Source organism: Mobula birostris, chromosome 15 (assembly GCF_030028105.1).
Source record: "Mobula birostris isolate sMobBir1 chromosome 15, sMobBir1.hap1, whole genome shotgun sequence".
NCBI lineage: Eukaryota > Metazoa > Chordata > Chondrichthyes > Myliobatiformes > Myliobatidae > Mobula > Mobula birostris.
The window spans coordinates 57,604,158-57,748,336 of record NC_092384.1 but is presented as its reverse complement, the minus strand read 5'-3'; the positions used below and the strand labels follow the sequence as shown (position 1 = coordinate 57,748,336).

Sequence of the window (144,179 nt, the reverse complement as noted above, 5' to 3'; positions counted from 1 at the left end):
ATTCCTTGGAATACAGAAGGTTGAAGGGAGAGTTGATAGAGATATACAAAATTATCAGGGGTATTCCCTTGCCTTGCCTTGCCTTGCGTCAACTCCTGGTGGAGCCGTCGGGACACCATCATGACAAGCTTCGCACCAGTCTGTTCTATCTGCAAGTAGGCATTTTTCCATTGAAGATGGGTAGGACTACAACTAGAGGTTATGGGTTAAGGGTGAAAGGTAATAAATTTAAGGGAAATATGAGGGGAAACATCCTCACTCACAGGGTTGTGAGAGTGTGGAATGAGCTGCCAGAGCATGTAATGCACATCAGCACAACTTCAACGTTTAAGAGAAGTTTGGGATAGTTACATTGATAGTAGGGGTATGGAGGGCTATGGTCAGTATGCAGATTAATGCTATAGGCACCTTAAATGGTTAGGCACAGACTAGACAGGCGGTTCTATGACTGCTCTGCTCTCTGTGTAACTGTGTTTTTAAGCACAGCTACAATGCCATCTTCAAATCTGCCAATGCCACTACTGTTGTTCGACAAATCACAGTTGGCGATGAGTCAGTTTAGCAGAGTGAGATAAAACACCTGGTTGAGTGGTGCCATAATAAATACATCTCGCTCAATGTCAGCAAAATAAAGAGCTGATTGATAATTCAGGAAGAGGAAGGAGGGCAAAAATCATTAAGTCTACAGTGGGTGAATCCAAGGTAGAGAGACTCAACAGCTTTAAATTTCTATCGGATGATCTGTCCTGGGCCCAAGACATACTCTAAATAGAATCAAAAGGAAAGCGTACTAATGCCTTCACTTTCTGAAGAGGTTAAGAAGGTTCAGCTTGTCACCAAAAACTTAAACAAATTTCTACAGATTATTGTTGAAATTGTCCAGACTGGTTGTATCATTGTAACTCAGTATCCTCCAGCAGTTCTCTTCTGCCTTAACAAGGAGCATCTTAAACTAATCAGATGGTTTCAGAATTTGTTTACTTTCATCATTTTAGCCTCCTTCAATTCAGACTGAGTTGATGAGTCTTTCTTGTTATACCATTTCATGTTATTTATACCTAAATTGTGAAATATGTCTCCTTTAAGAAAAGGTTATGTTTTGTAACTCCAAAATATAAAACTAATCAAAAGAAAACCATGGGAAAACTGGGATAAATGTGCATTCTACTGCATTCTATACATTTGCGAGACGTAATGGCATAATGACGTATGCCATTAACGTAATTTTGCTCATAACCTATAATGGATTATGTCTGCTTAATCAAACAATATATTTACAATATTACTCGAATATTACTGAAATGTTAAATACACAATACTCCTCCTTGCTTAGCTATATAGAACACTTCTCAACATACACAGAACACTTCTTAACATACACTATATACAGTATATAGTCATTGTATAGTATATATACAACTACTAAATAGACATCCACAGCATACTAAATTTTAAATGATCCCATTCAGGCCAAAAGATTTAATTGCTGTGGAGGATTTGTTACTCTTGTAGGGTGTCTTTCCTAACAACAGGTGTCACTCTGTTTGTCAGGTGAGACTTGTGTCTGTAAAATAATCTTGGGTTCTGGAACCTCCTTGGTGGTTGTAGGAGTTGACTCTGAAATGGCAGGAAGTGGTCCTGACAGCTCTGACCACCTTTCTTCTTTGTTCTCCTAGATGCTCTGGACGAGATGGCATCCCAAACAGTTCTGATCTATCCCAGGCCAACGCTTTCATTTCGGCATGTACCTTCTCCAACACTTTAGCTCTCAGCTTGGATGGTACAACAACTCTCAATCCCCACATAAGGCAACCCTCATCAATGGCAAGTACATCTCGGTGCTGGTAAAAATGGGCTAGTTGAATTCCTGTTGCTCATTCCAGCCATGTTGGATGGTCATGTAGACCTGAAACCAGAAAATATCAATGTCAGCATTGCTATTGTTAATTGTCCTCCTGAGTTCAATCCTGTAATTGTGTCCTCCAAGGAATAGAACCCATTTCTGTATATGTACTGTTACTGTTAGTGGGACACCCTACTGTGGATTGAAAATGGACATGAGTGTTTAATGATCAGTAATGAGGGTAAACTCTCTCCCATACATGTACTTGTTGAAACATTTTACACCCCAATCCGGACTCAAGGACTCTCTGTAAATCTGTGCATATTTTTTCTCTGCAGCAATAAGGGAATGAGATGCAAAGGCTATTGGGCATTCACTTCCATCACTCACAACATGTAACATGACTGCAGCTATAGTGTAAGGTGAGGCATGACAGGCAAGCTTCACTGGACGATGTGGATCATAATTTCTGAGTACAGTGTTTGACGTCAACAGTTCATCTACCTTTTTGGAAAGCTACCTCACATTGCTTTGTCCATTGTCACTTCTTCCTGATCCATAGTAATGAGTTGAAAGGGTGGAGCTCAGCAGCCAGATTTGGCAGGAACCTATTATAGTATTTGACAAGTCCTGAAAAGGACCACAACAGAGATGTGTACTTTGGCCTTGGAGCAGCCACCACTACCTGAATTTTCTTTGCATACTTGTGTAATTCTTGTGCACCAATGGTGTGACCACAGTAAGTGATGCTTGCTTTAAAGAATTCACACTTGTTACATCGTGTTCTGAGCCCATAATCTTCTAATTGTTTTAACACTGTCTTGAGGACTTGGAAATTTTCCTTATCATCCTTACCAGTAAGAATGATGTCATCCTGGTAACACTAAGTGCCTGGACAGCCTTGCAGCACTTGGTCCATAGCTTTCTGCCAGAGTGTGGGTGCAGATTCTACTCCAAAATAAGCCTATTACAGTGAAAAAGCCATTTGTGAGTATTTATGGTGAGAAACAGTTTGGACTCTTCTTCTATCTTCATCTGTAGATAGGCCTCAGCTAAGTCCACTTTAGTGAAGTGATCTATTTTCAGTACTGGGTTGATGGTGACCTTGAAATCACCCCAGATCCTGACAGGCACATTCTTCTTGGCTGCTGGAACTATTACCATTGCCCATGGGCTCCACTCAACCGTGGAAAGAATTCCTTCAGCCTCCATGCAACCTAGCTCACTGACTACTTTATCACGGATAGTATAAGGAACTGGATGGGCTTTGCAAAACTTGGGTGTGGCATTTTCATTTAACACTATTTTACTCTTTGCCCTTGATATGTTTGAGGTTTTCAGTGCCATCCTTGAACACTGTTGTGGCATCATCCAATATCTTTCTTAATTCACTTTCAATTGACTGTATTACAAGGGGTGTGGCATACAAATGGTGGATGGATCTCCAATCAAGAAGAGCTGCCTCAGCCAATCACAACCCCACAATGTTGGTGCTCCTGTTTTTACCACATACAAGCCCAATATGGCTTGTTGATTGTTGTACTGTATTTCACTATCACAAATGTCATTCCCACGGGAGTTTATCTTTTCTCCAGTATAACTTCTTAGTTGGATCTCTACAGGCTTCAGTTCAGTATCTTTGAAATGCTGTTTAAACTCATTTTGTGGAATGTCAAAAACAGCCAAGCCAGTGTCCAATTCCATTTTAATTAATTTGCCATTCACTTCTGGTGTATGCCGTATTGCTTATTTATTGTTAGTTTTCATATTGTAAATCTCAAGGTTTTTCATCAACAGCATGCAAATTAGTGCTCTTTTTGAAAATGCATCTTGATTCATTATCTTTGTCTCCTCCCTGTGTGGTCCATTCATTTTTGCCTATCCAACATGCTCCTCGTATGTATTCTACTTTGTTCCATGTTCTGCAAGTTTCACCCTTAGATCTGCATTGGTCTGATGTACATGAGCCCCTGCGACAATTTGTTAAGCCAGGCCAGCTTCCGTTTAGACATTGCAAATTTGTTCATGCTCACTTTCATTCCTGACTGCAACTCAATTGCATCTCTGTATGCTGTTTCCATTGATACAATGATTTCAATTGCTTTCTTAAATTTGAGTTGTGCTTCAATTTGGAGCCATTTTTGAAAGCTTGCTTGTAAAATTCCAAAAACTAAATGATCTCACAGTGCATCATTAATCCTATTACTGAACTGGCAGTACTCAGATAATCCCTTCAATTAGTCCACGTATGCTGACATGAATTCTGCTGCCTTTTGATTCTGCTTATGAAACCTAAAGTATTCTGCAAATAATAATGGTCTCAGTTCTAAATGTTCCTGCATTACTTTCATAATATCTAAAAAGCTAACTTTTGCTGGTTTGGTTGGAGCAGTCAAACTTTTAAGTAATTTGTGTGCTTTCAACCTATTACACTCAGCAAACTATCATTCATTTCTCATTGTCTATTACATGTTCTTCAAAATATTGTTCAATTTGCTCAGTATGCAAAACAGCTATCTGTTGTGCAATCAAACATGTCTATCCTTCTGATATAGCCAGTCATTTCTGCTTCTTTTTATTTATTACTATTATCATCACCAAGTACTCACTATTTATAACGAACTTCGTCAATTTTTTGCCTTTTTTAATTCGACCATCTTTCACTACCCCTTGAGAAGAAATATGTGTGATGCACATTTTAACTCGAATGCCTCGCTGTACTTCAACAGGTACTGTAGGTGGTCATCTTGGTTTCATTTTAAAATTTCCTCATCACCACTGTTATGTTTTGTAACACCAAAACATAAAACTACTTAAAAGAAAAAACACGAAAAGATCAGGATAAACATGTCCTCTACATCATTCTGGACTTTGGCAATATGCACTCTTATGAAATAATAATATGCCATTCACATACTTATACATAGAACATGTAATGAATTATGTAAATAGCAAAGAATGCTTAATTAAACATTAGATCTACAATAATAAATACAGAACAGAAAATTAATGTGAATTCCTAGGGACGGATTTGCCCAGTTCTGTGATTTCCACACAATTATGAAAATATAGAACCCCATCATGTAACAATAAGAATGTATCAGAAGTCTCTCCTTGCATTTATTCTATATATTGGAATCATTTTTACAGTGCTTTGGTACTCAATGTTTCTCCCCTAAGGAAGGAGCTCCAAAAATTATTTAAAGCCCGACTTATTTTGTCATTATGTCACATTCCTATTTTGCTACTAAAAACAGTCACTTCATTTTGAGTTAGGTAGCTCCACTGCCATATTAGCCGCAATGATTTAGCCCATTTCATCTTGAGTCATGCCTATCATTGAGTGCTCACAGCACCCAGCCTGTTTCAGACTAAATGGAAATCCATGACATAAACAAGAATCCAATTGCCATTTTTTGGAAGACAAGTGGAATTCAGACTCTTTAGCTGGAGGGATAATGTATGAAAACGGAGAGTTCTTGCCAAATGTACAGGTCTTTGTGAAACAACATCTCGAGTATGGTCCCTGAAGGGTATATTTGTTTTGGAGTCAGTACAGAGAAGCTTATCAAATTGATTTCTCAGAAAAACTGTTGTTCTTATAAGGTTAAATAGTTTTGCTTATACTCTGAGGCTAGGAAGAAGAAAAAAGACATTATTGGAATACATAGGAATCTGAAGAGTAAATGCTGTTTGGATGATTTTTCCTAATAAATGTTTCTAGAACTGTGGTTGGGAAGAGGCATAGTTCAGTAATACAGTAATAGGTAAGACATAAAAGACCAGGACTGGGAAAAATTTCTGCTCCGAGAAGATTGAGCACCTTTAAAATTCTCTACCCCAGAGAGTTGTGGATGCTGTTACGTACCCCGTAACGGGTTAAAGAACCAGCAGAAATGGAACACACCTGGAGTCTGGTTTGGCTGTTAACTAATTCAATTTTATTAGTAACTACGTAATAAAGTAACATAAAACCAGATAAATCAAACAGGTTAGCAGAGTTTATGCATATATAGATGTGTGAATATAAAACCCAAACTTCTTCAAACTTAGGTGGTAATTGATATGGTCTTAGGATGGTATGTAAAAAAAAAAGTACAGTTCAGATGAACAGGTTGGTTAATGCAAGATGTTTGTAATCCAAAGGCGAATGATGTGAGAAGGCAATTACGTCGATATTGCACAGATTCCACGACAGCAATACAAAATAACAATAGTAATAGGTTTTATCTCCGCCACACACGAAATATCACCGACAGTGATCTTCAATGAATATCCTTTCAACACAAGTGGCACCACACCCGAATTCAGCTATGGGACATCTCAAAGTGGTGGCCACAGGATACTCCAACAGAATTCACGTATGGATTATCACCAACAGTAGCCTATCACTAAGGGGACCCTCTTCAAGGGAACCACCACCCAGGCAAGAGTCGACACGCTGGTAGATTCCACAAGGTTACCCCAAGCACACAACGTGATAGCCACTTATCCAGTTCCATGACATATGAAGTAACTCTAACAGTGATTTGTAACATGGGTGCCTTTCTTCAGTGAACTACCACACCCAAAGGGTAAATACATATGTGGTATTCACAAAGGTTTTCCCCTCACCAGAGAACCAACTCCTGTGGATTAACTAAGTGATAATCACACTTTTGAAGTCGAATGGAAACAAACTCACCCTCATGGACTATTTAGAGAGTGAGTCCAAACAGTGATCTTTTTGTCACTAGGTTTCTTCTGTTTCAAACCTATCTCTCCTCTTTTCCTGCAAACTTGTTCTAGTTGCAGAAAACTTGTGAGAGTCATTTATCAATACTCAGGATCGAACTCAACTCACCCCTTTTGGGATACTGAAAGTTTAAAGCAGCGACCGATTCACTGGTGTCTTCCATTGACCGAATCCATTTTGACTCAAACTGTGTGTGTTTGTGTGTCCTTGTATATTCAAAACAAGCTGTAGAGAAACCATAACATCGATTGCCCATCAAATAACTCCATCGCTCTCGCTCTCTCCCTGGAGCAAGCTCAAACAGTGTCCGAAAGTCAGTCTCATTCTCCTGGCATTTTAAAGTGAGAGTCCACAGAGAATATGAACCCTAGGGGTACATAACAATGCTGAGTCAGTATGTATATTCAAAGTTAAGACAGGTAGATTTTTGGATGACAGGAGAATCAAATGTAATTGAGAGTAGGCAGATAAGAAGAGTGGAGGTTAATGATCAGATTGAACATGTTCCTGTTGAATAGCGGAAGGGACTTTTAAAATATTTCTGTTCTTTTTTTTGTTTATTTTCTTATATTTAGATTGGAACAGGTTGGAGATATTGTTGGCTCACAATGCATTTAGGATGTACAGTAGAAGAATAATCTAGTACTGTTAAACAGTGGAAAGATGGATGGCATTTGAATCCATAAAGTAATCGATTGATAACAGCAAAAATCATTGCTTGTCTTAGAAGAAATTTTGTGTTGAATTCAGTGCTGAGGAAACCAACAACTGGTATGGAAGAAGTTCAGCTTGTCTGCAATTCAGTAAATTGCAAAGCAAACTGCAGTATTGAACAGCTGACCTTTGAGTGAGAGGAAAAATGTTATGTTTAAAAAATATACTTGTCATCGCTTAAGGCTGACAGTTATCTTACAATTGTACTTAGAAAGTCTGAGTAAGATATTGTACCTCCCTCTATTACAAGTCCCTTAGTTCCCATCAAAGTGGAGAAATGCCATGAGTCTAACACTTGTTACAGCATCTCTCAATTCCAAACACCAAGACACAATATAATTGTTTATGACAAAGCTATTCTTCAAACTTAATGTATATCTGTATCATGCACTGTGTATTTTATTCATATTAAAAACAAATAAGTACATTTAATATGCAATCTACACAGTTTTAATTATGTATATCTTTTCATTATAAGTACTAATTGAAGTTCTGTTCCAATAAATTTTACTTTCACATTCCCTGGCAAGAAGGCATGTCAATTTCTTGACTTGAAGGTTGTCATGATGTGATTGGAATGTAATGGGCATCAAATCTCATTCATTGTAACTCCATTTAATAACAATCAAAGCAAATGAAACTGGAGTCATTTTTTAAAAAGTCTCAAATAACCTGTTCATGAGATTGCTGCTTATACAACAACTTTAATAGTTCATTTATGGTTGATTAAGCATAAAATTATGGAAGGCTCTGCATTATTAAAAATGTGATCTGATTACTTAAATCTGATTCTGAACTATGAAAAGAAACGTTGACTTTGTGACAACGTGTTTCATAAGTAAAAATTTGTTGTGCTTAAAAGAGCTGAATCACTGTCACAATAATACCATCATATGTGATTACTGCACATGAACAATGTGGGTTATCCACCATATCTGTGTACTTAAAAAGCAGCTGTATTTGATTTGTAAATTAGAGTCATGGGAATAGTTTGACAAGAAACATAGAAACAAACCTAATTGTCATTTTAGGTTGGAACAAATCAATTGGATTATGCCAATCACAATATGAATGGAATATGACATATAAATCCAGGATGTAATAATTTGCTGAAAACATTATCAACTATTTCCACTATCAAGAGAGGTCTTCCATGGCATTTAGCAGTGTTATATTGGAACAGCTTGCCTTTCATTGAGTTCTGTGTGTAGTGAAACAAACTGCAAATATTGAAGAAGTAACCTTTAAGTTAGTACAGTGCTTTGCAAAAGTCTTAGACACACACACACACACACACACACACATACAGTATATATTTATAAATTCACTTTCTGCTCCACATTGACAAATATAATACTGTGCAAAAGTATTAGGCACTGTAGTGTATAGGGTGCTCTATTTGGCAATGTGAAGCGGAGAGTGAGTTTGTAAATCTCACAGGAGCAAAGGATGTTGGGAATGGCAAGGGTGGAGTGCCACGGGAGGGGTTGGGACAGGTGGCACAGAAGAAATGCCAGCGGCAGGAGAATGCACAGATGCAGACACACACAGTCCTGAGACACCAGTCAAGGCCATTTGATTCCAAACAATTGGTTTATTAAACATTACAGAATGTCTCTCTGGTGCTTCCTGCTCCCTCTTCCCTCTTTCCCAACCATGATTCTCTTCTCCCAACCCCCTTCCCACTCTCAGTTCACAATAGCGACCCATATCAGAATCACAGGTCATGAAATATTTTATTTTTGCAGCAGCAGTACAGTGTAATAAATAAAATTGCTACAGTACTGTGCAAACGTCAGTGGCACCCAAGATATATATATATATATATATATATATATATATATATATGTGCCTCAGACTTTTGCACAGTACTTCATGAAGCATCTTATGTCCTAAAAAGTTACCCATCATTTAACGATTATCTTGACAACGTTTGATGGTTGTAGAGTCAAACAGCATGAACAGGCTCTTTGGCATACCAAGTCCATGCAGACCATCAATAACTCATTTATTCTATCCTACATTAATCCCAAATTGATTCTACCCACATCAACTCTCCTAATTTTCTCCCGTTTGTCTACCTACTTTAGGACAATTTACAATCGCTAATTAACTTACCAACCTGCATGTCTTTGAGATGTGAGAGGAAATCAACGCAGTCACAGGGAGAACAGGCAGATTCCATGCAGGCAACATCAGGGTTCATGTCCCTGATGCAATAAGGCAGTGACTCTACTTTGTTGTGCCTGTGCACCATACAGTGTTCACAGAATCCAGAGGAATACTGAGTCCCTGTTGTATCCTATGCGAAAGCTAAATGTGGTGAGGAATTGTGGTATTGCACAATTCTGTAAAAGTTTGAATGGGATACCAAGGAGTTAACAGGTTCAAAGGTTTACTTACTATCAAAGCATACAATTCTGAATTTTTTATTCTCCCAATCGCCACAAAACCAAGTGTGAGGGGATCCAGGAGTGTCCCTATTAAAAATTTGAAGAGGGACAGAGAGAGAGTTATTTACCACCGATATGTTGCTTTTGAAAAGAGAGAGAGAGAGAGAGAGAGAGACGAAGATTAACGGTTGGACTGTCACTTTAAGGCATTGGAAGTAACTTTGGATTTTTACTGAGTTTGGAGTTGGAGACAGCACCGAGCAGCTCAAAAGTTGCTATGGTGACCGAAGGCGGTGTTATTTAATGGACACTCAATGTTATGATTTTCAGCAGATTGTTGATATTTCTTCAATGACTTGTTGCCTGCTTGTGCATTTCCTTTACAGACAAAGGAAGGAGCGACTCTTTGAATGACAGGTGATGCTCAGCCTGGTGAGATAAATAGGTCAGATGATACAGACCTCAGACACATGATCTGGACACTGAGTGAACATTGTGGTGCCCACAGAGAAAGTGGGTTTTGGAGGATCGATCAGGCCGATCGATCCAAATTGCTATTCCAGTTTGAGGAGAAGGGGTTGACTGGTGGAGAGTTGTCTCTGTGTCCACCATCGCCTGGGTGATAACTCCACCACAGAAGACCGGTCCCCCTGGTTAAATTCACAGTCGGTGACTTGTAAAGGATTTCGGAGGACGACGAGAAGCTCGACAGCATCAGCTCATCAGCTCACCTGAGGACTCATCTCTATCTCTATCTCTCTCTCTCTCCCCCCCCATCACTACTCCACTAAATACCACGAACTGAACTGAACTTTACTCAACATCGTAAGACTGTATCTTTTTACCCCTAGACTTAAAGAAGCTTGGTTTTTCATACATATATATTCCACACTTACTTTTATATATAATCATTGCTAACCTGTTTAATTTATCTACACTTATATTACTGTATTGTGTAGTTACTAATAAATATTAGTAGTTTATAGCAATACTGGACTCCAAAGTGGTTTCTATTTCTGCTGGTTTCTTTATCCCTGTCATGGGGTACGTGACACAAGAAAGAAAAGAACAGCAGCACCACCATCAACACCCAAATCCCTCTTCCCCACACAAAAAAAAAACAAACAAAAATGGAGCAGGCACTTTGACCCCTAAATCTCCCTCCCCTGCACACAAAAACCAAGAAAGGTTAGGCAAAAACACAGAATACAAAAAACCGTAAGACTAAAAAACAGTCCAGTCCATGTCCACATCCAAAATGTAGAAAACCAGGACAACGGTCTCCCTCTCTTTAGCAGAGTGAACTCACCAGCGATAAAAAGGCAGTCTCCCCCTCCGTAGCAGCATAGTCTCATCAGAGCTAAAAAGACAGTCTCCCCCCCTACAGCAGCAGAGTGATCCCCCAGTAATAAAAAGGCAGACAGCCTGCGTTTTAGCCCCCTGCACTGTTGTAATCAGTGAACAATGGAAACTTCAATTGGTGATATGGAGTTGAAGATCGACTTGCAGCCTTCTTGCTATGAGGTTCTCACATGCTGCCTTTGCCTCCCAGAATCCCCTTGGAGACTGCAGGGTGCTGAAACACCCAAACGACCTCCAAACTGCAAATCATAGTCTCCAACACTTCCAGATTCACATTCAAGAGATAAAACAAATGTAAAAGGCATAAAAGAAGTGAAATATATGGTTTCATGATCTATCCAGAAGATGTCGACTGAAGGAGTATTGTACGCAGGCACCATCTTGCCTAGAAGCACCAATACAGTATCACTTTTTCTTTTCCAATATTTTTATTAATTTCTTACATAAAAGAATACAGAGTACAGTAGAATATATAATATATATCAATTATAATATAATGAAATCACAGATGAGGTGTAATTATCCCATATCCATATAAAATGACATTTAAACATAATATTGAAAAGAGATAATTATATTATTACAAAAAAAAAATCTGAACCCACTACCAGAAAAAACAGCTGTTAGGTTAAAAAAAAGGAAAAGATTCTTAACATATAATAGAACATATTGTTTGCCAACATCTGTGCTTAATAGCAAATCAAAGATTATGAAAATAATTCAAACAAGGTCCCCATTATGTTAAAAAATCTTTCTAGGTTCAGAAATTGAACAGCGAATCTTCTCTAAATTTTAGCAAGACGTGACATCATGTAACCAATGAGTAGGAGTAGGCGGAGTGGCATCCTTCCACTTCAGCAACAATGCCCTCCTGGCTATAAGAGAAAGAAAGGCCAAAATATGCAGATCTTGTTTCTCCAAAATAATATAATTTCCTCCAACAATACCAAATAAGGCCGTCAAAGGATTAGGTTTAAAATTTACTTTAAAAAGCACTAAGAAAGTTTGAAATACTTCCTTCCAATATTTTTCAAGACTCGGACAAGTCCAAAGAATACGGATTAATGAAGCTTCTCCGATAATACATCTATCACAAAAGGAAGATATATCCGAATAAAGACGAGACAGCTTATCTTTAAACATATGGGCCCTATGAACCACTTTAAATTGTAGAAGGGAATGACGGGCACATAACGAAGAAGTATTAACCAGTTTAAAAATTTCATTCCAAGTGTCCTCGGAAATTGAAATCTGTAAATCTTGTTCCCGAAGATTTTTAATGTTATCTAAAGGAATATTTCTCATTCCCAACAACATAGCATAAATATTAGAAGTAGATTCATTTTGGAAGGGTTTCAAATTAAAAATTATATCAAGTAAATTTTTATCTGGACTTTTAGGAAATGTATGAACTTGAGAACGCAAAAAGTCTCTAATTTGTAAATATCGACAAAAGGGGGTTCTCGGTCGGCTATACTTAACTGACAGTTGTTCAAATGAAGACAGAGTACCTTCAACAAACAAATCATAAAAATATTTAATACCCAATCTATTCCACTCTTTAAAAAGTCCATCAGACATAGACGGTTTTAAAAAATAGTTAGAAAAAATGGGACTGAAAAGTGAAAAACTCAATAAACCAAAATATTTTCTAAATTGTACCCAAATCCTCAAAGTGTGTTTAACTACAAAATTATCAGTTAAATTACTTAAAGATAAAGGAATTGAGGATCCAAGAAGAGAAATAATAGAGAATTTATCAACAGAATTAGCTTCCAAAGAAACCCAGATCGGACAGTCCTCTTGATTTATATAATGTAACCAAAACTTAAGATGTCGAATATTGACTGCCCAGTAATTAAACCTGAAATTGGATAAGGCTAAACCTCCTTTCTTTTCAGCTTTTTGAAGATAAACTTTATTTAACCGAGAAATGTTATTCTTCTGTATATAAGAAGATAAAATAGAATCCAAAGAATCAAAAAAGGATTTAAGAATAAAAACAGGTATGGCCTGAAATAAATATAAAAAGTTAGGCAAAATATTCATTTTAATAGAATTAATTCGGCAATGAATGATAGAGAGAGGGGTGACCAATTTGAAAGTGCCTTCTTAACATAATTCAAAAGGGCAAAAAAAATTTCCTTAATAAGGAATTTATAATTCCTCATAATTGTTATGCCCAAATAAGTAAATAGATTCCTTACAATTTTAAAAGGAAGATTAGTATTAACTAATACCAAATTACTCAAAGGAAAAAGTTCACTCTTATGGAAGTTAAGTTTAAATCCAGAGAACTGACTAAAGCAAGAAAGTAAAGAAGGTAGAGAAGATAAAGAAGACTCCACATTAGAAATGTAGAGCAAAAGCTCATCAGCATAAAGCAAAACCTTATGGGTAATACCCGTCCTTAAAATACCAGTGATATCATTAGATTCCCGGAAAGCGGTAGCTAAAGGTTCTAAGACCAAATCAAAACGCAAAGGACTCAAGGGACAACCTTGTCTAGTTCCGTGATAAAGTTTAAATGGTTCAGAGTAGTGAGAGTTAGTAAGAACCTGAGCAGAAGGAGATAAATAAAGTAATTTAATCCATTGAATAAAGTCAGGCCCAAAGTTAAATTTTTCTAAAGTTTTAAATAAATAATTCCATTTAACCTGATCAAAGGCTTTTTCAGCACCTAAGGATATCACACATTCCGAAATCTCTTAAGAATGGGAATAAATAACATTCAATAAATGACAAATATTAAAATGGGAGTATCGATTTTTGATAAATCCAGTCTGATCATCAAAGATGGCAAAATATTTTCAATCCTATGAGCCAAAAGTTTAGATAAAATTTTAGTATCAACTTTAGGTAAGGAAATAGGTCTATAAGAAGAACATTAAATTGGGTCCTTATTCTTTTTAAGAATAGGCAAAATAGAGGCTTCATAAAAAGATTGTGGCAACTTAACTAATTTAAAAGAGTCGGAAAGGACAGAATAAAAACAAGGTATAAGCAAAGAGGAAAAAGCCTTATAAAACTCTCCAGAAAATCCAACAGGACCTGGCGCCTTCCCCGAGTGCAAGGAATGAACAACCTCGGCAATTTCCTCATAGGAAATAGGTTGATACAACAATTTTTGAATATCATCAGAAAGTGTAGGAATGTTTAATCGATCTAAAAAATTATTCACTAGAGTATTATCTTTAGGAGGATCAGAACTATAAAGTTTAGAGTAGAATTCTCTAAAAGCACCATTTATTTCTAAATGATCAGATGTTTTATCACAATTAGCCTCAGAAATTACTTAAATTTGATGTTTAACTATAAAGGTCTTTAATTGGTTAGCTAATAGTTTACCCATTTTATCTCCCTGAACATAAAACTGACTTTTATCTTTTAAAAGATGCATTTCAATTGGATAAGTTAAAAGCAGATCGTATTTAGTTTTAATTTCAACACGTCTTTTACGTAAAACAGGATCTGGAGCCAAAGCATATTTTTGGTCTAATTGTTAGCTAATTCAATTCTCTTCTTATAAGCTTTTTTCCTAACACTAGTGGTAAAAGAAATAAATTGACCTCTAATATAAGCCTTAAAAGCATCCCATAAAATAAGACTAGAAGTCTCTTCTAGCATATTCTCTTCAAAAAAATAGAATAATGTGACTCTCCAAAAATTTTTAAAAATCTTTATCTGATAACAGAGTTGAATTAAGACACCAGAATCTATTTATTTGGGAGATACCTGGAAGATTTGAAGATAAAAACACAGGAGCATGATCTGAAACAGCAATTTCTTTATATTCACAGGATCAAACTAATGGAATCAATTGGCTATCAACAAAAAAAAATCAATCCTGGAATAAATATGATGAACATGAGAAAAAAATGTGTACTCTTTATCTGTTAGAAGTAGAAAACACCAAACATCAACAAGATCATATTTCATTAGAGGCAGATCTATTACAAGTAAATTGTTTAGAAGAAGAATGATCTAAAATAGGATCTAAACAACAGTTGAAGTCTCCTCCTAAAATCAAAGAATATAAACTTAAATTTGGTAAAAACGAAAAAAAAAGTTCAAAAAAGCCTGGATCATCTATATTCAGGGCATACAAATTAGCAAAAACTATTAATTTATTATCTAATTTCCCTGAGACTATAACAAAGCGCCCATTGGTATCAGACATTACATTATGTTGAATGAAAGAAACCGAATTGTCTATAAAAATCTACAGTCCTCTTGCCTTAGCCTGAAAGGAGGAATGGAAAGATAAACCCTTCCAATGTCTGAAAAAAGGTAAATTATCACATTTACGAACATGTGTTTCTTGTAAAAAAAAAATTGAGACATTCAATTTCTTAATATAATTAAATATCTTATTACATTTCACAGGATGGTTTAATCCTTTCACATTAAAACTAAGTAAATTAGAAATCTGATCCATTTTAAATATTGCTTAAAGGAGATGTTTGAATAAAAACTGCCGGAATATATATTAAATCCAAACAATGAGCTTTAAGAAAAAGTAACCAAGCAACAAATGAATCTAAGAGAACCAAACAGCTGATTGAAAAGAAGAAAACCTCCCCCCACCCCCCTGCTCAAAGAGAGAAAATAGACCAAAGGGCAGTCGACAACTAAACCTATCATCCCACCCAAAACAATCTACTGGCTGAGCTCCAAAAAAAATTTCAAGGCAAAACTGCTTCCAACAAGACATAGCAAAAAACAGAGCAAAATTTAATATATTAAACAAAACCTCGTGAAGAATTAGAGTATAAAAATATTAGAAAGGAATATGAAAGTTCAAAACATATTAACTTAGAAAACATTAACACAAAGAAAACTTACTAATATTAAATCCTTAATTTTCTAAACAAGGAGATAAAAATACAAAAAAAATTATATGCGAATGTATACCAAGGGTGGAAAAAGCAATTGTCATAAAAGAAAGTAATGAGCAGTTAAACTGCTGACTTTAAAAAAGGATCCATCAGGCAGACACAACATAAATTTGTGTAAAGAGTTATTGAACAGTTAAACTTCTGAAATCGATTCGGCACTCAAGAAATCCTGCACTTCTTCGGTCAAACGAAACAATCTGTGACAGACATTTTTCAAAATGATTCTAAGACAAGCGGGGTATCGAAGAGAGGGTTTTAAATCCTGTATTATACAGCTCAGACATGACTTTTTAAAATTTGAAGCGCTCATTCAACACCTCGGGTGAAAAATCTTCCACAATTCTGAACCTGTGGTCTTCATAATCAATCATACCTTTCCGACGAGATTTATGAATTAAAAGTTCCTTTGTTTGAAAGTCATGAAGACAAATTATCACTGAACGAGGGCATCCTTCTGGAGGATGTCTTAGTAAAGGTGATCTGTGAGCTCGGTCTATCATAGGTGGAGATTATAAATATTCGGAAATAATTTAGCCAAAGGGTTTCCAAAAAATTCGGAAAGCTGATTACCTTCCAATGACTCATTAAAACACAGAATACGTAGATTATTCTGTCTGTTTCTATCTTCTAAGTAGATAATCTTCTGTCTTAATGCTTCATTAACCTTTAACTGTTTATCACAGATCTGTTCCAGGTCATCAACCTTCGCGTCGAACATCGTCAGAATGTCTTTGTTCTCTTTTATCCATTTATCGTGTTCAATTAAAGTTTTTTGAATAGAATCCAATTTTCCATCCATCCATTTAAATTCAGCACTGAGTTGCTGGAACACCTCCAAAAGTTCATTTTTGTGCTTCCAAAGTGTCACCATAATCGATTCCAAAGTTACAGGAGGGTCCTCTTAATTTTTACTAACTTTAGCACGACTCATCATAAAGCAATATTGCGTTTAAAAGTAAGTTTTCAAAACAAGTTAGAAGCAGTAAATTAAACAGAGGAGGACCACCTATAAAAGCACTGGTACTCCATCAACAGCCAGTAGAGAAGTCACAGTATCACTTTTTAACAATTTATTCTGAAGTTTGGGGTATTCCAGATTCTTTGTGGATATCCACATTATGTGCTATGTAATTTTATTTTGCTACTTGGTATACTATCTGTGAATATAGAAATGATATAGGAATGTTGAAACAACATGAACAAGCTTCATCCTGATGAGTTATATTCTTATATTACCACTACAGGGAAGAAGTGCATCTTCTTGGTCATAATATGTCACCTTGCTGTTTGTTTTTTTTTATATAGGCATCTGTTAGTCTCGTGAGACAATGGATTTGCACCTTGTAGGGTTTCCAGGGCGCAGGCCTGGGCAAGGTTGTATGGAAGACCAGCAGTTGCCTATGCTGCAAGTTTCCCCTCTCTAAGTCACCAACGTTGTCCAAGGGAAGGGCACTAAGGCCGATACAGCTTGGCACCAGTGTCGTCGCAGAGCAATGTGTGGTTAAGTGCCTTGCTCAAGGACACACACGCTGCTTCAGCTGAGGCTCAAACTAGTGACCTTCAGATCACGAGACCGACGCCTTAACTAACTTGGCCACGCACCAACTGTTGGGTTGTGATAACATCAGTTTCATCCTTTGTCATTGTGTTTCCTTGCAAACATAAATATAAACTCTAGGTTATAAATATTTCTGGACTGGGCACTAAAATGATATGTTCATGAAACTGTGTTTGGAATAAAAACTTATTTTTTATATCGAATGAACTGGTGCAAATTTGATTTCCTCCTCCCATTTTTTAGCCAATTTAAAGTTTTCCTTCAGAAACTTTAACTTCTTGTCACTATTAAGGAACTTGTTTTGAATTTGAAAGGTTTGCATCATTCACATGACAATAATATCATATCTGAAATGCATAGAAACTTTACTTGCTTCACTGTTACATATTCAAAAACAATTTTAATCAGATACATTCATCACACTGAACGTAGAACAGCACAGTACCAGCCCTTTGGCCCACAATGTTGTGCTGAACGTTTAACCAACTCTAAAATCAATATTATCCATCCCTTCTACATTGGTCTCCATTTTCCTATCATTCATGTGCCTATCTAAGAGTCTCTTAAATGTCCCTGATGCCACTTCTTTCAAACTGCAGAACTAATTTATAAAAAGATCGATACCAATTCAAAGATTATTGAAATAAATTGCCATGTCAGCCAAAATCAACCAAAACAACTTTGATAGTTTCATTTTAGGATATATAAGCAATAACAAAACCTCAACAAGATTGTGATACTCCAGAGCTTAAAATATTCAGCTTAGGGCAAGCTATCGTTGTCCTTTATATCCACAGGCTCGAATGACACCACAGATAATAGATTTCTGTGAACACACTATATGAAATGGAATGGTCACACAAAATTGTTGCTTTGGGGTTTAAATCCAATGCAGCATCTCTCCTAACAAACAGTTCAATTGATCAGAAACACAGGACATCAACCTGCCATATTCAACAGAAAGGAACGTGCTAAATAAGGCTATAGGTCAGAGATCAACCGGTAAACTTGATTTATACATACATACATATATATATATATATATACACACACATACATATATATAGCCTATTAAAGTGAAGAGAGCTGAAATAAAATTGATTTTGAAAGCTAAAAGTAAAAATCAATGTGTAAGATTAGCAGAAAATGAGACAATAATATGTTCTTCAGAAAGTGAATGATAAAGAATTTCAAACAATTATTTTCAAAAAGACAGAATGCAAAATTTTACCAAAGTAAGACCGTGCACATAATGGAAAAGCACGTGCACACCTGAAGAAGACAGAAGAAAATTGTGAGATAGGTCAGTAAAAAAATCTTCTACAATGAAGAGAAGCCAAATAAATAGAACAGTTGAGAAAATGTCAAAGATAAAAGCAAAGTAATTATCAAAGGAAAAGGAAGAAATTATAATTGGAACTTGAACTTGAACTTCTGTAACTCCTTTAGTGTGGTTAAACTTACCAAAATGTTCAGTAAGTAGGTGTGAAAAAGATATACTGCCAAGCAGTGATATTGGGTTACACAAACTTTCTTATACTAAGTTAGGAGTGCATTTATTTCAGCACTCTTAAACAGTATCATGTTTAGCACTAAAGCCCAGTCAGGCCCCCAGAAAAAAAGAAGTCATAATATTAACTACATTTCAGTTTGCAGTGTTGTCTCAGAGGTTTATAGACTTAAACAATATGGTAAAACAAACAAATGGTAACATAGTGATCAGCACAATGCTTTTACAGCTCAGGGCATTGGAGTTTGGTGTTCTATCCTGGCGTCCTCTGTACATCCTCCCTGTGGAATGCATGAGATTTTTCCAGGCGCTCCCGTTTTCTTCCACAGTCAAAAAATATACCAGGTAGATTTATTGGCCATTGTAAATTGTTAAGAGTTAAATTGGAGCTCTTGGGCACCTCTGGGTGGTGCGTTTCAAAGGGCCAGAAGGACCTATTCAGCACCGTATCTCAAATAAGTAAATAAACAAGTGCAGAAATGGAACCTGCCAAATTCCCAATGTGACCTCAGTAAGCTTTGCTCACATTCTGACATCCTGCTACACGGAAACTGAAGAAAGCGGTGAGACACTTATTACAGAGAAATCAGGTGCATTGATGATTATTACCAGGCTCTCAAAATAAGCGGTTGGTCATTCAGTACAGAGCTAAGGTGACAGTATTTTTTCATTTTTCTCAATACAAGTGGGCCGTGGAGGTTCACTCACTAAAAATATTGAAAGCAAAAGCATAGAATTCTGCATATTAAGGTAATCAATGGTAATGAGATTCATCTGAAGAGATGAAAGATCAACCATGAACTTACTGATTGGTGGAGCAACAGCAGGCAACAGATGGCCTACTCCTGATTGTTTTTCTTATGCTTTTAAACAAACATCATAGCAACCACACAATGGTAACCAACACTATGCTGTAATGGAGGGCACAGGGGCTTCAGGAGATAGGGAGAGATGCCCTGATTCACTGAGGCAACCATTTGACAGGAAGGTCATATTGCCAGGAGACCAGAGACTTGCCAGACCCGGGAAAGAAGCGTCAACAACACTCTCCTCCTGGAATGAGATAATAATAAAATAATGTTGGTTAAGATAAATTCGAGATCTCACGTGACATTTCAAGGTGATGTGTACATTATACCACCATTAGAGTGGAGCTTTGCATAGAAAATGCACTCTTTGCAGAGCTCAGAGTTCTTTGTTGCACTCATGAGGAGATATCAAATATTCGAGTACCTTTGTAAACGGAAAAGGCATTCATTCAATGTAATATTCGGTGTGGGTGACAAATCTCAGTGTGAGGAGATTTTATATATCCCCCATACTAGAAAGATGGCACCGGTAACTGGCGACTTTGCGTGTGCTCTTCCGAGCAAACTGCCCTCTCCACTATCCTATACCCGAGGAACCCTTCTAAATCTCCAATCTAGCAAGATCAAGATCAACAACACCCTGGTGAATCTACTGACCCAGCTGGAGACCACCGCGCCAGAATTGCTTCTTAAACTCCGGACTGCACCTGGACCCGACCAGCGAGGCCCACTACGTTCCCGGAGACCCGCGGTCTGCTACCATGCCGAAGCTCTTGGAAACACGGCCCATTTCGACCAGCACCTCTCCAGAGCAGACGGCCACACAGAAGTGACGGCGGAGACCTCAAGGTGCCCCAGATGCTTCCCCGGAGCGACCACCATAAAGCCCCATTGGTGGATAATGATGAGTTATGATAATGATAATGGCCATCCACAGCTGCCGGAAGTGAGGCCTCCGCCACTGACCTCGGAAATCGAGCCCGAGGCTCGGCTGGAGCGGAGGCCTCCTCAACCGTGACTCGGCTTACGAACTTGTTTCAGCCCGGAGCCTGGCCATCCGGGATTAAGTGTCGGCTTCGGGGCCTGACCCAATCGACAGCCCGTGCCCCCAGCAGCTGGAAGTAGCAGCGGAGCCTTCCCCGTTACTCGGCCCGACCCGGAGCATCCAACAACGCGACCCGCCGATTGATCCCCACGGGATGCGTCCACCAACCTCAAAGGGCTGACAACAACACACTGCATCGATAGAGACCTGGAAAGATGAACTATTTACCGAGGAAGCGTGGGAAAAGAGCTGGGCTGCTGGTCAGATTGAAGCTGAGAGGCTTCAGGGTCCCTATGCCCACCATCCTACTAGCTAATGTGCAAGCCACAGAGAACAAGGTGGATGATCTTAAAGGGAATGATGAGTTTGAATACAGAGAGGAAATTAAGAACCTTGTGGCATGGTGCGAAGACAATAACCTATCCCTCAACGTCAGCAAGACAAAGGAATTGATTGTTGAATTCAGAAAGGGTAGCGGACCGCACGACCCAATTTACATCAGTGGTGCGCAAGTGGAACAGGTCAAAAGCTTTAAGTTCCTTGGGGTCAATATCACAAATGACCTGACTTGGTCCAACCAAGCAGAGTTCACTGCCAAGAAGGCCCACCAGCGCCTTTACTTCCTGAGAAAACTAAAGGAATTTGGCCTGTCCCCTAAAGCCCTCACTAATTTTTATAGATGCACCGTAGAAAGCATTCTTCTAGGGTGTATCACAACCTGGTATGGAAGTTGTCCTGTCCAAGACCGAAAGAAGCTGCAGAAGGTCGTGAACACGGTGCAGCACATCACACAAACCAATCTTCCGTCCGTGGACTCACTTTACACCGCACGCTGTCAGAGCAGTGCTGCCAGGATAATCAAGGACACGATCCACCCAGCCAATACACTTTTCGTCCCTCTTCCCTCTGGGAGAAGGCTCAGGAGCTTGAAGACTCATACGGTCAGATTTGGGAACAGCTTCTTTCCAATTGTGATAAGACTGCTGAACGGATCCTGACCCGGATCTGGGCTGTGACCTCCAAATACCCGGACCTGCCCCTCGGTTTTTTTGCACTACCTTACTTTCCATTTTTCTATTTTCTATTTATGATTTATAATTTAAATGTTTAATATTTACTAATTTTTACTATTTTTAATATTTAATATTTGTAATCCAGGGAGCGAGAAGCGCAGAATCAAATATCGCTGTGATGATTGTACATTCTAGTACCAATTGTTTGGCGACAACAAAGTATAACGTATAAAGTATAAAGTACGAAGTACTAACCCAAATGATTGTTGCTCTATCATCTCGGATGTTGAAGGTTTGCAGGGAGGGGTGGGCGAAGGGGGAAATTGCCTGATTTGCCTGGGGTATTTTCGTTTCCCAGCTTCCTTTGGAAAATCCCTTACAAATCCACGTGGCCAATGCCAGCATCCTTTCCTAAGCTCGGAGATGAGACTGAATAGAGATGTGCCCTGGGTAGACCTCTTGTTTTCTCTTGCCCTCTTACGTCTTCATGTGAGTTATGAATGGGTTATCATATGAGGAATGTTTGATGGCCTGCGTCTGTACTCTTTGCAATTCAGAAGGATGAGGGGAGATCTTATTGAAACCTTTCAAATGCTGAAACGCCTAGACAGAGTGGATGTGAAAAGCATCACTGGGTTGAAAAGTTGAAGGGTCAAAGAAATTAAAGATGGGGAGCAGTGAGAGATGTGGATGTGGAAAGGATGTTTCCCATGGTGGGGGAGTCTAGGACAAGAGAGCACTGCCTCAGGATAGAGGAGTGTCCATTTAAAACAGAGATGCGGTGAAATTTCTTTAGCCAGATAGAGGAACATAGAAACATAGAAAAAATACAGCACAGTACAGGCCCTTCGGCCCTCAAAGCTGTTCCAAACATGTCTCTACCTACCTACGCTTTACCCATAGCCCTCTATTCTTCTAAACTCCATGTAGCCATCCAGGAGTCCCTTAAAAGACCCTATCGTTTCCGCCTCCACCACCTCCACCGGCAGCCCATTCCACGCACTCACGACTCTCTGCGTAAAAACCTTACACCTGACATCTCCTCTGTACCTACTTCCAAGCACCTTAAAACTATGCCTCTCATGTTAACCATTTCAGCCCATGCAAAAAGCCACTGACTATCCACACAATCAATTCCTCTCATTATCTTGTACACCTCTATCAAGTCACCTCTCATTCTCCATCGCTCCAAGGAGAAAAGACCGAGCTCACTCAACCTATTCTCATAAGGCATTCTCCCCAATCCAGGCAACATCCTTGCAAATCTCCTCTGCACCCTTTCTATGGTTTCCACATCCTTCCTATAGTGAGGTGACCAGAATTGAGCACAGTACTCCAAGTGGGGTCTGACCAGGATCCTTTCTAGCGGCAACATTACCTCTCAGCTCTTAAACTCAATCCCACGATTGATGAAGGACAATGCACAATATGCCATCTTAACCACAGAGTGAACCTCCACAGCAGCTTTGAGTGTCCTATGGACTTGGACCCCAAGATCCCTCTGATCCTCCACATTACCATTAATCCTATATTCTGCCATTATATTTGACCTACCAAAATGGACCACCTCACACTTATTTGGGTTGAACTCCATCTGCCACTACTCAGCCCAGTTTTGCATCCTATCAATGTCCTGTTGTAACCTCTGACAGCCCTCCACACTATCCAGAACACACCCAACCTTTGTGTCATCAGCAAATTTACTAACCCATCCCTCCACTTCCTCATCCAGGTGTTACGTACCCCATAACTGGGTTGCCAAACCAGCAGAAATGGATCACTCAGTTGGAGCCTGGACTACTAGAACTAAGAAAGTTTTATTAAAGAAACAAGCAACACAGTACTCTAATCAAAAGGATAATAAATGCAACAGTTCAGCAATGATAAACACACATGTACACAGAATTAAGATAACAGGATCAATCAAGCTCTATCGTCGTCTAGGAGTAAATGACCAGTTTCAAAGTGACGCAAAGTTCAGTTCAATTGAATTCAGTTCAGTTCGCTGTAATCACTGCCGTGGGAGATGGACAGTGTGGGGGAAGGAGAGAGAGAGCAAAACGAATGAATATTCAAACGGCTTCCACACAGACCTTCAATATTCTTCGCAGTCAGCTTTCGGGTGAGCCCTTTGTGATGTCTTCTGAGGTCACCGACCGTGACCCCTCCGTTTCCAGATACGATCATTTCTCTGCAGTGAACCTGGCACCCAGGCAAGGGCGGACACACACCAGGATCCCGCTGATCGTGCCCTTCCACCCTGTGCGTCTATGGCTTGGTCCCGCAACCAGCCTTCCAAAACTTCCCACCGACTTGTGGGAGACGCACCGCTTCCAGGGTCTCGTTACCTCGGGGTGTCGTGTGTGTCTTGCCTTAGTGAACCTGTCCCTTTTTATCCCCCTGCTGGGGTATCGCCTGTCCATCACTTCAAACAGTTCAGGGTTCAAAGGGGGAGCCGATCTTGACAGCTCTCCTTCTGTTAAACTCTCCCGTCCCTTCATTAACATCTCCAAATGCTGCTCCATTGTCTGCCTTATCTCTCTTTCTCCTGAATACAGGTGGCAGACCAACTGCTGATCCCACTGGTGCCAGCACAGGCCAGCTAACATCTTAATCTATGTGTATTCTCATCACACAGGTCATTTATAAAAATCACAAAGAGTAGGGGTCCCAGAACAGATCCCTGAGGCACTCCACTGGTCACTGACCTCCATACAGAATATGACCCATCTACAACCACTCTTTGCATTCTGTGGGCAATCCAGTTCTGGATCCACAAAGCAATGCCCCCTTGGATCCCATGCCTCCTTACTTTCTCCATAAGCCTTCCATGGGGTACCTTATCAAATGCCTTGCTAAAATCCATAGACACTACATCCACGGCTCTACCTTCATTGATGTGCTTAGCCACGTCCTCAAAAAATTCAATCAGGCTCATAAGGCACAACCTGCCTTTGACAAAGCCATGCTGACTATTCCTAATCATATTATGCCTCTCCAAATGTTCATAAATCCTGCCTTTCAGGATCTTCTCCATCAACTTACGAACCACTGAAGTAAGACTCACTGGCCTATAATTTCCTGGTCTATCCCTACTCCTTTTCTTGAATAAGGGAACAACATCCGCAACCCTCCAATCCTCCAGAACCTCCCCCAACCTCATTGATGAAGCAACGATCATTGCCAAAGGCTCAACAATCTCCTCCCTCACTTTCCACAGTAGCCTGGGGTACATCCCATCCGGTCCCAGTGACTTATCCAACTTGATGCTTTCCAAAAGCTCCAGCACATCCTCTTTCTTAATATCTACATTCTCAAGCTTTTCAGTCCACTGCAAGTCATCCCTACAATCGCCAAGATCCTTTTCCATAGTGAATACTGAAGCAAAGTATTCATTAAGTACCTTCATTATTTCCTCCAGTTCCGTACACTCTTTTCCATTGTCACACTCGATTGGTCCTATTCTCTCACGTCTTATCCTCTTGTTCTTCACATACTGGTAGAATGCCTTGGGGTTTTCCTTAATCCTGTCCACCAAGGCCTTCTCATGGCCCCTTCTGGCTCTCCTAATTTCATTCTTAAACTCCTTCCTGCTAGCCTTATAATCTTCTAGATGCATATCATTACCTAATTTTTGAACCTTTCATACGCTCTTCTTTTCTTCTTGACTAGATTTACAACAGCCTTTGTGCACCACGGATCTTGTACCCTACCATCTTTTCCATGTCTCATTGGAACGTACCTACTCAGAACCTCACGCAAATATCCCCCACCACAAAATCTCCTGTTGTTATTACTCCTTTCCAGAATTTGTCTCCCTATCTTCTCCTCGATGTCCCTGTTACTACTGGTGGTGAATGTGTAGAATTTGTTACCACGGCCAGTGTGGAGGCCAGGTCGTTGGGTGTATGTAAGGCAGAGATTGATAGGTTCTTGATTAGACACATCACCAAAGGTTGCGGGGAGAAGGCCAGGGAGTGGGATTGTGGAGGGACAAAAAGGATCAGACATGATTGAATGGCAGAGCAGACTCAATGGACCAAATGGCCTAATTCTGCTCCTATGTCTTACGGCCTTATGCTCCGCTTCATGCTCCTCAGGATCAAGGTCTCCATGTTGTTCTTCCTCTGCCAAATGCAGTTGACTTCAATTGGCACATTGATGCAGCACGCAACAGGTAATGAGGAAGTCACATCAGCTCTTTAGCATGTATTAATTGGAGCCTGGACTGATGCAAGCAACAACGTTTCATCTATGGAAGTACTAGGGCATTTCCACTATGACCAGGCACGTGCGTGGCTTTAGGTGTCTGTGCTCCATTCCCATGGGTTAACAGCACAAACTGTGAGTATTCAGAAGTACATCTTGCTGTCCATGACCCATCCCAATGCAGTAAAGGTCACACAGTATAGACTCGATTTCAGTGGATTGATCATTTATTCTTCCTGGAAGCATAGCATACAACAGGATGAAGTCATCTCATAATCCAGCATGGTCAGCACATTGAGAGAATAGAAACAAGTGCTGCTCATGAAACAGATCCAGGCTATTAAGGGGAGCTCATATGCACATGTGAATGCCGTCACTGGCCGCCTGCCACCATGAGAAACATGCAGTGCTGGCAAATAATGAGAGGCATTGGTTATGTGGATAGTCAGAGGCTTTTTCCCCATGCTGAAATGGCTAGCACAAGAGGCCATAGTTTGAATGTGCTTGGAAGCAGGTACAGAGGAGATGTCAGGGCTAAGGTTTTTACGCAGAAAGTGGTGAGTGCATGGAATGGGCTGCCAGCGACGGTGGTGGAGGCGGAAACAATAGGGTCTTTTAAGAGACTCCTGGATAGGTACATGGAGCTTAGAAAAATAGAGGGCTATGGGTAAGCCTAGATAATTCTAAGGTAAGGACATGTTTGGCATAGCTTTGTGGACTGAAGGGCCTTATTGTGCTGTACGTTTTCTATGTTTCTATGTTCCTAAATCCATGTGTCTGAGATGCCATCGATACTCCACTGATTCTCAAGGAGGTAAAAAAAACCTTTAGACTAACACTGATCGAGTGGCTTCCACTGAGCAGCCATGAGCAGCAAATCAGTAAAAATAGCAGAGATCTGCTGTGACAGTGTAAGCATACCCTGTGTCTAAGAGGCTGAGAGATACCATGGTCTTCACTACAAGAGTTATCCAGGAATGAGAGTTGCCTGAGGTTTTCCTGCAGAATATTGTGTGCTGTATCTCAGTGATAAAAACCTTAGCCCATGGATATATTGTTCATCTGAGAGTCCAGTTAGGTAGATAACTTTTTTTAATTAAGTTGACTTAATTTCTTACATCCTTCACATACATAAGGAGTAAAAATCTTAACGTTACATCTCAGTCTGAATGCGCAATGTGCAAATTATAGTAATTTGTAATAAATAGTATGCACAGTAAGATATACAACAGAACAGTCAATATAGCTTAGAAATACAATTGTGTCAGTATGAATTAATCAGCCTGATGGCCTGGTGGAAGGAGCTGTCCCGGAGCCTATTGGTCCTGGATTTAATGCTGCGGTACTATTTCCCGGATGGTAGCAGCTGGAAAAGTTTGTGGTTGGGGTAACTCGAGTCCCCAGTGATCCTTCAGGCCCTTTTTTATGCACCTGTCACTGTACACGTACCGAGTAGTCGGAACTTCACATCTACAGATGTGCTGGGCTGTCCACACCACTGTCTGCAGAGCCATGCGACCGAGGGAAGTACAGTTTCCATACCAGGCAGTGATACAGCCAGTCAGGATGCTCTCAATTGTGCCCTGTAAAAGGTCCTTAAGATTTGAGGACTCATGCCGAACTTCTTCAACCGTCTGAGGTGAAAGAGGCACTGTTGTGCTTTTCTCACCACACAGCCAATGCATACAGACCATGTGAGGTCCTCAGTGACGTGTATACCGAGGAACTTAAAGCTGTTCACCCTCTCACCCCAGATCCATTGATGTCAATAGAGGTTAGCCTGGCCACGACTCTCCTGTAGTCCACAACCAGCTCCTTTGTTTCTGCAACATTGAGGGAGAGGTTGTTTTCTTGACACCACTGTGTCAGGGTGATCATTTCTTCTCTGCAAGCGGCCTCGTTATTATCTGAGGTAAGGTCAATCAATGTGGTATCGTCAGCACATTTAATTAGCAGATTGGAGCTGTGGGCAATGGGTGCACAGAGAGTAAAAAGGGGGCTTAGGACACAGCTTTGGGGGGTTCGTGTGTTGAGGGTCAGAGGGGCAGAGGTGAGGGAGCCCACTCTTACTACCTGCCAGCGATTTGATAGTAAGTCCAGGATCTAGCTGCACAAGGCAGGGTGAAAGTTCAGGTTTCTGAGCTTCTTATTGAGCCTGGAGGGAATTATCGTGTTGAATGCTGAACTGTAGTCCAAGAACAGCATTCTCACATAACCATCCCTCTTCTCCAGGTGTGTAAGGATGGTGTGTAAAGCTGTAGCTATTGCATCATCTGTCAATCAGTTGTGTCGGTAGGTGAATTGTAGGGGGTCCAGTGTGGGTGGTAGCAGGCTGCAGATGTAGTCCTTAACCAGCCTCTCAAAGCATTTGCTTATTATTGAGGTGAGTGCAACAGGAAGCCAGTCATTCAGACATGTTACATTGGTCTTTTTAGGTACAGGGACAATGTGGTATCACTCGTGTGTGAGTCAGCTCTTAGCTTAAGGACATATTTTTGCATTCTGCCACAAGATCGTGGACCCACTCAGAGTGACCAAACATGGCCATAATACAGAATTGCCAGCATTAGTACCTCAATAGCTAATTGGATGGGGAAAACAGTCCCTAACCCTTCTGCACATTCTCTAGGCTTTGGAAAGTAATTGAGCAGACTATGCTTACCTCTGAAGATGCCTAATCAGATATCCCAATACCAATGGAATGGCCCTTTAGGTAACATAAAAAGCAATGATGTGTCATGAACACTTTGGATCAGTAGGAGGAGCCTGAGGGCACCAGACGTCAGTATTCTACTTCACCTGAATATCATTAATTTACCTAATTGTAGCTTGATTTACCTGTTAATTGCTCCCTGAAGTTTTAGCTTGCTATTTATTGGTAACAATGGGTGTCTCATTCATTCTTGTGCTATTAAGTGACCTCAGTGTTGAATTAGCCTTCCATAGTGACATCCATTCTGTGTGACCTGTGCTGTCTTCATTGATTTTTCAGTGAATAAACTCTAATCTGTGTTTTATACGCGGACTTTGTGCCCGGGTTCGCTAGCCTGAGTTCATCATTTTATAATATGTTTCTAATCCTACTGAGACTATTTCACAACAGTCAAACTATGGAGCTTTTTTTTATTCAAATTTATAACCAAATGGTTAAAATGTGCAATATGCATAATATAATGGAAAAATGCAGAACCAATGTTCTAACATAGATAATACAATCTAATTTCGAACCTAGTGCAATGTTAACTTCAAATGTCCTACAGTACAATCTACTCCAATTAAAGTTGAAACTGGATGGCATTGTAATATATTAAATGGCATTTTCAAGAAGCGTTGAGGGTGGAGGCTTTAGACTAGAATTCCTAACAATGGTCCTTGTTTTGCATTTATGTGGTAGCCAGTGATGAAATAATTAGAATTAGAAATGTAGAAATTGCTTGAATTGGTGGGTTTAACATTCGGTACTATAGGGCTGGAGAAGGTTACAAAATTGGAAAACATACAAAACCGTTGTGTGAATTGTGAGGAAGAATATAAATTTTAAAACTAAGGTTTTACAAAGCCAGTTGCACATTGGAGAATGATTGTAAGGCATGAACCAGACAATGTGCTTTAGGATATAATCTGGCAGAGATTTAAATTAACTTAAATTTGGAATCAGAATCAGGTTTATTAAGACCAGCATATGTGGTGAAATTTGTTAATTTAGCAGCAGCAGTTCAATGCAATATATGATAATATGGAAAGAAAATAATAAATAAGTACATCAATTACAGTAAGAATATTTATGTATATTGAATAGATTAAAATTGTGCAAAAACAGAAATAATATATATTTCTTAAAAAGTAAGGTCATGCTCATGGGTTCAATGGCCATTTAGGAATCATATGGCAGAGAGGAAGAAGTCGTTTCTGAGACTCCTGATTGTCTGCCTTTAAGATTTTGTACCTCCTTCCTGGCAGTAACAATGATAAGAGGGCATGCGCTGGGTGATGGGGGTCCTTAATGATGGGCATCGCCTTTCTGTGGCACCGCTCCTTGAAGATGTCTTGGAAACAATGGAGGCTAGTACCCAAGATGGAGTTGACCATTGATTCGAGGTGGTTTGTCAACTGGGAGTGTACTGGAATAATAATGTTTAGAGAGAATGGAGGTTTCGATAAGGCAGCAGCAGATAAAGTAAGCAAGACGGTGATAACTGTTCTGGATATGGAAGTACTATTCATGGTAATGGAAGGAATATGTCTCGAGCTCAGTTCAGGGACAAGTTGGATACCAGATGATTGATTCGACTTTAGACAATAGTAGGGAATTAAGTAAATGCCTAGGAACTGAAAGACATCAATGGATCACAATAGAATTTCATGTCAGAAATAAACAAAATAGCAAACACGAGGAATTCTGCAGATGCTGGAAATTCAAGCAACACACATCAAAGTTGCTGGTGAACGCAGCAGGCCAGGCAGCATCTCTAGGAAGGGGTACAGTCGACACTTCAGGATATGATATTATTGTCTTGTGAATGACGCAAACCTTTCAAATTAGAAACAAGTTCTTTAATAGTGACAAGGGTCCTGACGAAGGGTCTCAACCTGAAACGTCGACTGTACCTCTTCCTAGAGATGCTGCCTGGCCTGCTGCGTTCACCAGCAACTTTGATGTGTGTTGCATAAACAAAATAGCTTTGATTTACCCAATACTTAATTGGAATAAATCTATGCTTACCTAACCTTAGACATGCAGATTGAGAACTCAGAGGCAGTGGTGAGTTTGAAAGGGTTGTGATAAGAAATAGCTGAGTGTCTTCAGTATATGCATGGAACTTGATGATTTTTTTTTGGATAATGTAAATAAGGGCCCACAGAAAGAGAGAGGATGTGATTCAATAAATTTACTGTGAGATCTTGTAATCAAATCAACATTGCAGCGGGTGTTGCAAATTCTTCATTGACTGCAGAAGACCTCATAACATTCTATGAAGTGCCAGAAATAAAAAGTCATTTCTAAATATAACATGCATAGAATCATTTTTTATCCTGAAGGAAGGTAATGCACATAATTATTTTTTTAAGTAATTGAATAATAGCCTAGTCACTTACTCATTCTTTTTAATACAGATGGAGTCATACAAACACTGATTGTAAGAAACATGTTCGCTTCAAACAGCTTTCCTGCAAATCTCTTATGAGCTATTTAATCATATTAATTGTTGGATATTTTCCACGTTCAGTAATTCCTTGATGCTTTATTTTAAAATGTACAATAAAAGTAACTCTTCTGATCACAGAATAACTATTAAATATGGCACATTAGGGGTTATTTGGGACTCAAATACACACCATTTTTCATCAGCTAAATGGAGCATGATTACCCGCATTGTCAGTCATAACATTCAAAGTGGAAACAATGAATAAGAACACACATCTCAACAATTTTGAAACCAGTAAATTAGCAAATCATATATGGAATATAACAGAGCACCAGTTGAGTTTTAAACTTAATTTCACATCTGAGAATTGGATCAAGTTTTGTCATCTACGTTCAAGGATGATTAGTTAACTGAAGTCTTTTCTTCCCTCCAAACAGTATTACATTATCTATTCTGAACCACATTGACATGAGAGCACAAAAGAAAGCAACAATCCAGGAGGCTGCCTCATTGAATTAATCACAACCTCATTTACTTAATCTCATGAGATACACCTATCTATGAACTAATACATTAAATTAGGAAAGGTGGATGAAGCCAGGGTGAAGTTTATATGCTGGCTATAAATTATTATGGATGTTTCTTATAACTCTTTACCATCCACTACCTTTCCTAACTCAATGAGGAAACTTTTCCTAATTTAATGAGGAACAATGAGCATAAAAATAGAGCAACACTAATCTATGAACTAATACATCAAATTAGGAAATGTGGACTTTTAGCCATTCTATGCAATCGATCCATTGTTAGCTCAGACTTTCAGCTCCCATTTTGTCCAATTGTTATGCTCTCTCTTGCCTTCACACCAAATACTTAACCCTCCTCTCAATATTCTACTAAAATCAAATTGTTATTACTTCTCAAGTTCAATTTATCATCCAAATGAAAATAAAACAACTATCACTTAACAAAAATGGATGAAATAAACCAATCAGTTGCTGAATAAATCTCAATTACAAAGTCTTCATGATTCATACACATTGCTCTGAAATGGAAACTGTAAATGCTGCTACATAGCCGTATCCTGTTAAATAAAGAAGATAAAACTTAAGTATGATCACAGTACAGCACTGAAGCCTACATACGGAAATAGCTTGGATATTAAAAATGAAGGATGAGAATAAGAAAATAGAGTAACAGAAGGGAAGGAGCTGGGAGAGAAGAGGAAGGTCTAAGCAGAAGCAGGTAGAGGGCAAGGCAAAAAAAATATGACAGAGAAAAGGACTAAGCAAAATAAGCAGAAGCAATAAAGGGTGAAACAAAGCAGCAACAAATGAAGAGAAAACAACAAATTTACCAGCTTTCCACTTCATTATTATCCATTCAAATGGAACACAAACAAAACTAGAATTTGATCCGGCACCACATTTGGGTAAGATCATCACTGATCTTCAACAGTACTCTCCCAAAGTCCCTTTCCCTTTTGGTTTCCCTAAATTCAAAAATACTATCATTATAATCTTTAAACATATGTGACAATGGAACATCCACAGCCTCTGGAATGGAGAAAGCTAAGGCGTCATAACCTTTGAGTGAAGATGTTCTAACTGCCTTCCATCCTAAATGGCCAACACCTTGTCCGAAAACTGTTCTCTCTCTAGTTTTAAATTCTCCAGGAAAATAAAACGTTCAACAATCACCCTGTCAAGCCAATTCAGAATCTTCGATGTTTCAATGGGATAACCTCTGATTCGATCAGTCCTAGGAGTTTATTCCATAGAATACATTATTCAATATTTCTGCATGGGAACAGACTTTGCATCCCAGGGATCAAGTGAGCAAAGCTTAATTGCACTGGCTCTAAAGCAAGCACGTTCTTCCAAAGATAAGGAGATGAAAAACAATTAATAGTGCTCCAGAAGTTTTCTCACCAAAGCTGCTTACAATTGCAACAAGTTCCCCAATCTTGTATCCCAAAATTGCTTGTGATATTCACATACTAACATCCTGTATTTCTTTTGAATTCCTGAATGTAAAATGTAAAATCTAATAATAACTGACTGAAGAAGAACATTTTATCCATTTATTGAGTGAGGTCCTACTGGGACAGTAAGGGGTTTCAGTGAAACATCTTTTCTAGCAGTATCCAACCTTAAATCTCCATGGATAAAAATGACATACTTGATTAGAGTCAATAGAGAGCAGCTTCAACAAATTCTTTCTGAATGAGGGTCTGTTCCTTTGAGGAGAGAGATTGTGTTATATCTGCCTATACTCAATTGGCCTTAGAATAATGACAGTTGAGAGTCACACGACCTATGGACTCACTTTCAGATTCACAATATTTATTGTTTATTTATTTATTATTATTTGTATTTTTTCTCTGCTCACCTGGTAAAACCTGAGGTATGGATATAGCCAAGAACTCCTATTTGTCAAATGCTAGGAACATTCAAACAATTCTAATGGTGTTTAGTATTGTGGCTTTCTGAAGATTTGCATAGATATTATTGTGTAGCCCTAATTGTTTAATTCACGCTCATAGGACTAGATGTTTCAATCCCTTTAATAAACAGATTCTAACTCGGATCATAGCATAGAGATCTTGAGGTGGGGCTTGGTGGGCGGCAGATGCTTCCCAGGGGTCATTAGGATGCTATTGTTTAGAGCCTTGGGATGACACCAGTTGTATGCCTTGCTTGTTTCTCCTGTATCATTATATCCAGATGGTTATTATGGATTGCCCTCTCTATAGTAACTGATTGGTCATAATATTATTTATGGTATTCTGACTCTAAAACTGGATCAGTCTTGTATTTATAGTAAGGTGTGATTTCATTTATGAGTTTGTATTTTAAAGCAAGCTTCAGATGAATTATTATATCTTTTTTTGTGTTTGCACCGTTTGTTGTCTTTTGCACACTGGTCTCTGTCTTGTTGGTGAGGTCTTTCATTGATTCTATTATGGTTATTTGGACTTATTGGGTATGCCAGCAAGAAAATGAATCTCAGGGTCGTATATGGTGGCATAAATGTACTTTGAACTTTGAACTGAAGTTCTGAGGCTGATTAACGGGATAGACACAGAAATAGTTTCACTAAGTACTAAGTCCAGAGAAGCAAAGTTTCTAGGTAAGGGCTGATCATTTACATATACAATGAAGAGAAATTTCTTTATAAAAGAGATTGAAAGTCTTTGTTCTTCTCTGCCCTGAAGGCATACTCAGACATTCAATATATTCAGGGATTAGATCAACAGATTTTTCTCAACACCAAAGGAATCAAATAAAATAGAATGTGGGAGGGGAAGTGACAGAAATGAAGAAAACAGGACTAGTTGTGTTCTTAATGAATGACAAAGCAGGTTCAAAAGGTAACTTGCCTGTTTCATATTTTATACCTTAACTTCTAATGTTCCACAAACAAAGTAGATTTAAGAATGTAGGGATCATTTTGGACTTGAACTTTTACGAAGAATGTCTTTTTTTATTATGTTATTATTTTAACATTGCAGTTTGGGAGCAGCCTTTTAACTGGTAAGAGGTGTTGACAAGGACCCTGCCAATAGATCTTCCATGAACCAGACAGCAGGGAAACCTCTTTCTAGTTATCACAGGAAAACTTGCCAACTTTCATAACTGTACTCACAATTATGCCATATCTGAAGTGTCCCAATACAATCTTCTCTTCCAGTTTGGACAATGAGATTAGGAATTCTTGACTGAATACCTTTATCACTTTGTTTTAGTACTTTAGTGGGGATACTGAATGCTCCTTGGGATAAACATTTATTGACTTCATGCTGTTCAAGAATGGCAGCAAGACAGGGCCAAATAGGCTGCTACGGAATTAAGTCAAGGGCATTCATATCAGTGACAGAGTCATGACTGAGGAGTTTTTCAAAGCTTTCCTTCCAGCAGGCATTGATGACTGTCTCTGTCATTTATGAGTTCACCTACTTTCTTGGCTCTCAGTGGGGTGGTAGCTTGGCTGTTTAGGTTGAAGATGGTCTGCAGCTTTGAAGAAACCATACATATCATAGCGGTCATGGAGATGTTGAGCCTCCTCCATCCACCACCTGTTCTTTAGGATATGTGGATTCTGATGAATCTCTCCCTTCAGTTGTCCAGGGGACTGTTTATCACTCCTTAATGAAAGACGGAGCTTCCAATCCAGTAATGTTTTTCTTTTGTATTAATTTGCTCCTCATTCCTCGAGTCATTCTTATCAATGAAGTCCCGGTTTTTGGGAGAGGGGTCAAAAGTTTTATTGCAGGTGCTGATTTTGGCAGACTTCAGACCACCTCAGGCTACGTAGGCTGGGAGTGGATAGGTTGTCTGTGAGGAACCGACTGAAAAGAGCCATCTTTGTTTTCTTGAAAGCTTCAATGTCCATCTTTTTCGCAGTGTTTTAGGGTAATTTTCATTGGGGTAATGAAGTGAATTACATAGTAATCAGTCCAGCAATCAGTACCTGTAATGGCATGGATGATGTGGTGATCTTTGTAGCCCCTTATTTGGGCAACTATATTATTTTAATAGCATCATGGCTCAGAGTGGAAAGTACTGGTATTCAGTATGTGCTTATTACTCTGATAAAGCTATGAATCCCTTGAATGCAGACTAGAATTTATCAAAGTCATTTCTCCAGAGACATGATCTTCATTGAACAACAACTCCACAAGAAATGCAGAAACGTTGGCCTCTGTCAACCTCACGAAAGTCCTTGATGCCATCCATCAAGTATTGTGGAATGCACTGCTCAAATTTGGATGCCCACAGAAACGTGTCTCTTTAACGTTTGCTTATGATGGCATATGAGTCATGATCCTAACAACCGATTCACAAGAGAGCTAATCTTGGCTAGGACAATGCTATTACCGCACCAGTGACCTAGATACAATTCCATCTGTAAGGAACTTGTACATTCCCTCTGTGACTGTGTGGATTTCCTCCGAGTACTCCAGTTTCCCCCACGTTCCAAAGATGTACGGGTTAGGGTTAGTAAGTTGCTATGTTGGTACAGAAAGCATGGCAAGATTTGCGGTCTGCCCCAACACATCCTCGGACTGTGTTGGCCATTAACTCAAATGACACATTTCAATGCACGTTTCAATGTGACAAATAAAGCTAATCTTTTTAATCTTTAATTTCAGTAACACTGCTATCAAATAAGGCTGTGCCATCATTGAAATACTTTCTCAATCATTCACAAAACAAGTTTACTACCAAAGTACACCCAACTTTAAGGTCACTATGAGACCCTGGAAAATCTGGACCACTTCCTCTATCTCAGGAATCATCTCCTACCAAAGGGAGGCACTGATGGTGAAATTCACAACTGCCTTCGATGCACCAGCACAACATTGGGTAATTGAGGAACATGCAATTTGAAGATAAAGATCTCAGACTGAGCATAAAGGTCATGGTCTACTAGTCAGTAGAGATGTATGCCCTCCTGTATGCATATGATATCTGAACTAAAGACATATCAACAATGCATTTTTCACTGCAAATTCCACTGGATAAGAAAACCAAGATCAATGTCTTCTTCCAGCCCAAAATATCCACTTCTGTCACGCTGATTATATTCAGTTGACTACGTTGGGCAGGCCTTGTCATGACTCCTGAAATAAACATTATTTAAACACTGCCAGGGTAACAGATTATTTCTTTAATCTTCGAAGTTTAAAGGAAATTTTTCAAAGATGTGCTCAAAGCTTCTTTGAAGTAACGTAACATCCTTACTGACATTTGGGAATCTCAGAGTGGAAAAGGTACATACAGGATTAGTTAGAAGATAGCTATGCTGAAGTGAGTGACTCCCCTTCCCTACACTCCAAAGCCATTCCACTACCCAGAAGAAACAGCAGGAACATGTTGGAATGCACTCCATCAGCCTAGACAAAATAATCTCCGACAACACTCAAGCAGATCAACATCATCCTAGGCAAACAATCCACAGTATTTATGTGGCTGCATTTATCCATTTTGGACAATGGATTTTCAGACACTGGTGTTCGACAGGATGTTGATAATAAGGGATTTGGCAATGTTAATGCCTTTAGATAAAAGGGTAGATAACTAGATTACCCCAAGTACAATTGCCTATCAATTTTGTGTCTTAAGTGTTACTTACCACTTCTCAGTCATGCCTGACCTGTACAAAAAGAACGGGTTACACTTGAATCCTAGGGGTACCAATATCCTGGCAGGGAGATTAGCGAGGGCTACTGAGGTGACTTTAAACTAGAATAGTTGGGGGGTGGGAATCAAATTAAAGAGGCTAGGCGAGAGGAGGTTAGTTCACAACAGGGGGATGGGAACCAGTGCAGAGAGACAGAGGGGTGTAAAGTGAGGGTAGAAGCAAAAAGTACTAAGGAGAAAAGTAAAAGTGGCAGGCCGACAAATCCAGGGCAAGCATTAAAAAGGGCCACTTTTCAACATAATTGTATAAGGGCTAAGAGAGTTGTAAAAGAGCGCCTGAAGGCTTTGTGTGTCAATGCAAGGAGCATTCGTAATAAGGTGGATGAATTGAAAGTGCAGATTGTTATTAATGATTATGATATAGTTGGGATCACAGAGACATCGCTCCAGGGTGACCAAGGATGGGAGCTCAACGTTCAGAAATATTCAATATTCAGGAGGGATAGACATGAAGGAAGGGGAGGTGGGGTGGCGTTGCTTGTTAAAGAAGAGATTAACGCAATAGAAAGGAAGGACATAAGCCGGGAAGATGTGGAATCGATATGGGTAGAGCTGCGTAACACTAAGGGGCAGAAGACGCTGGTGGGAGTTGTGTACAGGCCACCTAACAGTAGTAGTGAGGTCAGAGATGTATTAACCAGGAAATTAGAAATGTGTGCAATAAAGGAACAGCAGTTATAATGGGTGACTTCAATCTACATGTAGATTGGGTGAACCAAATTGGTAAAGGTGCTGAGGAAGAGGATTTCTTGGAATGTATGCGGGATGGTTTTTTGAACCAACATGTCGAGGAACCAACTAGAGAGCAGGCTATTCTGGACTGGGTTTTGAGCAATGAGGAAGGGTTAATTAGTAATCTTGTCGTGAGAGGCCCCTTGGGTAAGAGTGACCATAATATGGTGGAATTCTTCATTAAGACGGAGAGTGACATAGTTAATTCGGAAACAAAGGTTCTGAACTTAAAGAGGGGTAACTTTGAAGGTATGAGACGTGAATTAGCTAAGATAGACTGGCAAATGACACTTAAAGGATTGACAGTGGATATGCAATGGCAAGCATTTAAAGGTTGCATGGATGAACTACAACAATTGTTCATCCCATTTTGGCAAAAGAATAAATCAAGGAAGATAGTGCACCCGTGGCTGACAAGAGAAATTAGGAATAGTATCAATTCCAAAGAAGAAGCATACAAATTAGCCAGAAAAAGTGGCTCACCTGAGGACTGGGAGAAATTCAGAGTTCAGCAGAGGAGGACGAAGGGCTTAATTAGGAAGGGGAAAAAAGATTATGAGAGAAAACTGGCAGGGAACATAAAAACTGACTGTAAAGGCTTTTATAGATATGTAAAAAGGAAAAGACTGGTAAAGACAAATGTAGGTCCCCTACAGACAGAAACAGGTGAATTGATTATGGGGAGCAAGGACATGGCAGACCAATTGAATAATTACTTTGGTTCTGTCTTCACTCAGGAGGACATAAATAATCTTCCAGAAATAGTAGGGGACAGAGGGTCCAGTGAGATGGAGGAACTGAGCGAAATACATGTTAGTAGGGAAGTGGTGTTAGGTAAATTGAAGGGATTGAAGGCAGATAAATCCCCAGGGCCAGGTGGTCTGCATCCTAGAGTGCTTAAGGAAGTAGCCCAAGAAATAGTGGATGCATTAGTGATAATTTTTCAAAACTCGTTAGATTCTGGAATAGTTCCTGAGGATTGGAGGGTGGCTAATGTAACCCCACTTTTTAAAAAAGGAGGGAGAGAGAAACCGGGGAATTATAGACCGGTTAGCCTAACGTCGGTGGTGGGGAAACTGCTGGAGTCAGTTATCAAAGATGTGATAACAGCACATTTGGAAAGCGGTGAAATCATCGGACAAAGTCAGCATGGATTTGTGAAAGGAAAATCATGTCTGACGAATCTCATAGAATTTTTTGAGGATGTAACTAGTAGAGTGGATAGGGGAGAACCAGTGGATGTGGTATATTTGGATTTTCAAAAGGCTTTTGACAAGGTCCCACACAGGAGATTAGTGTGCAAACTTAAAGCATACGGTATTGAGGGTAAGGTATTGATGTGGATGGAGAATTGGTTAGCAGACAGGAAGCAAAGAGTGGGAATAAACGGGACCTTTTCAGAATGGCAGGCGGTGACTAGTGGGGTACCGCAAGGCTCAGTGCTGGGACCCCAGTTGTTTACAATATATATTAATGACTTGGATGAGGGAATTAAATGCAGCATCTCCAAGTTTGCGGATGACACGAAGCTGGGTGGCAGTGTTAGCTGTGAGGAGGATGCTAAGAGGATGCAGAGTGACTTGGATAGGTTGGGTGAGTGTGTAAATTCATGGCAGATGCAATTTAATGTGGATAAATGTGAAGTTATCCACTTTGGTGGCAAAAATAGGAAAACAGATTATTATCTGAATGGTGGCCAATTAGGAAAAGGGGAGGTGCAATGAGACCTGGGTGTCATTATACACCAGTCATTGAAAGTGGGCATGCAGGTACAGCAGACGGTGAAAAAGGCGAATGGTATTCTGGCATTTATAGCGAGAGGATTCGAGTACAGGAGCAGGGAGGTACTACTGCAGTTGTACAAGGCCTTGGTGAGACCACACCTGGAGTATTGTGTGCAGTTTTGGTCCCCTAATCTGAGGAAAGACATCCTTGCCATAGAGGGAGTACAAAGAAGGTTCACCAGGTTGATTCCTGGAATGGCAGGACTTTCATATGAAGAAAGACTGGATGAACTATGCTTGTACTCGTTGGAATTTAGAAGATTGAGGGGGAATCTGATTGAAACGTATAAAATCCTAAAGGGATTGGACAGGCTAGATGCAGGAAGATTGTTCCCGATGTTGGGGAAGTCCAGAACGAGGGGTCACAGTTTGAGGTTAAAGGGGAAGCCTTTTAGGACCGAGATTAGGAAAAACTTCTTCACACAGAGAGTGGTGAATCTGTGGAATTCTCTGCCACAGGAAACAGTTGAGGCCAGTTCATTGGCTATATTTAAGAGGGAGTTAGCTATGGCCCTTGTGGCTACGGGGATCAGGGGGTAAGGAGGGAAGGCTGGGGCGGGGTTCTGAGTTGGATGATCAGCCATGATCATAATAAATGGCGGTGCAGGCTCGAAGGGCCGAATGGCCTACTCCTGCACCTATTTTCTATGTTTCTATGTTTCTATGAATGTTGCCTTGGTTCGGCTGCACAGAAGCATAATTGTCTCACTTGCTGAGGAGCTGCCGATGGAGTTATACATTGTGCAAACATGTCCACTTCTGTTTTTATAACTGAAGAAAGATCATTCGAAGTAAGTGCAAATTGTTGTTGAAAATTTGAAAAAAACATATCCAGGTTTGCTATGAAATTTTCAGAGGCGAGCAGTCTATTTCCCAGTCTTCTGTGTATCATGAACTTCATCACTATGAATCACTAACTTTTGAAACTAACCTCCCCTGGGATAAAGTAAATAGTGGGTTAAGTATTTCTAAGATCTTCTCAAGATATCATTCTAGTTCTATGTTAAAAGTGCCGAATTATTGCCAAATCTATTGTGGTGTGTTTGAGTCTTATTAGTATGTCCACCATTCTAAATCAAAGAGTCATACAGCATGGAAACAGGTCCTTCAACCCAACTTGTCCAGACCGACTGTGTTGCTAGTCCCACCTGTCTGCATTTGGTCCATAGCTCTCTAAACATCTCTAAGGTTTGTTTTTTCAATATCAAAACATTTTCCTCTAATGCAATACCAGTATAGATAAATACTTTATCTATTTCTTCAATCCGTCATTACCAGTCATCGGGTGTATTTAAGGCAGAGATAGGTAGGTTCTTGGTTAGCCAGGGCATCAAAGGGTATGGGGAGAAGGCAGGGGAGTGGACTGGAAGAATTGGATCAGCTCATGATTGAATGGCGGAGCAGACTCGATGGGCTGAAAAGCCTACTCTGCTCCTATATCTTATGGTCAGTCCTGGCAATGGGAGTACCTTCATCAGATTTACGGCAATTCAGAATTCATCACCAGCTTCTCAAGGGCAAAAAGCCTGGCTTTATCCTTATAGATATATACACACACATGTATTGTCTTCACTTGAAAGGAAAAAGGGGAGCCCTACATATTAGGACATCAGATATCAAAGACATCACTGGACTGTTCCTGTGGCACCTTTATGCTGTTGGATAATAGCTGATCTTGGACAGAGATTATTCATTCGACCACCGATAGTTGGCACTAACTCAGTGGTTCGTGGCAGACCGAACATTCTTTGATTAAGTAAATCAACCTCTAACGCAGCAGATGCAAAAACGTTTTTTAAAGTAAAGCAATATACTATGGATGTTGAAATTATTATGGTCAAGGAGAGGAGTCGAGTGTGTTTCAAGTAAAAGATCTTTAAATTTTTTATTTACTTTATTTTGGAAGTACGCTTTGAATTTAGGATTAAAAGTGATAGGAAGTGGGTATTCTGATTACTTGCGTTGCTCCTCTCAGAGGGGCTGTCCATTTCCATTCCAGCACTCTAATCTTCTGCGATCGATGTCTCGGGCTCGGCTGTTGCCGCTCGAGTGTTCGGCGAATCGATAGGTTGCGCCTGTTGCCAGCGTGTTGCCGAGGAGAGTGAAATTCGGATTGGTTTCATCTGACTTCGGCGGAGTCTCTCTTACTTTTTATGAAAAATGGCGAGAGAAAACACAATGAAACTGTCAAAGAACCTGCTGAGAATGAAGGTACGGTGTTGCCTAAAGGCTCGGGAGGCCAGGCCGGTTTACAACCTGAGCGTCTGTAGGCCCGGACCCCGCACATTCGGCACATCACTGGGCCGCGGCCGGGAGCTTCAGACCTTACGGGGAATCGCACTCACTCATGGAGCACCTTAACGAATAGCGAATTGAGCTCCTTGTCTCATTAAACAGCAAACATGATCTCTACATACAATAGCGTGTAATATCAAATATTTTTTCACATTTCAACAACTTTCACAACTGTCCATTTCTTAGAAATAAGAGTAGAACGTGTCCATACCTCTACCGTGGGTGAACATAGAACGTTACAGCACAGAAACTGGCCTTTCGGCTCTTCTTGGCTGTGCCGAACCATTTTTCTGCCTCGTCCCACTGACCTGCACCTGGACCATATCCTTCCATGCACCTCTCATCCATGTACCCGTCCAAGTTTTTCTTAAATGTTAAAAGTGAGCCCGCATTTACCACTTCATCTGGCAGCTCATTCCACCCTCCCACCACTCTCTGTGTGAAGAAGCCCCTTCTAATATTCACTTTAAACTTTTCCCCCCTTCACCCTTAACCCATGTTCTCTTTTTTTTTCTCCCCCAGCCTCAGTGGAAAAAGCCTGCTTGCATTCACTCTATCTATACCCATGATAATTTTATATACATCTATCAAATCTCCCCTCATTCTTCTACACTCCAGGGAATAAAGTCCTAACCTATTCAACCTTTCCTAACTTTTAAAAAAATATCTTTTTCCAAGTTCTGATGATGGATCTTTTATCTGAAACGTTAACTGTTGATTCCCTGCTGTGTGCACTCTTCTTTTTACTCCATCTGCAGTAATTTACAAATCTAAACTTTATTCTGTGCATATCAAAGTGCATAATGAACAAAACATATTATTGCAATTCCATAGAGCACATAACATTTTTTCTCTTACAGTTCCGGACTATATGGATAAGTTGATTGTGGTCAAATATGGATAGTGGAACTTCTCGGAATGTACCAGCATAGCACCGGTACTTTTGCACCAAGTCCTACCAACTGGGCACTTGCAAAAGTTTTTTGTAAAGTAGCCACAATCCCATTTCATTATGCAAGCTGTGCCCATTATTGGCGTTTTCTATCAGTGTATTAAGCTGACTGGTATTTCTTCTGTAAGGTAAAGTGTTAGAAGCTGTTTGTATCCTGCAAAAGATTGAGGAGATTTTGATGGTAAGGTTAATAGAGTAAATTAAAGATTTGATCAGAAATAAAGGATGTTTTGAGTGAGTAATTTGAAGGACTGTAGAAGAGAAAAGAAGCTAGGAAGGCAAAAGGATGACATGAAATGACCTTGGCAAGCAGGATTGAGAATTCCAGAACATTTTTTATTAGTATATTAAAAGCAAATAGATAGCTTGGCCATATCAGATGGAGTTCTACGTGTAGAGCCATGAGATATGAATGGGATCGTAATTAAGTACTTCTCATTGGTATTCACTGGGGAAAAGAATAGAAAGTTTGGGGAGGGGTATGCTGATATTCTAAAACATGTTTGAGCCATGAAGGAGGAAGTGTAATACCTTTGGTACACATATTAAGGTGAATAAATCCCTAGAGTCTTTTGCTATATAAGGAAGACAATATTTTGGAGTTCTGAAGATTTTCTGAAGTTACAGAAGGATTTGGACAGATTGGTAGAAGAAATGAAAGGGTTGACTATTTTCTTAATGGAGAGGATGTACAAGAAAACTGAAGTGCAAAGGGACTTGGGAGTCCTTGTGCAGGATTATCTACAGGATAGTTTGCAAGTAGAGTCTGTGTTGAGGAAGGCAAATGCAATGTTGGCATTCATTTTAAGAGGACTAGATTATAAAAGCAAGGGTGTGATGTTGAGACTTTATAAAGCACTGGTGAGGCCTCACTTGGAGTACTCTGAGCAGTTTTGGAGCCGTTGTTTTAGAAAGGATGTGTTGAAACTGGAGGGAGTTCAAAGGAGGTTCACGGAAATGATTCCAGGATTGAATGGCTTGTCATATGATGAGCGTTTGATGGTTCTGGGCCTTTGATGATGATGATTATGAAGACAGGTCGTCCTCTTTTATTATCATTTAGTAATGCATGCATTAAGAAATGATACATTATTTCCTCCGGTGTGATATCACAAAACACAGGACAAACCAAGACTGAAAAAACTGACAAAACCACATAATTATAACATATAGTTACAAACAGTGTAACAATACCATAACTTGAAGAAGTCCATGAGCACAGTAAAGTTCAAAGTTTCTCAAACGTCCCACATCTCATGCAGACGGGAGAAGGAAGAAAAAGTCTCCCTGCCATGCCGACCACAATCTGACGCTGCGTCATCTGAAAACTTCGAGCTCTGATCAGCTCTCCAACACCGAGTACTGAGCGCCATCTCTGTCGGAACGATTCGACCTCTTCTCGGTCGCCAAAAGCAGGCAAGGCCGGGGATTTTGAGGCCTACCCTCCGAGAGATTCACGACCACACAGTAATGACAGCAGCTAATGGGCGTTTCAGAAATTTCTTCAGATGTTCCTCTGTGCTTTTATGTCCATTCTCCATCAAATCAGAATTGTCCACAGCCCCTATTTAACAGATACGATATCATTTTTCACCAGAGGGCTGCGCACGCGCGGTGCGCTGCCATCTTCTCCTCCCGCTGTTATGCATGAGAATTCAGAAGAATGAGGGTGACCTCATTGAAATCTATCTAATGATGAAAGGCCTTGATAGAATGGATTTGTAGAGGATGGGAGAGTCCAAGACCAGGGGACACAGCTTCAGAATGGAGGTGCATCCTTTTAGAATGGAGATGAGGGATTTCTTTAGCCAGAGAGTGGTGAATCTGGAATTTTTTGCCACGGGCAGTTGTGGAGTCACATCTTTATGTACATATTTAAGGTAGAGGTTGATAGATTCTTGATTGGTCAGGGCATGAAATGACACGGGGAGAAGGTAGGAGATTGGGCTGAGAGGAAAATTGGATCAGCCATGATGAAGTAGTGGAGCAGACTTGATGAGCCAAATGGCCTAATTCTCTTCCTATATCTTACGGTCTTATACTCAATTTCCAGCAGGTGTTGGCCAATTGCCTTCAGTGAAGTCATCATGACTTCAGTGTTTGACTTGATTTTTATTAGTAGGCTTCCATTTTCTTGTGCAGTGATGGACAAAAAAAAGTCCCTTGAACTGCAATTCCTCCCTTTAGCATAGACTTCTAATGGTTTGTTGCACTAGTCATTGCCAGGAGGTTGTTTGAACTGTAATTCTCAACTATTGGCTTATCCAAATAACATCAAAAAGAATAATTCTTTAAAAAGGGATCAGGTAGAGCCAGGCAAGAATGTTATTGGCATAGTTTTACTGCAAGCCAGATAGACTGCAGATTTCATTATGTGGATACTGCTTGATAGAATATGAGTAATTGAAAAGGCCATATATACTAGTGTATGGTTCAATATTTTGTACAATTTTGGTCTGCTTACCTAACAATCTTCTTGCCAGGGAGGGAATACAGCAAAGATTCATTAAATTGGTTCCAGGGTTGGTGGGTCTGCTATGAGGTGGATATGAGTAGAATGGGACTACTCTCTAGAGTGGGGTTTTCCAACTATTTTATGCCATGGACCCCTACCATTATCCAAGGAGTCTGTAGACCCTAGGTTTGGAACCCCTGCTGTAGAGTTTAGAAAAATGAGAGATCTCATTGAAACAAAAAAAAAATCAGAAGATTTAATGAGCTGGACACTAGTTGGATGTTTCCCTAGCTGAGAACTAGAGAGAGCACAGTTTTGAGAATTAGACTGATTAAAAAATGCCTTTAACTCAGTGTGGTGAACCTTTACCCTTCAGAGCTGTGGAAGCTCAGTTATTATGTTCATTCAAAATAGACACCTGATTATTAAAGTTATCAAAAGGTATGATGAGAATGCTGAAAAATGGTGCTGAGGTAGAAGTCAACTGTGATCCTGATATGGTTTTAATGTCTGTTTTCTCGTGTGACTGCTGTGAATATAATGTTGTTTCTTTGTCTTTTTGCTGGAAGTGGGTTTTTCATTGCACCTGTGCAAATATGCACTGGTGCATGTCACAATAAACTCAACTTTAAATGGCAGAGCAGACCTGGAAAGCCATTTGGCCTATCTTTTCAGCAGATTTGTTTGAGAAAAATATGAGTTCTCAGTGGAGCTTCACTTTAAAAAAAATTGCTAAGTGAATTTGTTGACAGTGGCACCTCACACAAAATGCTGGAGGAACTCAACAAGTCAGGTAGCATCTATGGAGGGGTACAGACAGTCAACATTTCAGGTTGAAACCTCCTTCAGGACTGGAAGGAAGGGGGCAGAAGCTAGAATAAGAAGGTCAGGGGAAGGGAAAGAGTAAAAGCTAACAGGTGAGACCGGGTGACGGGAATGGTGGGCATACCATTGGTACTTGTTACTAAAGTACAGAAAAACACTGCACCTAACTTTTCTGGAATTCCTGGTGTTAACTTGCTCTTGGACAAGCTCAAGATCCTGTATGATGATTATGGGGCTGCACAAAGAAATGCCATCACATTAACAGGTTGGAATATATATCAGCAATAAAATAGCCAGGAAAAAAAAGCTGCTGACAAGGTCTTTGAACATTTCTGAATGCATTAATCAGACTGCACTATGAGTACCGTGTGCAGTCGAATTGTTGAATTTATTTAAATCTTACATCCATCCCGTAACGTGAGGGAGTACAAAACTGTTATGACACCATCACAATGTACAGGCGTGTGAATTTATAAGTCTAATGGCTTGTAGAAAGAAGCTGTCCCGTAGCCTGTTATGATGGAAACAGCTTATGGTTGGGATGACTGGTGACCCTGATGATCTTCCAGGTCTTCTTTGCGCACCTGCTGTTGTAAATATCCTCAATGGAGGGAAGTTCACATCCACAGATGCGCTGGGCTGTCCATACCTCTCTCTGCAATGCCTGGCGATCAAGATTGGTGCAGTTCCCATACCAGGCAGTGATACAGCCAGTCAGGATGCTAGCAATGGTGCCCCTGTGGAAGGTCTTGAGAACCTGGGGGCTCATGCCAAACTTCTTCGGTCACCTATGGTGGAAGAGACAATGTTGTGCTTTTTTTGCCACACAGCTGATGTGTACAGTCCATTTGAGATCTTCAGCGATGTACATACAGAAGAACTTGAAACTACTTATCCTCTCAACTGCGGTTCCATTGATGTTGATTGGGACAAGCCTGTCTCCACTCCTCCTATAATCCATGCTCAGCTCTTTTGTTTTTTGGACATTGAGAGAGAGGCTGTTATCCTGGCACACTGTCAGGGTGTTAACCTCTCCTCTGTAGGCTGTCTCATCACTGCTAAAAATAAGGCTGATCAGTGTCGCCTCATCTACAAATTTGATCAGCAGGTTGAAACTGTGTGGCAGCACAGTCATAGGTGTAAAGGGAGTAGAAGAGGGGACTCAGGGCACAAGTGGGGGTCGGGGGGGGTTACCTGTGTTGAGTGGCAGAGGTGAGGGAACCCATCCTTATCACCTATCTGATACGAAGTCTAGGATCCAGCTAGCTGTACAAGGTGGGGTGCAGATCAAGGTCTCTGAGCTTCCTGTTGAGGCTGGAGGGAATTGTGTTGAATGCTGAACTGTAGTCCAGAAACAGCATTCTAGCGTATGCATCCCTCTTCTCCAGATGAGTGAGGACGGTGTGTAGTGCTGTGGCTATGGCGTCATTGGTACACTGGTTCCATCGGTAGGTGAATTGTAGGATATAGTCTGGATGCATTTAAAGATTATTGATAATTGAGATAATTTAACAATATTTTAAAAACTTATAAATCAAATTATAATTTGTGTGTTATTCAATTGAAGATAAATAGAAGTAATTCGGAACAATTAACCAAACACAATTAGTTTTTAAAAAGTGTCACCTTATACCTAACCAACTTAAATGAAAATAAATAGTTTAGTAACTCTTATGCCATGCTTAACTTGGTACAGTTCAATGCACAGATTCCCCAGAATAAATGGTGAAGAAATTACCAAATTTGTGATTTGCCACTGAGTTCCTGAAAGTACGGCATTACAGCACCATCAGGAAACTGCTGCTAGAGTTGGGTCAGCAAGTTCTGGAATCTCGTGTGTGCACGGGGTCCAAAACCTGCTATTACTCAGGAGTAAATACCGACACTTTACCAGGCACAATTGGCATTTCTCACTGAGTTGTGTATTGACGAAGCAGGTGTTTCCCAGTCTAAGAAAGCAACTGAATTGGCTGCATTGATGTCTTAATTAGCACATTAATTGCATGCAGCAGTAGGAAAACAAGTGCAACATTGTTTGAAAAACAAAGGCATAGAATGCAAGTTAATCAGCATCTGTGGACTGAACTGACAATTTCCTCTTTTAGGGATGTGGTCCTTTAATCAAAATGTTAATTTAATTTATATTTCCATGATTTTAATGTATTCTCTGCATTTTATGTTGCTCTAACATAAGAAATTTCATTTGGTTAATGTAGATTCAGTGTCCTCTATGGGTAATCTCAAGGATTGAGGTTGTTAATGGAGCTTTTGATTCCAAATTCTTGTACTTTCATCAAAAGACGAGAATTATTTTGTAGTTTAAAATCTTGTGCATTAAGGATGAATCATGGTTATTCACCTTTGAGAACCGAAAATGAACACAAGAAAACAAGAGAAAAGGAGGTTATGATGGAGGCAAGTTGCTGGCAAAGTATAAATGACAGTGAATTGTACAAATTATGCTACAGTCTGAGCTTTTGTTGTCCTGCAATATTCATTTCTGGAATCACTTATAGGAGTTGAAAGTATGCTGTATTTGAATGGAAAAACAGAAAGTCTGATCAATGGAATGGTTATCATTTTGTCTACTTGTTTTATTTGTCACTCCTGGATCACTCAAAGCAATATGAATCCAATAGATGTTTGATTACTTTAAGCAATATATTCATTCGTTGTGGACGTCTTACCAAACTAACTCTTTAAAAAGTGACATTTGCTTCGTCGCTCAGTAATTGATTTGTCTTAAAGTTTGTGTTAAACATATGAGGCATTTTCAAAGCTAACGTTGCTTGGCAAAAATTGTAAAACCATCAGTGTTTCATTGCATTTGAATCATCAGTCCTCGGTATGCATCAGAAAGCCATACAATTTATCATTCCACTTATTTTTGATCATATAGATGCAGCATGATTAAATAGCAGATTTGGAAAAATAATTATTTTTTGATTTGTTATAGAATGAATCTATTTAATACTAAAAAATGACAATTTCTTTTATAATTTCATGGCAATAATTTTTGTCTATAGTTGTTACCTCTGCATTTTGGAGATACTTTTCAATCGAGAACAGTTTCAGTGAATATATCCCACCACTCAAGTATCATTTAACTTAGCTATATTGCAAGCACTTTTTCAGGAGCTTAGCTGTGAAAGCCCAATCATACTATGTTAAGATCTTTTACTTATTCTATTTCTGCCATTTCCAGTTCTATTTTTGGAAGTATTAGCCTGTTACCTATTAAGATTGTAAACATAGCCTGTAGTTTGCAGATAAAAGTGCCACTGCATCTCACACTTTATGTCATCTTCCTATATGTTAGTGTATTAGCTACAGCTTTTCCACTTATTTCCTAATCTGCTTGAGCTAAACTACATGATTGTGTGTGTTATTCCACTGAAGATAAATGAACCAATTCTTAAAAATATGTTTTATAAAATATTACGTATTCTTTAATTTAGGAAAGGAAATACAGGCAATGCACTTCTATGGGATTATTTATTGTATATTTTTATATTATCTGCTGGCATAATAACAAAAATTTTACCAGTTCAAGGACTCTAGAAAGTTGTAGCATGATTAAACAGTTGATTTGAAATAAATATTTTATTGTAAAATGGCATGCAAAAGATTTAGATCCTTGTGTTTTACATGACCTGCTATCACTGAGAAATTTCAAAGTTGCTGTATTGTCAGAGTGATGTAAATTTGGCAAAATTAGAAGAATTTCTCATTGTGACGAGGTATACAGGGGTGAGATAGATCAGCTGGTTGAATGATGTTGCATAGAGTCATTGAAAAGTACAGCGTAGAAACAGGCTGTTCGGCTCATCTAGTCCGTGCCGAACTATTTAAACTGCCTCCTCCTATCAGCCTGCTCTGGGATTGTAGCGCTCCATACCCTGCCATTCATGTTGAGAGCAAAGATTTGGCACTCAACATCAGGAAGACCAAGGATTCTTTTTGTGGACTTCAGGAAGGGAAGTCATTGGAATGCACACCAGTCCTCAGTGAGAGATCCAAAGTGGAAAGGGTGAGCAGTTTCAAGTACCTGGGTGTCACAATCTCTCAGGATCTATCCTGGGCCTGACACATTTATGCAATTACAAAGAAAGCACAACAGCAGCTATATGTCATTAGGAATTTAAGGAAGTTTGGTAAGTCACCAAAGACACTCACAACTTTCTACAGATATACCATGGAGAGCATTGTCTGGCATGGAGAAGTCACTGCACAGGATCGGAAAAAACTGTAGGAAGTTGTATACTCAGCCAACTCAATCATGGGCACTAGCCTCCCCAGCATCTCGGGCACCTTCAAAAGGCGACACCCGTCATTAAAGACCTCCCTCACCCAGCAGATGCCCTCTTCCCATCGAGGAGGTACAGGAGCTGGAAGACACACACTCAATGTTTCAGGAACTATCAGAAGTCTGAATGGACAACGACCATTTCCTCAGTACATTTTTCCTCCTTTTTGCATTGCTTATTTAATTGATCTTGTGTACTTTTTATTATAATTTATCATTTTTATTGCTGTGTATTACATTGTACTGCTGCTGCAAAACAACAAATATCCTGACATATAGCGGTGGTATTAAATCTGATTCTGATTTCTTGCTTTTTGTATTTTGTGGGTGATTGCAAATTTCCGCAAGAAATTTGCTGTCAGATTTTTTGTTAGATTAAAATTGTAAGTACAGTTCAGGAAAAGGTAAATTGTATTTTTTATACTTTACCTAATCATCAAAGATATCAGTATAACTGCATTTATGAAGAATTCCCCTCCCCCACTCCTCAACCGTTAATACCACTTTAAACAAAATCACCTACCATTACAGAGTTGGCATTATGAGCATAATATAATTAAGTTTTTATGGTGTAATGGCTCATTGATTCATATTATATATTCTATTTTAAGTATGCTTTTGAAAAATATGCTGAGTAGGGAAAACAAATTTACTTTAGGCATTGCAGAATAGAGAAAAGATCATTTCAAATCTGAAGTGGTAATCTAAATGTTAAGAGATTGAGATTACATTGGTTTAATCCAAAAAAAATCAGTTGGTATTATTTTTTTGAACAGGATTACACTTTGACAAACATGGGACTGTTAAGGAAGGAAAATGAAGTATTTTATTTTAAATAACTTAGGTTTTCATCATCATCATCATCAGGTGTCATGCCCAGATTGAGCTTTGACTGTCATGGCCCACACATTCCTGTTTCGGGTCAAGTGGATCAATTCATTGGTATTCATTTCCAGTTCTCTGGCTGCTGTCTCCATCATCATTTGTCTTTGTCTTCATCTTGCTTTCTTCCCTTCAATCTTCCCCATAATTACCATGCATTCTAACTCCTCTTTCTTAATCACATGTCCAGTGAAGTTACGTTGCCTTTTCATGATCTCATACGTTATTTCTCTTTTTGTGCTTGCTCTGTTCATGACATCCTCTTTAGATATTAATTTCATTCATATTCTTTGTATCCTCCTCAAAAATCATATCTCTGCTGCTTCAACTCGTTTCCTTATGTTACTAGATATTGTTCAACATTCTGATCCATATAACATAACTGGATAAACGTAACATTTCAGTACTCTGAGGCGGGTTGTCATGCCTAGTTTAGTATTGTCATTATACTCTTCATTCTCGTAAAGGTGTCTTTTCCGTCCCTATTCTTCTTTTGATGTCCATGTCGCACCTACCATCTGATATCACCCAGCTTCCTAGGTGGCAAAAGTTCTGTAGTTGTTTTATGTCTTTCCCGTTTATTTTCAGCCTGCAGATAGGATTGTCCTTCTTTTTGGATATCACCATACATTCTGTCTTTTTGCGATTGATAAATAGCCCCATTTTTGCACTTTCTTTAACAACTATATCAATTAAGTTTTGTAGTTCTTCTTCCGTACTTGCAATTAACACAGTGTCATCCTCATGTCTGAAATTATTGATGTTTTCACCGCCAACTTTGATTCCCTTGATTAGGTTTTCAGAACTATCAAAAGACTTGACTGGGAAAGAATTACTATAGTAAAGTACTCTTTGCCGTTTTATAGGCGTGTGCAGTGACCACCACTTTATGCATGACCAAATCTCTCAAATAGCAACAAAATAGGGTGATTGTTAGTTAGGTCTCTGAAGGATTTGGTTTCTCCTCTATGCTGTGCTGTGAGGTCTTTAACTTGGTGTCAACTAGTTCATATTTCTTAGTTTTGTTTTCGGTATCTGTGATTTTGTTGCAGATTTCCTGTGATTTAATTCAAATTCCATTTGGGAAAAGACTGAGGAGGTCGAGGAAAAAGAATCATTATCTTTGAATTGCCAGTTTGTTCTTCTGTTTAGTTGTGATATTTTATTTAAATCACTAGTAGAAATAAATAATGTCAACATAATTTCTGAAGAATTGCAGTTCTTTCAGAGAAAAACAAAAAGCTCTTTTGTAAGGTCCTACAAAGCAGACCTGCAATAATTTAACCAAGATGACATGGGGAAAAACATAGAATAAACAAATGTTAATTTCTTGTATATAAGAAATAATTATATTTGTGACCATGTGTTAAAGTGTTACGGATTCTGTGATTAATATTGCAACTCAACTACCAGTAGACTGGGTCAGAGAACAAAATATAGTGTTATATTTGCAGAGAAATTGTAGTACAGGTAGACAATAAATAGTGAATACAACCCATTTCATTACAGAGAAAGCCCTCCCACAATTGAGCACATCTGCATGGAGCGCTAAAGCAGCATCCATCGTCAAGGACTCCCCACAATCCAGGTCATGCTCTCTTCTCGCTGCTGTCATCAGGAAGGAGGTACAGGAGGCTCAGGACTCACACCACCAGGTTCAGGAACAGTATTACCCCATAACCATCAGGCTCTTGCACCAGAGAGGTTAACTTTACTCACTCCATCACTTTACTGTTCCCACAGCCTATGAATTCACTTTCAAGGACTTTTCATTTCATGTTCTTGATATTTTTGGTTATTTATTATTATTTTTTTTCTCTATTTTTGCATTTACACAGTTTTGTTATAATTTGTACACTGGTTGTTTGTCCTGTTGGGTTTGGGCTTTCATTGATTCTATTCTGTTTCTTGTACTTACTCTGAATGCCCACAAGAAATGAATCTCAGGGTTGTATATGGTGATGTAAATGTACATTGGTAATAAGTTTACTTTGAACTATGAACCATGTCCACCACTCTGCAGTTCCTTGCTGTCGTGGCAGATCAGCCATGATGCATCCATTCTTTGGTGCATCATTAAATATTGGTGAGGGTGAAATTGGACATGCCAAATTTCTTTAGCCTCCTGAGGAAGTAGATGTGTTGATGAGCTTTCTGGGCTGAGGTTGGACCAGGACAGACTTTCGATGATGTTCACTCCTAGGAACTTAAAGTTCTCGACCTCAACACTGTTTCCTAACCAGTTTCCACATCCAATGTCTAGTTCACTTCCAGATTCTTCTTCTTTCTTCTGTGTCCCTCTGGGCCTTGTTATTTGCCCACCCATTCCAAGACTCCAGACTAAGAATTTAGAGAAGCGATCTTCTCAAGTGGAGCCCGTTAATCAAACTCAGTTCACTGAGTTACCATGGTAAACTGCACTGCACCAGAGACTTGTATTAAAAGGATAGTAATTTGAGTGCAATCATGTTACTGAAGTATTTTAGTCACATGATTGAAGTGTTTTAAAATACATATAAAAAGGCACTTATGTGGTTTAAAGGTACTTTTCTTCTAGAAATGAATGTTTACTAATGTTTGCAAATTACTGTTAGTGATGAAATTATATAGTGCTCTTTTCTCCCTTTACCTATTGTGTGAGCAACCTGTCTGCAACTTTTTTTAACATTCATCTGAAATTTAGGTAAGGCCTAAGTAATGTTCTCAGAAACTATAGCCTTATATATTTTAATTATGTTTATTATCCTTTTATTTCAAATTCATCATTGTTATATTACCACATAACTGGAATATGTGAGACTCTGTGGTTGATTAAGTCAATAATTTATTGCCTTGTTTAAGTAGGTTCTTTTGAAGAAGTCGTAATAATACTTGATTTTGTTTTGTTTCAGTTTATGCAGAGGAGTTTGGATACAGAGACGAAGCAGCAATTGGAAGAGGAGGAGAAAAAGATAATTAGTGATGAGCACTGGTATTTGGACTTGCCAGAACTGAAAGAAAAAGAGTAAGTGAGCACACTTTTTGAAGATTAACTAGTCAGTCAGTTAACATTTTCCTTCCTGAAAAATCTCGTTAGTTATTGAGATTCAGAATTTTTAATAAACACAGCATTGAAATAAAATTAACAAAGACTTGATTTAGAAAGCAAAACAAATATATTTAAAATGATGTCAATGGCTTCAGATTTTGTAGAACTGTTGCACCATTGAATATTCATTCTTCTACTTACACTTTATTTGCATGTGATCCTTTTTGACGTCTTGCTGCATCACTCAGTGCATTTGATGAACAGAGTTTACAAGTTTATCAAATAACTTTGTATTATTTTTCAAGATTTTAGGCAAGTGAATAGTTAATTGAAGCAAGCTTAGGTTGTACATTTTTGAATTTAGCATTCAGAAATGTTTTTGAATTACTCTTTTAAATTTTTTATTTAATAAGAATTTTTATTATTTCATTTATGTTTCATTTATGTTTAATTTTATTTTGCCATCCTTAACAGTTCTATAGGATTAACTAAAGATAAACGTGAATCTTATTTTATGTAGTGGCTGAAAGTATGCTTGTTTATTTTAAAACCTCTGTGCTGTGCACACCTGCTTAAGAGTCATACAGAATAGAAACCTGCCATTGGGCTTCATGTCCATGCTATCAAGTTCTGCCTAAATTAATCTTGTATATTAGCACTTGATACATAGTTTACTCTGCCTTGGTGATTGAAATGCTTTTCTGTTTCCTCTGTAATTACCACCTTCTCAAGCACACTTCTGGATGAGTCTTCCTCAGATCCCTACTAAACTTCTAATTTCACTCCTTAAGTTATGACCTCTGGTCTTAGACACTGCTACCATCTGTGCTTGTCATAGTTTTGTATAAATCTATCAAAATCCTCCTCTTTCCCAAGGAAAACAAGCCCAGCCAGCCCAATTTCTCCTTTTAAGTGAAGCATTAAATTCCCAGACAGCATCCAGTTCTCACTCTGCACACTCTCCAATGCCGTCACATCAGAACTGAAAAACAAAGAATGACTAAGATATTAATAAGGAATGGAAGAGTCGAGTATTGAATAAATCTAGCTGAAAATGTAAGTGTTTTCATAGATTTTTAAAAAGATAGCTTATGAGTCCTATAGAAGTTGAGCCATGAATTACTGAAAAATTGGGACTTAGCAGACATTTATTAGTCTGCATTCTGGACTTCAGATTTGTCTACGAAGCAAGAGTGATTTCTGTTCGTGAATTCATTGGGCAGGCCTTGTCATCCGCATGCTCTAATCCAGATTGCTAAAACTGATTCTCTTCTGTGTTGCATCATGGAGAAAATTATCAGGTGAATAAAGAAAAAAAGCATGTTTTTGCTCAAAACTTCAAGAAGAAATCTAATATCCCCATTCACTCTTGGAAAGCTCAAGCCAATAACTTTTCAAAGTGATAACGAAGCATTTGGGATGGTATTGAGAATGTCAAGGTCATACCTTGGGAACACAGAAAAGACCTGCCTGGAAGGACTGCAGCACCTCACAAACTACCCACTTACCTACCTCATCAGTTATTTCCTGCCCCAAGTGTGGAAGAGTCTGCATTTCTGATCTTGGCCCATTATACAGATCAGAATCCATTGAATCAGAATGGAAGCAATTTGCCCTTAATTCCAAGAGACTGTGTATGAACAGGAAAGATGTTTATTGTTGTTTATTGTTAGAAAAAATAAACATTAAGTGGTGAGTTATGCTTCAGCTATATATACGGCCTTGGTGGGATCACATGTGGAGTGCAGTGTACAGTTTTGTTCTCTTCATTGAATAAAGGATATTACAGCATTGGAAGCAGTTCAAAGAAAATTTAGAGATGCAAAAAAATGCAGATGCTGGAATATGGAGCAAATATCAAACTGCCTGATGATCTCAGTGGGTAAAATGGCATCTATGGAGCCAGAGGAATGTTTAGCGTTTCGGGTTGAGACCCTGCATTAGGTTGTCTTATAAAGAGTGGTTGCATGCTTACATTTGCTGGAGCTTAACAGAGTAAAAGGGGACTTAATTGAAACATTAGGTCCTGAAGTTTTTGTTCACTGTTTAAAAAAAAATAAGTATTCACCCCTTTAAAAAAGAATGAGTAGTTTATTTATTTGACTGCATCTATGAAAGGGAATGAACAGTCGACATTTCAAGCCTCCAATATCCTTTTACCTCTTCGGGAACAGGGACCGGAATGGAAACTTTTTCCTCAGAGAGCATAGTTTGTATATGGTAAGAGTTGTCAGAACAAACTGTAAATGTAGGTATAATTACAAGGTTTAAAAGACATTTAGATTTCTACATGGACAGAAAAGGTTTATGGACTAAATGGAGGCAAGTGGGACCTAAACTCAGCGTAGATGAGATGGGCTGAAGTGCCAGTTTTAATGTTGTATAAGTTTATGCCTCTAGCTTCAACTCTGCATTCTCAACTATACAACTTATCTTAGCAAGAATCCATCAACTATTCATAGAGACTACTTCCACTGTTCTTTGAGGAAGAATGTACCAAAGATTCATGGCTGTCAAAGTGTGGTCTCAACAACAAGTAATACTGTTGCAACATGACATCCCAATTCTTGTACTCAGGGAACTGACCAACGAAGGCAGTCATGCCAAATGCCTTTTTCACAATACTACTTGTGTCACTCTTTTCAGGGAAATACATACATTTATCCCAGGTCTCTTTTTACTGCAATAGTCCTCAAAGCCCTGCCATGTACTTTCTAAGTCCTGCCATAATGTGTTTGTTCATGAGACAAGGGCAGATAATCAAAGTGAACAGCATTACCTGCAAATTTCTTTCATGTCATACGCTATATCTTGATTTGTTCATACATGCCAGGCTTAAATCTTGGAATTCCTCTTCCATAATGTTGTGTGAGTGCCATACCAGAAGCACTGCAATGGTTCAACATAATTTATCACCTCTTTTTAGAGAGTACAGGTTTACCTCGCCATCCAAAGGTAGAGCGTTCCTATGAAACGGTTCATAAGCCAAAATGTCGTAAAGTGAAGAAGCAATTACCGTTTATTTATATGGGAAAATTTTGTGAGCGTTCGCAGACCCAAAAATAACCTACCAAATCATGCCAAATAACACAGAAAACCTAAAATAACAGTAACATATAGTAAAAGCAGGAATAATATGATAAATACACAGCCTATATAAAGTAGAAATACTTTTCCACAATCATTGCCGGCACTGTTCGCCGAACTCGGCAGAAAATCTCACGCAAGCGTTGTTGGCAAAAACACGGCGCAAGCGCTGTCGAGTAACCTTTAAGCTATGAAGCTGCCAAATCATACCAAATAACGCATAAAAATACACAGTCGATATAAAGTAGAAATAATGTATGTACAGTGTAGTATCACTTACCGGAATTGGGAAGACAGTGCCGAGCAGACTGTTGATGGTGTGTTAGACTGAGTCGTTGCAGGCTGGGGTGGTGCAATGGCCCCAACCTTCCAGGCCGCTGACCGATACATTTCTGCGAAGCATGCAGGGGTCCAGCAGTAGCCAGAAGGCACACAGCACATCTTTAAGAAAAAAGCCGAAATAAACATGCTAATTAATTAGGTGCCGCCCGACACATAATTGTCAGCCCAGATCATTGCTGATTGCATCGCCTCTGATCTGGGCCGACATTTACATGTGGGGTGACACCTAATTAATTAGCATGTTTATTTTGGCTTTTCTCTTAAAGATGTGCTATATGCCTTCCGGCTACTGCTGCATTCTCCGCGAATCGGTATCTGTCCGTGGCCTGGGGGTTGGGGTGGTGGGACACTGGGGTGTCATCTCGTCGTCTGTTTCAATTAGAGCACGTGGCCCATCTTCTCCTATGGCTGCCCGCCTCGATGTCGAAGATCGAGGTTCGTCGTCTGCTGTGGCTGATGTGGAAGGCTTGCTTGACTGCTGAGCCTCGCGCATTTTTCTATCATACAGTTCTTTGTAAGGACTCAAACCATCTTGCAAATATCCCCTAAACCTATGTACCCTTTCAAAATTAAAGTCGTACTTTATCATTGCAGCGAAACGTTCATTTTGCTACTGCCTTCGGTTTCAATTGTTATCCTTTCCTCTTCCAATTGCATCAGCTCTTCATCTATCAGTTCTTGGTCATGGGATGCCAAAACCTCTTCAACATCATCTTCATCAGCTTCCACAAGCCAAACTCATGTTGTCCTTACTTCAAACAACAGGAATTCTGCAGATGCTGGAAATTCAAGCAACACACATCAAAGTTGCTGGTGAACGCAGCAGGCCAGGCAGCATCTGTAGGGAGAGGTGCAGTTGACGTGTCAGGCCGAGACCCTTCGTCAGGACTAACTGAAGGAAGTTAGTCCTGACGAAGGGTCTCGGCCTGAAACGTCGACTGCACCTCTTCCTACAGATGCTGCCTGGCCTGCTGTGTTCACCAGCAACTTTGATGTGTGTTGCTTGTCCTTACTTCGTTCACCATGATTGAAATGCTTAATTAAGTCTAGTTTTACGCTAAGTGTAACACCCTTACGAGCTCTTTCAGGCTTTTCCAATACCTCAGAACTCATCTTGCAAATGGCTGCTCACAAGCACGTGTTAAAGCAATACAGTTCCGAATCCAGGAGAGAGCGGCTGTTGGGGGTGCGCACTGCCTTTTATCACGTGCTGATTTTTTTATCGCGCGCTGATTTTTTCCCTAACAGTGAAAGCACCTTCTGAAAGCAAAAACAGGGTACTAATGTAGGTCTTTCATAACAGTGAGGTTTTGTAAAGCGAACGTTCGAAAAGCGGGGGACACCTGTATTTATGGATGGGCCATAAATGCTGCCATTGTCAGTCAAAACTGTAGCCCTAAGAAAGGAATTTAAAAATACCAGATCATGCAGTTTCATAGCAGATGGTTCATTTCACTCTTAGTCTGTCAACCTTTCCCAATGCTCCACTTCTATTTTCATTCATTATTTGCTCTATTTGCTGCAGATTTTTCAGAATGCCAAGCAGTGATACCCATATAGTAGCTTTTTCCAGGAACTAGTAATGTTTTAGATCGCTGTGTGCAAACATGCTTTACACATTGTCAGTATGTCAAGTCTAAATTCATGCCATGCATTAATTCCCTAATATCTTGCTTTTTTTTTCAGTTGTATGCATTCCTGTATTGGATTTTGTTAACTTGTTTTAAAGACATGTTTTGTTTGCTGCAAAAAATTGATCAGTTTTCCATATTGATACTTGCATTGATGCATCAATAGCTACAATGTCACCACAGCAGCAGCTTGATCAGATAATTATCAGTGGGATGTAAGATTAATTCCCAGTTTATTACTAGGAAATAATATTCATTGTATTATATGTTCATTGTGGCATAGAACAAATCATTATTATCTCCCTATGCAGTAAGAGGTGCACAGTTCTTCAGAAAGGAAAAAAAAATCACACGAGATAAACAGTATGGATGTTCATAATTTAAATAATAGTTTCTCCCTTCTAATTCCATCCTTAGTGTCCATGTAAGCTACATTTGTATTTTGTTGCTTCTGGTGGTTATATTGGGCCCCAATCAAACTTCAAAGTACATTTAGTATCAAAGTATATGTAGCCTCCTGGTAAGCCTCAGGCTCGCTCAGCCCGCTTTCGTCTAGGGGGAGCAGCCTTCGGCCCCGCCAAACTGGGTAATCAAGTTTGTGTGGATGCCGTGTGATGTACCCCACCCTGCCAATTAACAGACAGCACACAATGTATGACTTACAGATTACACTTTATAGATCTTAGTGGAACTAATTAATTAATAGAGATACAATGTAAAAGCAAAGTAAAAGGCGCCAGACTTATCAAAGTTCAACCACATCGTGCACAACCGTTGGAGCTCAATTAACGGAGCCTTCTTTCCACCATTCGATCCCCTCTGACCTCCTCGACCTGCCGCCTGGGACCAACCACGATGGTCGACCAGAGCACGTCCTTCCTCTTTGGTTCTCCTCCAGAAAAGCCCAGGGCCTTGGACTCTCCTCTTGGGTCCGATCCTCGCCCAGCTTACAGCATTTCTCTCATCGCGTCTCCACTGTCTGTCCCCATCGCGCCTCTGCCCCAAAGCCCGCGAAAACAGTAGCTTACAGACACACAAGAAAGAATAACATTTATCCCAATTGGTTAGCAAATGAATACTATTCCTGTCATCAGTAATTATATCCCAAACAAGCTGCTACAGTTAACTCAGCAGTTAACATTACAGAGAAGCCATTTTATTACCCTTACACTCTTCCCCCCCCATGAAATTTAGTCATGTCCTCATGAAAGAAGAAACCCTTGCGCGCGCGTGCATGTGTGTGTGTCTATATATATATATATATATATATATATGTCACCAAGTACATTTTTTGCAGGCATACTCGATAAATCCAGTAACTAAAATAGAATCAATCAGACTGCAACAATAGGGCAGACAACCTATGTGCAAAAAGCAATAAATTGAAAATACAAAAAGAAAGAAATATCTCGCTCTCTATCAATATCTGTTTTTTTTATATATATAAAAAAAATATGAAACCCCCAGTTTCCTTGGCTATGCAAGTCTACGGGAAACACTGTCTGGTCCCGCCAAACTCATGGGACTGAGACGGCTCTCCTGCACCAAACCCCGGTTTGTGTGGGTGCTGTGTAATTTGCTACCCTATTGCAAATTAGTGCCATGAAATAACAGACAGTACACTGCATACGATTAAAGGGATTATATTAATGAATCTTAACTAAAAGGATAGTTTAAAAAAAAACAAAAAGAAAAGGGCCTATTTTAGTTATAGAGTCATATGTGCACAAGTTAGTGGTCATCTTGAACTTCTTACTCATGAGCTGGGCCGTCAGTCAGCATGAAGCAACACACCACCTTCCCAACGTTGCGTGCAATCCATCTTGAATAACCGGGTCTCCCACCGCATCGTATCCTATGACCGGCTCTCCCCCGTGTCTTCTCTCTTCATCTTCTGCTGAACCAAAAAAAACCTCCCTTCAGCTCTCCCATCCTAATTGGATGGTACACATTTTTTTCCTCTTTAATAACCCAAGCAAGCTGAAAACAAGCTGCACTTACAGAACTGCTAAATGAAATACATATAGCATAACAGTAAAAATATGAACCAGGGCTTTACACTTATGAGTTGAAGAGTCCTTGAAAATGAGTCCATAGGTTATGGGAACAGTTCAGTGATAGGGCAAGTAAAGTTCAGTGAAGTTATCCCGTCTAGTTTAAAAGCCTGATGTTTGAGGCATAATAATTGTTCCTGAAACTGGTGGTGTGAGTCCTGAGGCTCTTGTATCACCTTCCTGATGGCAGCAACATGAGAGCATGACATGTGTGATTCCCCAATGATGGGTGCTACTTTCCTGCATTATTGCTTCATGTGGATGTGCTCAATGGTGAGGAGGGCTTTAGCAGTGATGGACTGAGCCTTATCTACTATATTTTGTAGGATTTTCCATTCAACGTCATTGGTGTTTTCATATCAGGCTATGATGCAATTATTCAGTATACTCTCCACCACACATCTATAAAAATTTGTTAATTTTAGGTGTCATGCCAAATCTTTGCAACTCCTAAGGAGGTGGTGCCGTGCTGTTTTCATAATTGCACTTGCTGCACATGCTGGGCCCAAGAGAGGCCCTTTGAAATGATAACACCAAGGAATTTAAAGTTGCTGATCCTCTCCCTGACGTCAATAATCAGCTAACATTGAATAAGAGGTTGTGGCACTATTTGGCCAGATTTTCAATTTCCTTCCTATATACTGGTTCACCACCACCTTTGATTCAGCCTTTGATGTGAACATATTTGAGAAATTTGGGAAATGTTAACTGATTTTCCTTTTCCACAGACGTGGTCTGATCTGCTGAGTGTTTCTAGCATATTCTGTTGTTTTGTTTTAAATCATGTCTATACTGTTATTTTTTAATCTCCATTTGCACGGGTTTCCATCATGTTTAGGATTCAGTCTCTCAGCCTGACTAGTTGATTCAGTTGCCACAGAAACCAAGAATCTCTTTGATGCATAATGTATGCTTCATAAATTTATTAAAATTATGAATAAACCTGAAAGTAAATTGCCATTGTGGTGAAGCTATAACTGGTCCGTACTGAACAGCAAAATTATATGCAACTGGAAAAAGCTATGTGATCTCACAACTAGCAGATCAGATTAAAATCTTGCTGTTGTGCCACATCTGGTCATGAGCTGTGGTGGGCAATTGTAGCTGACAGGATGCGCCAAGAATATCGCCATAATCAAAAAATGGTGAGGCCCAACATGCAAGTCTCAACAACAAGCTAGAAGCATTAGTAACCATACTTAGGCAGAAGTGTCAAGTGGATCCATTTCAGCTTCCTCACAAGATCACCACCATCTAAAGGCTAGACATAAACCAATTCAACTTAGCCCATATAACTGCAAGAAATAACTGAAAGCAATGAATATAGCAAAGCCAAAAGGACCAGACAACGTTCCAGCTCCAGTACTAGAAACCTGACCTTGTCTTAGCTAAGATGTTCCAGAAATTACAATACAAATGACCCAGTTGTCCAAGTATGTCCTGTTCAGAAAAATCAGGATAGATCTAATCAGGCTTACTATTGTCCAATCAATTTTCTGAACCATCAGCAAAATGATAGAATATGTCATAGGTAGTGCATTCATGAGGCACTTCCTTGCCACTGTCATACTTGTACTTATTTTGTAATTTGTTTAGATCTCTCTGTTCTAATCTAAGACAGCCTTAGTGTGCATGAAAGAGGTGAATTCCTGAGGTGAGAGTGACTATCTTTTATGTAGAAGAAACATTTGATTGAATAGGAGGAGGAGAAGATGGCAGCGCGATGTATTGTGCGCAGCCTCTCCAATGAATGGTACAGGTTTCCCCCGCCATCCGAAGGTAGAGCGTTCCTATGAAACGGTTCATAAAACGAAGAAGCAATTACCATTTATTTATATGGGAAAAATCTGTGAGCGTTCGCAGACCCAAAAATAACCTACCAAATCATGCCAAATAACACATAAAACCTAAAATAACAGTAACATATAGTAAAAACAGGAATGATATGATAAATACGCAGCCTATATAAAGTAAGATTACTTCTCTCCAATCATTGCCGCACTGTTCTCCATAGCGAAAATCTCACATAAGCGCTCTCCGCAGAAACACTCTCTCCAGTAACCTTTAAGCTATGACGCTGCCAAATCATGCCAAATAAAGCATAAAAATACACAACCTATATAAAGTAGAAATAATGTATGTACAGTGTAGTATCACTTACCGGAATTGGGAAGACAGCACCGAGCACACTGATGATACTGTGTTAGGCTGAGTTGTCGGAGGTTGGGGTGGTGCAGTGGTCTGAACCGATACCGATCCGCAAACAATGCAGGGGTACAGCGGTGGCTGGGACGCACCCAGCTCATCTTTAAGAAAAAAAGCTGAAATAAACAAGCTAATTAATTAGGCGCCGCCCGGCACGTAAATGTCGGCCCAGATCAGAGGCGACGCAGTCGGCAATCGGCTCTGATTTGGGCTGACATTTACGTGCTGGGTGGCACCTAATTAATTAGCTTGTTTGTTTCGGCTTTTTTTATTAAAGATGTGCTGGGTGCCTCCTGGCTACCGCTGCATTCTCTGCGGCAATGTATCGGTCCACAGCCCGGGGGCTGGGGTGGTGGGACATTGGGGTGTCATCCCATCGTCGTCGCTTTCCATCAGGGCAGACAGGTCATCTTCTTCTACGTCTGCATGCCTCGATGTCGAAGGTCGAGGTTGATCGTCTGCAGTGGCTAATGTAGAAGACTTGAAAAACGACAGTATGCTTGACTTCTTAGCCTCGCTCATTTTTCTATCGTACAGTTCTTTGTAAGCACTCAAACCATCTTGCAAATATGCCCTAAACCTACGTACCCTTTCAAAATTGAAGTCGTACTTTGTCATTGCACCGAAAACTCACACAGGTGCTTCATGTTCAGATCCTGGACGACTTCACTTTCGGTCCGTTGGCTACTGCATTCGGTTTCGATTGTTATCCTTTCCTCTTCCAATTGCATCAGCTCTTAATCTATCAGTTCTTAGTCATGGGATGCCAAAACCTCTTCAACATCATCTTCGTCAGCTTCCACAAACCAAACTCACTTTGTCCTTACTTTGTTCACCACGATCGAAACACTTAATTATGTCTAGTTTTATGCTAAGTGTAACACCCTTATGAGCTCTTTTAGGCTTTTCCGATACCTTAGAACTCATCTTGCAAACAGCTGCTCACAGGCACGTGTTTAAGCAATGCCGGCTAGAATGCAGTTCCGAATCTGGGGGAGGAACGGCTGCTCGGGGCGCACACTGCTTTTTTTTTGACCGCTGCTTTTTTTCGTAGCAGTGAAAACACCTTCTGTTAGTGAAAGCAGGTAACTAATGTAGGTCTTTCATAACAGTGAGGTTTCGTAAAGCAAACGTTCGAAAAGCGGGGGACACCTGTATCTGTAATCTGTCAATTAGGGGACCGTGCACAATTCTGATTTGATGGAGACAGACGTGAGAGTACGGGGGAACATCTGGAGAAACCTCTGAAGTGCCCACTTCGCTGCTGCTGCTACTGTATGGTAATCAGAATCTCTGGAGCAGAAGGCCCCGAATTCTTGGCTTTGCTTGTTTCGGCGGCCGGGGCTAAGTTGAAGGCGCTCGGGAGGCTGTATCAGATTGGCTGGTCGGAGGCTCGAAGTTTTCGGATGGACGGACTCTGTGTCGGCTATGGTCGGCTGCTTCCAAGGCATCGGCAGTTGTCGGTGCCTTGGAGGTTTATGGCAGGGAGTTTCTCCCTTTTGCCGCCTGCTATCAGGGACTTGGGAGTTGATCGACTCAGGACCTTGAGACTTTTTTTTACCGTGCCCATGGTCTGTTCTTTATCAAATTATGGTATTGTTTTGCACTGCTGTAATTATATGTTATAATTATGTGGTTCTGTCATGTTAGTCTTCGGTTTTTCCTGTTTTCTGTGATATCACTCTGGAGGAACATTATATCATTTCTTAATGCATGTATGCATTTCTAAATGACAATAAAAGAGGACTGAGTGTTCTCATAATCTAATCTAATATGAGGTCAGGAGCCAAAATAAAAGTGCTGTCACTGGTTCAACATACTCAGTGGGTTAAGTAGCATCTAACGTTGCAAGAAAAAGTTCGTGAACCCTTTGCAATTACCTGATTTTGTGTATTAATTACACACAAAATGTTGTCTGATCTTCAATGAAGTGGCAATAATAGACAAGCACAATCTGCCTAAACTAATAAGCAAGCCAACCTCTCCAAATATATATTCATATCACCACCAACACAAGTTGGCTACAGAGCATATCATTTGCTTTGCACTGCAGTTACTTTCCTCGGCTACTCAGACAGCACCTCTCAACCCTGGGTTCTCTAACACCGACAACAAGGGCAGCAAGCACATGAAATGCCAAAGCTTGGATGTATCCCTCCTAGTCACCAATTATAAGACATAGGAGCAGAATTAGGCTATTCGGCCCATCAAGTCTTCTCCACCATTCCATCATGTCATGGCTGATTTATTATCTCTCTCAATCCCATTCTCCTGGCTTCTCCCCATAACCTTTAATGCTGACTAATCAAGAACCTATCAACCTCCACTTTAAATGTACTCAATGACTTGGCCCCTCAGTCATCTGAGCAATGAATTCCACAGATGCACTATCTTCTGGCTGAAGAAATTCCTCCTAATCTCTATTATAAATGGATGTCTCTAGATTCTGAGGCAGAGTCCTCTGGTTGCCAAGGAACTTTCATGCTACAACATCGACATCGCAGCCCTAAGTGAAACCAGGCTTGCGGAGGTAGGATCCCTGACTGAATCCACCAGTAGCTACACTTTCTTTTGGAAAGGAAAAGCGCAAGTTGAAGAGAGGATTCATGGAGTTGGATTTGCAGTCAAGTCCAGCTTCCTGAAATAACTCTCCGACCTGCCCATGGGAATCAACGAAAGGCTTATGTGGTTACGTCTGCCCCTCAGCCACAAACGTCATGCAACAGTCATCAGCACTTATGCCCCCACCATGATCAGCAAATACGAGACCATTGAACAGTTCTATGCCAAGCTTAGCTCTGTTCTGTGCTCAGTCCCTGCCAACGACAAACTAATCCTGCTTGGTGACTTCATGCCCGAGTAGGCTGCGATCACAGTCGCTGGGAAGGGGTTCTAGGCTAACATGGTATTGGCAATATGAACAGCAACGGCCTCTTGCTCCTTAGCAAATGTGCAGAATATGACCTCATCATCACAAACACAATGTTCAGGCTGATGAACAAGTACAAGACAACATGGATGGACCCAAGGTCCAAACATTGGCACATGATCGACTACATTATAGTACATCGCCGAGGCATCCGGGATGTCCTCGTCACCAGAGCCATGCGAGGAGCGGAGTGCTGGACTGACCACAGGCTTCTCCGCACCACAGTGTAGCTACGTATTGCTCCCCAGCATCCTAAGCGCCCTAAGTTCATCAGAACAGCTTTTAACACCGCCACGAGCTGCTGTATCTTGGAGAAGAAGATGGCGGCGTGATGGCAGCGCATGCAGCCTCTCCGGTGAATGAATGATATCTGTAATCTGTCAAGTAGGGGACCGTGCACAATTCTGATTTGATGGAGTCAGACGTGAGAGTACGGAGGAACATCTGGAGAAAGTTCTGAAATGCCCGCTTCGCTGCCGCTGCTACTGTGTGGTAGCCGGAATCTCTGGAGCAGAAGGCCCAAAATCCTTGGCTTTGCATGTTTCAGCGGCCGGGGTGAGGTCGAAGGCGCTCGGCAGAGGATGGCGCTCGGGAGTCTGTATCAGAACGGCTGCTCAGAAGCTCGGAGTTTTCGGACGGATGGACTCAGTGTCGGCTGTGGTTGGCTGCTTCCAAGGCATCGGCAAGTTGACGGTGCCTGGAGGTTTATGGCAGGGAGTTTCTCCCTTTTGCCGCCTGCTGTTGGGGACTCGGGAGTCGATCGACTCGGGGACTTTGAGACTATTTTTACCGTGCCAATGGTTTGTTCTTCATAAAATTATGGTATTGTTTTGCACTGCTGTAACTATATTATAATTATGTGGTTCTGTCAGTGTTAGTCTTTGATTTGTCCTGTATTCTGTGATATCACTCCGGAGAAACGTTGTTTCATTTCTTAGTGCATGTGTGCATTTCTAAATTACAATAAAAGAGGACTGAGTTTTCTCATAATCTAATCTAATCTAATCTTCGCAAGTTCCAGACCACCCTTGATGAGAAGCTGTCTGCCAATGGACCACTAACTGGTGGGCCAACCCAGAAGTGGAATCAGTTTAGAGAGATGGTGACAGAGACAGCAAAATCAGCCCTCAGCCGCAAGGACCAGAACCACCAAGATTGGTTCGATGAGAATGACAGTGCCATCAAAGATCTCCTGGCCAGGAAGAACAAAGCATTCATGGAGTGGCAAAACGACCCAAGCTCCATTTCCAAAATAGAGCGGTTCAAGTCCCTTCAGGCCCATGCCCAGTGGGAAATTCGCAAGATGCATGACCTGTGGTGGGATAGGAAAGCTGGAGGTGTGCAACGCTTCACCGATATCAACAATTCGAAGCTGCTCTTCAACTCCATCAAGATGATCTTCGGCTCTTCAAGATCTGGCTCATCTCCACTGTTGTCCGCTGATGGAACCACACTGCTAAAGGACAAGGAGAGCATCCAACACAGATGGGAAGAGCATTTCAGCCAGCTCCTGAACTGTCCTTCATTGGTCCACAAATCTGCTCTGGACTAAATCCCCCAACAGTCTATTCACGAAGAACTAAATTATCCTCCCTCGATAGATGAAGTCAAGAAGGCTATGAAGTCAAGAGCAGTGGCAAGGTGCCCGGCAATACCGGCTGAACTGTACAAGGCACTCAGCAAGGAATCACTTAAGGCTTTCTACAGCACCCTGACTAGCATTTGGGAAGAAGAAGAGATGCCCCCTGACCTCAGAGATGCAACGATAATCGCTCTCTACAAAAATAAAGGTTCAAGGACTAACTGCGGGAACTACAGAGACATCTCACTACTTTCCTTTGCCAGAAAAATCCTCGCCCGCATCATCCTCAACAGACTGATTCCAACAGTGTCAGAAGAGAACCTTCCCGAGTCGCAATGTGGCTTTCGTCCCGAACGCAGCGCTGTCGACATGATATTCGCAGTGAGACAAATACAGGAGAAGTGCGTGGAACAGAACATGACATTATACTCTATCTTCATTGATCTGACGAAGGTGTTTGACACGGTCAACAGAAACGCGCTGTGGATCATCCTTAGAAAGCTTAACTGCCCACAGAAATTCACTGCACTCATCCGTCTGCTCCACAATGGCATGACAGGAGAAGTGTTCTCCGATGGTTCCTCATCTGAGACTTTCAACATCCCAAATGGCGTGAAGCAAGGGTGCATTCTAGCACCAGTGCTCTTCAACCTCTTCTTCACCCAAGTGCTGAAGCATGCTGTTAAGGACCTAGACCTTTTTTTAGATTAGATTATGAGAACACTCAGTCCTCTTTTATTGTCATTTAGAAATGCATACGCGCATTAAGAAATGACACAATGTTTCTCTGGAGTGATATCTCAGAAAACAGGACAAACCAAAGACTAACACTGACAGAACCACATAATTATAACATATAGTTACAGCAGTGCAAAACAATACCATAAGAAGAACAAACCATGGGCACAGTAAATAAAGTCTCAAAAGTCCCCGAGTCGATCGACTCCCAAGTCCCCGATAGCAGGCGGCAAAAGGGAGAAACTCCCTTCCATAAACCTTCAGGCACCGTCAACTTGCCAATGCCTTGGAAGCAGCTGACCACAGCCAACACTGAGTCCATCCGACCGAAAACTTCGAGCTTCCAACCAGCCTCTCCGAGGTAAATTCTTGGGTATTTACATAAGATATCGTCTAGACGGATCGATGTTTGACCTGAGACGCCTTGCTGCAAAGACCAAAATATTGAGGAGGCTCATCACTGAAGCCCTGTTTGCTGATGACTGTGCCCTCATGGCCCACCAGGAGAACCACCTGCAGACAATTGTGGACAAGTTCTCCGCAGCCTCAAAGCTGCTCGGCTTGACAATCAGTCTCAGTAAGGGAGAAGTTCTCCTACAACCTGCGCCAAACAGTCACCCTCCTCAGCCATGCATCACCATCAATGGCACTGTCCTGAAGACTGTGGAGAGCTTCTAGTATCCAGGAAGCACCATCTCCTGTGATGGATCCCTTTACAAAGAGATTATAGCAAGGATCCAGAAAGCCAGCCAGGCACTCGGGAAACTCTGTGTCAAAGTTCTGGAGCACAAGGACATTCAGCTTTCAACCAAGCTCAAGGTGTACAAGGCTGTGGTCCTCACCTCTCTCTTGTATGGCTGCGAAACCTGGACCCTGTACTGCAGGCACATCAAACAGCTGGAGCAGTTTCACACGGTTGATCATAAGCATTCGATGGCAGGACCGAATCACCAACCAGGAAGTCCTTGACAGAGCCAACAGCACAAGCATTGAGGCAAGAATCCTCCAGGCCCAGCTACGCTGGACTGGCCATGTAATCTGCATGGGTGAAACGAGAATCCCCAGGCAACTGCTCTACGGTGAGCTTTGAGCATGGCAGTCACAACCAGGGCCGCCCCAAAAGAAGATTCAAAGACAATCTGAAATCTTACATCAAATTAGCAGACCTCCAGCCTCGGCAACTTGAGAAGTCCGCAGCCGTCAGGGCTGCATGGCACGCCCTGACCAGAAAAGCTGCATCTGACTTTGGGGATGACGGAAATCAGCACCTTGCAGCAGCACGAGACCGACACCACAAAGCTGTGTATGCACCTGTTCTAACAACCGCCATTCCATGTCCAACCTGCAACCGCATGTGTGCTTTGGCCTTTGGCCTCTGAAGCCACATGCGTATCCACAGATGTCTGCACAATGGACCCCAAGAGACAACCACTACCAGTCTCATGAGTGGGGCCATGGTAAAGATGAAGAGAATAATTTATGTATTCTTGCTTATTTCATGGCATTTTGTAGCTTGGGACTGGTGGAAGTCGTATCTTTGGCTGACCGCTGAGGTAACACTGAATAGTGCATAGCTTACATTTAGGTATACATTAGTTTCTTTGCTTCAAGATTGTGTGTTTGCTTATTTCTAATGACGGATTTGACTTTTGGAGCAATCTTTGGAGATGAAAGCGTACCATGCAAGTATAACAACTCCAGCTGTCACAGGCTAGCAGCATTTGTTTTGGTGTTTGATTTAGTTTTGCCTCTACACTGTATATACACATCATTGAACCCAAATCTCTGCATCCTAAGTCATGTACATAAAATTCCATCTATCGATTCCGCTATGTCAGAGGCATCTATTGGCTCCACATTTGATATCATGTCTCTCTATTCTATACCTTAATTAAAAAATCTTTTCCAAGCCATATACCCTATCTTTAGAACCTAAGTATTCAGATAAACATGAACCAAAAATACGGGGCACTTCAGTTCGCGTAATGTTTCATAGCACACAAGTTTAAGATCAGAGTTCAATTCCTGCTACTGTCTGCAAGGAGTTTGTATGTTTCCTTTGTAACCTTGTGGGTTTTCTCGGAGTACTGTGGTTCCTCTCACATTCCAAAGACCTCTGAGTTAGGATTAGTGAGTTGTGGGCATGCATTGTTGGTGCTGAAGGCGTGGCAACACTTGCGGGCTGCCTCCAGCACATCCTTAACGCAAGTGATGCATTTCACTGTATGTTTTGATGTAGATGTGACAAATAAAGCTAATCTTTTATCTTTTTTTTAAAGCATGGTATGTATGGATTCTAAGTGCTGTGATGGCAGTCTACAGCTTAAGTACCCGTGGATTTGCCCCACTGAGATTCGAAAATGTAATAGAAGCAGAGGCTTCTACTGGAAGGAACATTTTGAAGAACTCCATTATTCTAATACATGCATCAAGACCACATGCAATTCTCCCACCTCCTATAGGGATGCAGGTTAATTAATGAGTGCTGGAATTTAGTGTGTGGGGTGGGAATTTTGATGAAAATATTGGAAGAATAAAAATGGGATTGGTGAAAGGTTAGTGTGATGGTCAATGTGAACTTGGAGGGCCTTCTTCCAAACTGTGGCATTATGACTGAAAATTGTTAATGCTGATTTTCACTTCACTCCTGCTGATGCTGAATTTCTTGTTTCGTGACACAGAAATTATGATCTGAACTGTCTCTTGTCCAATTCATGTTATCTCCGGTCATCCAGTTCTCTAATTTTGCTGTTCGGAAGTCTCTTCAATGATGTCCATTTGACATAAGGACTTTAGTAGAAAATTAATAAAACTTTTGTCTGCAAAGACTACATTTGTTACTCCTAAAAGTTAGCCCATAGAGCTGGAATTGACATTTTAAGAAAACTAATAATTCCTAAAGCAATTTCAGTACAGCAGTCTTTGTCTGTCTTGTTTTGTGTATGCTTCTGATTAGCATGCAAAATACTGACACTGAATAATTTTAACTGTCAGAAATAATTTCGTACGTTTCTTTGGATTATATATACTTGAAAACATTGAGCTCCCTTAAATAACAATTGATTTGGTAGGTAATTTATAAATTCTGTAAATCATGATTTCATTTTAGGACTAATGTCTAAATAAATGTTAATGCAATGTTATATATTTGGCTTGAAGAAAGGAATTGTAAATGCCTTATAAATTTGTGTTTCCAAAAGTGTAATTTATGAAGTAATTAACTGTATGCCAGATGATCTATCGCCTTGGCCTTAATCAGTGTATGAAAATGATTAATGAATAACCTAATTACATGAAAACTTAAGAAACGGAAACAGGGGTAGGCCCTTGTGTCTGACCAACATGAAGTAAGATCATAGCTGATCTTTTCGCTCAGTTTTAGCATTATGCTAAAACTAAAATATATCAGACTCTAATATACCTAGTCATTGGATCTCTTGGGTAGAGAATTTCAAAGATTTTCTGGGTGAGGAAAATCCTCCTGTCTGTGACCCTTATTTTGAAGTTGTGATCCCTACTTTTAAATACATTTCCCTGCCTCTATTTAAAAATTATTTTGCTTTTTTTATTTCATGACCACAGTACATGACCTCATGGTTTCAATATTTTATTCTAATTCTACCTTGTCCTCTCCAGTCACTTTGTATGTGTATGCTGAAGGCCCTCTATATCCTTCTCACAATGACAGTGCCTTCTAGGCGTGGATTGTGAATAGCTGGTACTCTTTTTATGTTTCTTTAAGTTAATCTGAGTTCATGTCAATATATTACTCCCATTCCCCTGTGCTCTAATTTTGAATAATAATCTTTACAAAGGCCCTTGAGAGTCAAGATACACCACATCTATTTATTCCTCCCCGACTAATTTAGCTGCAACCTCAAATATGATGTCATAATTCCTTGTTGCCAGTCATATGCTCTTATTTCTTTTATTCTTCCTGCTACAGTCATGAGGCCAGTAAGTTTGAAATTCCCATTTTTTTTCTCTCCTTAAATGAGTTGCATTTACTACCTCACAATTGATAGGGACCATTTTAAAATTTTGGAAAATGACAACAAAGTCAATCACTGTGTAGCGATTTTGTTTATTAAATATCTGGATGCTATCATCAGGTCCATTTATCTTTGGCCATAAACACTCTCTGAGGTGTTTACATCTCTGAACATCTTGTAACCATGACTCTGTAAAGGCTGATAGATGGCATTAATTTATTTCATCTTACCCTATTAATTTTCCTATTGTGTTAGGAATGCAAAATGCACACATATAATGAGGCTTTATGTACTTAATATTTCAGAGATATTTGAGTAATATTGTAAATATATTGCATGATTAAGCATTCTTTGTTTAAATAATTCATTATGGGTTACGTGTAATTGTATATGAATGGCATATGTCATCAGGCTGCCATGTCATATGTATGTGCCTTGCTAAAATAAAAACGAGGTACACACATATCTCCCGGGTTCTTGTTTTGTTTTCAATTAGTTTTAATACTTTAAGGTAACAAAACATATGTCTTTGTTTTGCCTCTTTGTCATTATTCTGCTCTGACTTCCATTTGGTGATGTACATTTATGTTTGTATGCTCTATACCTTCCTTACACTTGGTATCGTTACCCATTTCACTACTCTCAACCCTTAGGCCTATTCATTTTTCCAACATTTTAAATCTGCCCTCAGCTGCATCTTCCCCTACCACCACCTCCACACAGACAGTATTTTGTTTAAAAATCTATTTGTGTAATCTTTGTTATTCAGTTTACTACAGGATAATCCAAATGAGCCCATACTACTGGAACAGCACCTTCTTTCTCAGTACAGGTACCAATGCCTGATGAATTGAAATTAATTTAATTCTTAATTCAGCTGTTGGCTGAATGCCAAATTGTACATGGCTCAAGTGGTTCTGTTTATTAAATTGCTCTTTTGGCTTTCATTCATCTTCAGCAGCATTTCTTGCTTTATCCTTTGACGTTGGTTGCTATGTGGATCCACAAGAACTGGGTATCTTCCCTTCTATTCTAAGTTCCTCACCATCCCCAAGGTGATGGCCTAACCCCTGGTGCTACATAAGGCAACAGTTTTCGACAGTTGCACATGCAGTTAGAGAATAAAATTGGCCCGCCCCCTCACTATACCTGCTCTATGCCACTAAATTCTTTATAATTTTCCCAATATGAATCTCTTCTTGTATCATCATAAAGCAGTCTCTGTTTACATTCAAAAAGGTTGCAGAACTTGTATACCTTTTTGTGAAGTACTGGGACTGGGGCTCTTCCAGTATTGTCTTCAGCATCATCATATCTGCCACACCCATTGTCAAAAAGTCCCCCATCTCTTGATAGACTAGTTTTGCGGTAATTAAACCCTCACTACTTAGGTATTTCATTTTAACATTTTTATTATGGTTTAGGACAGAGAAACAAAATTGGTTAATTGATGTATGATAAATGTTTGTGTTTATCAGCTGAGGATTTATGTTTGAGACCTGAATTTAGGGGGAGAGAATACATCTTAAGTAAGATTTTGGTGCAAAAGCATTGGGTAGATGGTACTTGATCCTGCCTGTATCCTCTCCTTTCCAGCAGGATCGCAGCACTCACTAGTTTCTGTGGCCACACAACTCTAAGTGTTCTGGACATATCAATGCCACAAATTGGCAACTAAGCCTCAGAGAACAGATCCCCAGCTGTCCTCTTGGCCTTCCAACAGTTCATGGTATCATTTTGCCTTTTCTATTATTTCTGACTGTCTCCTGTGATTGGTGGGAGGCATGTTTAAATAGTTGAAACATAATTACATAGTTAAAAGCTGTTTTAAATGAAAAGATTTATTAATACATATTTACCTTGGATATCAAAATTTTAAACAAAAGAAATCAACTAAGCTTTGCTTTTTCATGAAGTCATTGACTCCATTCAAATGTTAGCTATGGGTAATTTAGTGGGAGTCCCGACACTAAGCATATCCAACCCCTATAGCTCAGTAAAGCTGGAGGTTGGATATAGTACCATATAACTTACAGCACCTTTGGAACATGTGTGCTGCAGTGCAGAGAAGCCCAGGGCACATTTATACACTCACTGCAGCTAGCCTGCTATTCATTACCTATTAGGAACTCATCTCTGGGTGAAAGATCAGTAGAAGCAGGTCCAATGAATAATGTTAAATATATTGGTTAGAGTAGAATATGAATTTATGAATATGAAGAGTTTCTGTTGCTGAATAATCTGCTCATTCTTTTTCAAAATAGAAAAAATATTTATATTGGTAAATATTTATGTTTTATATTGATGTTTTTCTATTTTTTCCTAATAGTAATGCTGTCAATATATTTATTTGTTTTAGAAATCATATTATTGAAGAAAAAAGTTTTGTGCCATGTGAAGAGTTGCTGTTTGGCCGAATGTCCTTTAAAGGTTTTAACCCTGAGATTGAGGTAGGGTGGTGTTTTCAGTTTGGAGTGCTAAATTACTTTATTGGACTTGTATACTCCAACACATGTTCTGAGCATCATTAATTAAATAAACATCATAAGATGTGTTGCTGGATATCTAGTCTTAAAATATTATAATTCGGCATTATTCTTGTTCTCACCTAACACCCATGAGCCTTTGCATCCAATACCCTGTCGTCCACAACTTGTGCCATCTTCAACAGGATCCTGCTACCCCCAAACACATACTTCTCCCATTCCCCCCTCCCCCAACTCGCTGTCCATTCTTCCCTTCCCACTAATCTCTCTTCTGGCACTTATCTCTGCAGGTGACAGAAATATTACACTTGGTCCATTCACCTTCACTCTCACAACTATTCTGGGCCCCAAATAATCCTTCCAGGTGAGGTAACATTTCACCTGCGAATCTCTTAGGGTCGTCTGTTGTAGTCTACAATGGTGAGACTCGACATAAGTTGGGTTACCACTTTGTCAAGTACCTCTGCTCCGTCCTGCAAAAGTGGAACTTCCCAGTGGCCAACCATTTTAATTCCTATCCCTATTCCTGTCTGACATGTTGGTCCATGGCCTTCTCTTCTACCATGATAAGGCCACCATCAGTGTAGAGGAGCAACACCTCATATTCCGTCTAGGTAGCCTCGGCATGTACAATGATTTGTCGGATAACCATAGAATTTTGTATAATCACAGAATGGTGGAGAAGCATATAAAAATATTAAATTTAAAAGGGATTCGATTGTGTCAAGAGACCATAAGACATAGAAGTAGAATTAGGTCACTAGGCCCATCAAGTCTGCTCCGCCACTCCATAGCTGATTTATTATCCCGGTCAACCCTGTTTTCCTGCCTTTTCACTAACCTTTCATGCCCTGACTAGTCAAGAACCTATCAACCTTCGCTTTAATAGGTAATCAGTGACTTAGCCTCCACAGCCATCTGTCGCATTGAATTCCACAGATTCACTACCATCTGTCTGGCTAAAGAAATTCCTTCTCATCTCTGTTACGAATTGACGTCCCTGTATTCTGAGGCTGTGCTCCCTGGACCGAGACTCACCCACTATAGAAAACATCCTCTCTACAACCACTCTATGCAGGCCTTTCAGTATTCAATAGATTTCATTGAGATTCTCTCCCCCCCCCCCCCCCCACCACCACCTATTCTTCTAAACGCCAGATGCTCCTCATACTATCAAGTTATCAGATGTTCCAGATTTAACTCTTTCATTCCCGGATTCATTCTCTTGAACCTCCTCCAGTGTCCACACATTTTTTTCTTAGGTAAAGGGTCCAAAACTGCTCTCAGTACACCAAGTGCAGTCTGACCAATGTCTTGTAAAACCTCAGCATTACATCCTTGCTCTTATATTCTAGTCTCTCAAAGTGAATGCTAACATTCCATCTGCTACTTCTTTGCCCATTTTCCCAACCTATTTAAGTCCTTCTGAAGACTCCCTGCTTCCTCAACACTACCTGCTCCTCCACTTATCTTTGTGTCATCTGCAAACTTAGCCACAAAGCCATCAATTCTGTCATCCAAGTCATTGACATATAACATGAAAAGAAGTGGTCCCAATACTGACCTCTGCAGAACACCACTAGTCATCGGCAGCCAACCAGAATAGACCCTCTTTATTCTGACTCTTTGCCTTCTGCCGGTCAGCCAAAGCCAGTCTTCTATACATGCTAGTACCTTTGTTGTAATGCCATGGGGTCTTTCCACAAGGATTCTATTTCTTCCGATCCTATGTCACCTCCTTCTAAGGATTTGATTTCATTTTTTACCAACAGAGCCACCCCACCCCCTCCACCTACTGTCCTTTTGATACAGTGTGTATCCTCAGATTTTAAGCTCTCAACTATGATCTTCTTTCTGCACTCTAGCTGTGACCACCTCAGTAGAAGTCTCAACTGTGAAGTCTGCATGATCTTGAGTGCTCTAGTTCCTTGACCTTGTGTCAGTCTGGAGCTAAAGTTGAGTGTATTTCCTGCAGATGTAGTCATCAGACAGACTATTAGGTACCCTGAAATACCACATCTTACAGAAGTAGCATTCTGCTGCCTGAACTACCTTCCTGCCTACCCTTGTTATGCCTCTTAACTTCTCAAACTTAAGTTCTAGCCTGCGCTTGTTGAGTTAAAGCCTGACCACTATAACATTGGCCCTCCAGCAATAGCCGATCCACTTAAACCTCACTTCTTTTTATTGGCCCTTGCTAAGCCACTATTAACCCAAGTAATCTCTTGCTCTGCAGGTACGTCCGAACAGGTCCTGCTTGCTTTTTAAAACTGGCGCAGGAAGTCCACAAGGAACTGTTTCTAACTCATTCTGCAATCTCCCGTTCTAGAGGAAAGGAATGGATTGATTAAAAATCTCATTTAAAAAGCCAACAGTGACATGTAGAATTATGTTGCGTTCTCCTGTGTTGTGAAATGCTGTGTTTAGTTGAATGCCCTCAAAAAGACTTTTGATTAAGTCTTGATGGTGCTTATGGTGGACTGCCAATGGAAAGAGACTGAGTTAAAACAGCTACTGGTGAATTTGAGGGACCACATCTTAGCAGCACCAAGTGACCATATTGGAAATAGAATCAAGAGAGATTAAATAGAATCATGTGGTGGGAGGTACTGGATCCAGTCAGTAAACATGTTGGACATAACAAGACTTGGAAAATAGTGCAAATTAATGTTCTGCGATTGACGTGAGCATACATTAGACCCCACGTCATGGCCATTCGGTTAACAGAAATTTGGCCATAATGAAATTCACAAATCAAACCCAAAGATTTGTGATGCAAAGGTTGCTCTCACAGAATTAATAAGCAAAGAAACACAAAATTAATCTTTTTTCAACTTCCATTTCTTTACACATGTACAGATGAAGTGACTTTGCGATTCTGAAGGTTGCAATGTAGACCATTTTCTAATAATACAAACAAACCCCATTCCCACCCTTCTCCCATAACGGTGGGGGTATCCATGGGGGTAAAGGTAAGCATAAAATTAGACATGAGGTAGTCGAATACTTTTGATACATGTTGAGGTCACCACCAGTTGTGCAAGAGATGAAGCAGAAATGAAAGGGTTGGAAGAGTCTGCAGTCCTTGCTGAGTGGGATTTAAACAGAAGTCTGTAGAATTGAAAACATTTGTCATTAGTTTTTCTCCTTATTGTGTATTTTTAGAAAATTGGGTTGTACACAGAGTAACAAAATATTAGGGTTGCACCTACAATGTATGTCTAATACAACTGCTATAAATAGGAACACTACCAGTGACACACTTGAAAGTTGCTAGTGAACGCAGCAGGCCAGGCAACATCTCTAGGAAGAGGTACAGTTGACGATTTGGGCCAAGACTCTTCGTCAGGACTAACTGAAAGAAGAGCTAGTAAGAGATTTGACAGTGGGAGGGGGAAGGGGAGATCCAAAATGATAGGAGAAGACAGGAGGGGGAGGGATGGAGCCAAAAGCTGGACAGTTGATTGGCAGAAGGCATATGAGAGGATCATGGGACAGGAGGCCTAGGGAGAAAGAAAGGGGGAGGGGAGAAGCCCAGAGGATGGGCAATAACGAATGGGGTACGAGGGGGAGGTGGGGCATTAACGCCATCAGGTTGGAGGCTACCCAGACGGAATATAAGGTGTCGTTCCTCCAACCTGAGTGTGGCTTCATCTTTACAGTAGAGGAGGCCGTGGATAGATATATCAGAATGGGAATGAGACATGGAATTAAAATGTGTGGCCACTGGAAGATCCTGCTTTCTCTAGCGAACAGAGCGCAGGTGTTCAGCGAAGCGGTCTCCCAGTCTGCGTCGGGTCTCGCCAATATATAAAAGGCCACATCGGGAGCACCAGACGCAGTATATCACCCCAGCCGACTCACAGGTGAAGTGTCGCTTCACCTGGAAGGACTGTCTGGGGCCCTGAATGGTAGTGAGGGAGGAAGTATAAGGGCATGTGTAGTACTTGTTCCGCTTACAAGGGTAAGTGCTGGGAGGGAGATCGGTAGGGAGGGATGGGCGGGATGAATGGACAAGGGAGTTGCGTAGGGAGCGATCCCTGCGGAAAGCAGAGAGGGGGAGGGAAAGATGTGCTTAGTGGTGGGATCCCGTTGGAGGTGGCGGAAGTTACGGAGAATTATATGTTGGACCCGGAGGCTGGTGGGGTGAAATAAACCAATTTGTGGGTCTAGCCTACTCTAAAATAAAATTCAGATTTAACTGTTGATACAGTACTCAGATGGAAAAATCAGTGGTCATGAATTAAAATTACACCATAGGCACTTCTGGAGTTGAAATTGAAGTCAATATATCTGCCAATGTGTGAACAACTTGCTATTTATTGAAATAAAAGGCTCACTTGGGTCATTAATAGCCTTAAAAAAGCCTAGTCTTCAATCTCACAATATACTTTACTGTTAATGTCATCTAAAACAGCCTAGCAACCTCTGAAATGTAAAGCAATCAATATCTGTCTTTGTCATCTTGATTATTGACAAAGATTTGTCAATGCTGCATACTCCTAAGGGAAAAATGCCTAAAAACATCCTATTCATTTTAATGTTCTTCAAGTACCAGCAAATTACATCTCAACAGCTAAGCCTCTTCTTAATTTTAAATTCAGAAAGTAAACCACCATGAAATTTGAACGATTTGTTTAAGACGACCAACTATAACTACATTCAGAAAAAGACTGAATATCAAATAATGTATTACAGAAACTGGTGGCACAGATGTATTCCAAGAATGAAAATGAAGAGCCCGAAGATCAAAGCAAGATGGACGTAGATGTTTCAGATGAAGAAATGGCTAGGAGGTAAGTTGCTACATTCTAAGACCTATGGTTCAACACATTAGGTTGAATTCATCAATCAGACCTGGAATATAGAATGTATTTAATAACTTCAATTTGAAGATGAAATACATATTTGAAGACAAATGATGGATGTTAAGATTGCAACTATTTTTGAGGTGTTGCAATACATCATTGACAAATGTGTAATTTTCCTCCATTACAAAAATCATAAAGCATGAAAATAGTGCTAAAGTTTAAGTAGCAAAGAATTAGAGAGCCAGTGAACTTTAAATGGAATAAATGATCCAAACTTTTAAGGGAATAAGGGTGAATTAATAGATTTATTGGTGTCATTACTCTGATATCAAACAAGAGCACTGTACAAAATAATTACATGCTAGGACATTCATTACTTAACATCATCCCTGTCTCTCTTCACACATTCAAAATTTCTCAGTTTTTGAATTTGTGCCAAAATAGCATTATTGTACCAGTTTCTTTTTTCTGTTTTTTTCCCCTTTCTGGATTGTTTACTCCAAGAGGCAATTACTCATCCAGGAGGTAGTCAGTACTTGTTGACTTGTTCTGCAGTCAAGGAATAAAACAAACTTCTGGTGATAATAAATGTTTGGGCAGCATCTCTGGTGAGACAAGCTGATTTACCACAATATTTCAAATCGATAAACTTTCATCAAAATCATGATAAAAGGTCAGTGATCTAATCTGTTAACTTCATTTTTCTGTCCAATAATTACATAGAACAGAACAACACTGGACAAGAGTCCTTTGGACCACCACGTATGCACTGACCATGACACTTGTCTACCTGTACCGGATCAATATCCCTCTACAAAATGTCAACACTTTTTCTCACCTACAATTCCTTTTCAACCTGCTGAGCTCCTCCAGTATATTGTTTGTTGCTCCAGATTCCAACATTTGCTCTTTCTTGTACCCTCTACTCAGAACTCTCCTCAGAGCTCTTTTTGCTGTGTACTTTCCTCTTGCATTTGACCTCCTAAAATGCATCTCCTTGCAGTTGTCCAGATTAAAACTCAACTGGCATTTCTCCACCCAAATTCGCAACTGATTTATATCTAGTTTTATTGTTTGACAACTTTCATCACTATCTGTAAACCACCAACTTTTGTGTGATCTGTACACCAACTGATCAGACCATCCACAATTTCATTCTATTCATAATATAGGTTTCCCCCACCATCCGAAGGTAAAGCATTCCTCTGAAACAGTTCGTAAGCCGGAATGTCGTAAAGCGAAGAAGCAAATCATACCAAATAACGCATAAAAATACACAGCCTATATAAAGTAGAAATGATGTATGTACAACGTAGTATCACTTACCAGAATTGGGAAGACAGCGCCCAGCACACTGATGATGGTGTGTTAGGCTGAGTCGTCGGAGGTTGGGGTGGTGCAGTGGTTCCCACCCTCCAGGCAGCAAACCGATACCGATCCGCGAAGAATGCAGCGGTATAGCGGTAGCCAGAAGGCACCCAGCACATCTTTAAGAAAAAAAGCCGAAGTAAACAAGCTAATTAATTAGGTGCCGCCCGGCATGTAAATGTCGGCCAAGATCAGAGGCGACACAATCGGCAATCACCTCTGACCTGAGCCGATATTTATGTGCCAGGCAGCACCTAATTAATTAGCTTGTTTACTTTGGCTTTTTTTCTTAAAAGATGTGCTGGGTGCCTCCCGGCTACCGCTGCATTCTCCGCAGCAATGTATCAGTCCGCGGCCCAGTGGTTGGGGTGGTGGGACACTGTGGTGTCATCTCATTGTCGTCTGTTTCCATTAGGGCAGGCAGGTCATCTTCTTCTATGTCTGCCTGCCTCGATGTCGAAGGTCGAGGTTCGTCGTCTGCTGTGGCTGATGTGGAAGGCTTGAAAAATGACTATGCTTGACTGCTTAGCCTGGCACATTTTTCCATCATACAGTTCTTTGTAAGCACTCAAACCATCTTGCAAATATGCCCTAAACTTAAGTACCCTTTCAAAATTAAAGTCGTACTTTATCATTGCAGCGAAAGTCTCACACAGTTCAGTTCCTGGATGGCTTCACTTTTGGTCCATTCGCTACTCCATTCGGTTTCAATTGTTATCCTTTCCTCTTCCAATTGCATCAGCTCTTCATCTATCAGTTCTTGGTCATGGGATGCCAAATCCTCTTCAACATCATCTTCGTCAACTTACACAAGCCAAACTCACTTTGTCCTTACTTCGTTCACCACGATCGAAACGCTTAATTATGTCTAGTTTTACGCTAAGTGTAACACCCTTATGAGCTCTTTTAGGCTTTTCTGATACCTTAGAACTCATCTTGCGAACGGATGCCCACAGGCACATGGTTAAACAATGCCGGCTAGAATGCAGTTCCGGGGGAGGAGCTTGGCTGCTTTTTTTCGCGCGCTGCCTTTTTTCATAACAGTGAGGTTTCGTAAAGCGAACGTTCGAAAAGCGGGCGACACCTGTGTGCCTATATGTGTGTGTGTGTGTGTGTGTATATATTGCAAACAACTGAAGTCCCAGTGCTGATCCTTGGAGAACACCACTAATCACCCTCAACAAATATCCTCTGTCTTCTATTGCTAAGCCAGTTCTAGATCCAGTTTACTAACTTGCCATGGATCCCATCTGGTTTAAGCTCCCAAACCAGCCTATTATGAAAGACTTTCCCAAATATTTTACTAGTGTCATGTGAGCAACATTCCTACTGTACCATTGACAACCATTTTCATGACCTACTCAGAAAAAAATCACATCAGATTTGTTAGACAAGAACTCCTCTGCACAGAGCCATGATCCCTCATCAGTCCATAATTTTCTATAATTCCAGAGTAATTCCGAATTGTTTTTTTTCTTGGATTTTGATTATTATTATATTGCTATACTAATCATTACTAAGGGATTATTCTACAGATCCATTCATAAGCATCCTACCTACCTTCACCTGAAGATATAGAAATGGTTTTGGGTTTAAAAAAAAAATAAGGAATGGAAGCTCAGTGGTTTTTGGAGACACAAGACTGTGGATGCTTTAATCTAGAGCAGTAGACAAAAATGTTGGAAGAACTCAGTAGTTCGGGCATCATCTGTGGAAGTGCACTCCGGATGCAGGATCTCGACCTGAAATGTTAACCATCCCTCTGCTCCCACAGATTCTGGCTGATCTGCTGAGTTCCTCCAGAAGTTTGTTTTCTGTTCTTTCATAATACAGAATTGTTAAGACCAATTATCAACCTCTTACTAGAGATAAACCTGGATCATCCAACTGACCACACAACTGGACATAGCAAACATAGCTTTTAGTAAAGATCGGCTAGTCCTGGGGTAAAACTATAATAATTACTATTGTCCATTTTCAAAAACTTTGAATTGCCTCGACTGTTCTATTAAAAATAGACTTGTACTGTTTCTACCTTATTCCTTCTGTGATAGGACTGTATAATGAATTATTTTGATTTTAGTCACTTTTGTATAGTAAATAATTCATAATTAGCTCCCATAACAATAGTGTGACATGGACTAGATTATCATAATTTAGTTAAGTAGCCAGGCCAGCAAGGATAACTTCCTTGCCTTCTTCAAAATGGTAGTATGATAATCATTTATATCCACCTGAAAAAAATGCTTTCATTCAAGACTCCACTTCCCAATGGTAATGAATTGAAGTATCAGCTCTGAATTTTCTGCCTCAGTCCTTGGAAGGAGACTAGACACTAGAATCATATGAAGCTGAGACAAAAGTGTTGCCAGATTCACAGCTGAAGATGTGATTTTAATGAGCAGATGGTATAACATCATGGTAGCATCTTTATCCCCGGAAAAAGGCCAAAAATAAAGTGATTCCTCTATTTTACTGATATCAATGACTAAAACTACTGGAATATTTCACTTCATGTCATAACCTGATTATGAGAGTCCTTAATCATTTTTCTCTTTTTTTTTCCATAAATGGACCACTTCTCATTTCCTTTATTGCTGGGGAAGTAATGTTATTTCAAAATATTTTATGTAACAGGTTTTTAAAAGATTTACCCTAATCATCCAGAAATTCTGTAGATAATTAGAATGCTTTCAAAAGGAAAGCAAGAAAACCATTCTGTCTTTAATTCCTTCTTTATCTTTCTCTCTGATTTGGTTCTGAGTACAAAATAAAATTCTTATTTATTGGATAAGAATCTAGTTCTTTATGCTCCAGGTGCCATAATCAGTTTATCTGTACAGTCGTGTTAATGACTTGGGAAAAATAAACATACTCATGGAGAACAGATTGATTAATTATCAGTCAATTCTTCACGATGATACAAACCGTTATACATGCTCAGATATTAAAGTAAGAGTTTTTTTAAAAATTAGATCATGTGGTAGAGAATGCAAGATTTTAAATTGTGCTTATTGTAGCACACTCATGCTAATTTCTGCTTTCCATTGAAGCATCTTATATTTCTCAGTACATATAGGTTTAGCTTGCATTGCAAATCATGCTGCACATTCATAAATAATTATTGAATCTTAAAATGTAATTATTTAGAAGTGTCATTTTTTTCAGTAGTGAATCTTTTTGGTACCCTTGAGTTTTTTTGAAATGCTGAAGTACTATTATACTACTTGTTATTGAGAGGTTATTAGATATCTGACCATTAATCTTTATTTCTGAAATAGTTTTTTGCTGATAATGTAGTCTCTTGAAATGGATATCTCAGTCTTCTGGCAAATGTGCTTCTTTTACATTATGAAATTTTCATAGTTCATTGAGGTAAATCTTGCTAAGAAAAGCCACGTTGACAGAAGTGAATTGCTGGCTTCTCAGTTTCTGCTACGCTGTAGAATAAATCCTATTTCTCAACAATTTTGTGTTTTCCTGTGAAATTCATCATTTTCTTTTGAATGACATCTGTTATCTGTTTGCTTCTTATGGTTGCCAACTTCACTCATCCTTCATAGGTCTCCGGAGTTTCTTTACTAGATTGGATTGGACTAGAGTCCTCAATCTCTTGTTGCTTCTGATCACACAAAATGCTGGAGGAACTTAGATCAGGCAGCATCTATGGAGAGGAATAAAGAGCCAACATCGAGAGCTTCTGATCTTAACTTTCACTGAAATTGTGGGCTTAGCTGCTGTTGGTCCTTGTATTTGATTCCCAGTGCTCTTTATTAAATTGAATGTACCGACGGAAGTAGCAGATGCCACGATGCACCTTTGCTGATTCATGATCATTATCCTTTTTCATTTCTGTTCCACTGATGACTTCAAGCAAAGCATCCACTGATGGTTTACCTTTTTTTGAATAGCTCTGAATTGGTCCCTCTCTATTAGTTTAAATAGACCAAAATATTAGTTTAAAAATTTAACCTCATCTACTAATCACTTTCATCTTGTCACATATTCTCAGTCTTGAATATTGTACTATTATTACATAATCTCATGTCTAAGATGTATATGTAATTAGAATGGGATGGTTACTTTGTGATTTGAATTTCCCTGTTTATTTACTTGTACATTTTGGCTACAAGTCCCTACCTGAGCCCATCTTAATTTGTATCCCTGTCGAGCATATTAACCTCTATCAGTACTACCCTCAATCGCAGGACACTGCAAAGAATGGTGTTGACAGCCCAGCACATCCGTGGATGTGAACTTTCCTCTATTCAGGACATTTACAGCAGCAGATGCGTAAAAAGGGCCCAGGGATCATCAGGGACTCCAGCCACCCCAACCAGAAACTGCTTCAGCTGCTTCCGTATGGCAAACAGTACCACAGCATTAAGACTGGACCAACAGGCTCCGGGGACAGCTGCTTTCACCAGGCCATCAGATTTATCAATACACATTGATCTGTTTGCATATCTGACTGTACATACATGTATACAAAACAATTATGTATACAATCCTAGTGCTTGGACAATATCCTCCCACATTTTCCTTCCTTACTACTTGCACATAGCAACAGAGATGCAACAAAAAGATTTTTGCTCCCTCATATTGTGAGATGGATGTAAGAAATAAAATTCTAATTCTTATTCTATCATGCAACCTACCTCTTTCCAGTGTTGAACTCATCCGTACTAGTGATAGTCCACAGTGATCTATATAAATAACCTGGATGAAAAGATCAAGTCAAGTCACTTTTTATTGTCATTTCAACTATAACTGCTGGTACAGTACATAGTAAAAATGCAACAGTGTTTTTCAGGACCATGGTGCCACATGAAACAGTACAAAAACTACACTGAACTATGTACAATGACACAAAAACTACCCTAGACTATAGACCTACCCAGGACTGCATAAAGTGCACAAAACAGTGCAGGCATTACAATAAATAATAAACAAGACAATAAGCACAGTAGAGGGCAGTAGGTTGGTGTCAATCCAGGCCCTGGGTATTAAGGAGTCTGATGGCTTGGAGGAAGAAACTATAGTCTGGTCGTGAAAGCCCGAATGCTTCGGTGCCTTTTGCCAAATGGCAGGAGGGAGAAGAGTTTGTATGAGGGGTGCGTGGAGTCCTTCATAATGCTGTTTGCTTTACGAATGTAGCGTGTGGTATAAACGTCTGTAATGGCGGGAAGAGAGACCCCGATGATCTTCTCAGCTGACCTCACTATCCGCTGCAGGGTCTTGCGATCCGAGATGGTGCCATTTCAGAACCAGGCAGTGATGCAGCTGCTCAGGGTGCTCTCAGTACAACCTCTGTAGAATGTGGTGAGGATTGGGGTGGGAGATGGACTTCTCTCAGCCTTTGCAGAAAGTAGAGACGCTGCTGGACTTTCTTTGCTATGGAGCTGGTGAGATTCTCCACCTGGTGAACACCAAGAAATTTGGTGCTGTTAACGATCTGTACAGAGGAGTCGTCAATGTTCAGGGGAGAGTGGTCATTCCGTGTCCTCCTGAAGTCAACAACCATCTCTTTTGTTTTGTTCACATTCAGAGACAGGTTGTTGGCTCTGCACCAGTCCGTTAACCGCTGCACCTCCTCTCTGTATACTGACTCATCGTTCTTGCTGATGAGATCCACCACAGTTGTGTCATCGACGAACTTGATGATGTGATTCGAGCTGTGTGTTGCAGCACAGTTGTGGTCAACAGAGTGAACAGCAGTGGACTGAGCACACAGCCCTGGGGGAGCCCCGTGCTCAGTGTGAGGTCTCCCAGTCAGGAAGTCTGGGATCCAGTTGCAGAGGGAGGTGTTCAAGCCCAGTAGGCTCAGCTTTCCGATCGGTTTCTGAGGAATGTTTGTGTTGAATGCTGAACTGAAGTCTATGAACAGCATTCGAACGTACATGTCTTTTTTGTCCAGGTGGAGGGTAATGGCAATGGCGTTGTCTGTTGAATGGTTGGGATGGTACGCGAACTGCAGGGGGTCCAGTGAGGGGGGCAGCAGGGTCTTGATGTGCCTCATGACGAGCGTCTCAAAACACTTCATGATGATGGATGTGAGTGCAATGGGATGGTAGTCATTGAGGCAGGACACTGAAGACCTCTTTGGCACAGGGATGATGGTGGCGGCCTTGAAGCACATAGGAACGACGGCACTGCTCAGGGGGCTGTTGAAGATGTCAGTGAGAATCTGTTAGCTGGTCTGCACATCCTCTAAGCACTCTGCCAGGCATATCGTCTGGTTCAGCAGCCTTCCATGGGTAAGCCCTGCACAGGGTTCTCCACACATCGGCCACAGTAAGATACAGCACCTGGTCATTTGGAGGAGGAGGGGTGGTCTTCCTCGCCACCACATCATTTCCCGCCTCAAAAGAGTGTAGAAGTTGTTCAACGCATCTGGGAGGGAGGCATCACCAGCACAGGCAGGTGGTGTTGTCTTGTAGTTGGTGATGTACTGAAAATGCCCTTCCACATGCACTGCGTGGCGCCGCTATCCTGGAAGTGGCTGTGGATTCGCTGGGCATGTGCACGCTTTGCCTCTCTGATGGCCTGGGACAGTTTGGCCCTCGCTGTTGTTAGGGCTGCCTTGTCACCTGCTCTGAAGGCGGAGTCACAGGACCTCAGCAGCACACGCACCTACGCGGTCATCCATGCCCTATGGTTAGCACGTGTAGTGATGGTCTTGGCCACAGTGATGTCATCGATGCACTTGCTGATGTAGCTAGTCACTAATGCCGCGTACTCCTCTAAGTTGGTAGAGTCGCCATCGGTTGCAGCCTCCCTGAACATGTGCCAGTCAGTGTTCTCAAAGCAGTCTTGAAGAGCAGAGATGGCTCCTGCTGACCAGGTTTTCACCTGCTTCTGAGCTGGTCTGGAGTGCCTGATGAACAGCCTGCTGGGATTAGCATAACAGAGTTGTAGTCTGAGTAACTGAGGTGGGGGCGGGACTGCACCCAGTATGCGTCGGGAATGCTTATGTAAACATGGTCCAATGTGTTCTCTCCTCTCGTTGCAAAGTTCACATTCTGATGGAATCTGGTGTCACGTACCCCGTGACGGGTTAAAGATCCAGCAGAAATGGAAAACACTTTGGAGTCCAGTATTGCTATTAACTAATGGTATTTATTAGTAACTACGCAATACAGTAATACAAATGCAGATACATCAAATAGGTTAGCAATGATTATATATATAAGTAAGTGTGGAAATATGTGAAAACCAAGCTTCTTCAAGTCTTGGGGTAAATAGATAGTCATATGATGATGAGTAAAGTTCAGTTCATGGTATTGAGTTGAGTAGTGATGGAGAGAGAGAGAGAGAGGGAGAAATTTGAGTCTTCAAGTGAGCTGACGCTGTCGATCTTCCTATTGGCCTCCGAATTCCTTTAGAAGTCACCAACTGTGACCACAACAAAGGGGACTGTTCTTCTGTGGTAGAATTATCAACCCAGGCGAGGGTTGGACACACGAATAACTCCCCACCGGTCACACCCTTTTCACACTGCGAGAGCTGCTGATCGATCCTCCAAAACCCACTTTTTCTGTGGGCACAATAAAGCTCATTCCGTGTCCAAAACCATGTGTCTATAGGTCTATCATCTGACCTTCTATTTATCTCACCGTGCTGAATACCAGCTGTCTCTTAAGTAGCTCCTCCCTTCTCTCTCTGTAAGATCTTACAAGCAGGCAGCGTCCTTGTAGAAAGTATAAACAAGCTGTGAGCAGTCTTTGCCTCTCTCTCTCTTTTAAAAGCACAGTTCATAGGAGTAATTCAGGACCCTGTCACACTGGCTTAAGGTTCGTGTGGTTAAAATCTCTGGTGACAATAAACAGTCTATCAGGGTGTGCGTTCTGCAGTTTGCTAATAGCCCCAAACAGTTCACAGGACGCTTCCTTAACATTAGCGCTGGGGGGAATGTAGACACCGACTATTAAGACAGTGGTGAATTCCCGTGGTAAATAAAATGGTCTGCATCTAACAGTCACAAACTCCACCAGCGATGAGCAGTATCTGGAAACCAGCACAGAGTTCTTGCACCATTCCATATTGATGTAAACACACAAGCCCAAGCCACCACTGCAAGTCTTACCGGAAAGAGCTGCATCTCTGCGTGAAAGGATGAGCCCGTCCTGCTGAATAGTGGTGTCCAGCATTCCATTGCTGAGCCATGTTTCCATGAAAACATACGCACAGCAGACTCTGTACTCCCACCGAGTATTTTGTTGGAGTCGGATGTAGTCCAATTTATTGTCCAGGGAGTGGACATTGGAGAGCAGAATGGACGAGAGAGCCGGCTGGCTAGGGTTTGCTTTTTGCCTGGCACGGACTCCTGCCCGCTTACCTCGCTTCCGCTTCCTGGCACACCGCTTATGATGTCCCCACCTCCAGCCACTGGCATCATGCGACTTAGAGGACTGTAGGCCCGATCCCCTCAGCAAGCCGAGGTCGCGTAATTTAACCAGCAGATCTTCATGAAGGTTTGTTTTTGGGCAATTTCTGTATTGTAGCAGTATCTGGTGATGGTAGATAGTCACTTTGTTATCCATGTGCCCTAATCAAAAATTGTGCCTTAAGTTAAAAAATTAAGTTAAAGTAATACCAGATCCGAAAGGCCACTGCTGCCATGCCGCGCCACCTTATTAATGGAGTTAGTAAGTTTGCAGATGGTACGAAGATTGGTGGTATCAGTTGCAGGTATGGGCAGAGAAATTTCAGCAGAAATTTAGTCCAGTCAGATGTGAGGTGTTGCACTTTGGGGGAACAAACGTAAAGGGAGAGTACATTTTTAATGCCTAGACATTCCGTAACTTTGCCTTTCATGAACCGATAATTTCTCATCCTTGCTATTTCTGACGAACTGTGATTCCATTGTCTCAGTCTTGAAAAGATCACTTATTAGCAGCTATCTCCCTGATCCAGTTCCAGAGATGTTGACCTTTGAGGAAATTCCCAAGTACTAGCACTTCGCCATTGACAAAGATTCATTACCATCTTGATAAAATATTTACTTAAGCATTGTGATTGTTTTGCCCTGGAATGATCTCAGCCTTAGTTCTTCAGATCCACCAAGTTTGCTGATGTGTTTGTATCCAGTTCAAATCTCTCAACTTTGGGATCATCATCATAAACAGAAGGAACTCGGCAAGTCAGGCAACATCCATGGAGAGGATTAAACAGTCTTCAGGTAATCCTGATGAGGGATCCTTTGTTTACTTCCCACCATAGATGTTGCCTGACTTCCTGCATTCCTTCAGCATTTAGTGTGTGTGCTCAAGATTCCCAGCATCTGCAGAATCTCTTTTTGATAATCACTGACAGAAAAATGGCTTACACTCTGGGGAACCAGAGTGTAGGAACAGATGTAGGGGAGAAGGAAGAAAAAGAAGATAGTAAAGTTTTTTGCACTGTTAGTGATAAACAGAGAGTAAGAGGTGGAAAATTTCTTAAATGCATTTATTTTAATGCTAGGAGCATAGTAAGAAAGGTGGATGAGCTTAGAGCATGGATTGACACCTGGAAGTATGATGTTGTAGCTAATAGTGAAACATGGTTGCAGGAGGGATGTGATTGGCAACTAAATATTCCTGGATTTCGTTGCTTCAGGTGTGATAGAATCAGAGGGACAAGAGGGGGAGGTGTTGCATTGCTTGTGAGAGAAAATATTACAACGGCAGGATAGGTAAGAGGGCTCGTCTAGGGAGGCTATTAGGGTGGAATTGAGGAATGGGAAAGGTGTAGTAACACTTATAGGGGTGTACTATAGATCACCTAATGGGGAGTGAGAATTGGAGAAGCAAATTTGTAAGGAGATAGCAGATATTTGTAGTAAGCACAAGGTTGTGATTGTGAGAGATTTTAATTTTCCACACATAGACTGGGAAGCCCATTCTGTACAATGGCTGGATGGTTTGGAGTTTGTAAAATGTGTGCAGGATAGTTTTTTGCAGCAATTCATAAAGGTACCAACTACAGAAGGGGCAGTGTTGTATCTCCTGTTAGGGAATCAGATAGGTCAGGTGACGGAGGTATGTGTTGGGGAGCACTTCGGATCCAGTGATCACAATGCGACTAGTTTCAATATAATTATAGAGAAGGATAGGTCTGGACCCACGGTTGAGATTTTTGATTGAAGAAAGGCTAACATTGAGGAGATGCGAAAGGATTTAGAAGGAGTGGATGGGGACAATTTGTTTTATGGGAAGGTTGTAATAGAGAAATGGAGATCATTTAAAGGTGAAATTTTGAGGGTATAGAATCTTTATGTTCCTGTTAGGTTGAAAAGAAAGGTTAAAAGTTTGAGAGAGCGATGGTTTTCAAGGGATATTGGGAAGTTGGTTCAGAAAAAGAGAGATATCTACAATAAATATAGGCAGCATGGAGTAAGTAAGGTGCTCGAGGAATATAAAGAATGTAAAAAGAATCTTAAAGAAATTAGAAAAGCTAAACAAGGTTGCTTTGGCAAGTAAGGTGAAAATAAATCCAAAGGGTTTCTACAGTTATATTAATAGCAAAAGGATAGTGAGGGATAAAATTGGTCCCTTAGAGAATCAGAATGGACAGCTATGTGTGGAACCAAAAGAGATGGGGGAGATTTTGAACAATTTCTTTTCTTCAGTAGTCACTAAGAAGAAGGATATTGAATTGTGTAAGGTAAGGGAAACAGGTAGGGAAGTTATGGAAACTATGATGATTAAAGAAGAGGAAGTACTGGTGCTTCTAAGGAATATAAAAGTGGATAGGTCTCCAGGTCCTGACAGGATATTCCCTAGGACCTTGAGGGAAGTTGGTGTAGAAATAATCTGACAGAATTATTTCAAATGTCATTAGAAACGGGGATGGTGCTGGAGGATTGGCGTATTGCTCATATTGTTCATTGTTTAAAAAGGGTTCTAAGAGTAAACCTAGGAATTATCGGCTAGTGAGTTTGACGTCAGTGGTGGGTAAATTGACGGAAAGTATCCTTAGAGATGGTATATATAATTATCTGGATAGACAGGGTCTGATTAGGAACAGTCAACGTGGATTGTGCGTGGAAGGTCATGTTTGACAAATCTTATTGAATTTTTTGAAGAGGTTACTAAGAAAGTTGACGAGGGTAAAGTGGTGGATGTTGTCTATATGGACTTCAGTAAGGCCTTTGACAGGGCCCCACACGGAAGGTTGTTTAGGAAGGTTCAATCGTTAGGTATTAGCATTGAAGTAGTAAAATGGGTTCAACAGTGGCTGGATGGGAGACGCCAGAGAGTAGTAGTGGATAACTGTTTGTCAGATTGGAGGCCAGTGACTAATGGTGTGCCTCAGGGATCTGTACTGGGTCCACTGTTGTTTGTCATATACATTAATGATCTGGATGATGGGGTGGTAAATTGGATCAGTAAGTATGCAGATGATACTAAGATAGGTGGCATTGTGGATAATGAAGTAGGTTTTCAAAGCTTGCAGAAAGATTTAGGCCAGTTAGAAGAGTGGGGTGAAAGATGGCAGATGGAGTTTAATGCTGATAAATGTGAGCTGCTACATTTTGGTAGGACTAATCAAGATAGGACATACATGATAAATGGTAGGACATTGAAGAATGCAGTAGAACAGATGGATCTAGGAATAATGGTGCATAGTTCTCTGAAGGTGGAATCTCAGGTGAATAGGGTGGTGAAGAAAGCTTTTGGTATGCTGGCCTTTATTAATCAGAGCATTGAGTATAGGAGTTGAGATGTAATGTTGAAATTGTACAAGGCATTGGTAATGCCAAATTTGGAGTATTGTGTACAGTTCTGGTCACCGAATTATAGGAAAGATATCAACAAAATAGAGTACAGAGAAGATCTACTAGAATGTTACCTGGGTACCATCACCTAAGTTACAGAGAAGGCTTGAACAAGTTGGGTCTTTATTCCTTGGAGCGTAGAAGGTTGGGGGGGTACTTGGTAGAGGTATTTAGAATTATGAGAGGATAGATAGAGTTGACGTGGATAAGCTTTTTCCATTGAGAGTGGGGGAGATACAAACAAGAGGACATGAGTTGAGAGTTAAGGGCAAAAGTTTAGGGGTAACATGAGGGGGAGCTTCTTTACTCAGAGAGTGGTAGCTGTGTGGAACGAGCTTCCAGCGGAAGTGGTTGAGGCAGGTTCGATGTTGTCGTTTAAAGTTAAGTTGGATTGCTATATGGACAGGAAAGGAATGGAGGGTTATGGCTGAGTGCAGGTTGGTGGGAAGATTACAAAATGTGAAAACTATTTTTTGTATTTCATTACACCGTTCAATCAATAACTAAAAGTAAAAGTGTGATTTTTTTCAAATTTCATTTTAAATATTCAAAGTAGGTATATTACAAAAAAAATTGAAGTGCTGCACAATGTTCAGGCCATGTTAAAATTTCCTGCTCAAAGTAATAGTTCATCTGTGCAGCTATAAAAAAAATTACAGGGAACCTTGATCTCTGCATTCCTACAGTTCTTTTGGCAGCTGTTTGTGAAGTTGTCTTGCAGTAGATTTTAAACTTTTAAATTTTCACACTAAAATTCCATTTCTCTTCTTTAAGACTTACTGCTTCAGAAAGAGATTTGGTTATCTTTCATAATTTTATTTTGTGGTTCAGTATCAAGTTTTCTGATGACTTTGCCATAGTTGGATGCATCAGCAAGGGAGATGAGGCTGAGTACAGGGCTATGGTAGGAAACTTTGTCACATGGTGTGAGCAGAATTATCTGCAGCTTAATGGGAAAAGACTAAGAAGCTGGTGGTAGACCTGAGGAGAGCTAAGGTACCGGTGACCCCTGTTTCCATCCAGGGGGTCAGTGTGGACATGGTGGAGGATTACAAATACCTGGGGATACGAATTGACAATAAACTGGCCTGGTCAAAGAACACTGAGACTGTCTACAAGAAGGGTCAGAGCCACCTCTATTTCCTGAGGAGACTGAGGTCCTTTAACATCTGCAGGATGATGCTGAGGATGTTCTACAAGTCGGTGATGGCCAGTGCGATCATGTTTGCTGTTGTGTGCTGGGACAGCAGGCTGAGGGTAACAGACACCAACAGAATCAACAAACTCATTCGTAAGGCCAGTGATGTTGTGGGGATGGAACTGGACTCTGACGGTTGTGTCTGAAAAGAAGATGCTGTCCAAGTTGCATGCCATCTTGGACAATGTCTCCCATCCACTACATAATGTACTGGTTGGGCATAGGAGTACATTCAGCCAGAGACTCATTCCACCGAGATGCAACACAGAGCGTCATAGGAAGTCATTCCTGCCTGTGGCCATCAAACCTTACAACTCCTCCCTTGGATGGTCAGACACTCTGAGCCAATAGGCTGGTCCTGGACTTATTTCCTGGCATATTTTACATATTACTATTTAATTATTTATGGTGCAACTGTAACAAAAACCAATTTCTCCCGGGATCAATAAAGTTTGACTATGACTAAGTGTTCCATCACTCTTTGAAGTACTTTGGGACTGTTTACTGTATTTAAGAGTGCCAGTTTTTTTTTTGACAATGAATTCCACATTATTCCTTCTGGTTTTTCTTAATATTTTCAACACCATTCCCTTCCTTGCCACATAATTAAAGTAGCTCTGTTGAAAGGCACAAACTATGTTGTTTTATCTTGATACTAATGCACAATCTCTGCTTCTGGATTTTTGGTGTGGTTTTCAGTGCTCCTTCAAAGTCTATCCTCCATTATCCAGCTCTTTTGTTACATCACTGCAAGTTAATTCAGTTCTCTGCATTACTCTGCCTGTTTGTGGCCTGGACTAGAACCAGCACTTCAACCATAACGATTTACGATTTATTGTATCACTATCTCAGGAGTTCCTGTAGTGTGGATCATTCTCTGAACATAGCTATAAAGGAGTTCAGCACGCAACTGTAGTAATTTCCTTTAGAACTCATACAGTGTTGATGTTGCATTTAGTGAAGCTTTATCAAATCTTTTTTTTCCAGATATGAAAGCTTAGTGGGATCTATAAAAAGGAAATTTACCAAAAAACGAGATCGATCTGCTGTTCAAAGTGAAGAAACAGAAGGCAACACTAGAGGTGGTAAAGTCAAGAAGACATTCATTAAGCCTCAAGAATAAATTGCAAAAGTATAATTTTGAATGTTTTCATAAACAAAGGGATGAACTTCCTGTCTGAAACTCTGCAGCAGCTGGCTGCTTGTTGTTAATTAAGGAAATATATGGATTGTCTGTATCCTAAGTTTGGAGCTGGAAAGTTTTGCAGCTTGTTGCATAGAGTATTTTGCGAAGAGAAACGATTTTGCTGTTTCGTTGTATTTAAAGGTTGTTCTCTTTGCAATCCAGCAGTATATTACACCACCTGCTCAAGTGATCAGTTCAATTATGTTTAATATTGACTTTAAGGGAAAGCTATCTTGAGACAGAACAATATCAAACTCCATATTAATATACATGGTTTTACAGTTCTGGAAGAAAATAAGGTAGTTTTCTCTTCCTGTGGGATTTTCTACTGATGGTAACTTAAAATGGTGCCACGGTAGTGTAGTCGTTAGCATGCGGTATTATAAATCAGGGCATTTTAGAGTTCAATTCTGGCACCATTCTGGAAGGAGTCTCTATACATCCTCCCCATGGACTGTGTGGATTTTCTCTTGGTCCTGTGGTTTCCTCTCACAGTGCAAAGACCTACTGGGTAGGTTAATTGATCATTGTCCCGAGATTAGGTTAGGCTTAATCAGGGTTGTGTGGTTGCTGAGGTGGTGTGCCTCGAAGGGCCGAAGGACCTGCTCTGCACTGTATCGCCAAATAAACAGAATGAAATACTAAAAGTATAAATATTCTGTGTTAGAGATGTTCAGGTTTTTTATTCTGTAAGATGTATTTATAATATGAATTAGGAAACCAAATCAATTATGTAAGGATTTGAAGTCGTTGATATCTAAACTAGATTCCATAACAATCCAGACATTAACTTTGTACATGATATCATCTAGTCTGTCATTCTCTACAAAAGGGTGGTAGTGTGATTACTCAATTTTAGCTCTGAACCACTGAAATCATTTAGTCATGATAAATTGGAAAGTCACTTGAGATGTAAAACAGAATCATTACATCATTTAACATGCAATATATCATACAACATATTTGAGCATCATGTGGAATTACAACTTGTTCTGAAAAATTAAAGTACATTTTAAAATCAGAATTTTGAATGCCTTTATATACAAAAAGTGATAGATATTAGTTTAAAAATATTACTGTTTATTAAACTTGTATATCTTGAATTAAAAGATGTATTTTTGATGAGTAAATTGAAATGTCCATATTTGAATGCACATCCATGGAAGTCCCAAATTCTCTGTTTGAAGCAGCAGGAGTTTACCAGCAAAATCTGGACCTTTGGGATTCAATCATGCAGTAAGTACATAAAGGTAACATTCAACTAAGTACTGATATCATGCTGAGAGTATGTAGGTTTAGGGGAGAAGAAATTTCAACAAGGGTAATATCAGTTTTGTTTTGTGAGTATTTCTTAACCATAATTTCTTTTATTATACTATGTAGCAACATAGCTATGAGAAGAAAAATCAGGAAAGGACAGAGTAAATTGACTGGTTTTTGTTTTAACAGCTTCTTTTTCACTGCTGAGGTGGGGTGAGAGCAGCTTAACTGAAGATTGTTAGTTCAAAATGGAATGCTTTGTATATCTGAATAAATTTAATGGGATCAAAATGGATGACTTGACAAATTGCAATAACTTCAAATATCCAGGAAGTTTGGCTACTTTTGCTTCATGCTCCAACCACATTTATTGTTTACAAAAATTTTTATTTTATATTACCATATTTGGTTGAAGTCAAATCCAGATTGTTGGAATAAAAAATTCTATGGAATTAAGGCTCTCGTATATGATGCCTTTGGACAGTCTATGTATTTGCCACTGCATAGGTCTGCATTAGTCAATCTATGCAGAGAGCCTGATAGTTATTTTGTATTGGAAACTAAAACTGTTATGTTGTACAATAAGGAACGACCTTTCATAGATTAGAGTCCAGACATGTTGAAATGTGGAAGCAGAGTTTTCTTCTCCCATCATTGCAATAGGTAAGAATTCATGAAACTAACATATCCTTGAAAATTCTCCAGCAATAGGCCTCACTCACCATGATCACAAATATCTTAAAACAAGCACGTCCATTTTATGTAGGATCTGTGCTAAACAACACACAGAATTTCATCTGGAATCTACGTACATCAATTTTTCCTCACGCTTTCCTCTCTGGAATCTATCCTATTACAATACATGGTACTCTGAAAATAATATTCCTTTTCATTCATTATGTGCCAGTTGTTGGTGTGATTATTTTGGTCAGCATAGATCTTAATTTAAATAATAAACCACTTTAAATATAGTGTTTAAAAAGATAACCAATTAGTTTGCTGCTTCTGTATTATCATGGTCATCAATGGCTACAAGAGCTAACCTGACAACATGAAATTAGTAATACAGTGTATTCCAGTTAATTGGGACACATCGAGGCCAGTACATTTTGGCCTAATTAAGTGGCTGTCCCAGTTAACCAAGATACACTGTATATAACTTTCAATCTCATCTTGATGAAATGGGGCATTTTCTTAGTATCTATGAATATTTGCTGGCTCATCTATAGGTGAGCTGTACATTCTAGAATGTAAGGATCTAGGGAGCTAGGAAGGGAGTTGAGAAAAAGGACCGCAAAGGTAGTAATCTCGGGATTACTGCCTGTGCCACGCGACAGTGAGAGTAGGAGTGCGATGAGGTGGAGGATAAATGCGTGGCTGAGGGATTGGAGCAGGGGGCAGGGATTCAAGTTTTTGGATCATTGGGACCTCTTTTGGCGCAGGCGTGACCTGTACAAAAAGGACGGGTTACACTTGAATCCTAGGGGGACCAATATCCTGGCAGGGAGATTAGCGAGGGCTACTGAGGTGACTTTAAACTAGAATGGTTGGGGGGTGGGAATCAAATTAAAGAGGCTAGGCGTGAGGAGGTTAGTTCACAACAGGGGGATAGGAACCAGTGCAGAGAGACGGGGGTGTAAAGTGAGGGTAGAAGCAAAAAGTACTAAGGAGAAGAGTAAAAGTGGCAGGCCGACAAATCCAGGGCAAGCATTAAAAAGGGCCACTTTTCAACATAATTGTATAAGGGCTAAGAGAGTTGTAAAAGAGCGCCTGAAGGCTTTGTGTGTCAATGCAAGGAGCATTCATAATAAGGTGGATGAATTGAAAGTGCAGATTGTTATTAATGATTATGATATAGTTGGGATCACAGAGACATGGCTCCAGGGTGACCAAGGATGGGAGCTCAACGTTCAGGGATATTCAATATTCAGGAGGGATAGACATGAAGGGAAGGGAGGTGGGGTGGCGTTGCTGGTTAAAGAAGAGACTAATGCAATAGAAAGGAAGGACATAAGCCGGGAAGATGTGGAATCGATATGGGTAGAGCTGCGTAACACTAAGGGGCAGAAGACGCTGGTGGGAGTTGTGTACAGGCCACCTAACAGTAGTAGTGAGGTCGGAGATGGTATTAAACAGGAAATTAGAAATGTGTGCAATAAAGGAACAGCAGTTATAATGGGTGACTTCAATCAACATGTAGATTGGGTGAACCAAATTGGTAAAGGTGCTGAGGAAGAGGATTTCTTGGAATGTATGCGGGATGGTTTTTTGAACCAACATGTCGAGGAACCAACTAGAGAGCAGGCTATTCTGGACTGGGTTTTGAGCAATGAGGAAGGGTTAATTAGCAATCTTGTCGTGAGAGGCCCTTTGGGTAAGAGTGACCATAATATGGTGGAATTCTTCATTAAGATGGAGAGTGACATAGTTAATTCAGAAACAAAGGTTCTGAACTTAAAGAGGGGTAACTTTGAAGGTATGAGAAGTGAATTAGCTAAGATAGACTGGCAAATGACACTTAAAGGATTGACGGTGGATATGCAATGGCAAGCATTTAAAGGTTGCATGGATGAACTACAACAATTGTTCATCCCAGTTTGGCAAAAGAATAAATCAAGGAAGGTAGTGCACCCGTGGCTGACAAGAGAAATTAGGAATAGTATCAATTCCAAAGAAGCAGCATACAAATTAGCCAGAGAAAGTGGCTCACCTGAGGACTGGGAGAAATTCAGAGTTCAGCAGAGGAGGACGAAGGGCTTAATTAGGAAGGGGAAAAAAGATTATGAGAGAAAACTGGCAGGGAACATAAAAACTGACTGTAAAAGCTTTTATAGGTATGTAAAAAGGAAAAGACTGGTAAAGACAAATGTAGGTCCCCTACGGACAGAAACAAGTGAATTGATTATGGGGAGCAAGGACATGGCAGACCAATTGAATAATTACTTTGGTTCTGTCTTCACTAAGGAGGACATAAGTAATCTTCCAGAAATAGTAGGGGACAGAGGGTCCAGTGAGATGGAGGAACTGAGCGAAATACTTGTTAGTAGGGAAGTGGTGTTAGGTAAATTGAAGGGATTGAAGGCAGATAAATCCCCAGGGCCAGATGGTCTGCATCCTAGAGTGCTTAAGGAAGTAGCCCAAGAAATAGTGGATGCATTAGTGATAATTTTTCAAAACTCGTTAGATTCTAGACTAGTTCCTGAGGATTGGAGGGTGGCTAATGTAACCCCACTTTTTAAAAAAGGAGGGAGAGAGAAACCGGGGAATTATAGACCGGTTAGCCTAATGTCAGTGGTGGGGAAACTGCTGGAGTCAGTTATCAAAGATGTGATAACAGCACATTTGGAAAGCGGTGAAATCATCAGACAAAGTCAGCATGGATTTGTGAAGGGAAAATCATGTCTGACGAATCTCATTGAATTTTTTGAGGACGTAACTAGTAGAGTGGATAGGGGAGAACCAGTGGATGTGGTATATTTGTATTTTCAAAAGGCTTTTGACAAGGTCCCACACAGGAGATTAGTGTGCAAACTTAAAGCACATGGTATTGGGGGTAAGGTATTGATGTGGATGGAGAATTGGTTAGCAGACAGGAAGCAAAGAGTGGGAATAAACGGGACCTTTTCAGAATGGCAGGCGGTGACTAGTGGGGTACCGCAAGGCTCAGTGCTGGGACCCCAGTTGTTTACAATATATATTAATGACTTGGATGAGGGAATTAAATGCAGCATCTCCAAGTTTGCGGATGACACGAAGCTGGGTGGCAGTGTTAGCTGTGAGGAGGATACTAAGAGGATGCAGAGTGACTTGGATAGGTTGAGTGAGTGGGCAAATTCATGGCAGATGCAATTTAATGTGGATAAATGTGAAGTTATCCACTTTGGTAGCAAAAATAGGAAAACAGATTATTATCTGAATGGTGGCCGATTAGGAAAAGGAGAGGTGCAACGAGACCTGGGTGTCATTATACACCAGTCATTGAAAGTGGGCATGCAGGTACAGCAGGCGGTGAAAAAGGCGAATGGTGTGCTGGCATTTATAGCGAGAGGATTTGAGTACAGGAGCAGGGAGGTACTACTGCAGTTGTACAAGGCCTTGGTGAGACCACACCTGGAATATTGTGTGCAGTTTTGGTCCCCTAATCTGAGGAAAGACATCCTTGCCATAGAGGGAGTACAAAGAAGGTTCACCAGATTGATTCCTGGGATGGCAGGACTTTCATATGAAGAAAGACTGGATGAACTGGGCTTGTACTCATTGGATTTTAGAAGATTGAGGGGGGATCTGATTGAAACGTATAAAATCCTAAAGGGACTGGACAGGCTAGATGCAGGAAGATTGTTCCCGATGTTGGGGAAGTCCAGAACAAGGGGTCACAGTTTGAGGATAAAGGGGAAGCCTTTTAGGACCGAGATTAGGAAAAACTTCTTAACTCAGAGAGTGGTGAATCTGTGGAATTCTCTGCCACAGGAAGCAGTTGAGGCCAGTACATTGGCTATATTTAAGAGGGAGTTAGATATGGCCCTTGTGGCTACGGGGATCAGGGGGTATGGAGGGAAGGCTGGGGCGGGGTTCTGAGTTGGATGATCAGCCATGATCATAATAAATGGCAGTGCAGGCTCGAAGGGCCGAATGGCCTACTCCTGCACCTATTTTCTATGTTTCTATCTAAGATTGTGAAGAGCTGCAATGTCTATAAATCTGAATGCAGTGCAACACTATTGAAGTTGGACTACATTAAGTATTATTAGTATTTTGATATACAATGGTCGACACACCTGAAGAGCTATTCGGGTACTGTAGCACTGTAGGAATAACAGAGCATTTCTGCATTACAAATGCAGCAAGGACTATATTGATTTTCATTGTCAACATCTCATAGAACACTTGGGAACTTTGTAAGAAAAACCAGTGGGTCGCTTTGTAAAGACTGAACTTTAAATTTGGAGCTTATAAAGTGTGATGTGAAAAATATTGGTTATGTATTTTTAAGGGCATTTTCCATATTATTATTTTTCTTCTATATCATGTATTGCATTGAACTGCTAAGTTAACAAATTTCTGGAGCAAAGGCAGTTTTACTACTCAGGGTAAAAGAGAGGCAGGACTGCATGACGTCAGCCAGTAGAGCAGGAAGAGTTTAAAAAGAAGACCGCCATATCCAGCGGGCAGCGTTCAGAGCGGGTAGCAGAGCAATAGGGCTCAACGGGCTTAGGCAGTAATGAGGCGAGGTAGATTTACGTGTGCTAATTGCAGAAAGGAAGTACTATATGTGTGAGGCTGGTTTTCTGTGCTCGGTGTCAGATATGGGAGGTCCTGGAGTCTCCCAGCCTCCCAGACAGCCATATCTGCACCCAGTGTGTTGAGCTTCAGCTCCTAAGGGACCACGTTAGGGAACTGCAGATGTAGCTCGATGACCTTCGTCTGGTCAGGGGGTGCGAGGAGGTGATAGGAGTTATAGGCAGGTGGTCACACTGGCGCCATGGGAGACAGACAAGTGGGTCACAGGATGGGGAAGGGCAAGAGTCAGGTACTAGAGAGTACCTCTGTGGCTGTACCCCTTGATAATAAGTACTCCTGTTTGAGTACTGTTTGGGGTGGGGGGGGGAACAGCCTATTTGGGGGAAGCAACAGTGGCCATGCCTCTGGCACAGAGTCTGGCCCTGCGGCTCAAAAGTGTAGGGAAAGGAAGAGGAAGGCAGTAGTGATAGGAGACTATCACTGGTGATGATCTTTGCATCATCAATGGAGACGGGAGAGAGGTTCTGGAGGATAGGAGGGTTGTGGATGTTGTTCCTTTATTCAAGAAAGGGAATAGAGATAGCCCATGAAATTACAGACCAGCGAGTCTTACTTCAGCGGTTGATAAGTTGATGGAGAAGATCCTGAGAGGCAGGAGTTATGAACATTTGGAGAGGTATAATATGATTAGGAATAGTCAGCATGGCTTTGTCAAGGGCAAGTCATGCCTTACGAGCCTGATTGAATTTTTTGAGGATGTGACTAAACACATGACTGATGAAAGAAGAGCAGTATATGGATTTCAGCAAGGCATTTGATAAGGTACCCCATGCAAGGCTTATTGAGAAAGTAAGGAGGCATGGGATCCAAGGGGACATTGCTTTGTGGATCCAGAACTGGCTTGCCCACAGAAGGCAAAGAGTGGTTGTAGACAGGTCATATTCTGCATGGAGGTCTGTGACCAGTGATGTGCCTCAGGGATCTGTTCTAGGACCCTTACTCTTTGTGATTTTTATAAATGACCTGGATGAGGAAGTGGAGGGATGGGTTAGTAAGTTTGCTGATGACACAAAGGTTGGAGGTATTATGGATAGTATGGAGGGCTGTCAGAGGTTACAGCAGGACATTAATAAGGTGCAAAACTGGGCTGAGAAGTGGCAGATGGTATTCAACCCAAATAAGTGTGAGGTTGTTCATTTTGATAAGTGAAATATGGCAGAATATAGTATTAATGGTAAGACTCTTTGGAGGATCAGAGGGATCTTGGGGTCCGAGTCCATAGAACGCTCAAAGTAGCTGCACAGGTTGACCCTGTAGTCAAGAAGGCATATGGTGTATTGACCTGCATTAATCATGGAATTGAATTTAGGAGCCGAGAGGTAATGTTGCAGCTATATAGGACCCTGGCCAGACCCCACTTGGAGTATTGTGCTCAGTTCTGGTTGCCTCACTGCAGGAAGGATGTGGAAGCCATAGAAAGGGTGCAGAGGAGATTTACAAGGATGTTGCCTGGATTGGAGAGCATGCCTTATGAAAACAGGTTGAGTGAACTCAGCCTTTTCTCCTTGGAGCGAAGGAGTATGAGAGGTGACCTGATACAGGTGTATAAGATGATGAGAGGCATTGATATGTGTGGATAGTCAGAGGCGTTTTCCCAGGGCTGAAATGGTTGCCACAAGAGGACACAGGTTTAAGGTCCTGGGGAATAGGTAAAGAGAGGTGTCATGGGTAAGTTTTTTACACAGAGAGTGGTGAGTGCGTGGAATGGGCTGCTGGCAACAGTGGTGGAGGTAGATATGATAGGGTCTTTTAAGAGACTTTTGGATAGGTACATGGAGCTTAGAAAAATAGAGGGCTATGGGTAAGTCTAGTAATTTCTAAGGTAGGGACATGTTTGGCACAACTTTGTGGGCCGAATGGCCTGTATTGTACTGTAGGTTTTCTACGTTTCTGCATGCCAGTGATAATAAACCTGATTTTGATTCTGATAATTGTCAATGTAGTTATACCCATTTGTCACAAAAGGAAGCATTCCTTTGTTGCGGGGTACCACTTTTACCCCAGACTTTCTGGCTTTATTGATCTGAGCCAAAGCTCCAGTTACCTAGTGTCACATATTGTAGTTTCAGATTAGAGTGGAAAATGCTGAAGATCTGAGCAATTTGCAATCCTCTTGTATTATGCCCAGTGATATATCTTTAAAAATAAATTGGTTATTCTCATTGCTGACAAGTTCTGTGACCTCCTTGTTTATCACATTTGTCATCCTGCTAAATATCATTTGAGATAAATAGCATACACTAAGTAAATGCGTACCTTTCAAATAGCATGGAAGTTGTACAGGTCTGTAAAGTGTATCTGAATTTTTCAATTTGTGACTGCATTAAGGAATGTAAAGCTTCATTTGGGCTTTTGTTATTTCTGCACAACAATGCACTTGGGGGCCAACTTATGAGGTACACTGTACACGTGTTCTTAATGCAAATATCTTAATCAGGCAGGCGATGCATAAAACCATACAGACATTGTCAAGATGGTCTATTGTTGTTTAAACCAAACATCAAAATAGGGAAGAAATGTGATTTAAATGACCTTGACCATGGAATCAGAATCAGAATTAGGTTTATTATCATCAGCATGTGTTGCGCAATTTCTTAACTTAGCAGCAGTTCAATGCAGTACATAATATAGAAGAAAGGGGGAAAAAAATAAATCAATTGCAGTATATGTATTTTGAATAGATTAAGAATCATGCAAAAAAGTGGAAATAATATACTGTGTATTAAAAAAGTGAGGTAGTGTTCACAGGTTCAATGTCCATTTAGGTATCGGATGGCAGAGGGGAAGAAGCTGTTCCTGAATCACTGAGTGTGTGCCTTCAGGCTTCTGTACCTCCTCCTGATGGTAACAGTGAGAAAAGGACATGCTCTGGTTGCTGGAGGTCCTTAATAATGGATACTGCCTTTCTGAGACACCACTCCTTGAAGATGTCCTGGGTACTTTGTAGGTTAGTACCCAAGAAGGAGCCAAATAAATTTACAATCCTCTGCAGCTGCTTTCAGTCCCATGCAGTAGCAACCCCCCCCCCCCCCCCCGCCATACCAGACAGTGATGCAGCCTGTCATAATGCTCTCCACGGTACATTTATAGAAGTTTTTGAGGGTATTTGTTGACATGCCAAATCTCTTCAAACTTATAGTCGCTGTCCTGACTTCTTTATAACTGCATTGATATGTTGGGACCTGGTTAGGTCCTTAGAGATTTTGACACCCAGGAACTTGACACTGCTCACTCTCTCCACTCTCTATAAGGATTGGTATGTGTTTTTTCATCTTACCCTTCCTGAAGTCCACAACCAGCTCTTTCATTTACTGACATTGAGTGCAAGGTTGTCGCTGCGAGACCACTCCACTAGTTGGCATATCTCACTCCTGTACACCCTCTCATCTCCATCTGAGATTTAACCAACAATGGTTGTATTTATAGATGGTAATTGAGCTATGCCTAGCCAGTCATGGGTATAAAGAGAGTGGAGTAGTGGGCTAAGCATATATCCCTGAGGTGCACCAGTGTTGATCGTCAGCGAGGAGGAGGTATTATCACCGAACCACACAGATTGTGATCTTCTGGTTAGGAAGTTGAGCATCCAATTGCAGAGGGAGGTACAGAGGCCCAGGTTCTGTAATTTCTCAATCAGGATTGTGGGAATGATGATGTTGAATGCTGAGCTATAGTCGATAAACAGCTATCTGACATAGGTGTTTGTATTATCCAGGTGGTCTAAGGCTGTGTGAAGAGTGATTGACCTACTGTGACGATAGGCAAATTGCAGTGGGTCCAGGTCCTTGCTGAGGCCAGAGTTTAGTTATAACCAACCTCTCAAAGCTTTTCATCACTGTAGATATGAATGTTACTGGGCGATAGTCGTTAAAGCAGCTGACATTCTTCTTAGGCACTGGTATAATTGTTGCCTTTTTGAAGCAAGTACAGCCAGGTGATCAGACTTCCCAAAGTGAGGGTGTGGAATAGCATGATAGACATTCTTAATGGTGGTGTAACAGCGGTCCAGTATGTTGTTTCCACTGGTATTGCAAGTGATCTGTTGATGATAATTGCTTAGTAATTTTTTTCACTCTGGCTTGGTTAAACTCCTCCAGAATGATGGTGAAGGCATTAGGGTGTGTTGTTTCGTGCATGTTGATCCCATTGTTCAGATCACCTAAAGCCTGATTGACATTGGCCCGAGGTGGAATGTTTACTGCTACCAAAATGATCCCCGAAATCTCCCGTGGTAGGTAAAATAGATTGCATGGAGTGATTGTTGGTAACAGACAGAGAGGTTTGAGTATCTCTGAAACTGCTGATCTCTTGGGATTTTCACACACAGCTGTCTTCCAGAGTTTACAGAGATTGGTGTGAAAAAAAAACAAGAAATTCAGTGAGCAACAGTTCTGTGGGTGAAAATGCCTTGTTAAGAGGTCAGAGGAAAATGGGCAGACTGGTTCAAGCTGGCAGGAAGGTGACAGTAACTCAAATAACCACACATTGCAATAGTGGTGTGCAGAAGAGCATCTCTGAACCTTAGGTACAACATGTTGACGCTGTGCATGGTTGGGCCATAGCAGCAGAAGACCACGAATATGCTGTACCTAATGAAATGGCCACTGATTTAAAGTCCCTATACCAATATTCCTCAATTTCAAATTCAGAAGACTAAAAAGAAATCCCTACTTTTTTTCTTTACCACCTCCTTGACCTCAATCACTATAGACTTCTGAGCAATTTGCCCTAGTTTCTGTGCGTACTATACAAATCTATGGATCATTCTTACTAGCAACCTACAAAATATTGCTTTATTCAGAATTAAAATTATGCAGTGTTTCTGGGAGGCTAAAGGATGAAGTGCAAATTGGACACATTGTTCAGAAAATCATATGTACTGTATGCTGTATTTTTGTCATAATTGCCAAGAGATCCCTCTCACAGGACTGTATTCTGCATTACACTTTTGGTTATATGCATTTGGCTATAACTATAGTAAGCATTATATTTTATTCATTACTTAACTAATCAACTATACATGTCTTCCAAGAGAATCTTTAGTGAATCACCTTGTAAAACTAATTTACTCTAAAATCTATTGCATTATCATTGTGTAGTATTGTGAAGAAATTCAGGAAGTTAATAAGAAAGAGCTTTATTCTTAAAGCTAATATTTTTATTATAACATCGAAGGATCCCTTTGGCCCATCAAGTCTATTCTGGCTCAAAGCGATACCATTAATTCTATTTCCACCATTTACTTCCTCGTGACCTATTCTCCCTCACGTTCAAAGTTTTTCAAGGTACATTTATTATCAAAGAATGTATAAATTATACAACCTGGAGAACTGTTTGTGTGCAGGCAGTCACAGAGAAAGAACCCAATTTTAAAAATTGAAATAAAGGCCAACACCTGGTGCACATAGAAAGGGGGAGGAGGGGAACACAATTCATGCAAACAATAGAAGCAAGCGACAACATTCCAGACCAAAGTGAGTCCTTGGATCCAAACCCTGGAGCAGTCTGGAGTAGGCCCAAGCCTCAGTATCAGTCTATCATATTAGCAGGCATGGAATAGAGCAGCTGGGGGCAGTCTTTGTAGCCTCAGCGCCATAGGGAAAAAAGAGTGAACATCAGGGGAGAGCAAGTGAAATTGGCTTTCACTGCCGATCCTGACACCCTGCCTTTCCAGTATATCATTCAAATTGTCCAAACAGCACATCGTACCTCACACCAGGTCCCAGGCACTGCTGCAGTGAAAGATTAGAACGTGCCATCCAGCAACTTGCTTTAGGCACAGATTTTGCAGCCTAGCGGAAGCCACCGTTGATTTCTCCAAATCGGATCGGTGCCTAAACCTCGCAATTGATCAATCCCATCATGACTCCCTCGCCAACCACTTAAGCTAGGGCCAACCTAAGTAGCTAAATTAAACTACCATTCAAAAATTCTTTGAAATGCGGGAAGAAACTGGAATACCAGGGGAACCCATATAGTCGCAGAATATATACAAGCTCCACTAACAAAGCAAGTAGATAAGGGATTTCATTACAATGGAGATGTGAGGCAACAAACCTTCTGGGGACACCACAGAATCCTCTCCCTAAGTGCTTTAGAACAGGTAATTCTCGAGATAGGGACATGAATCTGCAGAGAATGGAGGGGTACAGACATTGTGTAGGTAAAAGTAATTAGTTCAATGCGTCACTTACTTAGTTTGGCACAACATTTTGCTTGAAGGGCCTGTTCCCACATTTTACTATTCTGTTCTAGCTGCATTGAACAGTCAGACAATGGAGCTGATGGGAGATAATTAGCACTGTACAAGAAAAAGTTCTCTGTGTGTACATTAAAACAAAATTCTAAAAGTACTTGGCTTAATTTTTGGCTGGATTAGTCTCTTTCTTTCTGTGTTCCTTGATAATTGGTATAGAAAGAAATTGCTTGCAGGTTATCAATTACTCAGCAAGAAGAATTCATCTTCTGGTCTGCATCACCTAATTCTTGATATGATCAACACATACAAAACACTGGAGGAACTCAGCAGGTCAGGCAGCATCTATGGAAATGAATGAACAGTCAATATTTCAGGCTGAGACCCTTCTTCAGGACTGAAAAGAAGGGGCAAGACTAGCTGGAAGGTGATAGGTGCAGCCAGGTGGTTGAGAAAGGTAAAGGGCTGGAGATGAAGAAAACTAATGGGAGTGAAGAGTGATCCATGGAAGAAAGGGAAGGAGGAGTGGCACTAGGGGATGGTGTTAAGCAGGTGAAGAAAAAAGGTAAGGGGCCAGGGTGGGGAATAGAAGAAGAGGGAAGGGAAAAAAATTACTGGAAGGAGAAATTGATGTTCATGCATCAGGTTGGAGTCTACCTGGATGGAATATGAGGTGTTGCTCCTCCATCCTGAGGGAGAAGCTTCATCATGGAAAAAGAGGAGGCTATGGGCTGCCATGTCAAAATGGGAATGGGGATAGGAATTAAAATGGTTGGCCACCGTGAAATTCCAATTTTAGAGGATGGAGTGGTACCCCAATTTACAGCAAGTCCCGCAATGTGAAGGAGATCACATCAGGAACACCGGATGCAAAAGAGGACCCCAGCAGATTCACAGGTGAAATGTTCCCTCACTTGTATGGACTTTGCAGCCCTGAATGGAGTAGGGGAGGAGGCGAATGGGCTGGTGTGGCATTTCTGTACCTTGCAGGGATATGTGCCAGGAGGTAGATTAGTGGGGAGGGATGAATGGACAAGGGAATCGAGGAAGGAGTGATTTCTGCAGAAAGCAGAGAATGATGTAGAAGTTAAAGATGTGCTTGTGGTAGGTCCCCATTGAAGATAGCAGAAGTTGTGGAGAATGATGGGTGTGGTGGTAGGCGAGAACAAGATGAACTCTGTCCCTGTTAAAGGCTGTGGGAAGATGAGGTGAGTGCAGGTGTCCAGTATTTAGAGGAGATATGAGTGAGGGCAGCATCAATTCTGGATGAAGACAAACCCCGTTCTTTGAAGAAGGGGGACACTTCTGAGGTCCTGGAAAGGAAAGCCCCATCCTGGGAACAGATACAGCAGATACAAAGGAACTGAGAAAAGAGAATAGCATTTTTACAGGAAACAGGGTGGGAAGAGGTATAGCCAAGGTTGCTGTGGGAATCGTAGGTTTATAAAAGATGTTGGGAGACAGTTTGTCTCCAGTGATGGAGACAGCGATCAAGAAAGGGGAGAGAGGTGTAACAAATGGAACAAGTGAATCTCAGAGCAAGGTGAAAATTGGAGGCAAAGTTGATTAAATTGACGAGCTCAGCGTGGGCACATGAAGCAGCATTAGTGCAGTTGTCAAGGTAGCACAAGAAGAACTGGGTAGCATTACCAGGGAAGGCATAAAATATTGACTGTTTTACATAGCCAACGAAAAGGCAGGCATAACTGGAGGCCATGTGTGTGCCCATGACTACCCCTTGAGTTTGGTGGAAATGGGAGAAGCTGAAGGAGAAATTATTGAAGGTGAAGACCAGTTCTGTCAGATGAAAGATGGTGGTAGAGTGGAGTTGGTTGGGTCTGTTGTTAAGAAAAAAGGTGGGATAAGGGTCATTGTCTTCCTTCTTTTCAGTCACCACTCAGGATTGAGGATGATTTGTTTCCCTTTCTGTTGGATCTGAGGTAACTAAGGAAACCAATATAGCTTATGCCCCCCCCCCCCCCCGGATACTGTCACTTGATGTGATTGGTAACTTGGGCAAATTTGTAGTTTCTGAGGTGGTGCACTTCTTCCACTATTAGCTGGACTTCTTTCTGCTTACAATACATCAAATTGAGGTCTATAGCTTTGTCCAAAATGCCCTTTCTCCGCTCTCCCAGATGTTACTGTAGATGTTGCATTTGTTCAAGGATCTCTTGAGAAATTCATTCAAAATTTACCTCATAATTTCTTTTTTGTGTCAACAAGAGTGTCCAGTTTGTGAATATGGTGTCATACATTTGAACATTATCATCTTGCCAGTGGAGTTCGGCTAATGTGCTCAGAGCCTTGACTGTCAGAATAAGGGCCAGGAGAAGATGTTAACACTGGTACATATCTTGCTAGTGGTTTTGGAGAGGGCACTGGGGACAAAATTGGTGATATATTTGGTGCCTGTTAGAAGTAGTTAAATTAGCAGAAGGAGAATGGGAATCACTGTTGCCTAGTAGACCATGATATTATACAAGGGTTACCATCTTCAAAATCCATTTCTTCGGATTGCCAAAGGCTGCCGATGATGGTGAATTTCGTGGCTGATGTTTGCTGTCATTGAATGGTGGGTCCTGAGATGTGAAAGCGCTCCATGTATTCCAGTCTTTTTGTGGGTATTTATTACAGGAACACAGTACTGGATGTATAGACCTTTTGTTTTACAAATGGTGAGTGTAAGGCCATCCTCTTTAGTAAATGACTTGACAATAGTTTGGTGCTCAGCCTCTCAACATGCAAATCTGCAAACATTCAATAGAGCTTAATTGACTATCCATTCAAATACACAGAGCATCTTGCAGATCACACTGTTTATCCCAGTGAAGGTGAAGTTTTTAATGAATCATAGACTGTGCAAAAAATGAGGTAACTGATATTTCAGTTTTCATAATGCATTTTAAAAACAGAACTCCTAAGAGATCAAAAAGCACTTTATTTCTTTAAATATTCAATCTCGTGTACCTGAAGGCAACATGAATGTTATATTAGATTTGAGAAGCAGATTTTTTAAAGTTGCAGAGATATATTTGCTGAAGAAATGTTTTCTGAAAGTTTAAAAGAAATATCATGAAAGGTATAGATATCTCAAACTGTTAGATTTGTTTTAAAAAGATGGTTCCTACAAAATATGTATCTAGACAATCAGGTGTGTTTATTTACTGAATTGATTCTACACTACCACAAAATTCACAGACTAATATGGTTAATATTGTGCCAATATAAATAAGCTCCAAGACTTTGCCCTTAACTCTTCCTTGTGCAACTGGATCCTAGATTTCTTTACTTGCAGATCTCAATTGGTTCAGATTGGCAACAACATTCCTTCCACAATCTCCCTCAGCACAGGTGCACCACAAGACCATGTACTTAGCCCCTGCTCTACTTGCTCTACACTTATGACTGTGAGGCTAAGCACAGCTCCAATGCCATATTTAAGTTTTCCCATGACACCACTGTCGTTGACCTAACCAACAGTGGTGACTTATCAGCGTATAGAAGGGTGACATCAACAACCTCTCATTCAATGTCTGCAAGTTCAGGAGGTGATTATTGACTTCAGGAGGAGGAAACTGAAGGTCCATGAGACAGTTTTCATCGGAAGATAGGAAGGGGAGAGGGTCAGCAACATTAAATTCCTCACTTCAGAGGATCTGTCCTGGATCCAGCACCTTAGTGCCATTACAAAGAAAGCATAGCAGCTATCCTTCCTTCACTCAAGAGTTTCCCCCCATTTCTTAAGCTAAGTGGATAGGTTTTATTGAAAACCAACACATCACAGTATGCAAGGAGCTGAATAAAATACAATACTTTCTCACGAAAGATAGATTCAAATATTAATTAAAATCTCTTCAACTCATAAAAGTGCTTCTGATAAATGAAAGAATAAATATACAAGTGTTTATATAATGACCAACCTGGTGTCCAATGCAATAGTAAGTGATGAACAACAGCTGTAAATTTACAAATAAGCAATGTGATATAGTAGCTAGAAATAAAATAGCAAACCATAACAGCAGCATTTCTACCTTCTTAGAGGTTTGTGAAGATTTGGCATGTCATCTAAAACTTTGACAATTTCTGTAGATGTGTGGTGGAGAGTATATGCCGAAGGGTCTTGGCCTGAAATGCTGACTGTACTCTTTTCCATAGATGCTGCCTGGCCTGCTGAGTCCCTCCAGCATTTTGTGTGTGTTGCTTGGATTTTCAGCATCTGCAGATTTTCTCTTGTTTGTCTTTTTTTTTCCCAACCCTCATATGACTCAGTTGGTTAAACCAATGAGAAACTAGACCACACATACTTCTAAAAGCAAAATGCTGCAGAGGCTGGAAGTCAGAATTGAATGGAACCACTTTTTACAAACTTGTTTTAAAACAGGGGTCGGCAACCTTTTTGCCTCTGTGGGCCAGATCGCATATTAATGAGCAGACGGCAGGCCAGATAAATGTCATAAAAAACTCGAAATATGGAAATTATCCATTTAAATACATCTAGTTATGTTTTGCCTCAAATTAATGAATAACACATGCTAGAAAATCATTTGTGCTTAACCAAGGATGCCAGTTAGTAATCAAAGAACTCAGTTTAGTTGCAATTTGTGTCAATTAAGGCATCGTTTGAATCTATTAAAAGGACACAAAGAATCTTTGAACATAAAACATATGAACATGATGCATTGAATGGTGGTAAATTATGTATAATAAAAAAGAAATTTTTAATGCAAACAGTGGATAAATCAATGTGAAACTTGATGCTGTTTGTTGCTTGAAAGCTTCTCAATATTGGGTGTCAGACTTGTTGATGCCAAGAGCAAGACATTATCCAGATGGGCATCAGTCAATCTTGTTCTCAAACGGTTCTTGGTGTGCTTCATTTTTGAAAATAATTGCTCACACAGATGTTTCAAGATTATCCCAAGTCACAAAGAAATCCCATTTTCCCTGCAAATTTGCCAGTAACATATTCACCCCACATTGCCATCAAATTCCCAGAAAGTTTTTAGACTCACTCACTCGGCCATGCAGGAAGAGCTTCTTTCCCTCTGTCATCTGATTTCTAAATGAACATTGAACCCATGAACACTACCTCACTACTTTTATTATTTCTGGGTCATTTTTACACTATTTATGTTTTAACTTAATAATAAATTAAATTTAAGTATTTAATAGACATTTATATACTTTCTGTAATTTAGCTTTTTTCTCTATATTTATTTATTATGTATTTCATTGTACTGCTGCCGTAAAGTTTACGAATTTCACGACATATGCCAGTGATATTAAACCTGATTCTGATTGTGAATCTGATCGTCCAAGACCCATGTTCAACAACACTCCATGTCTCCCAGAGAGTCACTGACTTCATTTCCTCTGAACCCTCACCTCCATAATCCTGACTTCTACTTCCTCCTCAAGACCCACAAGCAGGACCATCTTGGTAGGCCATTATTTCAGCCCCATATACTGCCATTTATTTCTTTTCCCTTGACTCCATTATTTGTCATCTTACTCAGTCCCTTCATACTCACATCCATGACTCCCCTGATGCTGTCCTTCACATTAACAATATATAGGTTCCTGGTGACAACTAGGAAGATGGCAATGGCAAACCATTTCTGTAGTAAAGTTTGCCAAGAACTATCATGGTCAAGACCATGATCTCCCACATCATAAGACACGGCACATAATGAATGAATGATACCAATCAACTCATCTTCACTATAGATGTCCAAACCCACTATAATTCCATCTACACAAGATCAATCACAGAGTCATTCACGTTTTCCATGAACCCCTTTCTCCCACCACTCTCTGCCTGATGTAATTTCTTCTCACATTGAACAACTTCTCCTTTAACTCTACTCACTTTCTAAGACAAAGTTGTAGCTGCAGGAACACATGGGCTATGTGTGGCTCTTCATTAGATAAAGAGAAGAGTACTTGTTTTGGTTCTATTCAGACTTCTTCACTCAACTATGTTTCTCTGTTACTTTGATGACTGCACTGGTGCTGCATCCTGCACTCACATACAATTCCAAAATTTATGTTGCTGCCCATTTCCATTCTGTTCTCATTTCCTGAACCCCAGTTGTTAATGGTGCAAACGCTTCCTACGTCTGCTCAGATTAAAACAGCACCCAAATATATTGTATACTGTAACTTCCCACAATATTATAATAAACTATAAAAGACTAATGAACTACTGGAAAAAAGAATATTCTGTTACATTTTTCATAGCCTTGATTCATTTGAAAGAGTTACACACTTATAAAATATCAATGTTATTACAATGCAGGAAATAAATATTTCTAATTTAAATTAAACAGACTCCAGAAAGGATCAACGTGAACATGACCAGATAATCTCTTTTTGTGGTATTGTTCAATGTTTGAAGGCTGGCCAAGACAATAGAAATAATCACCCCGTTCTTCAAAAACAGTGTCATATGATTTATGGCTGTCTACAAGGGCAGAAGAGGACTTGGTTATTGCATTGCATCTAAACTCAATATTTCTCATAACGTGGCACCTAGATCCTTTATTCAGGTCCAGGGAAAGAAATTTGCATCCACAACATCTGACAGAGATGAGATTATTATAAACTGAACAATGGGAGGCAGTTAATAACAACCTACATATTCAATGTACCAGAATACAAGGGTGCTCAAATTATTACAGTTCTGTACAAAATCTTGGTTGATCATGTGTACCTAGGGTACCGTGAATATTTCTGAGCAGTATACTGTTTGATGTCTTTGAGTGGTTGCATTGTAAATTTACAATGCTTATAAAAAGTATTTACCCACTTTGGAAGGTTTCATGTTTTATTGTTTTACAACCAAGTCATCACTGGTGCAGCCAATTGGTTTTAGAAGTCACATAATTAGTTAAATGAAGATCGCCTATGTGCAGTCAAGGTGTTTCAATTGATTGTAGTAAAAATACACCTTTATATGGAAGGTCCTACTGCTGGTGAGTCAGTATAGTGGTAAAAACTATATCTTGAAGACAAAAAAACAGTTCAAGAAATTCCACAAAACTTGTTGAAAAGCACAAGTCAGAAGATGGATTCAAGAAAATTTCCAAGTCATTGAATATCCCTAGGAGTACAGTTAAATAAATCATCAAGAAATGGAAAGAATATGGCACAGCTGTAAATCAGCATGAACAGGCTGTCCTCAAAAACTAAGAGACTGTGCAAGAAGGGGACTTGTGAGGGAGGCCTATGGCAACACTGGAGGAGTTACAAGCTCTGGTGGCTGAGATGGGAGAAAGTGTGCATACAACTATTGCCCGGCTGCTTCACCAGTTGCAGCTTTATGGGAGAGTGGCAACAAACACCTGAAATCCCAGCTGGAGTTTGCCAGAGGTCAGCTGGAAACAGGTTCTATGGTCTGATGAAACCAAAATTGAGCTTCTTGGCCATCAGACTAACCACTATGTTTGGCTTAAGCCTAACACTGCACATCATCAAAAACACACAATCCTTACTGTGAAGCATGGTGGTGGCCGCTTCATGCTGCGGAATGCTTCACTACAACAGGCCCTGGAAGGCTTGTGAAGGTAGAGGGTAACATAAATGCAACAAAATACAGGGAAATCCTGGAGGAAAACTTGATGCAGTCTGCAAGAGAACTGCGGTTTGGGAAAAGACTTGTTTTTCAGCAAGACAATGACCCCAAACATAAAGCCAAAACTACACAGGAATGGCTTACCAACAACAAAGTTAATGTCCTGGAGTGGCCAGGTCAGAGTCCAGACCTCAATCCAACTGAGAATTTGTAGACGGACTTACAAAGGACTGTTCATCCACGATCCCCATGCAATCTGACAGAGCTTGTGCAGTTTTGTAAAGAAGAATGGGGAAAGATTGCAATGCCCAGATGTGCGAAACTGATAGAGACCTATCGACACAGACTCAAGGCTGTAATTGCCACCAAAGGTTAATCTACAAAATACTGATTTGAAAGTGGTGAATACTTAAGCAATCAATTATTTTGTGTTTTATACTTGTAATTAATTTAGATCACTTAGTAGAGGTTACTTTTTACTTTGATATGAAAGAGTCTTTTTCTGTTGATCAGTGTCAAAAAAGCCAAATTAAATTCACTGTGATGTCAATGTTATAAAAACAATAAAACATGAAAATGTCCAAGTGGGTTGAATTCTTTTTATAGGTACTGTACCAGAATGACAGCTGCTCTCTATGAATTATTTTTTAAAAAACAAAGAGACAAAGGCTGTATACCCTAAAATTTTGAAGGTTAAGTGGTGATACAATTGAATATTTTAACATATTGAAAGCATCTGCTATGTGAGGTCAAGGGAAAGCTATTTCTAATATTGTTGATGTAGAACTAGAGGTCCTTTTCCAAAGATTAGAGCAAGGAGTGGATTTTCAGAACTAATTTATGAAGTGGATGACGTAAAGTTTGATCTTCACTTCTGTGAACAAACGGTGGAAAGCTGCTTATTAATTTCAAATCTAGGGTTGTTGGGAAAGCCACAACTGACAGAGAGGAAGGTTAACTCTGATTTTTAAGGACGGAGTAAAGACACGGAAAGGAAGGATCTTACTTCAGGAAATCAAGTCGATCAGTTTGCATTGAGCTGAGAGACAGCAAGGGCCATAAAACATTGATGGGACTTGTATGTAAATTCCCAAACAGTATTAGTTAAAGCAGGACATAATATAAATCATGAAACAAGATTCCTGTGACAAGAATAACAAAAGAATCATGGAGGACATTAACATACATGTAGATTCGGAAAACCAAATTGGCAATAATAGAATGGAAGGCATTTTCAGAGTGTGGGATGTAGTTTATTAATTTCCTGTGGTGAGCAACTACCAAGGCAACAAAAAATTTAAACACAAGAGATTCTGCAAATGTTAGCAATCCTGAACAATACACACAAATGCTCAGTAGGTTAGGCAGCATGGGGTATAAATAGTTGACGTTATGGGCCGAGACACTTCATCAGGACTGGAAAGGAAGGGGGAGGGAAAGGAAGGAGTACAATCTAGCAGGTGATGAGCAATAGGAGATTTTAGATTAGTATTGTAGAATGAGGAAAGGTTAATTGATGGTTAAGGAGTTTTAGGGGAACAGTAATCATGATAACATTTTATGGAATAATTGATTGTGATTTTGTACATTTGGGGAGAGGTTGGACAAGATGTAAGTAGAAGAAGATGAATGGAAACTAAGGAAAGAGAAAAAAATGCTAAACTGTGAGATACAAAACTCTAAGCTGTTAGAAAACAGAAATAATAACTTGGAAATACCCAAGTGCAGGCTGCATTAAAAAAAGATACTAAGTTAACGTTACAGGTTGCTAACCTATTTTGCACCTTTTTTAAAATTGCAGACATGCTTTTTAAATAGCAGTTAGTTGCTGAGATCTATTTGCAAATAATTATCTTGCAGACAAATGTATAGTGCTTTGATTTAAAATTAATTTGTTCAATCCTTTAGTGAAGGACAAAGCAACATGTCAAAATTTCAATTTGTGACCTGGATATTCTACAAAATTTCATTCATTTATCTCCTTTTGACATTGCCAACAGGAACCTTCTGAATATAATTGGCACACAAATATGCCTAGGATTTTTCTCTCAGTTTTAATTTACAATTTTGTTCCAGTTTTTGTGCACTTTCAAAAAATCTGTGTTAATGCTGAAACATATAGTACTTCTCCATTGGTGAACAAGCACAATCTCACGAAAGATTGATTGTTCAATAACATGAGTGGCCTTTGATAATCACAGGAACATGAAGTAGACCATTCTGCTCCTCTAGGCAATCTGCTCTCTAGTTAAATAATAGCTGAAACTCCCCTTGCCCACTGTAGTTTCAAATCGTTCATCCCCCTAACTAATCAAAAGTTTAGCTATAAAACTTTGATCCTCCTAACTTAGTGTCATCCCAGCTAATCCGTGCTCACCATAACTTTTGAAGGGCTATTAAATGTTGGACTTGTCAGTAAAGTCAGCATCTTTTGTAATGAATAGATAAAAATAGATCAACTTTAGTTTAATTATTGGTTGATTAGCATTGCCTGTGTATCTTGGGAACTGCTTATACAGATCAAATCATTATACTATGCATTGAGCTACAAAAAGGTAAAGTAATAACAATGCAGAATAAAGTGTAAAAGCTTTCGAAAAAGTGCAGTGCAAAGAAATGGTACATTGCAAGATTATAATGAGGTATATTGTGAGGCTAGGAGTCCATCTTATGGTACAAAAGGTCTGTTCAAGAGTTTGATAACAGTTGGATAGAAACAGACCTTAGACTGGTGCTTCCAGGCTTTTGTATCTTCTGCCCAGTGGGAGACGGGAGAAGAAGAAAGAAGGTCCAGGCTTGGGTGGTGTCTTTGATCATCCTGGCTGCTTTCTGGAGGTGGTGAGAAGTATGGATACTGTCCATTGAGGGTGGCTGATTCCTGTGATGTGTTGAGTTGTGCCCGCGACTCTCTGCAGTTTCTTCGGGCCACGTGCAGTGCAGTTGCCCTAACAAGCCGTTGTGCATCTAGACAGGATGGTGCGTTGATTAAAATTGCTAAGAGTCCACAGCAACATGCCAAGTTTCTTAAGCCTCCTGAGGAAGTAGAGGCAGATCGTTTGATACCAGATTGTGAGGGAATGAGTTCATATGTGAATTTCTAACTGACTTAGTTAATGAGAGATAAAACCACTAATCAATGATCCTTACCTGCTCTGCTCCTAAATTCTTTTGCAATTTACCCATTTGCATTTGTATTAAATGTTCTCTTCTGATCAAGTTTGTACATAAATGAAACAAACTCACAAATAAAATGATAGATTATAGCTGACTTAATGTAATTTAAAAAGAATGATTATTTAGTTTGTAATTGCTTTGAATGTCATGATTAAATATCATAGCCGCTACATGAAAAATGCTGGTTCTTTCACTATAAGTTCCAATTGCAATAACCAAAGTAGAATTAGTAATATGCAGCTTTAATATAAATAGACTAGAAATTCTTTTCATATTTGCTTTAAATTTGTGGTATGTGGATGGTGTTGGCAAGCCCAATATTTATTCTCTATTTCTAATTGCCCCTGAACTGAAAATGCCATTACAAGTTAAGTTCAAATTCAAGTTTATTATCATTCAACCATACACATGTATTGAGCTAAACAAAATATTGTTCCTCTGGGGCCAAGGTGCAAAACACACTACATATAAAAAGGGATCTAGTGCTTTCCCTGCGTATATGATAAACTCTTCTTGGGTTTCCAGCCAAGTACTAGTACCAATTTTAACCAACGTTTCAATGACAAACTCTGTCATCTTCATCAGGGATGATGCCTGGGCGTGTCTAGTCTGCTGGTATTTATAGCCCCATCGTCCATCCCTCATGATTGGTTAGTCCTCAATTAGGTTTCCGCTGTCCCAGCTTGTTTACAATCGAATTCCAGTTCTTAATTAGAGCGAGACCTTCGTCTTAACTAAAATTCTTTCCCTCTAGTTTTATTTCAAAGGCTTCCTTCCACAGACAATCCCCAAAGCCATTGGTTTTTTGCCGTCAAAGTCAATCCTATAACCTAACAAATGCAATGTTCTGCTACTGCTGATTTCTCCAGGTGACCCAGACGGATTCTCCCTCCTGTGCTCCTTCATGCAGATTTCCACTGTGAGTCCCGTCTGACCAATATACGCTGCTCCGCATTCACAGGGTATCCCGTACATATTGTGGGATGCAATATGAGGTGTATCCGTGTGGTTTACCCAGAGAAATCAGCAGTAGCAGAACGTTGCATTTGTTATGGCTATAGGATTGGCTTTGACGGCGCAAAGCTACTGTGCTATGCCATTGGCTTTTGGGACTGCCTGGTGAATGGAGCCATTGAAATAAAACTAGAGGAAAAGAATTTGAACAAATACGAAGGTCGCACTCTAAGTAAGAACTGAAATTCGAGAGCAAACAAAGTTGGAGAGCATAAACCTGATAGGATGAATATGAACCAATCAGGACAGACTAACGATGTAAATGCCACCAGATTAGACATGCCCAGGCATCATCCTTGCTGAAGATGGCAGAGTTTGTCATCGAAAAAGCTAGAAGCCCTAGAAGAATTTATTCAACACTACATATAGTCACAAACAACATATATAGTTATAATCCAGCACATAAAGTCGTATAATATTATTAGCACAGGTCCCTGAGTGACGTGGCCTGAAGGTTGGCAGGTTGACATGTACGAGCGGTGATCGATAAGTTCATGGCCTAAGGTACAAGGAGTCAATTTTAGAAAACTAGCTCATTTATTTTTCCTACATTTACTTAGTCCAGCAGTCGTGGAGCATATGGATCCCTTCTTTGTAGAAGTTGGCATCTTGGACCTTTGATAAGTTTGCGGCCTAAAGTAGAAGAAGATGAGGAGAAACTTCAAACTTTCTGCATTTTTACACAGAATTGAACTGCACATACATGTAACGAGAGCTGTATAACTCATCCCCTTCTACCTTAGGCCATAAACTTATCAATCACCCCTGCTGTGGACCACCTGGAGGTCCAAGACGCTCTCATTACATGCACGTGCAGTTCAACTCTTTGAGTGATAATGTAGAAAGTTTGAAGTTAATAACTCATCTTCTTCTACCTTAGGCCACGAACTTATCAATCACCCCTGCTGTGGACTTCTCCTACAAAGAAGGGATTCGTATGCTCCACGACCGCTGGACTAAGTGTGTAAATGTAGGAGGGGACTGTGTTGAAAAAATAAATGTGCTAGGTTTTCTAAAATTGACTCCTTCTACCTTAGGCCACAAACTTGTCAATCACCCCCCCGTAGTGCAAGGAGGTTGTGTATGTAGGACAGTATAATGTTACTGCCACTATTATAATAAAACAAGCAGTAAAATAATTTGTGAAATGACAGCAATAGAAGATGAAAAGTGAGCCGTGCAGGGTATTCAGGTGTACAGTACCTGTTTGCTGGGTGGCAGCAGGGTGTTAGGAAGTCTAACATCCTGCAGGAAGAAAACGTTACCCAGCCTGACAGTTCTGATTGGTATGCTGCGCTACCTTCTGCAGGTGGGAGGTCAAGGAGATTGTGGGAGGGCTCTTTGACAATGCTGGATTCACATCAATGAATCTGGATTCATATATCAACTAAGCTGAAAGGATAGCCAATTTCCTTTTCCAAGGACTCTTAGTGAAATTACATCAGTTTCAATGGAGATCCTGTAGTTTCAGCCTTACAATTACTGTTGTCAGTCCATTATCCAAAATTTATTTACTAACTCTAATTTAAATTACCCTGCTGCCTTACTGCTTCAATGCTTCAGGTCTCTGATACAAGTACAATAAATTAATCATTAAACTATCCTTTCTATTACTTTAGGGAAGGAGGCAATTATAGAAACCTACAATACAGAAAGAAGCAACATAGTCTATTGACTTTTTGCCTGCTCTTGGTACAGCAATGCTCCTGGTAGGGTGTTGGTTCCCTTTCCATAGACTTCTAAACTATTCTCACCCAAGCAGCTTCCAATTCCCTTTTGAAGTCACAGAGTGAATTCGTTGCCATCATCCCTATAGACTGTGAATTCTAGATCAAAACTACTATCTGAGTGAAAAGGATCTTCTTAACCTCTCCCTTGTGTTTTCTTCCCAAAATTTCATATCTTTGCCCCTCGGTTCTTGAAAACCTGTGAACGAGAACAGTTCCCTCTTCTTTTTCCATCTAAACTAGACATGATGTTATAAACCTCTAAGAAATCTCTTTAGTTTTCTCCAGGGTGAGTAACACCAACACGTTCAGTCACATTAAATACTTGAAATGTTTCATCCCAGGAACCATTTCTCAAATAAAATAATTAGGAACCATAATCAACATAATTATTCAGGTGAATAATTATGGCTGTGTAGCCTTTTCACTAAGATTGTTTTGTAAATGTGAATATGATTTTATCAAAATGTCACATCTGTTATCTGTTGTTGTGTGTCCTAATATGGTTCTTGACCTAAAGTATTTAAGAGTAATTGTTAGTATTTTTGATGATTATAATTATATTAATATTCCTGTATAACCAAGTGCATTGTTCTTCAAAGAATTATATATTAAGATAGCTAAAACACAGAGCATTGGTTCTGTATTTTTGATTCAAACACCTAAATTAAAAGTGCTCCATTGCAGATTATTAACAGTGTGGGTAAGCAGATATCTGCTTATGCTTTACATGTGCCAGGACAGAAGGTCACCTTCATTTCTGCAAGATGATTAGTTGCTTCGAAGTTGTGTCCCTGTCCTTGTCAAACTAAACCACACTGAAATGTAAATGCATGGATGACAGTTATCTGATTGAAGTTCCTCTCCCTGATGAAACAAGCACTGTATTTGTTTAGCTTTAAGAAGCAGCACTCACCTCCAGGTTCAAGGACGATGCTGTGTGTTTATTGATTTTAATTTACAACACATTAAAGTTAGTCGGCAGTGATTGTTTCAGGTGGTCACTATGTAAGGTGACATGCCAAACAAAGAGATAGTAGCATCTGCTATATAACAGCTGCTACTTTGTTGGTTTTGAAAAACGTTGTACTAGAGAGCCCTGGCTAATTTCATTCATTATCATTCACCTGCCCTACAATGTACAGGAATTTTGCAAAGTAGTTATCAGATCTGAAACCACAGACCTTAACGTAACATGCTTCATTACACTGCTGCCTGTTTCAATTTAACATCTTGCACTTTGTCTCTGTATGTGGGTATATTTTATGTTCCTCATATATCATCCATAGGATTGCTCACACATCTGAGGTACAGCTGAGATATGCGGCTGCTGACCTGTACTGCTTCTGAAATGAATAAGCAAATTCAGCTACTTAAAACCTGCTCAGCACAGCCAGAGGGCAATTGAAATTGATTCTAAATTCCAGGTCAATAAGCCTTTTTTTTCGTGTGAGAGCTGATGATTGATGCATGTGGGCTAGACTGTTATTTGTGTATTAGCTGAATGCCCCTGGCATCGCGTATGATGGACTTGTTTCAGAGAATAGGGTAATACACAATGTATTTTGGTGCCAAGGTGCAGCTGTCCTTTCAAGGCCCAGAAGCTTGGATTTTGATAAATAAATATAGTATGAGGTTGTAGTTCGGTACCTCTGTGATTTTAATATTATTTTGTATCTATATCTAAGTGTGATGTGCCTCAGATCTGCATGCTTTCAGATGACTTTTTTAATACATTGCACAATCTATGAAAGTGCATAAGATGGATATATGTCCCTTCCAATGCTATAGGTCAATATAGATTTGGGTCAATCAAATTTTATCGGCACTTTGGTTATGAAACTACAAATGTAAAGTAAATTACTGTTTGGCTTCAGGTTCATATTTAGGAGCATGCAGGAGGTTGAGATTGATTGCTGCCTTTGAAAATACTACATGTACAGGAATTTAAACATTTAAATATACATTATTGAGAAGATATCTAAATATTGAAAGGTATTATTTCATGGCTGCTTTCATTTCCGTAATCTAACAATGAGGAGATTCAGATTCCTTATTACTTGTGTTTGAAAAATTGTAAACCTCACTAATGTGTGAAGTTTAAAATTGGTCGTTTCTCCCCCAGGAAGACAGTAACATTTAAAGTGGTGTTGGCATCAATGGAGGTTCTGTGGAAAAAAAATATTCTGGGTACCTTGGGTCCATTTGAAAACCAAATATGGTGTGAGACTGCCCTGACACATGGGCAAGGTCAGATGAATTATAGCAAGGGGAGTATGTCTAATGGCCCTAGGAGAGCAAATTGCATGCAAAATTGGGATTTGAAAAAACATTAGGAATGTTAGTAAGAGAAGAAAGTGCCTCCAAGTATCAGAACATTCAGTTATTTCTGCATTATTATATCCTTTTGCTGGTATATAACTGAAAACAAAAGGAGAAAGGCAAAATGTAAAATGAATATCTTTTTAGGTGTTAATTAAAAATAATATTGTTCTTAAGTAATGAAGGAGCAGTGCAATTTATTTCCAAATTAGGGACAGTGGGCTGAATTTTATCATTCCTGTGCAGTGTGTGTTTTGGAGATAGTGAATTGGTGGTTTTTATAAGTAGTCTTTGCATAAGTACTTTTTTAGCAAGGCTATTGTATTAACATAATATCCCTGGGTTTTCCAATTAAATTACCATATACTATCCTGAGATTCAATTGTTTTGCAGGCGTTTATAGGAAAAAAGAAGTACAATGGGATATAACAAAAAAAACTATACATAAACAAACAACCAACATGGAAAAGAAGACAAACTGTGGAAATAAAGATAATACTGAAGAACATGAGTTATAAAGAATCCTTGGAAATGAGTCTGTAGGTCATAGGATCAGTTCAGCGGAGTAGTGAATGAAGTTATCCACGCTGGTTCAGGAGCTAATAGTTGTAGAGTCTTCCCCGTGGATTGTCACCTTGTCGTGGTGGAGAAGCTTGTGTGGTCCTGTGATACCGAGAGCAATGCCATCTGGAGCTATGCTCCTGATAGGGTCACCCATGGCGGTAAGGTCGAGGGTGAGGTCCTTGACAAAGAACAATCCAACCAAGACCTCAACGGTGGAACAGGCAGACAAAGTTACTTCAAACTCAATGGCTGTGAAGGCGGATGAAGGCTGCAACAAATCCATCAGCTCCAATCGTTGTGGTTTCCTTGTCATTGGAATCAGCTGGTTGATTTGTGAAGTATCATGTGCTTCTTGGAGTGCAACGTCAAGTACATGTTAAACAAATACATGCACAGTCGTCTTCGCTCTGTGGGCTACTTCTTCAGAACGAAGACCATCATCCTCAACCTCGAGGGATAGCCACGAGTTGTAGAGTAATAACTGTTCCCAAACCTAAGGCTTCAGTACCTCCTACCAGATGTTAGTAGCAAGAAGGAGGCACGGCCTGGATGGCGGAGCTCTTTGATGCTGGTTGATGCTTTCTTGTGGCAGCACTACATATAAATGTACTGAATAGAAGGGAGAGCTTCACCTGTGCTGGACTAGGTTTTATCCATTACCTTCTGTAGCCTTTCTGTTTCTGGGCGTTGGTGTTTCCATATCAGGCTGTGATGCAACCAGTTAAGATACTCTCCACTGTGTATCTGTAGAAGTTTGTCAAAGTTTTGGTGCTGAATCCACGCAGACTTCTAAGAAAGTAGAGGCACTGTCGTGACTTCTTTGTGATGACATTTATGTGCTGGTGCTAGGACAAATCCTATGATACAATAACGCCAAGGAATTTGAATCTACTGACTTTCTCTGTCTCAGTTCCCCTGATGCAGACTGGCTCCTGGACCTCCGACTTCTTCCTGCTTTAGTCGATAATCAGCCCTGTGGTTTTGCTGACATTGAGTGAGAGGTTTTTGCTGCAGCACCACTCAAACAAATTTTCACTCTTCCCTCTATATACCGATGAGGACAGATATCAAAGCGGTAACTTTGAAATGGAAGGTGCAAAGTTGTCTAAGCTCTGGTTCAGCAGGAAAAAGAAACTGCACACCGGGGCACTGCTATAGAAATGTAGCAACAATAAAAACATTGGATATACAGTCACTGTGTACTCTTGCTGAGAGACAGCAATCCACTTGAAGCATAAATGGAAAGCTGTCACAGGTGTTTGAAAATATATCTTCATCAATAAAACAGTGTCTTCCTGTTTGTGCCATCAAAAAGTTATTTGCAAGTTTTCATGAGAGCATCATTATTACAAATGCTTGCTTGCTTAAGGGCATCTTCAAGAGGCAGTACCTCAAGAAGGCAGCATCCATCACAAAGTACTCTCACCAACTGAGACATGCAGTCTTCTCATTACTACCACCAGGGAGGTGGTACGGGAGCCCAATCCACACTCAGTGATTCAGAAACAGCTTCTTCCCCTCCACCATCAGATTTCTGAACGGTTCTTCAACACTCCCTCATCCTTCTCTTTTTGTGCACAATTTACTTATTTTTGCAATTTTTAATAATCTTATGGCTTTGTACCAGATAACAACAAAGTTCACATTGTATAAGTCAGTGATAATAAACCTGATTCTGATTCTCGACACGCTAACTCACTGCTCCAAAGAGGTCAGCAGCTCAAGCCTCTGAAAAATGGTTTTTAGATAATCACAATTTTGGTGCCACTGGCTAGTATCTAATACATCTGGAGTTCACAAACCACTGGTTAATGTAGGGGTCCATGGTATAAAAAAGGTTGGGAACTCCGACTAATACAGGGTTCCTTTTTTACCTGTCAAGATGTATGCACTAAATCTTGCGTATGTTGATGTTTGCTTATTTGGCTATGTTGATTGTACAGATTTTGGACTCATAGAGTCATACTGCATAGAAACTGGTCCTTTGCCCCACTAAGTCCATGCTGATCATCAAGTAGCCTGCAAAACTAATCCTGGTACCAGCATTTGGTCTGTAGTCTTCTGTACCTTGGGGATTTAAGTACTCTTCCAGATGCTTCTTAAATATTGTGTGAGTACCTGCCTCTACCATCCATTTTGCAGTGTGTTCCAGACCGTCTGCATGAAAAAGGTTCTTGCTCCAATCCCTTTTAAACCTTATTTGTTATATTCTTTAATAGGTCTAATTAACTATAATTGAAGGGACAACCCCCATTTTGTAAAATCAGCTGTGAGTTGATCTGCTCCCTTTCGCCCTTGTCTGGAAACAGGTGATGTCATGATGTGCGCTGGCAATATCACGACTCAAGTGAAGAGGAACGACAGACTCTGATATAGAGACATCAATAGACAATAGACAATAGTCAATAGGTGCAGGAGTAGGCCATTCAGCCCTTCGAGCCAGCACCACCATTCACTGTGATCATGGCTGATCATCCACAATCAGTACCCTTTTCCTGCCTTCTCCCCATATCCCTTCACGTCGACTAGAGTCTATTCATAGTAATTCCAAAAGAACATCGATGGCTCAGCTGAGCAACACCACGAGAAGCAACATTCTCAAAACTAGGACCCTGCGATTAGCTCCAGTCGGGCGTCCGCTTAAAGAATGCAAGTAACGTGGGATCCCCGAGCCTATAACAAGTTTAAACAGAAAACACCAGGAAACTGCATTACAGAGTGAGTTGCTCAAGGAAAGCACAAGGAAATCCAAATGATTAATAATTCTCATTAAACAACAATTAACCAACTCAGGTGCTCTAAAAACCTCATACCACAACGCTCTCTGGCGACTCACACAGCTAAGAACAGGATTGTATTCTGATAGTATTTTCGTATTTCCTTATGGCAAAGGCCAGTCAGCTCAACAAATCCATGCCAGCCCACAGAACAATCCCAGCAGCCCCGATCACTTATTTCCCTGCACCCCATTCTCTCTCAGACATCTAATAACATTCCACCCGCCCTCTGTTTCACCTACTATTCTGCAGGTAGTAAACAGAGCCAACTAACCTAACAAGAGGCACATTTTGGGGGGGGGGGGGTGAGAGGTAACAAGTTACCAAGGGAAGCACTGCAGTCACAAGGAAAATCCAAACAGACAGCACCAGAAATACGCGTGGAAACCTGATCGCTGGAGCTGTTAGAGCTGCAACATCACTGCCATGTTTGGTTGAGATGTTTCTATAGCTGAGTGGTCCTAGGACGATACTTTCCAAACCTATGCATGAAGGAATAGTAGTGTCACTGCTTAGATAAGTTGCCAGAAGGCTGCCTGTCTGTACGGCTTGTATCTCAGCAAGGGGTCAATGCTTCCAGGAGAGGAATCATAAATAAATTAATAGGACAATTAAGAGACGACGTTAAATTTTACTTGTAGTGTGATGTACATTTTCGGTTGGAAGCCAATCAAGGAGGGCCCTGGAGGGGGGGATTCTGCAGGTGTATATGTTGAGTTTAGTTGAATTAAATAGGGCAAATGAAGGTTATATCGCAGTGAGGATGGTAATATTGTCATGATTGGTGTCTGGACAACATTGGAACATTGACAGGATTTCGCAGAAACACACAATCTCTGCAGACTGCTTGGATTTCAGCAGCAAGCAATTGGGATTGTTGTCACCTTTATTTAGGTGCTAGGAGTCCTATCTACCCTGTACACATACTCATGAATGCATGCCAGATGTTATTGCTGGAGGGAAGCTGAGCATATGCTCACTGATCTTCCACAAGATGCCTGCAGACCCGATAGCTTTTGACATCAGTCATTGCACAACCTTGGTGCTCATGTTGCCATTTTGACAGTGAACCTTCCATCCAATTTTGCCTTCACTTAACTGTTGATAGCTGAAAATGGGTTCAACAACAAGAAGAACGCTTTCAGCAGAGTTATTCCAAGGCATGATATATTACTTGAAGAAGAAGAAGAAGAAGAGGAAGAAGAATATCTTTATTGTCATTGTTTTGGAGCAATGAAACAAAGTTTAGCAGCTCAACGTTTTGCAGTATGACAAAGAATATATACATAAAATAAACTCTAAAACCTCAGGAGTGCAGTCCAAAATTAATAATATATGGATGGAGGGGTAGGACTATTGCACACCTGCCATTCCTGGAAGTGTGATGCATTTAGCTGCCACTGTCTTAGGAGGGGGGCGTTACATATTTCACTGCTTGTGGGTAGAAACTGTTAAGGAGTCTCTCTGTTTTTGTCCTTAGTGCTCTGTATCTCTTCCCAGAAGGTAGAGGGGAAAACAGGTGATGTCCAGGATGAGTGGGATCCTTTGAAATACAAGTAGCCTTCTTTTGAAGTCTGCCAGTATAAATGTCTCTGAGGGAGGGTAATGTTGTGCCAATAACCCACTCTGCTACCCTCACCACCTGCTGCAAGTCCTTCCTGTTCTGTTCTGTGCAGCTGGCAAACCACACTGCACAGCAATACGTCAGGAGGCTCTCTATAGTTGTCCGATAGAAGTTGATCAGCAGGTGATGAGGGAGGAGAGCGTGCTTTAGCTTCCTTAGGAAGTAGAGCCTCTGTTGGGCCTTCCCCACCTGATAAGAGATATGGGCAGTCCAGGTGAGGTCAGCCAAGATGTGGACGCCGAGTAACTTGAAACTCTCTGCTCTCTCCACCTCTTTCCCATATATCTGCAGAGCAGAGTGCCCGACGTGCTTTGATTTCCTGAAGTCTACTATCAGCTCCTTGGTTTTTGTGATGTTCAAATCCAGGTTATTATGACAACACCATCCTGTCAAATGCTGTATCTCCTCCCTATAGGCTGTCTCATCACAGTCTGATATGATACCTATTAGGGTGGTATCGTCAGGAAATATGACAATGGTGTTGGTGGAGTAAATGGTAGAGCAATCATGGGTGAAAAGAGAATAGAGAATGGGGCTGAGAACTCACCCCTGTGGTGTACCGGTGTTCAGGATGAGAGTAGATGATGTGTGTTCTCCCATCCTGACACTTTGGGGTCTGTTACTCAGAAAATCCAGTATCCATGAGCACAGTGAGCTGCCAAGGCCCAGGTTGCTCAATTTCTGCACCAGTTTGTGGGGATGACTGTATTAAAAACTTGCAGATGCCATCCACACCTTCCCCGCCCCCCACACCTGCAACTCAGTTCACTGAGATTGTATGTTCTGGATTCCAGCACCTGCAGTCTTTTGCATCTCTTTATCTGTCTATGCCCTCTCCACCATTAGAAAAATGCCCAGAATAATCTTGAGGACCGGCATGTTATAGCTTTGGAGATTCAGATACAAATTTTACAATTTTCCTTTCAGTATCTGAACTGGCCATTTTTTCTGCAAGTCATCGGCTTGTGACATTGGCATAGTTTCCCTTTCCCCTGCAGGGCATGAGCTATTTTGCAACTTTCCACGCTCCTTTGTTTGTAATTTTATTAATCACCTTAATTTCATAGCTTTTGTTCATTTTCTCTCTTTCTAACTACCCCCTTTTAACTCATTGGCCAGACAAACACTACAATTTTCCTCTTCGGCAATCATGGCCTCACCCTATCAGAGGTGATGAGGAGCTCCTGTCATGAGCTCTGCCGGCTTGTACAGGGAACCTGAGAGTATTGGGATCTGAGGTTTTTAGAGCACCTGAATTTGTTAATCATTGTCTTAACAAAAGTTGTTTATTGTTGGTGCTTTCTGTTTGATTTTGAGCTGATTTTGACTGGCATGGGTTTTCTGCACTCTGTAATTATCTAAGTGGTCTCCCAATTAGCGTTTATCACTGAGCCCTAGCTTCGAGATTGTTATGTCTCATGGTGTTGCTCTGCAGAGCCACCAAAGTTTTGTTGGAACTCTTATGTATAAACCTTGTTCACCATCTTGACGTGGGGGTCTGTATTTTCTCCATTTTTGGGTTCAGTCTTTGCCAGTGTGGCCCCCCTGGCAAGCCTCCGGGTCGTTCAGCTCGCTGTCATCTAGGGAACCAGCCCTCAGCCCCGCCAAACTGGGTAATTAGTTTGTGTGGATGCTGTGTGATGTACCCCACCCCGCCAAATAACAGATAATACACCAGATACGATTAAGTGAATTACAGTTTATAGATATTACTGGAACTATATAATTAATAGAGATAAAATATAAAAGGAAGATAAAAGGCGCCACACTTATCAAAGTTCAATCTCTTCGTGCACAAACAGTTGGAGCTCGAGACCCTCCCTCTTCATCCCGCGATCCCCTTGGGCCACCTCGACCTGCCGCCTGGGACCAACAACGTTGGTCGACCAGACACTCCACATGAGTCTGTCTCTGTCTCCTCTCCTCGGCGAACACCCTGGACCTCGGACTCCTGCTCGGGGTCCGACCCCGTTAGCCTACTCACAGCACCTTGTCCATCCTCTCTCTCTCTCTCTCGCACCTTCTGCCCAAAACCCACGCATCACAATAACTTATAGACACACAGAAAGAATAACATCTATCCCAATTGGTTCGTTCGTCCTCTTATCAATAACATAATCCAAACAATCTGCTAGTGGGAGGACTTTCTCAGCAGTTAACATAACAAAGAAGCCATTTTAATTAGCCTATGCAGTAACGTAAAAGAAGAAACCCCTTACACGAGCACTCACTGTGACAATTTCCTTTGGCCTATTAATCCCTAACACAGCTTAAGCCTTAACTTGTTTTTTCTGCTTTCCAAAGAAGAGTATTCAACCTAAAATCTTAAATCTGTTACCCTCTCCACCATGTTATGTTGCTGTGAGTCTCTAAATCTAAATCTCACTGTTGGGAAGTCATTGAACTTTCTTGTGGATTGAATTATTGTCCTCAACATTTGACCCCTAGCATGAAAGTTCATCACTTTCTGGTGCCATTGCCTTATTTCATTTACTTAGACATACAACACGGCGACAGACACTAACAGCAAGATAAGCCCAGGCACCCCAGTCACACCCATGTGACCAATTAACTTATTAACCTGTATATCTTTGGAATGTGAGAGGAAACCAAAGCACCCAGAGGAATCTCATGTATTCACAAGGAGAACACGTGAACTCCTTACAGATAGTCGCAGAATTGAACCTGGGTTGCTGGTGCTGTAATAAAATTATGCAAACCATTACGCCCGAAAGATTATGTCTCTGTAGATATCGACAAACTCTCCTGCTTTCCCTCTCATCTTGTGCAGTGTGCAAAAACCTTGGATACCTCTTTTACATGTTGTGACTTTCTTCACATTCCTAAGTTAGATTTGCATCCTGCACAATTACTAGGACCTGCCACAGCCACAATTCTTTCTCCTTTCAGGAACAGGTAGACCATGGGCAGAATAAGCATAAAAAGAGTATGTGGCCCCCACAATATTTATTCCATGCTGTTGTATCCGGCCAATCAGTAACAACATGGTTAATGTTGACTGGTGAAAGAAACCATTCCAATAAACAGTTAATGGGAAATTGCAATCATCTGGCATGGTAAATTGTGATATCATTATTTCTGCACCCATTTTTAGGGCTTTTGAATTAAGCTGCCAACTCATCTAATTACTGCAAGATAATAGAACTGTAATTGGTTCATTTTCGTCATGTGTACTAAAATACTGCAAAAAGCTTGTCTTGCCTACAGTTCGTACAGATCAAATCATTACATAAGGCAGTGTGGTAGAAAAATAGAATGGAGACTAGAGTGTAATGGTTACAGAGAAAGTGTGGTGCAGATAATCAATAAGGTGCAAGATCACAAGGTGGATTGTGGTCAAGAATCCAGTTTATTGCACCAGGGCACTGTTTAATAGTCTTATAAAAGTGGGGGTGGGAGAGAAGCTTTTCATGAGCCTGATGGTATGTGATTGTTGTGTCATCTAACCAAAGGAAGAGGGCAGAAGGCAGAATTGGGAGAGGACTTTGATTATGCCAGCTACTTTCCTGAGCCAACACAAAGTATTGACAGAGATCCTAGAGGGGAGGTTGGTTTCTGCAATCTGCTGAGCTGTGTCATCAACCCTCTGCAGTTTCTTACAGGTACGTGCAATTACGAGCAGTTACCATACCAAGATTGTACGTATGCAGAGAGGATGCGTTCTGTGGTGCTTTGAAAAAATTGTTAAGGATTGATGGAAAGATGCCAGATTTCTTTAGCCTCCTCAGGAAATAGGAGCATTGGCAAACTTTCTTAGCATCTATCTGGTTGGAGTAATATAACAATCGTATTAATAATCATATTAATTATATTAATCAATTATATAATTCATTGAAACATGAATAATTATTAAAAATCAAAATACGTATTAAAACTAAACCAGCATAGAAATGATACAGATGCAAAAAGACAATACTAGCTGCTTAGTTCTTTGCATTGACAATTATTTGAGTTAATGTCACTGTATGATGCACCAATTCAGAGTGCAGGACATAGTTAATATTTTACATCATCATTATGGCTCAAGTTTTGTTGTCAATCTATGAATTGGAAAATCTATGAATTCAAGAGCAAAAAACTTATAAATACAAAATATATAGGAATAATTTTTATACCCTTTGCATCCCTCCCGTCTTGGATTTTGAAATACTTTAATAACCTTGTGTTAATTTTGTTTGTTTTTATTTACAAACATTTGACTAACATATCCCATGGATACCAAATCCCCACCACCCAGGACATGCCCTCTTCTCGTTGTTACCTTCAGGAAGGAGGTACAGAAGCCTGAAGGCTCACACTTAACGATTCAGGAGCAGCTTCTTCCCCTCTGCCATCGGATTCCTAAATGGACATTGAGCACTACCTCACTATTTTTTTTCTTTCTGCTTTTGCACTGCTTATTTATTTTAACAATTTTATATCTATGCTTACTTACTGGAATTAATTTTATTTTCTATATTATCATGTATTGCATTGTACTGATGCTGCAAAGTTAACAATTTCATGACATATGCCTATGCTATTAAACCTGATTTTGATTTTGCTGCTAGACAATGTCTTAAAATCTATAAAAAGACTCCCTTTAAAAAACTGTGATTTTGATTTGTCATTCTGTATGATCTGCTACAACCAGCAACTTATGCATCTCAAATGCTTTCCATATTCTTCATTGATTTTGTTGGAAGATTTCACAGAGCATCAAGTTCTCTTTGTTAAATTGAAAGAGTCAGACACAAACTAATAGATTATTCGAAGGGAGAGAAAATGTGCCTATTGGATTAGAACATTGCCTAAGTGTTTGCAAAGGTCAAAGAATGGCTAAGGAATGAAAAGGCACAAAGTAGAAGTTTAGTAGCTGGATGACATCAGGAGTTCGGCAATTTGCAACTGAACTGATCAAGCAGCTGGCAAGCTGAACTAATAAAGATGGAGCATCTGCCATAAAAACTGGAAGAAAGTAACTGTATGAAATGAGACTGAATATATTACCTGGCAGCATGGTGACCTTTTCTTTTTTACATTTTGCTGAGAATGAACTATAAAACTGAAGAAAAATATTACCTTTCATATAAACAATAAAATGAGTTTAAATTCTCAGATATTTCTTTTGACCCTGGCCAGCTTCAGGAAACTAAGTGCATCCGTGATGTCCCTGTGCATTTGGTTCAGTGCTCATTTAAACTGTGCATCAATGTAAAAAAGTCAATTGTACTGAGAGGAGGAAAGGTACCCAGCTGGTTTGCTAAGTCTCTGCATGTTATATTGTCTTGGAATAGATGTCAATCACCATCTCAGAATACTCATATAGGCAGTGATATTTCCTTTCCCTGCATTTCCCTTGCTGATTATGGGCTAGTTTCCACCAGATATTCTTCTTCCAGGCAAATGGCATGTTCTGAAACTATATGCATAAGGAAAGTTAGACCACTCAAAATCCTTCTATACAGGAGATAGGAGATCAAAGGAAAAGAGACAACTGCCAAGCATATGCGATTGTAGCAATCCAAGAAGTTATAATGAAACCAGTTTGTGTTGTCAGCATGAGAGATAATATATCTTTGATGTTCATTTTTATCAAAGTGCACCCGAGTGACTGGCTGATTTCACTGATGAAGAACACTGGTACATGAAGGAGTCTGGGATTTAATCCAATGTAAATGGAATACTTAACTAGATTTAAAATAAACCGCATTCATCTGGAACTAGCCCCAAATGAATGTCCATTCTGCTGAGAGGAGTACTGGTACAGTTGGGTTGCAAAGTTTGCACTGGAATAGGTCAATCACCACCTCAGAACACTATAATGGACAGTGCTATTTCAATGCTTCTGTTTACATCTGCTGACTAAAGGCCATTTTCTGCCAAACTCATGATTGTGATTATGGTCATACAAGTTACCTACCACTGATAGAAACAAATATTGAACTTTTGGACACCGACAGTTCGGTTTTTAATCTATGTACCTCAACAGCTGCTGAAACAAAAGCTACTGCCTCATGAATATGTTGTGGATGCCTTTTAGATAATTATCATTCTACCATTCTTTGAGCGGTGTCATAAAAGGATTTAGCCACCTATCGATAGTCACAGGGCCTCTCCCGATTTATGAATCATCCCCATATCCAGACTTATGACATCAGTGAAACAGTGAGCAAAGTTTGTTTCACAATGAAGTCTGTGTGCAATATCATAAAATATCTATTTGTTTAAATAACAAAGCTACTTCAAATGAAAATAACTTATTTATTATTGATTCAGTTTGATTTGAAATTCTATAAAATATTCATAATATCCTCATGTATTTTTCCATGTTATCATTGTTCTTTCTTTAACATTACCTTCATTTTTAGATATAAAACATACAACAGTATAGCTCATAATAGGCCCTTCGGTCCACGATGTTGTGCTGACTTTTTAACCCCATGAACGATCAATCTAACCCTTCCTTCCTACATAGCCCATAACCCTCTGTTTTCCTTGCTTATGTGTACCCATAATGTATCACCCTCTACCACTACCCCCAGCAGTGCATTTCGGGCACTTATCACTCTCTGTGTAAAATTACTGCGGTGCCTATAAAAAGTATTCATCCCCTTGGAAGTTTTCATGTTTTATTGTTTTACAACATTGAACCACAGTGGATTTAATTTTTTGATACTGATCAACAGAAAAAAGACTCTATCACATCAAAGTAAAAACTGATCTCTACAAGGTGATCTAAATTAATTACAAATATAAAACACAAAATGATTGATTCACTGTATGTGAGCATCGCTTGCTAAGCCAGTATTTATTGCCCATCCCTAGTTGCCCTTGGGAAGGTGGTGATGAGCTGCCTTCTTGAGGTGTAGGTATACCCACAATGTCATTAGGGATGGAATTCCATGATTTTGTCCCAGCGACAATGAAGGAACAGCAATATATTTCCAAGTCAGGACATTGAGTAACATAGACGGGGATTTCAAAGTTCAAAGTGGTGGTGTTCCAGGGATCTGCTGTTCTTGTCCTTCTACGTTTGTAGATGAGAGTGGTCATGGGTCTGGATGGTGCTGCCTTAGGAATTTTGGTGTGCTGTTGCAGGTCACCTAGTAGGTAGTACACACTGTTGCAACTGTTCATCAATGTTGGAGGGATTAGATGCTGGTGGAAGGGGTATCAATCAAGTGGGCTGTCTTGTACTGGATGGTGTCAAGCTTCTTGAGTGTTGATGGAGCCGCACTCATCCAGGCGAGTATTCCATTACAATCCTGACCTGAGCCTTGTAGATGGCAAACAGGCTTTGAGGAGTCAGGAGGTGAGTTACCTGCTACAGTATTCCTAGTCTTTCATCTGCTCTGGTAGCCACTGTGTTTATCTGGCTAGAAGAGTTCAGCTTCCTGTCAATGGTAACGCCCAGGACATTGATAGTAGGGGATTCAGTGATGGTGATGCCACTAAGTGTGAAGGAACGATGGTTAGAGCCTCTCTTGTTGGAGATGGTCATTGCCTGGCACTTGCATGGCTCAAATGTTATTTGCCATTTGTCATCCTAAGCCTGGATATGGTCCAGGTCCTGCTGCACTTGGGCATGAACTGCTTCACTATCTGAGGAGTCATGAATGGTGCAGAACATTGTGCAGTCACCTGCAAACATCCCCACATCAGACTTATGACAAAAGGAGGGTCATTGATGAAACAGCTGAAGATGGTTGGTGCGAGGACACTCTTTGAGGAAATCCTCCAGTGATGTCCTGAGGATCGGATAAATGACCTCTAACCACCACACCCATCTTCCTTTGTGTCAGGCATGAGTCCAACCAGCAGAGCGTTTTCCCCTTAATTCCCATTGTCTCTATTTTAGCTAGGACACCTTGATGCCATACGCAGCAAAATGCTGCCTTAATGTCAAGGGCTATCTCTCTCAACTCACCCTGGTATTTAGCTCTTTGGTCCATGTTTGGGCTAAGGGGGTGATGAGGTCAGGAGCTGAGTGGCTTTGACGGAACCCAACCTTGATGAAACCCATAAGTATTCACCACCTTCATCAGTGTTTAGTAGATGCACCTTTGGCAGCAATTACAGCCTTGAGTCTGTGTGGATAGGTCTCTATCAGCTTTGCATATCTGAACCCTGCAATTTTCCCCCATTCTTCTTTACAAAACTGCTCAGGCTCTGTCAGATTTCGTTGGGATCGTGAGTGAACAGCCCTTTACAAGTCCAGTCTTAAGTTCTCAATTGGATTGAAGCCTGGACTCTGACTTGGCCATCCTAGAACATTAACTTTGTTGTTGTTAAGCCAATCCTGTGCAGCTTTGGCTTTATGCTTAGCATCATTGTCTTGCTGGAAAACAAATCTTCTCCAAAGTCGCCATTCTCTTGAAGACTGCATCAGGTTTTCCTCCAAGATATCCTTGTAATTTGTTGCATTCATTTTACCCCCTACCTTCACAAGCCTTCCAGGGCCTGCTGCAGTGAAGCATCCCCACAGCACAACGCAGCCGCCACCAAAGGGAGGGTGTGGTGCGTTTTTGATGATTTTGCTTTATATAGCATTTAGTCTGATGACCAAAAGCTCAATTTTGGTTTCATCAAACCATAGAATCTTCTTGCAGCTGACTTGTGAGTCTCCCACATGCCTTCTGGCAAACTCTAGCCGAGATTTCAAGTGAGTTTTTTTTTCAACAGTGGCTTTCTCTTTGCCACTCTCCCACAAAGCTGCACCTGGTGAACCACCCAGGCAATAGCTGTTCTATGTGCAGTCTCTCCCATCTCAGCCACTGAACCTTATGACTCCTCCAGAGTTGTCATAGGTTTCTTGGTGGCCTTCCTCACTAGTCCCCTTCTCATACGGTCACAGTGTTTTTGAGGATGGCCTGCTCTAGGCAGATTAATATCTGTGCCCTATTCTTTCCATTTCTTGATGATTGACTTAACTGTACTCCAAAGGATATTCAATAACTTGGAAATTTTCTTGTATCCTTCTCCTGACTTGCGCTTTTCAATAACCTTTTTGTGGAGTTACTTGGATTATTATTTTGTCTTCATGGTGTAGTTTTTGCCAGAATACTGACTCACCAGCAGTTGGACCTTCCAGATACAGGTGTATTTTTACTACAATCAATTGCAACACCTTGTCTGCACACAAGTCTCCAAAAACTAATCTCCATTTTTTCCCAAATTACGTGACTTCTAAAACAATGTGACTGCACCAGTGATGATTTTGTTTGTCATATTAATAGGGGGTGAATACTTACGCAATCAATTATTTTGTGTTTTATATTTGTAACTAATTTAGATCACTTTGTAGAGGTCTGTTTTCACTTTGACACAAGATAGTCTTTTTGTGTTGATCAGTGTCAGAAAAGCCAAATTACATCCATTGTGATTCAATATTTTAAAATAATAAAATATGAAAACTTTCGAGGGGGGATGATACTTTATAGGCCCTGCACATCTGACATCTCCCCTAATCTCCCCTCCACCTACCACAAAAAGATGGCCTCTGGTTTTAACCATTGCTGCCCTGGGAAGAAGGTGCTGACTGTTCACTCTATATCTCTTATAATTTTGTACATCTAATCTGTCCCTTTTATAACCTTATCCTAACTTTTCAATTATTCCAATTCTTTTGAAAACTTTGAACAGTCTTCTCCATTGTTTCACAAATACAAGAAAATCTGCAGATGCTGGGAATCCAAATGTCCTGATGAAGGGTCTTTATTGAATTGAAAATACATGTGGACTAAGATGTTAACTGTCCTGTGCTATCACCAGTGGGATTATCAGTTGATCTGCCACCTGTCTTCAGGAGTTTCGGCACGCTTATGATCAAGACTCCCTCGAGGTGGTGGGCCAGCAGTGCTAAAGCACCACCTCCCACTGGTGAGCTTAAAAACTTAGCATCTGCCTCTATCAGAGTTGTTGGTCACTTCCATCCAACAGATAGTCTACTCTTCAGGTGTCTATGCAACTACTGAAGGGTTTGCAAGATATGTATACACTGTCTGACTATCTGCCCCTCTGGACGTACTTGGTCCACACCCATGCTGATCCTTTCTCTGCTACCTCAGCTGCAGCCCTGCTGGTTGACTTGATCTCTCTTCTAGTGAAGCCAAGGTCACGCAGCCACTTCTGGAAAGTTAAAACAATAAACCCACGGCAGCCTCCTTCGAATGGATAGCATGAGACCTTCCACCCTCTGTCTCTGCACTCTGATCTTAATTCTGTATACTTGGTTAACTTGTGCTCATGGGCTTCATCGATGTTGTCTTCCCACGGGACTGTGAGTTCACCAATAACCACTTCTCTACTGGTGTCAGACCATACAATTATATCTGGATGCAATGTGGTGAAAGCTATTTGCTCCGGGAAACTGCCTTTCCCATCCAGGTCGGCCTTGACACATCAATCATTGGCTGAAGAAAGTATTCTTGATCGTGAGCTTGCGCTGTACACCCTTGACTTGGAGCCTTCTTTCACAAATGATATGCGATGTTCTGTGCAGCATGGGGCATGAGATAAGTGGTGCTGCAGTACTCTCTGCTCAATGGCTTCTGTTACAACTTTGAGAACGTTGTTATGTCTCCAAGTGTACATGCCGCTGGAGAGATTGACTCTGCATGTACTTAAAATATGTTGAAGTGTTCCCTTCTCGCCACAAGCAGCACACCTGTCTGCCTTACCTTCACACCAGGTGCCGAGGTTGGCAGGTGTTGGGAGCAGATCGTACGTTGCTCTGCATAGAAATGAAATGCAGAGCGGTTCCATCTGCCACAGAAAATTCCAAGATAGACGTCGTTGTTCAACACTTTCCCACCAGGTCCAAGCCCTTTGTCTGGCCAGGCCAGCTGTTTTAGCTAACCTCTTCTCCTCTTCCACCTCTTGTATTTCTTGTGCTACAAGCTCACGGTGCTCCTTACCTGTACAAGATGACCACCACTTGTGGGTTGTCCATCCCAAGTTCCTGGCGGTCTAGCTGGATAGCCCCAACTGCCTCCTTGTGCTTCAATCTAGACTCTGCCTCATCCACTGCTACACGGGCTGACCACTTCCTAACTGATCTCACATCCGGCTGGGTGTTCTTGATGACATATATATAAAGAAAACCTGTTCCACTTGCCGTTTTTCATGATTCGATGACATTGTTACCTTGGAAACACAAGAGACTGCAGGTTTTTGACCCAAGAGATCAGCAATCACACGAATGCTGCTCAACCTGCTGAGTTCCTTCAGCAGATTTTTGTTGCTATTGTTACCATAATTATCATAATTCAACTACTTTCTGGGAAGGTAATATGGTTGTCATTCTTTCAGAGTTAAAGAATCTTTCATGAAACAGGATGGCTGAAAGGTGGGACCTTTTAGAAACTAAAGACAATTCAAAGCACTTTAGAACTAATGAAAAATTTTATGCAATATGGAACATTACAGCACAGGACAGGCCTACGATGTTGTGCCAACCTTATAAACTACTCTAAGATCAATCTAACTCTTTCCTCCAACATAGCCCTCCATTTTCTATTATCTATGTGGCCATCTAAGGGTTTCTTAAATGTCCCTAGTGTATCTGACTACCACCACAGCTGACAGGGTGTTCCAAGCACCCACCATTCTCTGTGTAAAAATCTTACTTCTGGCATCTACCTATAATTTCCTCCAGTCTCCTTAAAATTATGCCCCCTTGTATTAGCCAATTCTGTTCACTTCATCTATGCTTCTTTTTGTCTGGTACAAGCCACCTCTCATCTTCCTCATGCCACTTCTCTTCCTCCTCTGCTCCAAAATGACATACTCTCTAATCCAGACAGCATGCCGGTAAACCTGTTCTGCATTCTTTCTAAACCTTCCACATCCTTCCTGCAATGAGGTGGATAGAACTAAACATAACATTCCAAGTATGGTCTAACCAGAGTTTTTTAGAGCTGCAACATTACCTTGCAGTGTTTGAACCTAATCCCCTAATTAATGAGGGCCAACACAGCATAGGCCTTCTTAATAATCTGATGATCATTGTGACATTAATAAGGAAAATATTTTGCACACAATAAGCTTCCACAAATAATAATATCCTAATAACCAGATAATTAGTTTTCAAATGACATTATTTGAGGCATGAATATATGCCAGGACACCATGAATAATTTCCATGCTTTTCTCTGAAAAAATACATAAAGGAGTCTTTCATTGCTTCCTGCAAGAGCAGGTGGGAAAATTATTAATGTCAACACTCCTGCCACAACAAAAATTTCTCAGCAATCCATTGATGTGAGAGCCTATCATTTTTGTTCTCATATCTCCGGAGCAGGATTTGAACTGATTCAGATGTAAGAATGTCACGAGTTGAGCCTTCACTGGCTGATATTAATTAATAATATTTTAATCCTGAGGATGAAGTGAAAACATTATGTAAATATTTGGAATGGATGTCTTCTTTAAGATGGCTTGATATGTCAAAGTGATAACTAATTTAATGATAAATTGGAAATTTATCAATAAGTACATATATTGAATGGCAGATAAAGGCTGATTAAGTTTGAACTCTCAACCTAGTAAAGGAATGATAACAAAGCCAGCAGGCCAAATAATATGTGATACTCCTGAGAAGATACGTTTGACATTATTGCCTCTATATTTAGTACAAATCAGCACTTTGTTACAGAGAGCTTCATACAATGGTCCAGTCAAATGCTTAAGGCCAGGTAAAATTTGAGTGGGGCTAAATGTCAAACTTGGTTTCTTTTGTTAACGCAAACATGAGGAATTCTGCAGATGCTGGAAATTCAAGCAACACACATCAAAGTTGCTGGTGAATGCAGCATCTCTAGGAAGAGGTACAGTCGACGTTTCAGGCCGAGACCCTCCTTCAGGACTAACTGAAGGAAGAGCTAGTAAGAGATTTGAAAGTGGGAGGGGGAGGGGAGATCCAAAATGATAGGAGAAGACAGGAGGGGGAGGGATGGAGCCAAGAGCTGGACAGGTGATTGGCAAAAGGGATATGAGAGGATCATTGGACAGGAGGCCCAAGGAGAAGGAAAAGGGGGAGGGGGGAAAAAACCCAGAGGATGGGCAAGGGGTATAGTCAGAGGGACAGAGGGAGAAAAAGGAGAGTGAGAGAAAGAATATGTGTATATAAATAAATAACGGATGGGGTATGAGGGGGAGGTGGGGCATTAGCAGAAGTTAGAGAAGTCAATGTTCATGCCATCAGGTTGGAGGCTAGATGAAGCCACACTCAGGTTAGAGGAACAACACCTTATATTCTGTCTGGGTAGCTTCCAACCTGATGGCATGACCATTGACTTCTCTAACTTCCGCTAATGCCCCACCTCCCCCTCGTACCCCATCCATTATTTATTTTTATACACACATTCTTTCTCTCTCTCTTTTTCTCCCTCTGTCCCTCTGACTATACCCCTTGCCCATCCTCTGGGTTTTTTTTCCCCCACTCCCCCTTTTCTTTCTTCCTAGGCCTCCTGTCCCTTGATCCTCTCATATCCCGTTTGCCAATCACCTGTCCAGCTCTTGGCTCCATCCCTCCCCCTCCTGTCTTCTCATATCATTTTGGATCTCCCTCTCCCCCTTTCAAATCTCTTACTAGCTCTTCTTTCAGTTAGTCCTGACGAAGGGTCTCGGCCTGAAACGTCAACTGTACCTCTTCCTAGAGATGCTGCCTTCACCAGCAACTTTGATGTCAAACTTGGTTTCTTTTGTTAACTTGGATTTTCAGTACAACATTTCAGGTAGGAAACCTGTCTTCTTCACACCTCTGTTCTCATTACATCTTAACACAAGAAGTTTTATACAAATATTAGACAGGTGCAGGGATTTTGGATAGGAACTTCAGAGACAGAAAGGCATAGTCAATTTTGTGTTGTACCTTATGGTTTTTGAAGGTATTGACTGAAAAGGGAATATTTGCAAACAGTAAAACGACAAATGTAAGGAATATTCTGCAGGTCAGATAGTATCTGCGGAAAGAAAAAGCAGTTAACATTTGAGAGTCTTGGGTCACTCAATAATTCTGAATATTTCTCTTTCCACAGTTGCTACCTGACTTGCAGAGTGTTTTCTGCATTTTCTGTTCTTGTTTCAGATTTCCACCAATAGCAATGTTTTTGATTTTTATGTTAGCCAAGAAATTGGGTTTGTGTTTGAAAAGTTTCATGGAATATTTTACATGCATGGTCCAACTCTGAGTCCAGAGTTCAGTATTTCATCATGAACAAATCAGTGAGAATTTGGCATTCTTTTGTGCCATACTGAAGTACTGAAGATTTTAGGTTTAAATTCCAGTCTGGGATTTCACCAGTGGATTTTAAACCTAAAATCTTCTGGATGAGAATATGTATGCTTCAATATAAGGAAAGCTGTCACGTTATAGTCTTATCCTATGCAACTTAAGCATTGACAAGCTCAGTCTCTTCCTCACACACATCTTTTTCTTGATTTGTCAAATTGTACCATGATCCAAAAAAAGCAGTTTTTTTCATACTTTGTCAACCTTGCAATGTGTTTGGGAATTTATTATCAAAAATATAACTTATACCTTGAGAATTATTTATACTTATTTTCAG

At 40.4% G+C, this 144,179-nt stretch overlaps 1 protein-coding gene across 2 annotated transcripts; it reads left to right on the top strand.

Moving 5' to 3' along the window:
* Positions 1–42,003: 42,003 nt before the first annotated feature.
* On the top strand, positions 42,004–97,682 carry mphosph6 (M-phase phosphoprotein 6). 2 transcript variants are annotated; one of them, XM_072279865.1, is made up of 6 exons: positions 42,004–42,169; positions 53,183–53,298; positions 54,565–54,677; positions 75,621–75,711; positions 80,446–80,543; positions 95,873–97,682. In XM_072279865.1, the coding sequence occupies exons 1-6, from the start codon at positions 42,112–42,114 to the stop codon at positions 96,006–96,008; spliced, it is 612 nt and encodes a 203-aa protein (XP_072135966.1). In that variant the 5' UTR covers positions 42,004–42,111; the 3' UTR covers positions 96,009–97,682. The 2 variants fall into 2 exon arrangements, with proteins under 2 accessions (XP_072135966.1, XP_072135967.1); XM_072279866.1 differs by lacking the exon at positions 53,183–53,298 and having other exon boundaries at positions 42,006–42,169; positions 95,873–97,679.
* The last annotated feature ends 46,497 nt before the right edge of the window (positions 97,683–144,179 follow it).

Excerpts from the sequence above, each read along its gene's own strand:
- mphosph6 (XM_072279865.1), top strand. The coding sequence starts at position 42,112 with ATGAAAAATGGCGAGAGAAAACACAATGAAACTGTCAAAGAACCTGCT. Across the intron at positions 53,299-54,564 it reads CTGCTGTCATCAGGAAGGAG|TTTATGCAGAGGAGTTTGGA; the intron begins GTACAGGAGGCT and ends GTTTTGTTTCAG. Across the intron at positions 54,678-75,620 it reads CCAGAACTGAAAGAAAAAGA|AAATCATATTATTGAAGAAA; the intron begins GTAAGTGAGCAC and ends TATTTGTTTTAG.